The following is a 144,179-nucleotide window of genomic DNA, read 5'->3' as shown; positions in this document are numbered from 1 at the left end:
GTGGGACATAAAATATAAAGAGGAAGAACTGTATCGTCACAAAAACAAACTTTTTTTTATCTTCTGTATGGCGTTGTCATTTAACGACATCTCCGAGTTACCAGTTTTCAGGCTAAGCAGTACTTTTATCATCCTCAGCACTAATTAGGCTCAGCTATGCTTTGCCTAATTATTAAATACTAAATAGCATGTGAGCATGTTAACAGATCGCAGCAGTTTACAGTAAAGAAAAGAGAAGAAAGAAAGAAAAAACATAAATGTGCTGCTGATTATTCACCCTAAGAGTAAGCAAACAATAAATGGTTTAATTCACCAGTTTATTAATACGAAATAAAGAGTAAAAATATGCAGTTTTTCATGCCAAGAGTAATAAAGAGACTAATAAAGAGTAAATTCACAGACTTTTATACATATATATATTTATAGATCCCTACAGAAAGTGTATTCTGTAAAATCAATCATCAAATGTTATGCATAAATCTGGCCAAACTGTGTCCTGGCTGCAGACGTATCCAAAATGTCCTAATTTTTACTGTACAGGCTTCCAGTTTCTCAGCTGACAGTTTATTTTTATCAATGATGAATAAGATTTAGCAAAGGCCAGTGAGATTAAAAAGCAATTGAGGAGCGCCAACAAAAAAATGAGTTGGCACACTACAAAAGTTTTGAGAAGCGAGCTTCCAGTTGCCTTCTGTTCACTGCTATTGATCATTAGAGGAGACAGACGGGCAGGATGTAGTGATGGTGTGCTGGTCCAGGTCCCCCCGACTGGCTCTCCAGAAGAATTAATGTCTCTATCGCTTTATGCATCGGCCATCGAATGAGTTCTGAGTTTTTACTTTGTTGTTTTTCTCGCCAAAAGTGACTCCTCACAATTAAAATTCCTGTGTCATCTGAGAATCGTTTTACAGATACTTTGTAAGATATTTAGAAGAAATTAAATGGTATGATATAAAACATTTACATAAAAAGGGATTTAAACAATGCAAAAGCAGTGAGTGTGCTGTACTGTTATGCATTATAAACACTGAAAAGTCATTCATCCACTGCTTTACTTTCACCCCAGATTACTGCACATTACATCTAGTGTAAAAGCAGATACCCATAACAACCTGAGCCACACTACCCTCTATGACTCTCTATGGATTGTGCTGAGTGGTGCAGTAGGTCTCAAATGTACCCATTACCTCAAATAGCATCCTGTTGTTCCCTGCCTGTACTGTATAGAGCACCCATCACACCCTCCCACAACATCACCACAGAAAAAGTTTCTACATTTTAGCATCTGGCCATTTCAGTGCACGTACAGAGACAAAACAATAAGTATAATCAACTAAATCCATGGATGCCCCGACATGTCATTATGAAGCTTTAAAGGAAAGTTCAGATCTTAATAAAATACTCAGCAGCACAGTGAAGTGGGTATGTTCCTAGGTTATGGTCTTTTTTAGCTCAAATCACCTCTTTTTGTTTCCTTGCTAAACCGCAGAAGAGGAATACTTCCTGATAGCTGCATGGAGGTAATAACCCTACCCAAAATCATAAAGACTGAAAGAAAACTGACCCTGCTGAAGCCTTTTATTTGCTTCAATTGAACTTTTGATGAACCCCCATTTCTTGCCGTGCTGTGTTGGTGGCGCGGTGAAGTAAGTAGCAGGTACAAAAAACAGACATATTTTTCAATTTCCAAATATGCATGTATACAAAGATAAAGTGCTTGACCATGTCCTTTGTGCAGCATTTCAAGGCTCCAGAACAGCGACGGGATTGAGAGGACGAGCCTGATAAACACAAGCCACGTCCGTCAGAGGAGGACGCAGGGAGGACTGAGGGCCAGCAAGCTGAGCTACAAGTCATGTCCTGAGCCTGAGTGAAGCTGTACTACACAGGAGTTGACTCAGTTTCCTGTGCTGTATAGATAGGACATGTAGAATTTAAACAGCGTAATTACAGTTTTTTTCTTTTAGTGTATTTGTGTAAAAACATCTTTGTCAGTTCAAACACCATAGAGAAGAATTTTGCCAAAATTTTGAGGTTGGTGGTGGTATAATGGTGTGGAGAAATACCAATCAATCATAGTTTGAATGCCACAGCCTCTCTGGGTGTTGTTGCCAGGGTTTTCCCTACCTATCTAACTCAAAGGTGGGCTGCCTTTGTATTACTGGCCGCCGCCTTTGGTGAAAATTCCAGCAGGTGATGTTGATAGAACAAAAAAGGTGAACTGCGAGGACAGTGCATAGCGCACAGACACTAAGTTATCTTATAGTTCATCTTCAAAACAGGCAGCAGTTGCAAGCATGTTTTGTTTGACCTTTGCGAGATGAACATGAAGTATATTGTGAACTTTCTACGCCGTCACTCAGAGACTAATGTTAGCGGAGTGGAGCAGCGATCAGTAGTAACAAACAAGGTCAGCTGACCAACACACACTGCAGCGTTAAGCAACTTAAACCAACTTTGAGGTGAAGAAAATAACTCAGTGCTCAGTCTGTTTTTAACCTCAGCAACCTTGCACCCACTCAGCGTGTTGGACAGCGATGTCTTTCCCCGGAGCTAACAGTCCACTGCTGGAGACATGATGCTAATAACACAGCAGAGTACTCCGCCTCCCCCTCAGTTTGTTATTCTCATACAGGCGGGAGACTGTAAGATGCTCTCAAATTAATTGATTCATTAATTAATGCAGTGAACTTTTTAAACTGAAAAGGCTGCGGACCATTTCTCTTATCTGCCAGTAATGTTACGTATTGTATTTCAGTGGAGTAAGGACACCAGTGAATGGTTTGGCACATAGTATACTGGAGCAAGAGACTGAAAATACTTTTCTATTCATTCAATTGAGAATCAGTTTTGAATGGAGAATAGATACTGAATCAAATCAGCATCCAAGTATCATGATAGTATCAAATCAGAGGATAAGCATATCATCCCGGGCCTACAAAATAAACACCACAACCTTTATTTTTCATCTTTTTGTTCCATCTTGGTATAAAATTTAAATCTCTATGGACACTTTCTTCTGTCAAATCATGATTTTTTTGTGCACAACACTCTAAAGTGTTGCACAAACATGTTCTTCAACGTTTTCCACCTTTGTCTCAAAAAAAGTCCAGGAAAAACCCTGTGTTGTTGACCATGTGCATCCTTGTATGTCCATGATTTAACCATCTTCTAATGGCTTCTTAATGCACCACGTCACAAAACAAAAGTTATCTCAAACTGGATTCATGAACATGACAATGAGTTCTGTGTACTTCAGTGGGCTCCGCAGTCACCAGATCTGGATCCAATAGAACTCCTTTGGGATGTTGCAGAACAGAAGATTCACAGCATGAACGTGCTGCTGACAAATCTGCAGAAATTATGTGATGCGATCCTGTCAGTTCTCTAAATCAGTCTCCTGCAAAGCAGCAAAGAGGTAAAAAGTGACCTTGAAAACCAGATTTAAGAGGAACACAACAATAGGCAGAGTGAAGTACACTGCACTGACTGACTCTCCACTCAGGAACTAAACATCAGTGACATGAGCGCCCACTGCTACTCGCAGCATCACCAAGCACCAAGTGCAAAGATGTAACAGGACACTGCAAAAACAACTCAGGTGGCAAATAGCACGGGGAAAATGATTTATCCATGGAAATATGCGTGATGAAAATGGTTTTGGTGTTCAGTACAGTGTGTATTTTAATAGATACTTTAATAATATATGTCTGTCTTATAATAGCAGGTCACATTCAAACTAGAAAAAAGGTAAAGATGGCAAGGACTTTCACTCCCATAAGGCTACAGGACACCTGAACACAAATTATTATTGGAAACTGCTTTATCAAGCTTATTTAGAGGAAATGCAGAGATTCAAAATGAGATTCTGTAGAATTTACAATATATTTATAATCACCAACAACAAAAAAAGCCTTGATAGCTTTTCAGGAAGCATATGTCAAACATTTTGATCACAGAAATAGACGACTATTCATCCGGTTCGTTGCAGGAATACCAAAAACAAATACATGAGTAAACATGGTAAAAAATCCAGACTGACTTGCACTACACCTCACATACCTTTGTGAACTGAGGTTGGGCTGAAGATGAAAAGTGGGTATTGTATTTTTGATGGTTTATCAGTTTTGTAAAGGGGTGCTGGTTGCTGGTTGGGATTTGCACATGGATTTCTTTTTGTTTTTGTTCCTCTCCTCATTTGTTCTGTCTTAAAACAAGTTTTAGTACAGTACAACTTTCCTCAAGCTGAGTATGGTGAGAGCTGAAAAACTGCATATTTTACCATTACATCCTTCAGCAAGGGTATGTATGGTGGTATTTAGTTGTTTTGCTTTCCAGTGTATTCTGTCGAGTGTGACTTGTCATCCTGTTGAAATGAGGGATAATCTGTGAGCTTGTATTGTGTATTTCGTGTACTTTGCCTGTCTTTAGCCTGCACACAAAAGATGAATTAGATGCAGTTAACAAAAAGACAAAACTTGTCAATGGGGAAAATGCGACGTCACTAATAGGCTTTGGGTTTGTGTTTCAACGGTTTCACAGCTGCCTGGTTTTACCCACATAAAGCTGACTTCATTTCATCCAGCAGAACATAAAAAATACAACAATGACTTTAACATTACTGATGCTTTTAAAGTTATGTTTGTAATCAATATCAGCATCTTCTTTGTGCTAAAAAAGATGCATGCAGCACCTTTAAAGCTGCATGAGGCAACAAAGGAATTTTACACAGAAATCTTTTATTGTGCGTCTATGTCTTACTGGGAATGAGCATCTGTTGTGCTCTGTTTCATCAGTAGTTCACATTGAGAGTGGAGTATAAATGCATAAAAACAACAACATATCTTGCAAGATCTGACTAAGATCAGGAGGCAGGTATCGCAATCGAGTAACATTAAACTTAGTGAAATGTTACGACAATAGTCCAACTCTGCGAGCTCTGGAGCCAGGGAGAAGGCAGGTGAGCCAACTGTCCCGAAGTAGCCAAAAAAATCTGTCAATGCAGGTTTAGGTATTTAAAAAGTCAACAGACGGGGAGTTTTTCTTTAATGAACATTTAACTGAAATCACAAGTTTTTGTTGGCTAAACTAAACCACAACTCCAGTCTGCAGTGTCAAGACCTGCACTTTGTACGCCGCACCTCAATCACAACGTAACTGGCAAAAAAGTGAGTAGTATAGAGGAGTAATTAGGAGATAGGGTTGTGGACATCATGTTTATATGTTTTAATAAATTAGGGGAGAAATGGATAATAAAGTGTGACTCCTTTCCTGTTAATATATGACATTTTAACATATTAACTATAACAGAGCTGCAAAGGCTTACCAGAGACTTAGATCTCAAAAATTCACACAGTAAAAAAAACGTTTTCCCAAAATAGGTTTGAAGATATTTTTGAAGTAAGAGAACTAAGGGAATTTACTGTGAAAGCCCATCAAACTTGCTCATCCTCCTCATCTCTTAATACACTGAAGCTGAGCTGCCTGTTGGATGAAGTGGATTCCCCTTAGGTACTTTTTCTGCAGCGTGACTAAGTCCCTGTTATTTCTTCCCCCAACAACAACAACAACAATAACAGCATTCGTTTGCTATTTTGAACAAACAGAGAAACCAGAGAGGACAAACTAGTGTATAGTGACAGTGGGATGATCTGTGGATCACCTGCGGGTCGTTGCCTCCATGTATAACATTTGTTTTTAGCTTTTTTTGGCTCTAGGACCTCCATGTGCGTGACATTGCAGGCCGATGCGCTTAAAATAACAATCGCCACAGACCCTGCTGGTAGAAAGTCCTAAAGACGACTGAGGACAAATCTCTGTATGACGTGAGGGTGCAACAAACAAAAGGCAGCATTGGCTTCATTTGTACCGCCACTCGACTAACTGAAACACTGAGTTTAGAGTTAAAAAGCTGTTTAAAATGCATGATTTCTGATTAGGTTCACGGGTTGGTTTTGAAATCTATTGTGACATAGGCACCATTTAAAACTTAAAATCTGAAGTTCATGGTTATTATGAAGAAGGAAAGAAGAAATATTGTCAAATCTGTATCAGTTTCACACATATATTGGTGAGTTCTAGTTGGAAAAAAGGTGGTTTCAACGTGCAAACCGGCAGCTGACAATTTGACGTCATTTAGCCACATCTGTAAACGTGAATGCACTGCTGCACCTTTTCCTCATGCTCACAAACCACTCCTAATGCTATAAAAGTGCTCCAAATACCTCATATAAACATGGAATTTGACAATGCTATGAAATTTGTTCAGTTCACCACCTGGAGTATGGTCTTGTTTTGTGTGGTTGCACATTTTAAAAAGCAATCAATATTTTCTGAACATTTATAGAGAGAGGGAAAAAAAAATAAATGTAATAACCAGCCAAAGAGCTGACAGCTAATCTGCACATGGTCCATTAACTGCAATGAATGAGATACAATGATGTGAAAGCCTGAAGTATGGCTCAATTTTTAATGAAATCTCGATTAATGAAGTCCTTAACACAAAATATAAATATCTGAATAAATATATTGATCCAAAAACACTGGGAAACATTGGGAAAACACAAAATGAGGATCAACCGGAGGAAAAAAGTGATTAAAGATGCAGCTTGCAGTTGCTATCTAGGTCAAAAGTTGCACAGATGCCTCTATGTGTTTGTAATTCAGTATTAAAACAATCGGTTTCTGTATGGTAGTCATATTCAAAATGATCATGTGAAATTATTCTGTGGAGCAGACTCGTGTCACATCCGAGTACTGTACATCCAGAGATGTCCTGCTGTGCAGCGAGTCATCTGGAGGCGCCGACGGTGCCCCACATGTCCCAGAATCAGCATGACAACTTGTTAATCATGTCCGGCCATTTATCCGTCACAGTCCGCCCAAGTGTCGCACACTGAGGACGGACAATATCCCACATCACGGTCACACAGCCACCTCCAGCTGTCTGACTGCATGGCTGTCGGTGCTTCAAACCTACCGTTCACAGTTCGGGCCTTCTGACTCACGCACAATGTCACTCCGCTGACTTCAACTGAGGTGGTGCAGTCTAACACCTGACTGACACCGAGTCTTTCCCTCTCATGCATCGAGTTTATTTGGCAGCTTCAGAGTTGTAGTTTTTTGTTTGCACCCAAGTTTTTTTAGTTTTTTTTTTTTTTTTTTTTTCTTTTTACACATGTGCCCAACAGGTTCCAACTGCCAAATGAACACTGTGGTGATTTGCTTGCATACTGTATGATCCTAAACAAATAAATAAATAATGACAATTAGAAGTATTTCAGATATCAGGATGTAAGAACCTGTAAAGTGATTTTTGATCTAACCTTCCACCTAGAAGCTAAATGTATCAGATTTTCTCTAATTTGATTAGATTAGAGAGTTAGATTAAACATGCAACTGATCACTCTGGTTATTATATTATTATAGTAAATTATTAAGAGCTGAAACAACTAGTTGATTAATCGTTTTGAGTCATTTTTTGAGAAAATGTCACAAAAAGAGGGTTCCAGGCTTTCAACATTTTCTGCAATTTTACAATGTAGATTAATCCATAATGAAAATAATTGTTAGTTGCAGCTTTAATAAAGGACAACATTAAATTGGGTTACATTTAGGTTTAATTAGACTATATAGATTTATAAATTTAAAATGATGTCTATTGGAATTACATTAAAGTGACGTCAAAGTAACACTACTGATAGATTAAATACCAAACTCAATAGTTAAACTGTCATATTATCTTAAGAGTTATGTGAAAAAATTAAATGTACAAGCAGACGAAATTTAAAAAAGAAAAAATATGTCCCACAAACAGGAACAAGAATTATTGTTGAGGAATAAATCAAAGCTAAACCAACTTTCATGTAACAATGTAAAATCAACGTCTGAACATAAACTAACATATTATAGCAGTGATTTCTTTGGCTTATTTTAATGTTTTAATTGAGTTTTGCATTCTAAACATTGATGGATGCCTTATTGTTTGTTACAGCTTGTGACATTTTTTTGTCCTTAAGGTCTTGTGTAAACTACACCAATGCAAAGGAGTGTTTCTGCTCTCATTGGACCGCTCTGTATAAATAAAGGTTGACTTAATGAATACAGCAGTGATGACTTGTAGAATATCCTCACTGTGGAGTCTTTACTCTTTTTTTGAAAAGAAATGTGGTTCTCACATGTAGAGAAATACAAAAACAGCCACGCACACACATGAGAAGAGAAAAAAAAAAACAAAAAAAAAAACCCAAACACCAGATGCCCTCAGTCATCATTACTGTGAACTGGAAAGAGCAACTGTAAAAACTGTGCTCATGCTTAAATAACACATATTAATTCAAACATTTTGTTTGCTGTGACCTGTAAATAAGTTCGAACTGTCAGAACAATCAGAATGCCTAAGAAGCTTTAGTGAAGTGCTGCACAAATGCTCAAACTTCTCCCTCAAACACCGTGAGTCACTACGCATAAATTCAATTCAATGTTATTGTCATTAGGCATAGCCAGGGCACATGCGTAACGAAAAATAGGCAAAATATAAATAATAATAAAAATAATAAATAAAATGTTGATCCAAAATCATAATTGTAAACATGTGTATAGCTCAGCACACGTCAGCTGGAGAGGCAGGTGGTCCGAGGTAAAACTGACCATATGTTACGTCTGCAGATGTTGTTGCGGAAATTTCTGTATAATAAAGAGTACAAACACAAGAACTGTCTTTCTGGTATTTATTTAAGCATTTGCAAACAGGCTCGAGCATACGGAGATCAGTGGTCTCCACAGATGCTCTCTGAGTCAGTTTTTTTATACGCACGTAAGCACATAAGAGAGGGGCTGTCATACAAAGGTCACTGGTTCATTGTTAAAGTCGACAACCTGCTTCTGTCTTGTCTACAACGCAACTTCCTGTTTCTCAGGACCCACATGGTATCTGTACCGAGGCTGCGGAGGAACTCAGTTAGATGCTGTACTTTTCCCTGTATACATAACAAAAGAGAGAGAAGTGAAAGGTCAAGCGGTTTAAAATACGGTTTCTATCACAACATAAACTGGTTACTGCTCGGCCCGACTGGAGGATTTCATACTGAGATTTATTTCTACATCTAACTGCTTATACTGTATGTGAGGTGCATTGATGCGCTGTGTAAAGCTTCAGATGTCTAAAAGCTATGTAGGCAGAAGAAAAAAACAACTAAAAACAAATTAAACATGTTCAAATGTTGACATCACCAGAGAGACAGAGTTATAGAGTTCAAAGATAGGTTCACAATTTTAAAAGTCTGTCTTAAAACAAGAGTAGAGCTCTAAGAAACCTGTTTGATTTTTTCCATTTTAACTTTTTTTAATTCTGTGTTTTATGATTTAAGCGTATTTTGTCATCAGAAAGAGTGTCTAATCATGTGGTAGATGGATAAAATTTCAATTCACTTACAGGATAGTTGTTCTCCTGACTCATAGCAGTCGTTTGGATATTGCTCTGCTCTAGATGTCCCAATTAACTCCCTTTCAAAAAGTGTCAACTTCTCTCTGGAAATACTAAGTCAGTAATTTTTTTCAACAAGTCATTATGGTCTCATTTGCTAAATTCAGGCCCTCTAATAAGTGTGCTGGTGGTCATTTTGGAAATTATTGCTCCGTTAATAAGATTTGAAGACGTTGATGGCTGCTGTGTGAGCGATGATTGACAGGTGTGATTGACAGTTGGCTCACCTGCTGCTCCGAGACTCACACTGAGTTGGACTATTGCCGCAACATGTTGGTTAGTTTAATGCTATTTGATTTTTCTTATATATATATAAAATATATATATATATATATATATATATATATATATATATATATATATATATATATATAAATTGTATTGATTTTCAAAACACACACACACGTTAATATTAAAAAAACTACCAAAAAAAACCTACAAAAAACCCTCAAACAAAACAAAACAACAAAAAATCTACTGCATTCCAGTTAAAGACAACTTGTCTTTCAGAGAAAGAGGAAATAGGGAAAAAAAACATAAATTATTTATAAAAAGAGAAGTAGGGAATTTTAGTTAAATTCAGTCCAACTCTTATGAGATGGGATTCACCCTGAAAGTTAATCCCTTCCTCTGTATTAAGTCTGAAATGTCATATGGAAAATGAAATAAAACTGGTTGCCAGATTTTTAAGAAACAGAGAAGTTTTCCATTTTGTACCATTGTGTTACTGTTGGGTGTTTGTCTTTAATCCCCCAGAACAATATTCCAGATAATGCAAAAATCTTTTTTAATATTTTTCCAGAAACAATCAAAAGATTTTACTAGACAATGAAAATACAGTAGACCACTGTTCTGGGCTTGGTTTGATTCCAAAGTCTTTCTCCCATGTACCGATGATTTTATCAATGAATTTTATCAATCGATTAATCCAGTGACTGCAGCTTCTGATAAAAAAGGGAAATAAACACACTGCCCTCCTTATCTGGAAGGTTCTGCCTCCAAATGAAAAAGAAAGTGCCGACCAGAAGCAGCAACTCTGGACTTCATACCGGCTCCAATGCAAAACAACGGGTGACATCACACGTCACTATGTCCATCTTTATATAGAGTCTGTGGGCACAGCATTTGAGTTAAATACTAATGTCAGCATGCAAACATGCTCACAATGACAATGCTAACATCCTGATATTTCGCATAATGTTTATCATCTTAGTTCAGCATGTTAGCATGCTAACATTTGCTGATTAGAGCTAAACACAAAGTTCACCTGAGGATGATGGGAATGTCATTATCTCTGCAGGTATTTGGTCATAAACCAAGATATTGGAAAATGGCGCTGGAGGAAAGGTCAAATGATCACCAGAATTATTAGGATTTCAACACATTATTTGTGAAGTGCAGACAGTATCATCTGTTCAAAAAAAAAGAAAGAAAAAAAAACAACATTCATACAAGATTTTCAAATTTTCCAACTACTCATCCTTAGTCATGATGAAGAAATATTATTTGAATACACAAAATCAAAATCATACATAAGTTTAGCTAATTACAGTTGTAAACTTAAAGTTTACTTAAAGTTTTTAGCTTTGAGTTAAGGATTTTGTGCTCCATTTACTGAAGGATAACTGAAACACAGAATAATCATTTGACCAGAATAAATGTGTATATAAATCAAGATGTATCAGCTGCTATTAGCTTGTCACAGATCATTATCTAATTGCCATTTATGTGAAGTTAGAAATGGAAAATGTATCTTTTTTTTTTTTTTTTTTTATGAAAAAGATCATTTCTCCTGCAGTGCTGCCTTGGTAGCTTGTTAACTCAGACGTGTCCTGTCACACCACATTGGATTCTCGATGCAGGCGTTTGCTCTGGCCAAATACCAACTGATTTTTGGAACGACAAGTGGCCGGCGCCCAGATTGTTATATCATCATTCATTATTTCAGACCCATCCAGATTAATTTGATCACAGCGGGATAAAAACGATCAATCAGGCTGTAATGTAGCTGTAATATTGTATATGACACGATGTTCCAACCCCACGAAAATAGACAGGGAGGAGGGGACACTGCAGTGACAGGAAGCAGATGTCCAGCAATGAGAAGTTTCATCAATCAGCAGCCTCTGGTATCTGACAGCATCTCAAAACCCTGCAATTGCCTTAAAACTGACTAATGCTGCATGACAATGTGGAGATCTGATTACATTAAATGCTAATGAAATATGATCTGAACCATGAGACACAGTACTGAGCAATGGCAAAATAATCCTTTTTCACATGTGAAAAAGTCTAATTTGTGGAAAAGAAGCGAGTACAATATCAGGCTTAATCTGTGGTCTTATATATCACCCTTTTTTCTGTTACACATTGACTAATTATGTTTGGTCAGACTTCAAAGAGGCATGCCAAACAATCAATAAAGTGATTCTTGAAAATTCTTCATCATAATTAGAGCCCAGAACAGACCCATCTGTAATTCTTGGAGGCACAAAAAGTCTTCAGACCAGCTGGCAACAGCAACACTATCCATAAATATGAATAGTGTGGTTCTATGAAATACTATTAGAGGAGTGATTTCATATGTTATCTTGAATGGAACAATATTTGTCTTGTAAAATGGAAAATAGTGTTTTTTTGCATGTTTTAGACCATTTATTACAGATCACATGGGCTTCATGGTACCTGCTGTTTTGAAAGCAAAATGTAGTTCTTTAAATTCTGAAATGTGTTTCTTCTTGATTCACAAAACAATTACAACTTTTCTCCCTTAACAAACATTTCAGAGCTTTCAACAAAATCACATGGTCTTAATCAGTAGATGGAGTTTAAAAAGTTGTCATAAAGATACACTTGTTCACATGTGAGATCATTATGATTTCATCCATTGCACCTTTTAGGACCATGTAGGCTTAAAGTCGCAGCAGTTAGAACATCTTTATCTCCCGCAACGTGTGACACATATGCAGCATAGCAGGAATTAGTTACAAGAGGAATTTTAAATCGAATCCTTCAGGTCTGATTGGCTCTCTCAAAAGTTGTGGTTTAGCAAATACAGCACAACATGGAGCTGCACAGGACTGCTGGCCTCTATAAACCCCTCCCTCACCTGCGTTTACCGGAAATAGGAGGTGAAATGAATAAACACAACACAACCACACTTTTTTGGAAAGTTTTTGCTGACCCCCGACACATGAAATTGCCCTGCTAGCTGCTACGGTCAAGCTAATGGTCAAGTGTGGTTTTATATGTTGGGCGCTTGTTAGCTAGTAGCACCAACTCACATTTGACTGATACATTTATGTGAATCATTACAAATATTTTAATGCTGGAAGAGGAAATAGAGGGATTATGACATAAAAATGATAACACAGAGACACAGGATTAAAACTCACTTGTGGCCTTGTGTAACACTGAATGTGACAGCTAGCCATGAAGCTGATTTCACTGTAGCTGCTTATTTCTAATGACTGATATAATATGCATTTTTGTAGTGTTTGTTTTGTTATCTGGCTAAACTGACTTGCTGAAATAGTTTGGAAAAAGCCAGTTAGTGGACCTTGAGTTTTTTCTGAGATCTTGCCAGGTCAGCTGTTTGCTCAGTTGTCAAGAAGATGGATTTGTTGACGTGTTGGATCAGTAGAAGTTAAGATTTCTGTTTGAATTATGATAAGGTGTGTGCATGTATCTACTATGTATGTTATATGTATATTATGATGATAATAAACACATGTAATATTTACTATGATTGATGTTTCTTCTGCTTTCCATTGACATTGGTGTCCAATTATTTCTTAAAGTTAAAATCACTTATAACTTGAAACTGGCTTCATTTCAAACCATGTCTGCTTTTATTATTATCAACCTGATGATGCAGCTGCAACTGCAAATTGATTTTAAATGTCTGCACGGTTTAATGACAAAACCAGAGCATAACTTTGACAACAAGAAAAGCAGACATAAAGTTCACAGTGATGGATTATCTGACCCCAGCAGATTTGAAGACTCTGAAAGTTGATTTTCACGTTGTATAGAAATGAATGGAAACCAGTGGAAGCCTGGCAGGTTTGACATAAACAATCTGAAACACAGTGGCAGGCTTTGGAGAATACAGTAATGTAAATTTTAATTATATGATTTAAACATGCAAAGTCAATTTCACACTACATTTAATTCATATATCATCATGCTGCTTTTCATTTAAAACGTGCAATCTTTCATCGGTTTGCATATTAATCTTACAGAGTGGCAAGACTGCTGGTCTATAAAATCCGGCTCATTTTAAAAACATGACAAGACGTCAAATGTGATTTCGAAAAGTGGGATAGAGGAAAGCATAAAAACTATTAATTACAAAACTTCATTCAGCCCCAGATACGCAGAATCAAACAAACAAAACCTAAAACTTTCCCATTCTACATCAAATCTACGGTACATGAGAACTACCTTTCTCAACCAGCAAATACATGACACTATAAAAAAATAAGAAAAATCACCAGAAACAAGTCTTTCAAGCAGAATTTTTTTTCAGTCAGAGCAGTGCACCACTGGTAACAAGAGACATAACAGATGGTAATTAACAATCATTAAGGTTCAGTACTACAGAGATCTGTTTAGGATATTTTGGCGAGGTGCACGAGGTCTCACACTGCACAAAGCACAAATATTTTATCTTCACAGCAATTTAAGAAAAATATGATTATCATAATATGTTTTGCTGCTAGGCTTTATCGCAACCACTCATCCATGAAGTCTGTGGGATACCTCTGAGTGTGGACCACTGGTGTGACTTTGGTTGCCACCTGAGGAGAACACACTGCTGTGTACAGGACGGATGTACACATGTGCACGACAAGATACTGCAAATGAGCCTATTTTTTTCTCCTAGGTTCTCCTTTTTCTTCTCAGGTTTCTCCTAAAAAATGAAGCTTCCATATATTAATATATTAATACAATACAGACAATTTAACATGTCCGACTGCATGTATCTGTTAAATGCCACTTCTGTTTGTTTTTAACTTGAATCCTACTTTTCACTTGTTTTCCATCATATCGGTGGATCTTTTAAATAATTTAATCTCTTGAAGTACAGATACAGATACCATATAGACAGTTTTTTACTACAAATACATGTTATTAAAACGATCTAAATAAAACTAAAACAAATCATGAGTGATCCCTATGACGGTTAGTGGTTGTCATCATCTACACATTCATATCTCATTTACATGTTAACTAGTGTCACATAACTGAAAATAAAGCAATAAATGATAAAAAAAAAAGAGAATTGAAGATGATAAATAAAAGAGTTGCAACAATTAGTCAATTAATCAATTAGTCGATGACAGAAAATTAATCGCCAGCTGTTTTAATAATCAAGTAATTGTTTTTCTCTGGTTCCAGCTTCATAAATGTGAATATTTTCTAGTTTATTTAGTCTTCTTTGATAGTAAATGAAATATCTTTGGCTTGTGGAGTGCTGTTCGGGACAAAACAAAAAATCTTAGTCTGCATCTTGATCTTTGGGAAATGACGATCGACATTTCTCACTATTTTCTGACATTTTTTAGACTGTACAACTAATCAATTAACTGAGAAAATAATCGACAGATTAGTTGCAGCTCTAATAAATAAACATTGCAATAGTTAACTCAGTAATAATAGTAAATCGCAACCTGTCCTTCTACATCCTCAGAACAGAGCAGAAAGAAGGACAATGTAGGGCTGAAACTAATGATTATTTTTTTTATTATTGATTAATCTATTAATTTTTCAATTAAGATTTTAATCAGTAAGATGTCTAAAAAAATCTGAATAATTTCAAACATGTCTGAACATTTAAAAATCACAATGAGATTCAACAGAAGATATGAAATTGAAAAGCTGCAAAAAAACATCTAAAATTAGACAATTTGACTAAATAATGATAAACTAATCAATAATACTTCAGTTTATTTTGTTTGCCTTTGTGCAGCTTCCTGACACAGTCCTACAGATTTGATAAATATTCCAAAAATCAACCTCACATCACATCTTTTTTGGTGAGAACTGACTGAACCTTGAAAATGGACAGAGTTAGTTTTGACAGGTTCATACAATAATGTCAAGTCCCATACAGCTCAGTGGCTTTGTGTGTAGGTTTCCCGCCCTGCTACTGAGAGTTAGTGAGGTCAGCTCCTAGTTACATCACTGCTTGGCACTCAACCTGATAAACTGCCCTGGGAGTAAATCGGTCCAGTCGACTAGGACTGTGGCTGGTTATGTACGTACAGTTTCATGCAACAACAGATAAAAGAGACGTTTCACAGTCTTACAGTTCAAAGCAGCCTGTAAATGTTTCACATCACCTCATTTTTATGACATTCTCCAAAAGATTCCCAGTATACACAACCATTCCTCAAAGCTTGTGCAACAATACACCACCTATGTGCGTAAAACACTCAACAAATGTTGCGGTTAGGAAAAGTTCAGCTGTCACAACTACTTTGAATACAAATACTTGTTTAACGGTGCAGCACAACAGGGAACAAAGTGTGTAGAAAATAGTACTGCAAATTGTCCTCGCTGTCACGTCAGGTTGACATTAATGAGCCCGTCTGAACGAATAGAAAACAGTCTCCATTCTGATCGAAGCTATAGCCACGTCAGACAACTGCAGCGGCCCGGAGCAACACTAACATCCTCAGATGCATCTCAAATGAATCACTGATGCAGCCCTAACCCATTTCCAAATGAGCGTCTGGCAAGACCCTCCTTGTCAAGGCAGATAGGGTGAGTGTGCAGAGTCGTGTGGACAAATGGTGAGGGCGTTGAGCTGCAAACAGAATGAAAATGACCAAGAGAGACAGAGAGAGATACCAAAAGAGAGACGGAGATGGAAGGAGGCATCGGGCTGGCTTATTCAGCTCCCACACACTTAACGTCTCCATGTTGTCGTTTTTTGTTTTTGCAAGAATGATTCTGCGATGAATCACCCTGTGACCTACATCTGAGCACCCGGGCTCAGAGAAAATTAAATAGATATCATTAGTTGACTGCTCCCATCCACTTGTTCCAAATTACAGTCGTTTAATAGCCTACCGCTCTGTCAGGGAGGCTCCGGCTTGGCCGTTGAGGTAAAGTATGTCTGATTGTTTGTGTGCGTCTGGCTGCTGGATGATAGCTTTGTCTATTTGTGAGTGTGTGTGTGTGTGTGTGTATGTGTGCGCTTTTGGCAGATCGCAATTCTCCTCAGTGAATTTGAGAGCTGTGATAGCAATAAAACATGAAATTTGATTCACCCCTGAATGTCAAAGTGTAGTCAGCTGGCAGCTTCTTTTAATTTTAAGAGTGAAAAATGACCTTCCCTTTTTGTTTCTCTTATCAGTACAGAATGATTCATGGAAATATCAGTTGTCATTTCATTTTTCCTCTTAATTTGATGTCTTGTTGGCCTTGTCTTAAACTCTTAAATCAATTGAGCTTTCCACTTTTAATTCTAACTCAAATGAAACCCAAGCATAAGATTCATAGTTGTTTTTTTTAGCAGATTCGAAAGCAGCAAAAGAAAACAAACCACAAAAATCCCCAAAAAGATGTATTGGTATTCAGTTCAAGTTAATGTTTTACAGATAATCATAAAAACGAACATGAAACTGCTGAGAAAGGCACAATAAGCCTCACCCTCAGGATCTGAGCAGCACATTCTCATTTCAGGACCAATGAATTATCAGAATGAGCCGTCTGTGGATATTGATGTGTATGTATGACAAACATGCTGTTGCAAGCTGCCCTGAGGCGCTGTGTACTGTACATACAGTAAATACACTGCATATCTTCATGAGAGTCCCTTTTACTGTTGACTGAATGATTCTGTGCAATGTGCACTCTTAGAAAGTCATATTCTCACTCAACATGGGGGAGGAGGCTGCACTCAGCCAACATCATCTGCACATGAATTTATATATATGAAGGCGTTGCAAAAGCTAAGTCACCATATACACATTTGAAGGTGGAGTAAGAAGCTAGACATCATGAGGGGAAAATTTAAAAAGTGCATCGGTGCAAATCTTTTTAAAGAAAATAGTAATAAGAATTGAGATGAATAGAAATGTTTTTAGGCCTTTTTTAAAAAGAGACTATCTGTGCTGCCCTCAGATGGTTAGGAAGCCTGTTCCACAAGTGTGGTGCAGCAGAGCAGAAGACTCGATCCCCAATGGTGTGGAGCTTGGTACTGGGGGCCTGGAGGAGCAAGCTGCCAGCAGATCTGAGGGTGGGGGTGGAGGTTTGTGGTATGATCAGTTCCTGTAGGTAGGGATGGATGGATTTGTATGTGAGTAGCAGGACTTTGTAGTCGATCCCGAAGGGGAGAGGGAGCCGGTGCAATGAAACCAGCATTGATGTTATATGTTTGTGTTTTCACATTCTCATCAGGATCCTGGCAGCTCTGTTCTGAATGTGCTGGAGCTTCTTGATGCTCCTGCCAGGGATCCCTGTGAAGAGCTGCATTGCAGTAGTCCGGTCTTGAGGAGATAAAATTATGGACAAGTTTCTCTGCATCTGACAGAGAGGGGCAGAGTAAAGAGATGTTTTTCAGATGGTAGAAAGAGGGTTTGTATAGATGTCTTATACGGTCATTAAAAGTCAGCTGATTGTCAAGGGGGGGGGTGACTGAATCTGGTGTGGAGTGCCAATAAGGAGAGCTTCAGTTTTGCTGCTGTTTAACTCATCCAGGCCTTTATCTCCTTAAGACAGGTGCTGAGGTGTGACATGGCTACAGAAGAGCTTGGGGCAGTTTTGATGTACAGCTGGGTATCATCAGCATAGCAACAGACATCCCATGTCTGCTGCGATGTCCAAGGGGGAGCATGCAGAAGGTAAACAGGATGGGACTGAGAACTGATCCTTGTGGAACACCACAGGTGACAGGGAGTGATCTAGACCTGCATCCTCCCAGTGAGACATACTCAGTGCTACCAGACAGGTAGGACTGAAACCACTTAAGTGCAGAGTCTGACAGTCTAATAGTAGTGTAGAGGCGCTCTAAGAGTATAGTGTGATCCACATTGTCAAATGCAGCACTCAGATCAAGGAGAATCGGGAAAGCAGAGGACCCTGCATCAGCTGCCATCAGTAGGTCCTGTGACTCTGTCTGACACCAGTAAAATCGAGTAGAGACGACGAGCTCCCAGACAGAGGGTCAATGACAGGAGGAGGCAAAGAGGAAGAGTTGGACATCAGAGAGCAGATGTTGTTGACTTTGGCTCTGTAAAAGTCAAAGAAGCTGTTACATCGCTCTTCTGTAGCCTCAATTGGGAAAGATGATTGTGGCTTCAGGAGATGATTTATGGTGGAGAAAAGATGCTTAGGTTTTTCAGGATTGTTATTAATTAGTTTGGAGTAGAACTGATGGAGTAGAGGCACTTTACGTTAAATAATCAAAAAATCAACAAAGGTAGACAATACTTTAGTTAATCCAAAGTCCAACTCAGGGAATGATCAAAACACACAGACATAAAACGGAAAAACATAAAAAGCTCGAGCCAAATGTAGGAAGACCACGTTAACTACACAGGTAGCGAAGTTCACAGTCAGTTGTTTAATTAGCGAAGATGAGCAGCAGCTAGTATGCGCCAGTGTTCCCTCATAATGCAGGATGTTTGGCCTATTTTATTTATGGCAAATGTATGCAAATTAATCACAAAATCAAATCAAACTGATGTTCAGTGTAGGGCTGCTGCAACAATTTTTTTTTTTCATTATTGATTAATCTGTCAATAATTTTTTTTGATTAATCCATTAGTTTGGTCAATAAAATGTGAGATAATGGTGAAAAATCTCTATCACCATTTCCCACAGCTCAAGATGCAAACTGCAATGTCTAGTTTTGTCCCCAACCAACAGTCCACAACCCTTAGATATTCAGTTTTTAATATATAAGACTAAATAAACCAGAAAATATTAACATTTATGAAAGTGGAATCAAAATAGTTGGTAATTCAATAGTTGGCAACAAATCGATTAATCGACTAATTGTTGCAGCTCTTATTCAGTGCGGTGCCTTTTACTTTTACTGTTACATTTTTTTACAACTTTCATGGAATCACTAATTTGTACATCAGTGTTTCCCCCGTGTGAGTGGTTGAGCGAGTGTGAGAGGGCGAGCGGAAGAAAAGTGACATGAATGTGAGCAGAGCAGAGGAAAAGGTTGGCAGTAAGTTGTCAATCTGGCAGTAAATGTACAGTATAGACCACAGTGTGTCAGTTAATAAATGCTGCAGCTTGTCAACACCAAGAAAAGTCAGTTGTTTTCCCAACTGCTGGAATAGTGGTGTGACCTGACGACGCTAAACAGAGAACGGAGAAATGTGTGGCTGCTGAGTCTCCCGCAATATGTTTACAATGAAAGACAATAAATGATATGAAATGTTGAGACCTTTTTCACTGAAGACATTTTGGTATGTCACAGTAGGAAAAGCACAGGTGTCAATAATAAAATTAATGATGGCTGAACTCCATTTAGCTGTTTCAGGGGCCTGGTATTGTGTATGCAGGCTCACCGTCTTGGTTTACTTGGACATTTGAATAGAACAGAGTGGAGCTGCAACAATTAGTTAATTGACGAAAAAATAATCAGCTATTTTGATTATCAAGTAACCGTTTCAGTCATTTTTCAAGCAAAAATGTCCAAAATTTGCTGGTTTCATCTTCTCAAATGTGAGAATTTGATGCTTTTGTTGGTTATGTATGATAATAAACTGAATATCTTTAATTGTGGATTGTTGGTCAGGACAAAACAAAACATTTGAGGTTGCATCTTGAGCTTTGGGAAACATTTGTTGACAGTTTTCACAATAACCTATTATACCCATTATAACCTCATAACATTTTTCACTATTTTCTTCCAATTTATAAACAAAACCATTCATCAAGAAAAAAAAAAATCTGTAGATTGATCGATAATAGGCCTATTATCGCCAAGCCCCAGAACATCAGTGCAATAAACAGCCACAAACGATAAAACATTGCCTTGACAGGTGTCTGTGTTATCTGGTGGGTCTATAAAGGATGGGTTTACATTTTGACACTTCTATCAGGCCCATATGAAAGAGTTATTGGTGGCTGTATTGCTCCTCCTCTACATACTGGATGTGAAGACATCCTTTATTTGAGAGATGGGGAACGAAATCCATGTACGTAAAACAGTTGTTTTAGGACAGATTGGGAAAAAATGTGAATTAATTCTTCAATACTGTCCGTGAGAGTTTAATTGAAAGATGAAGAGCAATGGTGATAGAGGTGTCCAGCTATTGTGTTGGGTTATTTACCAGTATGACTAGCTGGATAATTAGTATTGATCACTACCAAGATCCAATCAGAGTCACTTTATTAACTTCTTTACTCAGTAGTATTCATTCACATTATTCCAGAGGGTTGTTTGCCGCGCATGTGTAAAGATACATATAGCAGTGGTAGTTTGTGAAATGAAAACACCCAGAAGGTACATAAGTAAGCAAAGGCATACATGTATACAAATATGATAATAACTAGCTAATAATTATGCATCCAGACGTTTTCGTTGCTTTCAATTACGCTGCACCAATTAACTTCACATTTCAACAAGGACAGCCTTAGCATGGATGACTGCTTAAAATACACTAAACATCTAGTTAGTTATCAAGGTTACATTAAGCAAACAAATAAAGATTAAAATTATACAAAAAAGCATCAAGGCCTCACATGTGAGAAGCTGCAAGCAGCAAATGTTCGCTTAAAAAATTACTAAAATGATGATTTGATTATGAAAATAGTTGTCGACTAATCGTTGCAGCTCTATAATGAATCAATTAAGGGAGATAGCAAGCAACGAAAGAGGAAGTAACTATATGCATTAAACGTCAGCACAGTCTCTGTGACGGGAAGAATTCACAATATACTTTGTCATATCTGCCAACCATGACTTCATCCAGCTATCAGTCACACTCTTCCCGTCTCTTCTCTAAAAGCCCACAGCCTACGTTGCTGCCAACACAGAGGTAAATGATGTAGTTTAGGAGTGAACATAAACACAAGTAGAAATAGGATCGTGGAAAAAAAAAGAATTTGCTTAATTACTGCAGAAAACGAGCATGACTGACAGACTGACGGTTTTGGAAAGTTACAAAAAGTGGGTGACACAGACTTGCCATGTGTAGCCTTTGAAAGTTGCTTTTTACCACTTCCACAATGTCCACAGCGTATGTCTGACACACAAGTATTGGCCTTAATACAGCTGCTGTTGTTTAGAAGGAGGCTGCAGTTCAAAGCCAGAGTTCAATACTGGAGTCCAGAAATGAAATAAAATTGAAACTGGGGAAAGTGTGATCATGTTTCCACAGAGCTTCCAAACACTAGTCTACTATCAGATCCAAATATAAACACTCACTCTTTATGACTCTCTCTCTCTCTCTCTCTCTCTATCACACACACACACACATACAAACCTTTGTTATGTTTTTGCCTCCAACATTACTCTCACTCACACACTCCTCTCTCCCCGGCGCTTCATGCAGTCAGAGCTGGCAGCTTCAAACCCCCCAGCTAGTAAAGCGGCAGGGGGAGCAAACAAACGACAGGTGCACACGCAGGCGAGGATCCTCCCTGCCTGCACACACACACTGATCGGCTTCACACACAGTCACATGGCACAAGCATAGAAAAATCATTATTACTCCTTTATAGTCGGAGTATACAGGATACAGGAGCTGTTGCTATAGGTTTGAGGCACTTTAACAGCAAGTTAATGGGATGTGAACACAGTCTGACACATTGGGGAACCCCGAGCTGACCTACAGAGTGGCAAGGACTCCACTAGAGTGGAGTTTTGTTTGTTGTTACACCCAAAGATCCTTCCTACTGGTTACATTTTAAGTTAAATTGATTTTTTTTTGCCCCCGTAAACATACCCACAGGATCCGCAATCAGGATTTACAAAAGGCATTGTGTCGTGACCAAAATCTAAACAATTGCTCCGCTATGTCGAACATCTTTAATACAATTGGTGTTTAAAATAACAGAACAAAAAGCATAAAATACTCGAAGAGTGTGTCTAAACGGCCGATAAATTAAAAACTATATATTTTTTTAAATATTAAAATGAAATAGAAAACAAGTGTGTGTGTGTGTGTGTGTGTGGGGGGGGGGGGGGGGGTGGTATGAATTGATTAGTGAATGGACTGAACATGGATCCACAACAATTCTGATCATCGATTAATCATTTAAGTCAATTACCGAGCAAGAAGACAAACATTCCTCTTTAGAGACATATCTGTGAAATGAGTATCGTTGGGTTTGTGACAACACAAATTTGAAATTTAATTTAATTTAATATTAAAAATCTCTGGTTCCCGCTTCTTAAAGGTGAATATTTTCTGGTTTATTTAGTCGGTATGATCAATATTGATGTGTTTTCCACCATTTTCTTAAAGACCAAATGACTAATTGATGAATCAAGAAAATATGTTTTTTTTTTTTTTTTTTTACGATATAGATAATTACTGACAAATCATTAACGATTAATCTGTCCATTACTTTGTGGTTCATAAAATAGTGAAAAATGTCAATAACTGTTTCCCAAAACCCAAAGTGACGTCAACCCAACCAAAAGACACTCAGTTTATTATCAGGGAACAACTAAACCAGAAAATATTCACTCTTGTGGAGCCAGAATCAGAGAACTTGGACATTTTCTCTTTAAAAAAATGGCTCAATATGATTAACGGATTATCAAAGTAGTTGCATATTGATTTAATAGTTGGCAGCTAATAGATTAATCTATAAATGATTGCAGCTTTATTAAAATTCTATAATGAAAATAATGTTAGCTGCAGACTTAAATGCAACCCCGCTCTCCTCAACCTTTCCACATCAGTTACAGATTGTTGTGGGCGGTTTCGGTGGCTGACAGATAATAACGAAGCTTTCAGCGGTACCACGGCACAGAATAGACAACACAATCTGTAGGTTTGATAAAGATTCAGTGTTTCAGAAAAGGTCTTTTATTTTCTGCTCGATCAAAAAAAAAAAAAAAAAAAAAGAGAGCGAGAATAACTCATAATGACCTTTGGAAACGATACTCTTTGAAGCTATCTGCCACCTCCATAATCCTCAAAAGAGCAAAGTCAGGATGCAATTGTGAATAAAAGGAACTGAGCTCGCACCCACACACACACACACACACACACACACACACACGACATAAATACACACACATACATGTCCTTTTCCACTGCCTCAGTTATGTAACCTTAATGCAAGAGACAGCTTGACTAAGACATCCTGGGCCCATCTTGTGATCGCCGTTTACTTCGGCATGCAGGGGAATTCATTCATTCATTACCATGTTGAGCTGATGACCTGAGTGTCAAGAGAGATGAATCATGTGGAAAGGAAGCACTGGCCTAAGGGGGAACCTGTGTGTGTGTGTGTGTGTGTGTGTGTGTGTGTGTGTGGACAGGAGATGTTGCTGCCTGTCTCCTTTCTCGCCTGCTGTTTTACATTCAGTAAATCCTCTCAAATCTCCTCATTCAAATATACACCCTGCTCCTGATTTTGCATTTATCTTTTCGTTTACGAGCGTATCAGAGCTTTATGTACTTCAGTGCGCCGGGTGGACACAGGTACGTAGTTATGGTGAAGCTGCCTCATTTGTATCCTCCCCATCATACACACACACATACACAAACATGTTCCCCCCGCGGAGGGTGCAACAGGCGTTCAGGTTCCTGCCTGGCAGATGTACACGGTGAGACGCCGGGCTCCCAGAGGCCTTTGCTGCGGCATGAAGGCGGGTGCCACTGACAGCCAGGCACAAAGTCGACGGTGACAAATAGTAGTGGACTTGTTCCGCCCCAGCAACTCGCACACCCCCCCTCCCCCGCCTCCCACCCCCACACCCACCCACCCATCAATACACAGAGATTGGAGGCGCAGCTCATCAACAGCTCCCGGCTTCCCATGCAGGGACGGGAAAAAAAAAAAAAACAACAATGAAAAAAAGAAAAAGCAAAATCTGCAGAAATATTATGCACTGTCATATTGCACGCTCACTGAATCTGAGGGATGGGGAAAGTCACAAGGTGAGATCTGCTAGACTTCCAGTTTCTTTTGTATTTCAGTGTTTCCCCTATAGTGCACTGCCGCTGCTAAAATTTCACACAACCATTAATACCAATGGGCTACTAATGATTTTCACTTGCACACTGTGCAAGCACGATAACGCCCTATGTTACCGTGGAATTGTTTTGAGACATCCTCCCTCCCCTCATTCTTCAAAGGACATCCACGTGAAAGGTTACAAGAGTAGTATGGCTCCATTAAGGAATAAGGCAGTGCGTAATGTGTGTGCATAGCCAGTGTGTGGTTGAGCGAGCGGCAGAAAAGTGACGGTGAATGCGAGTGGAGGAGAGGAAAAGCTTAGCAGTAAGTTGTAAATCTGGCAGTAAATGTACAGTACAGGCAGTGTGTTGGATAATAAATGCTGCAGCTTCTCAAGACCAAGAAAAGTCACGTCTGTTTTTATCCCAACTGCTGGAAAAGTGAAGGGGGTTAGCTCCAAAGTTAGTGGCAGTGGGTTAGCCTAACCTGACCAGACTCGTTTAAGGTGGCCTGACCTTTAAGGTGGACCAGCTATTCTCATTTTAGTGTCAATCTCAGCCACTCTTAAACAGAGAAATGTCTGACTGCTGAGTCTCTTCTGAGTTTTTGCTCTCAGCCGGGAGAAACACTGCATTTACATAAACTAATAATATGAATTAGATTCAAGCAAAGGTCAAATTATGCAGCCGACACGTAAACACCATCACTTGATTATCTTCAAATTGTTCAAACATCGTCATCAAATTTGAAGTTAAGTATAACTTGATTAGCAGACCTGGATGACTCATCAGTCTCGTCAAAAAACTTAATCTCATTTGTTGTGATCTTGTAATTTTGTGGATACAGTGTACAGTTTACAGTGTATGTTAAACAAGACAAAGTCAAAACCTAGTATATGGCTGGACCATGTTTGGTCAATGTGTGAAATTGTGGCCAGTTTGTCACAGGGATAGTCAATGGTAAATGTTCACCTACAGTTTTCTGTAGTGGTCCCAGTAATATTTGCTGGTAAAGTGTACTGAAGTAGCATATCACATGACTGGTTAAACTACATTTGAGTTAAGAAAAAAAAGTTATAAATGCAGTTGCAAGAACAATACTTTCAACTCATATATTGGGATGTTTGATTTGGAAGAGAGAACTTATTATAACTGTTCTCTTTCATCTATGTCTCTTGTTTTTCACTCTGCCTTGAGTGTTTTGTCAGATAGATTGTTATTCGGGGTGCTTTAACTGTGTGCTTCACCTCATGTGCCTTTTTTCTGCCTCTTTTCCCGGTCGATGATCACGGAGGCTGCGCTGGAAATTATAAATGAAAAATTTGACAGCATTTTGGGTGCAAATTCAGGAGGCTTATCTCCACCCAGTTACTGCAGTTACAGTCAAATCAAGCGCACCAGAGCAGCTGCCCCACACTAACCTGATATAACAGCTTCATGAGCCACATGTTTTACCTGCAATACGTGTGTTTTAATGCTGTTGTTCATCGTTAGTGATGTGAAAATGTCAGAGAAATAAAAAGTTTGCATCCAGGTATTAGTTCAGTCATAAAATCCAAACACAACACAGAGAGTTTCTCCTGCTGACAGCGCTGAGAGTAGATCACACTGGACGGTGGAGGAGGAGACGGTAGAGATGCTGGTATGTGTCTGTTTAAACAGGAGCTTAGCCGACTTTGTTGCATTTAACTCCGGAGTGGAGTGCGTCAGAGCTCGGAGCAGGAAATACAGTCATTCTGTGTTGTGGTGCTATCCTCAACTTCCATTATCTTGCACCAAATCATTTTGAAAGAGCAAGGCAGGATGACCAATGACCTTCATCACTCACTCACAGACAATTGCGGTTATTGGGCTGGTCTGTGGCCGGTTGAGCCAAGAACTTGAATTAAGGTGCTCTGTATATTCTTCATGTCGAAAAACAACCAGTGCAGACAAAGCGACTCTAAAACATTCACTTCACTACTTCTCTTTTAGTGCACGGCTACTCATGCCCCAATGTTCAACAGAAAGAGTGAGAGGGTCCTTTGTGCCTGCTGTGGTGAAGCTTTTTAAAGCCTCTGGAAATTTGGCTTGAAATAGTAAAAATGCATATATGATGCTAAAGTTGAGTGTCTCATTAAACATCCACGAAAATCTGAGTGAAAATAAATGTTTATAACAATCAGAAAACCTTCAAAAAACAGCTCATTTTGCTGTTTAGACCATTTCTTAAGACTGTGTTGGCATGGCAGATTACATGACAGATCTCATTTTGACTGACACCTGCACCGGCTACTGGGGACTGGCTAACTACAGTAGCTAACGACTGAGTTTCCCTTGTGCAGAGCCGTGCTTCTAACTCACTGAGCCTCGCTTCCAACATGGTAAATATACTACATTTATTATATGTACCATTAGCACTAAAGGAGGCAGGAGAATAGCTAAACATAAGACAAACTCTGTCTTTTGTTATTGTTTTGATTGAGAGACCCCTAACAGCAGAAATTACATTTTGTGCATTTAAATGTATATGTGACAGAAAAAAGGCAATTTATTATTTTGACCGGTGGATTTTTTCATCCACCAGTTCCCTTGGCAGGTGGGTCAAATAGTTAATTTCAGACACTGCATGGGGTTCAGGTGTTTGAGCTGACTGAAAAGGTGGAATTTTTTTTTTTTTTTTTTTTTAAATCGAATCGTAATTTCATTTTTTTTCAAATTACTTGAATTAAAATTACTCCACAATCTTTCCATGTGGCCCCTGGCAACTGCAGTACCCTCCTGTTGTCATCAATGCTTTACAATAGACCTGGTTACAGCAAGCCATAAAGAAAACCAGCAGCCAGAACAGCAACAACCAAGGAGAAAATATAAGCCACAAAACCATTCAGCCAAGCATTCAGACTCACCATACGCAAACAAGGGTATTAATATTTCACCACTGCATAAGAGAAGCTCAGTCACAACAAATAAATATTTATATTCTAACCAATACACGTCCACAAGCATGATCGGTGGGATATGAATTCATAAAACAGCAATCGATGCGGTGATAGAAAGTAACTAAGTACATTTATTCAAGTATTGTACTTAAGTACAGTTGAGGCACTTGTACCATATTTAAATATTGTACTTTCTACTCCACTACATTTGTTTGGCAGCTTTAGTTACTTTTCAGATGAAGATTTGACACAACGGATAATATAATAAGCTTTTAAAACACATTTAAAGATGAAACCAGTTGTTTCCAACTTTTTTTACTTTTGACATCTCACAAAAAACAGTGTTTAGTCGGGGTCACATTTCAGATGTCTGTGATTTGTTAACAGCTCCACCAAAAAGTGATTTTTCCCTCTAAACTTCTCATATGGTTTCATTTCAATAAATGTTCAAATGATCCAATATTTCACCAACAATCAAAAACTGAATCAAAATCAAAAAATCAAAAACTGGAAACAGATTTGTGTATCAGAACTTTGTTTTTTCTTCTTTCCTCTCCCATTAATCTAGTGATTTGTCTCTATGAGCCACTCCTTTAAGTGAATAATGGGAGCCAACTCCCATCTGAGAGACGATTTATTTTTTTCATTCTTTGTTTTTGTAAATTAATACAAGAAAATTGGATGATCTTTTCACCACACTGTTCAGCCCTGTGTTGTTTTCTCTTTGATTTACTTTCATTTGGCATTTTTAACACTGGCCTGACACTGTTTTGGATAGTTCAGTAGAATAAAATGTTCAAATGTGTAACAGTGTTTGACGTTTTTACATTATTTAAGTGTGTGCAGGAGTTAAAGTGAGCTGCAACGATCGGGAATGGCGTTCCGGCACCTTCGATTAATACGTAAATAAATCTGATTGGCAGTTTCATACATGATAATGTCAAGCGAGTTCATTTTTTGTGGAGAGGGGTCTGACCGCTGCCTGAACCCTCGGGTGTAATCCCCCTCTGACCGCAATTTGAGTAGCGCTGTCCATATTTCCGCGGGAAGTGAAGATTGCAGAAGCAGTCAAAGACTAACTTTGCTGAAAACTTTAAAATATGAGATATTTTATGTTTATAGTGAATTGTAGTGGGCCTCCTTTGAACCAGTGGGATCCAGAATAATAAATCAAGAAATGGGTGCTTAAAAGAAGGTAAGCTGATCACATAGTCTGTCCACAAAGGAAACAAGTCCACCAGAGATCGCAGTACAAATCAATTTGGGAGTTATTTTGAGGTGAGTCATTATTCCCTGCTGCACCGCTACACCGGATCTCAGGGTTCCCCCACCTGCCAAATCCCACTTTAACCCCTGGCTGTATGTGCACACATACCGATCATAGGTCAAAGCATTGCTCAGTTTGGCTGAACTATAAAAGCCAGAAGTGGCTCTTATTGCTGAGCTGAGCCAAATGATCTGGCTAACTAACAAGAGCCAGAATTCCCATCACAACATTAACCATCTCACGACCCCTCAGATTTATCTGGTGACTCTTTGGAGGGGCCCAACCCCTAGGTTGGGAACCACTGGATTAAACCAGCTAACTGTATATAAAGTAGTTCAAACTAGCTCCACCTCCAGCAGCTACAACAGTAACATGCTGCTTAAATACTGATGCTTCAGTATTAATAATCTAATGATTATGAAACAAATACTTTCACTGCAATACTTTAACTACATTTTGCTGCTGCTACTACTTACACACAGGACTTTTACTTGCAATGGAGTATTTTTACATTCCTGTGTTGGCACTTTTACTTAAGTAAAGGATCTGAATACATATATTTTTTAAGAAAGAAATTCCAAATTCTCTGGCTGCAGCTTCTCAAATGTGAATATTTTTTGGTTTGTTTACTCCTCCATGATAGTAAACTAAATATTTTTGAGTTATGGACAAACTGACTGGACAAAACAAGATATTTGAGGACGTCATATTGAGTTTTGGGAAACAGTGACCCATTTTTGGACATTTTATAGTTTAAATGATTGACTGATTAATCAAGAAAATGATCATCAGATTAATCTACAATGAAATAATCATTTAATTGCAGCCCTAATCTACTAGATACAAAATGTAGCATGAAAAAATAATAAAAGGTACAAATAAATACTACACACACCAAATATATGTAAACTACACATAACTACAAAGTGTATTGAGACAAAATATCATACCACATAAAGTAAGAAGATAAAAAAGTCGTAGTAAATACAAAAATTGCATTTGAGGGAATGGAATTGGTTGTTAGGTTAAGTTTCTTCTGTCAGCAGATAGATGTTAGCAGCATTAAAGTATTAAAAACAAAGTGTGTTTCTCATATTGCAAAGAAAGACGTAATGAGAACAGTGGTGATTGCAGTAGTGCTCCCTCACACACTATGGGTGGAGCAGTCTGTCACTGAACGGGCTGTCCAAGCACTCAGGGTGTCGTGTAGGGGATGGGAGGTGTTGTTTAATGTTCGGCCATCATTCCTCTCTCTCTCCAACATCATATGGAGTCCAGAGACAAAGAGACTCACGGGACAGAGTGGATCTCTTCCTGTCTGCTGCTGAGATGCTACTGCTGCACCGGACCACTGCTGATCCCGTCACAGAGTGGCATTCTCTCACCACTGAGAGGCACATTTGGTTACTTTAAATACTTTAATGATTACCTTAATCTGGTTACCACAGTACTGCATGTATAATCACAGTGATATTGTGGTGAGACTTCAGTATATTTTGATCTGTGTATGAGCAGGGATTGGATAACCATCCTCAGCGTATGTGTGCGCACACAGGCATATTTAGAGTCACTCTCAATATGATAACGACCAACGTTTCATAATCCCAATGCAATTACCTCCTCAAAAATAGAACACTGGCTTTATTATTGTGCCAATATTGTGGCACATTCAGACACCCTGAGGGGTCTTTTTATCACTGCTGTTCAGTCAGAAAAGTCAGATTCAACAGATAAAGTCTACAGTTACTGCTGGTCTACTCTATTTGAATAATAGTAGTCAAATACATAGCTATATCTAAAGGCAGCGGCGGACTCAGGCTGTCTGAGGAGCAGGGGTGAAAAAATATAAAGGGCACCTGATACATTCAATGGGCCCCCATCAGCAGACAACAATGCTAAAATCCTTGTGTTTAGTATCTCTGCTGCTCCTGTTTTGTTGTCAGGAACAGTTGTCTTTACACTTTTAGTTTCACTCTTTTTTTAATCTTTCTGTCGTCTCTAAGCTTTTTTTAAAAAGCTTGTTTTCTGGTGACATTGAGGTGAGTGTGTCGTGGTTGTCGTGGTGACGGCAGCTGTTGAAAACACAAACAGAACATGTAGGTCTCCTCCTAAAAGTTTTAAATTACAGTATGTTCAACACAGTATACATTCGTCTGGTCCTTTTTGTATTACATTATATAAATTAAATGGTGTCACCAACATGAAGCATTCACATTTCGTCACTTATTTTTCTGAAATTAATCTTTTTAAATGGCTTACTTGAGATGAAACGTTGAATGGTCACAAGTTAGACAGTAGGCTGGTCGAACCCGGTGAATACTGGCTGTGTGACCACGCAGTTTACACAATATTTAGCCAGAAACTCTACTTTTAGTGCGTGTACAAATTCAAAGCAGGTTGATTGGTTGAATATGAGCTACTTTCCAATTGAAGATAACAGTATAAATTCAAAAGATAAACTACAGCTGCACTGCCAACTTACAGGCTACGTTTTGTTACCCACATTATAAGAAACAAGGTGATTTGGTGAATTACAAGGTTGATTACAAGGTGAATGCTTCTTGCTGAGTCTAATACTAATACGATAAAATAAATGATTTAAGTAAAATTGATAAGGCTTTTAGGAGCCAGTTGCCGGCAGTATGAACAACCAAGATGCATTCAGCTGAAACTTGTCTGATAATACTGTCACTGGTTAAACCGAAACACCTGTTTCCCTGCGGGCCCGTGCATAAAAACTTACTTAAAACTTACCTCACTTAAAAGTTACTTTCCTCTGGTGCCGGGACTGCATGGAACTATTAACATTTTGCGAATTAGCTGTTTAGCTGTCTTGTCAGGGAAATGAGAAGCAATTTATGGTCAATCGGGGCGTCCCTCTCAATGGACGACAGCAGAAGATCTGAGAGCATCTGTTTCTAAGTTGGGTCTTTATCAGCTTCAGTTTGGAGAATGAGCACTCAACTGTTGCAGTTGTCACCGGCAATGTAGCATATATTTTGAGGAGTTTTGTCAGTTTGGGAAGACTGTATCCACATCCTTTTCTTTAAGGCATATAAGCATAGCTTGGACATTGCTAAACGGGAGAGCATAGGAAGAGTGTCTTCCTCCGTGTCATGGAATTGGAAAACATCCTTGAAAGACTGGGCAGGTCTATCATTTGTCATGCCTTACCAGTTATTTGGGGTGGTAAGGCACTGATATACAGTACTAGAAGTGCACTAGTAGGGTATGTTTTTACCCCTACCAAGGAAGTTGTCACTCCTCGTTAGCTAACTTTGCCAGCTCACCCACATAACGTTAGCTTGCTGATTGGACAGGATTTGGCTGTGGAGATGGGACGTTCATGAAGGAGACGAATCAGAGTCGGCTCTTTAAAGTGAAATTATTAACAGGGCTTTCAACTCTTGTGCGTTGACAGTGAGACTCACGCAACTGATACTTTTCACAGACTCTCACGCCGCATATCCATTTTCTCACACAGTGAAAAACTCATTCATAACTGATAACGTCAAAGCACGAATAGACAACACTGACAGCGCACAGACAGAAAAGACAGAGCAGCACAGCAGCACCGTCTAGCAGCAAGTTATTCAGACCGTCAGGGGGAAAGCACAAAATATACACAAATCTATTATATTGTAATTTATTCTCCTAACCCCTACCAATTGTGTATCTTTCCAAGTGTGCTTCCACATTTTAAAACATAACCAGGTATGCATGGTTATTACAGAACTTTGATCTGTTTTCTCCATTGTGCAGGCACCTTAGATAAACAGGTTGGTTTATCTACAGTTAACTTGTCTATTCATTTACCAGAATTAGATGCTGTTCTTCTGATTTACTGTCAATTTATTGGCAACATGGGCAGATTAACCTGCTAGGGAGAAAAACAATACTGGCTCTCCCTTCTTGCAACAAGCAGCAATCAGCATGCACCTGCTCTTCAAACAACCATGTACAGGTGCACCCAGCACTCAAAGCTCCAATAATAATACACTACCTTGTGTAGCAGGCCCCATATTTTTCTGGGTCTGTGGCCCTTCTTTAATTATGATTTCACCTTCCTGAGCACATTTTTAAAGATATTAAAAAATAGATCTACATCCCCATCTCACCCTGTGGCCTATTCCAAGTATGTCGATAAGCATTTTATTATCCACTTAAGAAAATCTCGTAATGCACATTTAATGTCCCTGGTAGCTCTGATTATGTGTGACTCAGAATCATTGACCCTCACGCCGCCGAGATGCTATCAATTAAATAAATCAAGTGCACCTTACAGCATTTCAAATATTTAATACTGTAGTACACACACATACACACACACACACACATAATCACAAGCACACAAGGAAGCTGTCTGACTAATGCCGTCATTATCATTATAATTGATATAAACAACCTGTAATTGTAATTACATATGTGTTGTAATATGCATGTTCACCACTGTCCTGTGAGAACCATGTATCAACCAAGATGTCACTGTCTTTTAAACAAAGAAAAACAACTTTTTACAATTTATGAGATAACACCAATGAGTTTTAAAAATCTAAAACTTAGAAGAATTTTTGTCAACCTGTGAAGAAGCATTTCATCTTTGACTTACAAAATGTTTCTGTCTACATACTGGCACTCACACACATGAACAGCATTCATATGTAATTTTGCATTGGTTTGTATAAGTTCACTTAATTATTTACCAAATACTGTCATTCTGTTTCTCCATATTGGTATTTAATCATTGTTATTTGTCTACTCTGGTACAACATTGATTGCATATTTGCCAGTCCGTCGGAGGGACACCTCTTTAGTTGATCTGTTATCCAAATTGATCTACAAACTGTAAAGTAAAGCCTTTGAGGCAAATATACTGTATATATATATATATATATATATATATATATATATATATAGAGAGAGAGAGAGAGAGAGAGAGAGAGAGAGAGAGAGAGTATGTATGATCTTTGGCCATATAAATAAAATTGACTTGACTGGACACTGTACTATAACTTATATTAATGTAATTTATTTCTTTTCATTGATGTATTCGTAAGGATGATGCACTTTTATGAACATTTCTGTAAATGTGTCAGTAATAGCCAGCTGGCTAATTTTCAACTGCAGTCTTTTGGCGAGATGTTCTTAAATCAATGAAGTGATGGTTGAAAATGGCAGACAGAAGACAACAAGATGTCATACAGGCAGTAGCAACAAAATAAGTATTCTCAAGACAGCGCACAAGCCGTGCAAAGCAATAGGAAACAGCAATTAGTACAATAATACAGCAACAATATCCACTATTCAGCACATGTAGCCATGCAAGCAAGACAAGGCAACGAAACACAACTGAGCAATACTGATTATAACCATTTTTTGACACATGCAGACATGCAGAGCAACAATAAGCAATAAGACATGAATAAAATATAAAATCATAATGTTATTCTTGATAAAATGTTAAAAGATGCAGTTACAAGTTAGTAAACTGTATACAACTGTATGCAGCAAGGTGCTTCAAACTCCCAACAGATCATCTACTCTACAACGGAAATGTGGTGCATAAAGCTTTTATCTCTTCTCTTAGTGACTGTTTGCAAGAGAACGTCACAAACAGCAGGGCAGTATAATATAAAACATGTTTTTTTTTCGTCCACATTGTAATATCACATCCAAGCCCGTCGCCTCACTGACGCCCTCTAATTCCACATCTACAGCTGCAACCCTGCTGTCATCCCTCGGGGGACCCCCCAAGGTTAATTACCCCCCCCCCACTCCCCACTACAAATATACACCCCTACCCCCCGGGAGGAAGATCAAAAGCCAGCTGGTCAAACCACCTTGGAGAAGGTCTAAACACCTCAGGACTCAGAATCTCCTCTGCCTGAATGCCATGTGACCCAGAAGAGGAAGAGGATGGAGAGCCAGATGTTGAGGCGCTACGCTTCAGGGAGCAGGCGAGGGCTGGAGCGAGCCTGAGTGAGCAAGTGAGTGACAGAGTGAGTGATGTATGTGGTGTATGGTACAGTATCTGCATGCAGAGGGATAAGAGCCACATGTGAGCCTCCTGTCAGCACACAGGAGCTTTACCCTGATGTGCGTCCCTGTAGTCGCGCCTCTTCAACAGATGCACCAGTGACATCTTCTAAAAGCTGAGAGGCAGCTCAGTGAGAGGTTTTATTTCACACAGCTCTTCAGTATTAGTCTGAGCGGAGCTTGAAAGCTGCCGAGGCTCAAAGTCTCTCACTTCGCTGAGCCAGTCACTCTCAAATTGGAGGAAATGTAAATGACTTACATAATCAGCAACCTCCCCCCCACCCCTCCACCCCCTCTACACATACACCCCAAAAAATGTAAAGTCAGCGTTTAATAACACTGTTGATAACTGTGTAAAAATAGCCAAATATAATCAGTCATGTTCAGCAAGTCAATTTACAGTTTGAGCAAGTGAGCAGAATGAAATTGACGTTTTACTGTATGTAGCTTCTTTTGCTTTATAATGAGGCTTATCCCTGACCCAGAGTCATCATTATCATGTGGTTGAAGTAGAAGCTGTTATTCTGTTTTAATCCATATCTGCACGATGTTGATTTTAATATACTAACATTCATTTGACTGTGTTTTTCAAAAAAATGCACAGAGAGCATGACTATGCATACATTCAGCCTGTACATGCGCACAGGTACGAAGGCAATGTTACTTATGAAGCCAGCTGGTGAGGAACTCTTCTCGATAGCAAGTGGATTTATTTCACGATTACAGTGGATTTTTTTTTTCTTCACACTGGATTTTCCAATTAATTTCAATTTCAGTTGGCAGCCCTTGACAGCCAAGACAGAGGACTTTTTTTTTCCATTTTATTGAGACAGATTGGCCAAGAGTGTTGCTGCCATCTACAGACTCAGGATTACATTTGTTACCCCCCCCTCCCCACCCCCCCAACCTTCCCTAACCCATGTCACGCATACACATACACAATGTAAACAGTCAGGGCAGTGAATGAAAATGAGATGTCTGCACTCACAGCAGAGACGCTCGGGACACAGAGCATACGTAGGGCTAAACGTGATGTTTAGAGCTCTTTCACCTTTAATAACAGCAAAGGATTAGCTGGCTGAAAGTCACATTCACACACACACACACACACACACACACACACGTTTGTCTTTCCATACTTGTGAGGACCCTCGATGACATATTGCATTCTCTAGATCCCAAACTAATTTTAACCTTAAAGCCAAGTCTTAACCTTCAAATAGTCCTTTGAAGTGGTGAGGATTGGCTAAAATGTCCCCATAATGCAGAGATGTCCTGGCTATGATGGTTTAAAACAAGTACTGGCCCTCAAAGAGATAGCAATACAAGCCCATGCACACACACACTTTGACATATAGTCGCTCAATGGCTCCTCACCGTTTTGGCTTGTGACCTCTTATAACAATGTAATGTCTGTTTGTACCCTCCTATCACAGGCTGCATGTGTCTATACATTGTGGCCAGTTAGACAAAAGAACATTTTTCCTTTTTGGATTGATTCATTTGAATTTTAGGTAAAATCATCAACTAATTCATAAGAAAATGAAAACAAAATCTGGAAAAAATAAACATAATTTTGTGTTGCAGACAATATTGTTTCTTTGTTCCTATCCAGTTATTCACCTCATGACCCCTGAGATTTATCTCATGACCTCATTGGGTGGTCCTGACCCCAGGTTGGGAACCACTGCAGTGTTTACCTCTGGGGTTTACATTCATTTCCTTTCAACCCTAAACTTAACCATGATACTTACCTGACCTCAACCTTAACCTGAACCTGGTGAAGACAGGATCCATTTCAGCTCATGAGAAATGTAACTGCTGTGTAACCAAAGCAGAAACTGTCTAAACAGACAAACGATCCTCAGTCAACTGGTTTAAAGTAAAATTATAAAAAATTATATCTAAAATAATACTCACGCACACAGATTTTCTGTGCCCTTGGTTTCCCCTGCCCTTGGGTGACCCTGGGAACAGATACCTGCATGTTCCTCTTGCTGTCAAAAGCTGCAGACAAACTAAAGCACAACTCCCTGTTGTCTATTTATCCTGTAGGCACAGAAATCACCTCAACTCCCAGGAAAAAAGGGGGAAGGTGAGGGGTGTACAAAGGCCCCCAGTACTTAAAATAGCTTACCTCTCTGCTGGATGGGCCAACAGGCCAAGGTGTAGTGGGTGACATGTGCACCGAACGGACAACTGCGTAGAGTATTTGAGGAGGTACTTTGGAAATGTCATGCACTGGCATTATTAACATACCCCTCGTGTTAGCCTGTCACGGTTAGCAAGCAGAACAGGCAGGGAGGCCTGCACAGCTGGGAAAGAGGAGGGAGATTTATTATGGTTTTGATCAGCAGGGCACAATTGCTCAGGACACACTAGTTGTTCAAAGGCTTGTCATAATTTCTGTCATCTATTTAAAGTCAAACTGAGACAACAAGCAAAGGCAACGGCTGTGTCAAGAGCAGGACAGACGACTTGCATTCCACAGATGTCTGCTTCTTGGAAAAGCTCCCTGTTAAAATTGCCATGTGTTGAACTACTTTCACTCCAATGGAAACATTAACTGCTGAATCCCACCCCCCACCCCCACTCCCCCTCCCAAACCCCATCCCCCTTATGAAGAAAAAAAGTGTACACGCTCATTTTGCAAGGGATGACTCAGCTTTCACGAGGTGTGCTGTGAGAGCACCTTCAAGGGGTACTATGACAATACATGCTGATTTCTGTTGTTTCATTTCATCATGTGTGCCTGTTACACAGAGGGGAAATGTTTTTACACCGCAAGCTTCACAAACTGAGAAATGGCTTAATTTGGATTGTTAGCAGTCCCAATGGAAACCAATTAGTAGGCTGTAGCTGCGAGCTGACCGGTTGCCATTTGATTTCCTTTTGGCTAGCCGCAAAGCTCACTCAAAAGCATAATTTTAGATAATTGAATAGTATGCTTTTCAATAACAAAAATGCAAACAGGTGAAATTCCAAGTCCATGTGACATCTGTCATTGCGTGCAAGGTTTTTTCACATTTACCTTTTTTTTGTGGGGGGAGGGGAAACCATATTAAAGCTTTTCTGCCATTCAGAATTAGGAACAAGAGAGTGTGTGTGTGTGTGTTTGGGGAGGGGGTAATCCTCAATAGCCGCTGGGTGTTTTGCACACACTCTCACCAGCTGTTTTCATCAGTGTGGTGTTTAATGATGAAAGCCTGGCGAGTGCTGCCTCCCTGTGTTTGCACACAGTAACTGCTGCCGTAGCAGTAATGACACTGATGCACAGTCACTCTCAACAATGCAAGAGGTCAAATGAGCTGGCCTTGCACCAAACAGCAAGATAACTCCCATTATAGGCCATAAGGCTGTCATGGTATAGGTAATACACTCCAGCAGTAGCTGTCAGGAATATGGCTCACATCCCAAATCTACATGGCCATAGAACAGTAACATTAGGGAATTGACTTTGGGTTAATACACTAATGCACCTTTAAGCTGGTGCCAATTGTTTAAGGGCCACTGGTTAAAGGCACCTGGTTTTATCTGTACACAATAATATTTTTTGACAGTTTCTGGGATGTCCCGACCTGATAACTGTGAGGTGAAGCACACTGCATGTCATTGGCGCACTGCTGCCATTTGTCATTTTGTGATCTTATGAATATGAATCTGTTGAACTTAATCTTAAATTCTTGGAGCTGTCTGTTGTTGTTGTTAACTGCTGCCTGACCTTCACTGAGAGAACAAACAAAGCAGACTGTTTTGTTGATTTGTGTTTATTCAAACTAAAATATTTCCTGGATTATCACAAAGACAGGAATACAGGAGAATTACAGGCAGTTAATATAGTGATGTCTTTGAGGCACACAGAGAAAGATCATTAGTAACAGCAAGTTTCCTACCATGTGTCTGTTAAATACAATAATATATTTATGGTCTATAGAAAAGTAAACAAAATCTATATTTATGAAAACAATCTAAATAAAAAGAGTCATCAGTAGATATGAGAATAAGGCTGGAAAAGATACAGTAGGTCCTTACACAAAGTTACTGTTGAAAACTTTGGCATCAGTGGATAAATCCCTTGTATAAAAAAAAGTAGACAGTAAAAATGAAACATGAGGCACTTTCTTATGAGCAATATTAGTTTCACTGCTTCTATCATTAACACGATCACAAAATCACTTCATTCACATCAGCCTTTACATCTCATACATAACAGTCATATACGGTTAAAATGCAGGAAAATGGCAATGTTACGCTACTGAGCAAGGCACTAAAACTTGTGTACCTTCACTCTAGTAGATACTGTGTTCTTCTCTACAAGTGTTTAAGGTGGCAAAGTTGTAGTAAGAGCATGATCAAACACTGACATGTCACTATGAAGACACATTAGGCAATAAAGGCAGCAATAGCTCATAGGAAAGCATCTCAAGTGTTACAGAAAATAATTGTTTAAAAAAATATAAAAACTAACAGTTCAAACGTTTAAAAAGGCCACTATCAAAGAAAAAAAAACATTAAAATGCACAACTGGCTAGTTGACATGGAAACAAAATGCTGTTGCAGTTGAAGTGGGCCCCAGAGGTTGGCTTATTAAACCGTGCTGCTGGGAAAGAGAAAGCTGCTGCGTCCGGGATTAACATTTTCTGGCAAGTGCCAGTTTTAGTCCACTAATCTTTCCACCACTCACAGGTACAGCACCTGGTCTACTAACATGAATCTATTGTACATCGAGGGAATCAGAATGGAAGAAAACTACAACAGTTGAGTCCCAAAGAGGCTGTCCTACACTAATTTATACAATCTGTGTTAAAATTCCCATCAGTTTCTCTCTCAGAGGCTTTTTCTCACAGTGCTGTGATCTTGAAGATGTAGCTGAGACTGCAATTTGAGTGCCTTACTTCAAGAAACCTTGTAGTGTTTTTCCACCCTTTGTTTACCAAAATGAGCTCCTCAGATGTGCAATTTGATCCCTTGCCAAATTTTTCCTTCCCCTATGTGCAAGGCAAAGAAAAGAACCTATGGGCTATTTGAGTATGGCATGTGGTGATGAAGTTACCTCCTTCACACACTCACACACACACTCGTCTCTTCTTTTTCTTCTCTTAGTACGGCTCTGCCTTTAGACTTTGATATAGGCAGCATGTAAACACCATCCCTATAATCTGGAGATTGGAAGGAAACAAAAACATAATTTAGCAAAAGTGCAATCTCAAAGGATATACAGTACATTTCTATATCTTTGTTTATGTGCGAGGAAATAGTTAACAAATAAGAGTTCTTTGCTCACCTGTACACAGGCGATCCCAACACCCACCGCTCCAATGATCTTCAGATGGTCCAGGATGAATTTCCCCAGTTTTGTGATGCAGCCACCCTAAATGAAAAACAAAGTGTGTCTTCATGTTGCATCAGTTGATGTGGGAGTGTTTCTGGAGTCTCACTGCAAACAAGTGTTACGTATACAGTTTGGCTATGACAGCTCTTCTTTTTCCGCTATTCATAGACCGCGCAGTTCTCCATACTGACATACTGAGACATGACAAAATTATTGATCAGACCAGTGTGCCGACCCTCACTGGAAACTCAACCCACAGCCCCAAGCACCCTTCATCCTCTCACCTCAACCTTGTAAATGTTGGAGGGGTGGTCCCTGCGGCCGCAGAGCTCGGTGGGAGTCTTACAGCAGCTGTCAGGCACCATCCTGCCTTCTGCGTCTCTGGAGCGGATCCAGACGCTCTCGGCCCAGTCGGATGAACTGTTGCTGCCACAGCACTTGAACTGACGGGGGAGACAGAAGAAAATATATGTTTTAGCTTCAGAGGAGAAGTATATACAGAATAAAAGTCGATGATCACAGAAAAAGTAAGACACAGACATAAATCATCAACACAGTTTTTTATCAAAAGCTGAAAAAGTTTAATACTTTACTTGACAAAGGCAAAACAGTGTTATTTGTTAGAGGTAGAAGTCCAGAACGATTATCGGAAATGACTCAAAATGAAAAGTTTAGAGGAAAAATAAAGAATAAATGTTGACATCTGATAGCCAGGGGCATCTCATACTTAAAAAAAAAAAAAAAAGAACTGAGCATAAAAAATAAACCAACTGAAGTCTGAACTGCTGCTCAGATTTATCCTTTCCTTCATGTGCTGTCAGCTGGTATGAGCAAAAGAGAGGGTAAATTACAGCAGAGCGCGCAGACGAGTCCATCATGCTTAGCTGAAGTCAGAGGGACTGGAATCGGATTTGTTTTGACTCCCACCCATCACCAAAATCTCTAATCTGATGGGATGATCGGTTACCAAAACTCCATCCGATGAAGAAGCCACAGTTCACTTATAACAGGGTGGAGTGGATGTAAAAAAAAAATAGAAAATGTAGTAGGAAAGTAAATAATTACTTGACATTTCTGAGTTTGTGCTAAAAGATAAGAAGGAATTAACCTTCACCCTGTAAAACTGGTGGTTGTATGCATCCATGCAGGTATGTAGAGACTTACCTCCTGCTGCAGTTTGTCCACAGCGTTGGTGACGTGATCATGGGTGTTCTGTTTATACTTCTGGGTCATGGTCTCCCTCAGGTTCTGCTTCAGCTCCTCGTTCAACTGGTCACAGACACAAAGACACAGATATATCCAACTACATAGCAACACAAACATCTAAGACCAGCACAGACCATGACCATAAATGATACAGTGATTAAACTGTTGGATTTATTTTTTGCTACAGACGACTTTAATAAACACACAGGATTTAATCGCTCTCTTGACGATACACGTCATGGACAGCAGATGAGGACGGGAGGAAGGCAGAGGAAGTCGGGTGTTTTTTTGTTCTCTAGACCAGTGGCAGAAAACGCTCACTAAAGGAGCGGGAGGTCTGGGGGGCTCAGTTTCTATGGCAACAAGCCAGCTGGGAAACCACTGTAAATCAAAGCGTGAAGGAGATATCAAGGGAATGAATGATTAAGAGAAGAAGAGAGGATGGAGAGAGATGAGAGACGGGGAGGTGAAGACAAAGAGGAAAGAAGGGAAAAAGGAGAGGAGGAAACAGGGCGGAAGGAAGGGTTCAGCTTTTCATTTCACCTGTTGACAGTCCGGGAAATGCTGCGGCAGTGAAGTGAAAACAGCAATTCAAGATTTAACACGGCTCAATGAGCAGAAATAGCAGGTGTGGCAGTGGACACAAGTATTAGGTTACAATGCACAAAACACACACAAATGAATATAAACCTGAGTTCAAGCCTCTATTGAGGAAATCGCTGCTTGTTTGTAAAACTAAAGCCACAGGTCTGAACCCTCCAGTCACAGACATGCAGTTCCAGTTCAACTATGACCATGTATTAGCCAGCAAGTAACGGCAGCGACAGTTTAGAACTGAAGATGTTGACGAGTCCATGTGCATCATCTACAGGCAAGTAAGGTAATAACATCTACCAGTCTGACACTGGTGCCACCTGCAGGCAACGAAAGTTACAGATGCAATATCTTTATTATCATAGCTGGCGCAAGCGGCAACTGCCAAGGCTTGAAGCTGAAGCCAAAATGGAAGTAACTTTAGGTGCAATATGTCAGCAACTACCGCCAGATGCTGGAGCCAAAAAATCCCTGGTGCCAAAAAATCCCTGGTGCCAAAAAATCCCTGGCTCCACCTGATTCCCATTCAAAAAGTGTCAGCATCTCTCTTGAAATAATAAGTCGATAACTTTTTTCAAATGCTAAATTTGGGCCCTCTAATAAGTGTGATTGGTGGTCATTATGAAAATTATTGCACTGTTGATAAGCTTTGAACACTAACAGTAGCTTTGATGTCTGCCATGTGGATGTTGATTGACAGCTGTGATTGACAGTTGGCTCACCTGCTGCTCTCCTTGGCTCCGGGACTAAATCGGACTATTGTCACAATATTTCTGTAAGTTCAATATTACTTGATTACGATACCTGGCCTGTTAGCATGATTTAGCGAAAGTAGCTAATGTTAGCCCAAGTGCGTGCTGTTCAATGTTCCCAGTCAGCTAGGGTTTGCTTCAGTCTGAGGTAGCGGGGTTTGTTTCCAGAGTGTGAAAGGCAACACCCTGCGCTCCTTATTTGGAAGGTCCTGGCTCCAAATGGAAAAGATGGCGCTGACCTTAAGCTGCAACTCTGGGCTTCAAAAGGCGCCAATGCAAACCAGTGGGTGACATCACGCCTCCAGGTGTTTGTTTTTATGTGTATATTTGACATGTTTTACTCTCCAAACTTGCAAAATGTACTTTGCAATACTTTTTTGCTCGTAGGAGGCAAAACTGATGTTTCCACATCTACAAGAACTGCTGAAGCTGTTTTTTTCTCCACTAGGTGGTGCAGGGTGTTACGTGTACAACTGGTCTGACAATGACTGAACAGCTCCCCCTTGTGGAGAATCATCAGTCTGCCAAATGTTTTAATTGTGAGTTAGAAAATATTTAAATTAGGTGTTTGGCATCTTAAAATAAAAAGCAAATGTACAATCATCACGACTCATTACCAGAGAGGAGGGAAAAGGGGACAATAAGAAGGGAGGAAGAACAGTGGAAGAGAAAAGGAGAGGCATAATTCATGATTCAGAACCCTTTGAAGCGAATAAAGGAGACAGAGCTTTAGGAAGGAGGCGAGAGAGCCATGGAGCTCAGTGACTGCTCGTGTTCAGACGACTTGTGTATTATGAATGAGGCAGTTATAATGATAGCAGTGCACCTCTAGACTGAGAAAAGTCCTGTTGCTGAGCTACAAGCCACCGGGCCTTAAGACTAGTCTGGGTGGGACTGATGCTGGTGGAGAAGCAGTGTCATGTTAATATTACAAGAGGAAGAAAGAACAAAAAAAAAAATCCTCTCATTTGAAACTGCATGCAGTGCAGTCAGCCTAACTCTACACTATAACAACTGAAATGTGCTGAGAGAGGATGTCAGCTGTAGTTTGGTTTTTACATTAAGCACAGCACATGAGATAAGAAAATAATCATTTCAGGATGCTGAGCAGGATCCTCTTTATTCATTAACCTGTGTCAGTCGAGTTCTTCATTTCTTTGTTTGTGAAATAAGGGAGGTGAGCTGCTCAATTCAAAAACATAAAAAAAAAAGCTTATAATTGATTCTGACACAATGCATCCAGACTTATTATGTCTGCTACTGGAGGCATTTTTCATTCCATTTGGACTAAATGTACCACGAGTAATATGGTCAGTCTGATATTTGTATTTTTAATGGGCCGTCTTATACTATTTCCTCTCTGCGATCTCATTCATCATGCTGCTTTTGTCGTGGTTAAAATTACAGCGCAGTTCATGCCACGCGGGAACTGAAGCGGTGTCCTGTGTTTTATGACAATGCTTTTGACTACGTGCTCAGATTAAGAGGGACAAAACATATGTCAAGCACACTGTATTGATTTTTTTTTTAGTGGAGTACATCATCCTTGTAACAGGTAGACATTAGGTTTTAATTTTAGATGAAGATTTTCTGTGTTATAATAGACTTGTGTCCACCCAGAATAGTTTTGGTAAAGTGAATAAAATGGAGAAATTATTTAAAATGTGTATTCCAGAAGACAAAAAGAAAGTAATAGTATTAATATATAGTAATAGTATTAATACAATTAATTTACTCAATCCTAATCTCTGTGTCTCATTTTGAATATCTTGTTTTCTTTTTGGAAATCAATATCTTGCCCTCCCCTGTTTGTCAGCTGGCTTCCATCATTCCACGCATACGACCTAACATATACTGTAAATCCTGGGAGTCATTTGAGAGGACTTTTTTTTTTTTTTTTTTTTTATTGGTCCGGGGAGGATTACCTGCTGATAGTAGATATAAGCCAGGACGCCGGCCAGGATCTCCAACAGGAAAATACACAGCAGCAGGACAAAGTACTGAGGACACAGAGAAAGAGAGAGAGAAGAAGAAAATATATTTAAATTCATTTATAACTTTATTTGTCCCCAAAGGGCAGCGGGGTAACACAGGATAAAAACACAAAGCAGATGAACATATAATATAAATAAAAATATAAAATAAATACACATAAAACAGAGTATACGAGTTAAAACAATTTGAAACAAACACTTACAATACATGTGTATAAATAATGTAAAATCTTGAGATATTTAGAATTTGGGTCGAGTCACCTTTTCCTCACAGAGTTAAGAGATGAAGGTGAAGATGAAGTTTTGGCTGATGTAACTCTGGATGTAGAAGATGGGAGCTGTGGGAGCCGAATGGACTCTGCTTTCTTTACAGTTACTTTACTACTGAGTGATTTTCCTGCAAACGTTTACAACCCTATTCGGAACGTCTTTGTGTTTGACAACGAGAGAAGAATACCAACAAATAAAATGACATCAGAGTCGTGTCCACATGACGCATCACTGGTTTTCTTATAGATAACTATGAAAAATATATTTAGAGAGATTAAGAGAGCGGCGGTTTCAAAACTGGGCTGTTAATTTATAATTGAAATATTGGTGTGTGCAGTCATTCGATAAAAGAATAAATGAGAAAAGAAGTGTACATGTCAGTCGATAAATTACGCTTATTTTTCAACTATAAAACATCCTGTCGAGTACATTTAGGGGTCACATTGGTTAAAAATAATAATGATTCAAGGGAACCTCGTTAAAAATATTTGTTATGAGTTGTGTAAGAACAAAATCTACTGATATATTTTTATTGGATTTTTGTAAACTCTCAAATATCAACATCAGTATCAGCCTGGAAAGTCCTGTATTGGTCGGGCTATAATTCTGACTGCCTAGAGGTACAGACTAGTTTCAGAGTCTAAACTCTGAGGTCAGCGAGTTCGTAGCAAGACTATAAAATGCTTAATTAATTAGCGGAGAAGTGATGATTAAGATTTTAATTTGACATATCTAATAGAAAACCGTCAAATTAATCCTTAAACACTGAATGAAGCAGAGTTTTTTTTTTTAAAGATGTGTCTGATATTCCTCCAACCTCTCACAAGTAAATAAAATGAAATCAAAGACAACAGCATCAAAAAGTACAGCCTAAAAAAAGCTTCACAAAAGCAGGATTCATTGCAGGGCTGATGTTCTGGATTTCATTACATTTTACAGGTGTAACTAATAAACTAGTAACATGTACTTTGCCAGCACATAGAGACCTGAAAACAAATGACAAAACTCAAAGTTAAGCAAGTTTAAGTAAAAACCCATCTGTGCTTTCTTCTGGTTTTCTATTGATTTTTCAGTTTCTTTTGCTCAAAGTCATTGCATGGTGGCACATCTCACACTCTGTGCCTTTAAGTGAGTTTATCGTCGGTATCTGAATCGTGACCGGGCCCGTGGGAGGTAGAGGGGACCGGTCTGCTCCTCACGCCAGGTTTCTTCAGAATTAAAAAGACAAGAAAAAGATAGTATTGGAACCAAAACCTTGACCCAAATTCCTCTGGCCTGCTTGCTATCAGAGAGAGGAAAATCAGCCCGGTAAAGTGGACCTGGTCTTTGATTTGATAGCTCAGGCTGATTAGATCTCTGAGTGGCTCCTTGTCTGAATGCTGAACAGACTCAGAGATGCGGTTTGATGCTCTGTTGAAGGTTTGCAGTGAAGCGGGGAAGGAGATATCGATATACACACATATAAAGAAGTCAGATTAAACGATTAACTCACCTGTGACGATTTAAACAGAAACTTAATTCTCATGACGAGATTTAATGCAAATAAAATCATCAACATTTCCACATGATACTGATCCTTAAATCTGAGTCAACTGGGCTAATCTCAAATATATCTGTATAGGCATATACATTGGATTGGATTGTATACTTTAATAACTTTTTTTTAATACTAATTAAGCTTGTGAATTTTACCATTTGACTTTATTTCCATCATAAAATTACTTTTACTGTCAGAGTTGGTATCACAAGTCATACAACTTCATAAATATATGTGGTAGACCTGCCATAAATGTGTTCATGTAAAAATGTATATCTGCCAGTATAGTTATCGGATGTTTTCAATATCTGGCTGAACAGGAACAGAAATGTATCAAAGCAGGAGGACAATAGTCTGTGTCACTGTATCACACTAATCAAGATAAACACTTTCCTGCAATTGATTGATTTTAAATTGACAACAATATACATTTATCTTTATTTAAAATAGCCATAAATAGTAATAGTAATTTAGACTTTAGTCATTTTGTCATTAAGGCACAAACTCTACTAAGTGAGCTGATGTCTTGCAAACATTTATACAGAAAAAAACTGTTTAGTTTGAAAATAAAGACAACTGAGGTAGTTTAAGGATATCTTCCAAGGCTCAATACTTGCTTACTCTCTCTCTCTCTCTCTCTCTCTCTCTGTCTCACACACACACACACACACACACACACACACACACACACACACACACACACACAGGGACAGTGATGTGTACAGGGTGTGACAGAGAACCTGTTGTTGACTGTTGAGACTGAGGCAGCTGAATTACTGACTGCAGCGACTCCAGAGGACTCCTCATGATCTCCGGCTCACTCCCTCACACAGACACACTCATTTTATGTCTGAGCTGGCATTCTTCTCCCGGGCGACTTAAGAGCACAGTGTAATTACTGCCAAAATGACTCTCAGCAGGTTCATATGTACAAAACCCCCTTTTTTTAAGCCATGCATTGGCTTCACAATCCTCAGTGTGCTGCGCTAATGCTTCCTGGCTAAACTACACATTTTTTTTTTTTTGCATATGAGCTAACATCTTATGGTCAACTCAGACTCATCCTGCTGAGGTTGTTAAGACAATATTTGGACTTTTCCTCCTGAGTTCTTCTAACTTCTTTCCTTCCTTCATCTTAATGCATCTCCACCGGCATCCAGCGCACACAAAGAAACAACATGGAACTGCAGCGGCGAGGAACAACACATTTGTATGCAGCTTCATGTTCAACTTTGTTTCTATTTCAGACTTCATTAGAAGTTAGCTGCTGCCTTCACAATTACTGAGCAAGTAGGAGTTGAGTGTCACACTGAAGGTGACCTTAATCAGACAAATGACTGTTGGACACGTGCTGGTTTTCAAAGGCTAGACTGCTAAGAGTATTATTGTGCAAGTGGATAGCCAATAGAAACTTTAAACTCACTTCAACTTGATGCAGACTCTAATAAAGTGTGTCCAGCAGCTGGTGAATATCAAACTAACCTCAGTCTGGTGTCTCGCTGGCAGTGCAGCATGTTTTTTACTCAAACATACCACCTGATTGTGGGTGATTTAACCATTTGCCTCCACTCCTCTCAGCTTGTAAAAACCCTGTGCTGCTCTTAATTACTGCCAAATGAATGTTCATTGTGATTGATTAATTAATCGCCTGCTGAGCCAAATCGGACGAATCATGACGTATCTCTTTATTCAGTTGGTTACTAAAGGATGTATTTAAAGGTGACATATCATGCACATGTCTATATTTAGATTCTGAGGCTCTACTGGAATATCTTTACATGATTTACAGTTTATCTTATACTGGTCCTTTATGCAGCCCCTCAGTTCAGCCTCTGTCTGAAACAGGCCGTTTTAGCTCCTGTCTCTTTAAGACCTGATCCGAATGTTTAACACAGACATCCAACATCCAGAAATGACATATAGCATGATAAGTCCCCTTTAAAATAATCGCCCCGCTCATTAAATACACTGTATTTGCTGTTCCATGCAGCGACTCTGCTTGTTTTCCTTTAAGCTTAACATTATGTTTCATAAAAGTGTGTTTTATTTATTTTAACGTTAGCAGAGACGCTCTTTACTGTGTGAAACCCTGTGATGTACGACCTCCTCTCAGCAGGTGGAGGTGCGAGACGTGCATGCTTTTATTAATGCTACGTTCATATCATGTCAGATTTTATTGTCAGTACTCCTGGAAAACACACAATAGTTCATATCAGCTGCCTGCTAATAAATACGACTAGTATAAAATGAGATTTAACTGTGGCCTCCAGCGTTTTCTGTTTGGTGTCATAACAAGCAGCAAACACTGCACTCGATCCACCCATATCAGCAAATGCAGTTGGATGTATAAAAAAAATAAATAAATTATATAATCAGATTCATTCTACAATAAAACCGAGAGATGTCAGCTGCAGTTTTATGGACGATTTGAAATCCATGAATAAAATATTTTGGGTGTCGGCGTTCTAATGACTTAAAAATGCTAATGCTTCCAAGATGTAGTAACAAGATGTCGCTCCACGCTTCTGTTGATGCGCGGATATAACAGATACGCACGCAAACACACACACACACAAACACACATTCACACGCACACAAAACTCCATTCTCCATCTTTGGCAATCTCTTGCTATACCCCCCCCCCCCCCACCCCCCACTCCCTCCTGACAAGTTCATTCCTTCTCTGTGATTCATGGCTGTAATCTCAACTCCTCAGAATGCACTACGCATTCAAAAAACACACACACACACACACACACAGAGAAGGTGTGCAGAGATTTCAAACGAAGCATGAACAAAACACTGTAGACTATATAATCTGGACTACTGACAACACAAGAACATCCCCGATCTAGTCACCTTTATGTTATTAAAAACCACATAGAATATGTAGAAATTTAAATGAACACAACACTGTATCAGCAGCTTTTTCGTCTGGCGCTTGTTGAAACCTGAAAGATTATTCTATGAGACTCTACCATGAGGCTGAATAAACGCTCGGTGTTAAGAGCGACGGTCCTAACTAAGTCGTGAAAGAGCCGTCAGGTTGCAGCACAGGCCGGCTGCGAGCTGAGCAGCCTGACGGGAATGAAATATGAGGCAGTGATCTCTTTAACCTTTGCTTCTGCTTGCAGCTCTGCCAGCCTGTTGCCTCAGACAAATAAAATTCAGTAGAGAGGAAGAAACAACAAATAAGAGTCTGATAAGAAAAAACAGATGCAAGCGAAAACAGAAAGACAGACAGAGAGTGAGAGTGGAGGTGGAGGAATGAGTGCTCCAGTTGGACGTTTGTCCTTTTGTTTGACAATTTAAACTAAATCGACACATTGACGATTATAAAAAAGTCATTAACTGGGGTCGTATGTTTTTACAAATTGTTATTTTCCTCGTTTAGACGATAATATTCTACAAATGATTATTATTCTATGTATACTGTCCCTTGGGAGATAAAGATAAAGAGGCAGAAACTGTATTTTTCTCAGGAGATGGTGGAGAAGAAACCAGAGCTAAAAGAGTGAAAATTTGACAGAACTTTTGTGAGGAGGACAGAGTCGTGACTCCAGCTGCAGCTTTAATATCTCTGGGTAAGTTAGTCCACTGTTGCACATTAATGTACAGGACTGCTTAATAGAAATATTGGATATAATGTTTGAGTTTTTGTAATGCAGTACATCTTCTCCTTGTACTGTTAGCTTGTCATAGCGGAGAGGCATATGTGTCGACTCTGAGAGCAAGACCAGTTGGGAGTTTTGGCTCCAAGCAGGTTCAATCAAGCTGGATTGGTTTCAGGTCTGGGGCCTGATGAAATACAGCGCCCTGGCTCTCCAGGTTGGCGCTAGCGACGCCAGGCCATGCAGAAAGTCTATCTGTTACAGTAACTGCGAGGAGCCCTGTAGCTGGTGAAGTCTGACCTGCAAATCCTCCTGAGCCGGCTGGAGATCGCACCGAAACAGGAAACACATGCTTGACTTTGTCTGTCATGCAGGCTTCAATAGGAGTGAATGGGAAACTTAGCGTATATTTGAAGAACTGAGTGTAATGTCGATTTACTAGAAGATGTACTAAATCACAATATACATCCCAAGTGTGACGTAAAATGACATATACCATGATAGAGGATTTTATCTATATTGCCAACAGCTTGCCAACATTGTGTCAGTTTACCAATTTATTTAAAAGCTGTTTTGATCTCTATAGCGGACACAGAAAGAGAGCGACAGGGTGACACAAAGACATAAAAAAACAGAGCAAAGCAGAGAAATATAGGTGCATAGAGAGAGAATGAGAAAATAGTAGAGAAAAAGGCAGTGAGGAGAGTAACACAGACTTGTAATATATGCGGTAAAACTGCATGGAGTCAGTTTCTCCACAGGTGGATCCAGCCTCCGTTAGGACTACTTTCCATTTGGCTCTGTCATTTGGAACGAAAAGTTTCTCCCCTCTTCTCCCTGAGTAATTACACTGTTCTGTCGCTCCTAAAAAACAATGGAGCTTGTGTGTTTGCAGATACACACCACACCCCTCCTCCCGTGGGAGAGTTTTCCTCCTCCTCGTTTCGTCTCGTTGACCTCTCTCATACTTTGTACAGTACGAACGTCGCAAACAGCCTTACAGAAAGACCCTTTAATCAAAAGGCAACTACTGCTAGTTTATTTAAGCCTTACAGCTGCGGAGTATCCTGATGATGCTGTAGAGGGATCAGCTTTGGAGTGGTTTGAACCTTTGACCTTTAGATTACAGGACAGTGTTGCCAATCACTGCTGCTCTTGTGTACTCTCAGCAGGTACCGGTCACTCTCAGCACATACAGGAAAACAATTAATCTACCTCTCCCCCCCGCCACTACCACCACCACCACCACCAACACCCCACCCTTATGTTTGCCCTCTTCAACAATCTCGATAGCATCTCTCCTTGCCGACAAGTTCATTCCTTCACTGTGATTCATCGCCCTAATCTCAACTCTTCAGGATGCACCCAGCATCTCAACACATACAGGACATACAGGTGGCGGCGGATTCATCTTGATCTACACACAACCGCTGAGTTAATCTGAACGCGGTGGGAGGCTTCACTCATTGTTTACAGAACTATAGATTTGACGATTAAGTCTAAAAAAAGCTCAGATTCCCATGATGGCTGCCATGGAAACCGGTTGTCAACACCAACATCAGGCCGTTTTATCCTCCATATTTATTCTTGACAAAAGCGACAGATAGTTAAGTGAAAATATTTCTATTAAACACAAAATGCAAAGTCATATTTACTACTGACATGACTTACAACAATTGTTCTTGAAGATTTCCACACATCCAGCATGTAGCACGTCTTGTATTAAGTTAACTTTTTAAAAGACTACAAAATACTGTACATATTTTCCAAGAATAAAAACAGCAATTCCACTTTCTGACTGAATATTTCAGCAATTTCCAGACATTTCAGTCAGTACTTATAATCAAGCGGCTGAGAAAACATAGTCTGTTGATGGTTTAGGCACTAATAAAATGTTAAAATAACAAAACAAAGAATGTGCACATGCAAGAGGCAGAGAGTCAATTTGACGTCAACCGACCAAGAATCAACAGATAACAGTGTTTTTCTTGTTTTGTTTTGTTTTTAAAAGGGAGAAAATTAAAAAGGTGATTACAAGTGTCATATCCTTGTTTGAGATACTGTCCCTGTCCTCTGATATCTGCTCGTTACTTCATGAATGCTACATTTAAACGCACCTGTAGGGAACTGGCTATACTTTGGCATCTGCCTTGTCTCAAGCTGAAAATATCTGGCTGTGCTGAATTTTTTGTGGACTTGTCTCCAGTGAAAAGTGGATAATGCCAAAGATGACGCCATGTTCTAGCAACACTTACGAGACACAAACATTTGAGCCGTGCAGTAATGCGCCTGCATAAATTCATCACGTTGAAATGTGCGGATGAAGGCCTGAGCAGTATGTGTGTGTGTGTATTTAGTACAGTGTTACTGCGTGTTTGTATTTTGTGCCATTTTCAGTTCGGTGCAGGTGTCTTTGTTGGCACAACCCTGTGCTGTGTCTGTGTGCAGAGTGTGCCAAATCAAATATGGGTACACACGCACCCATCCAGTTTTTGTTTTGTCTGAACTGAATGCGAGAACGACATATCGGCCTTGGTCGGTTCTCAGCATGCACATGTCACTACTGTGTTCTAACAAACAGTTATTTCTGAAAGATATATACTAGATATATATTTAACTTTTGGTTCGCTCGCCAAGAATTACAGCCAATCCACACAGAAAACATTTTTAGAGGCGTTTCTGACGTCTGTCACTCGCACGTCTCACAGAACAGACACACGCCAGTGACGTCCGTCACCGCAGGACTCCCTGAAGTTTTTTATGCTCCGAGTCTATTTTTTTCTCCTCTGTCGTGTAATCTGCACAAACTTGGAATCACACAAATCTCCTGCTGAATATCTATTTTGAACTTATGAACAGCATCTATACTGATTGATCAAGGCTCCCAGTCTGCCTATGAGCTCGCCTGTTTCACTACAAGTAGATTCCTCTCACTCGTTACGATGGGCGGGGAAATAAAATGAATGAATCACTATATACAAACACTGTTGATTTCTTCCTCTGGAGCCGACATGAAAACTAGTTTGGTTCAGTAAAGTTTGGAGTTGAAGTGAACAGACAGAACGTGTTGCTCACGTCTCGCTTTCTATGTGGATTCTAAGTTAGAAAACAAAATCCATTTACAGGCCAAAAATAACTTAAACGTCCAAGTGGCCTATTGGGATTTTAAGACGGTGACCACATAATCTCAACTTAATCCCTGCGAGTTTGATCGGGGATCTTTAGTGTGTGTCATCCATCCTGTCTGTCCCCTCATTTCCTATCAAAATAAAGGCAAAAAATACTTGAAAGAAAGTCATCTTTAGTGAGTACATAAATTAATACACACTCTTCATACAAAAATGCAATCCAGTGTGTCTTCAGTGACAAATTGTGCACATAATCATTCTGTTTGAGTAGCTTCAGTAGAGTTTTTATTTTGAAATGTGCTCACTCGCTTCTACAACGCGTGATCATTTGTCTGAGGTCTTTTGTTTAGTGGCCTGTTTTTGCAAAGTGTCACCACACATGAAAAATGTTTTGTTTCTACCAACAATACGCTGGTTAGCCATCTGGCTGAAGAATAAACAGGGCAGAAAGTGCACCGCTTTATAAGCTGCTGCTTCACGTCCAGAAGAATAACGGGCAGTAAATAAGAAGTCTGTGTGATACAGAACTAGTGTTTTCCTTTGTTTTTCACCAGGGCTGGTGGTGGCAAGAAGGGATAAAGTTTCCTGAAAAGAAGTACATTCCCTGAGGCTCTTCAACTCTTCAATAGTAAACCTTTGGCACCTTAAGGGTCATTCTGTCTTTAGCTTAGAGTTTTCTTTGTAATTATTTGTGTATTTTAATATGTTGAGCTTATCTGATTATTGAATTGTACCCTCCAACACCTAAAAGTGTTTGTTTTTAGCTTACCTTTTATATTTATAGTATTTGTGTGGTTTAAAATGATTTTTTAAAAGAATATGATGGTTTTATTAGTGTGTAGTCTTGTTTGTCCTGCATTATGAGCTCACCAAGACAAGTTCCTAACAATGTTTGTTGTAATGACCATAAAATTAACTCAACATAACCAAAAACTAAAGACTGGCGCATTGTCTTTGTTAATAGGGAGTGTGGCTGGTGTTGCTATGTCCTTCATCTATATTTTTATTTTTATCTTCATAAAGCATTGTTGAAACTACAAAAGTCATGACAATAAAGTTGTCCTCAAATAAGGGATGGTAATGCTGGCAGGTAAAAAAAACAAACATCTTGTTTAGATTCTGTTTGGCCGGCGTAACACAAGTGATTTCTGTTTCACAAGTATTTCCACGAAAGCACAGAGTGCAGCGTCTATTATCTCTCTACTCTGACATGATCTCTTACCACTCGCAGTAGCCTCCTCTGTTCCTTGAAGGTACCACAGCAGCCCAGCACGCCCGTTACCATGACGCTGGCTCCAGCCAGGACCAGTATGTAGGCGGAGGCGGCGTACGTCTTGGAGGAGAGGAGGCTGATGTAGTCGCTCTTCTCAACCAGGGTCCAAACACCCACGGCCATCACGAAGCCCCCTGCCAACTTGGAGAAGAACACATGATACCAGTCAGATTTCTGCCAGTGAGCGAGCGGCCTGGTGCAACAGAAATAAGACTCCAAAATCGAGGAGAAAAAAAAGCTGAGAGTGACAAAGATGTTTAAATTATTTATCACCAAAGTCTTCTTAGAAGTGGAGAAAAAGGAGCCTGAAATTAGTGCCAGTCAATAAATGAATGTGTATTAACTGATTGCAACACAATTTTACAGTTCTCAGAGATAATCAAATCTTGAATCGGTTTCTGCTGAAAAATAAGTGTGAATGAGGTGATTTAAGCAGTTTTGATCCACAATCCAGTTGATGTGAAAGGTTTTTACAGTTGTCGGTTGTGGAGAATTCAGCCTTTTTATGCAGGCCTTTAACTCTAGAGAACAATGTTATGGGTTTAAGTCTGAGGAATTACAAAGCACTGAGTGAATCCTTAAACCCACATGATGCACCGGTTGTTATCACAAACAAGCGTAACAGTCAAAGCTTCAATTCAGCATATAACCACAGTCATATTCCAACGTCTTCAGCATAATCTAGGCTACCAGTTTAAACCAATATGAAGAATTAAATCAATACGATATTTCCAAGACGAGTGAGCAGATGGTGCGGCACCGCAACAGAAACCTGTCACCATGCCAAAGCCGTCAATCTAACGTCCTAATTTAGATTTCATTTATAAGGGAGGATGATGGCAGTAGAAGCTAGACACTGAGTCACACTGTACCACACCCAGAGACAGTGTGGCAGTTAAACACACAGAACAACAGAGTTGGGCAAGTCACTGAAAATGTAATCAACACTCTTTACTTACTATTACTATTCTTAGAAGTGATCACATTACCTTCTGTTGCTATATATCTTTATTATTTCAGTATGTTTTGTTTTAATTCTCACTTCCATTACAGTTCACGGTGCAGTTTAGAACAAAACATGATAACTCAGCGGCCTCATTCATTATTAGAGATTGATTAGAGAAAGAAAGAGAAATATTCAGTACAAGAAACACAAAATGACAGTATTTTTTTAAAAAAAACCCACACATTTGTATAGTCGATCTTTACATTACCCTCTCTTTTCTTTCCCCCCACATGAAGCATTTCACAACCTTCTCTAGACTATGTTGCTGTCTACAGAAAGATCCTGGCCTGGACTTTTAGAATCACTGATAATAAAGTAGCAGAATGTGGTTCAAGTCTTTGCAGTAATCACTCCTTGGGGGTGAACATGATGCTTGCTGTATCTGTACCAGCTGTTAAAACTCAATGAACCATAGGAATTAGTGAACCCTATCCATGTGTAATTAAAAGCAGCAACAAGGGAAATTCAAACATTGGCGACCCCAAGTGGCAGCAACAAGTAAGAAATGGAGCACTGACAGACCCTGAAGTCAAAATAATTTAACTGTCAAGTTCTTGAGTCCTACAGGGATATTTATTTATCTTAGCATGTGATGGGGTGATAATGCAGTTGCTCAGTTAATACTCATGAGCCTTAACTTTTGATAAGTAAAAGAAATGACAACCAGCCGGTGTCTTGATACCGGAGATGAATAAGGACAAAATACAGTGAATATATGGCATCTGTTAGTAGGATGGCACACTTTTCTCTGCTGAGGCTCAAAATGGTGTTATGGACAAATTACTGTGTACATGCACAAATGTATGCATGTATTTTGTTTTGTTCTTTTCATTTTGTTTTAAAAAAAAATTAATTTATGTGCAAGTCATCACTGAGGCCCAATGACATCCATTGTTAAAAACAATACTGTGTGTTTACACAGGCAATGCACTACACTGACTGCTGAGAGTTCTCTCCTTGACCTTCAAGCTTTGTTAATGTTTAGAGGCTGCAGAGTACAGCAGATATTTTTGTATTTGAGAGCTGATGGCCACTCAAGTTTATTTCTCATTATTATTTTTCAAGTAAAACTCATATTATATTAGGGTTGCAGCTAACGATTATTCTCATTATCAATTAATCTGCTAATTATTTTCTCAATTAATCATTTTGTCTATAACCAGTCAGAAAATAGAGAAAAATGCCTGTTATAATTTCTTAAAGGCCAAGGTGATGTCTTCAAATGTCCCAAAACCCAAAGATAATCAGTTTGCACGACACAGAAAAGCATCAAATCATCACATTTGAAAGGCTGAAACCAGTAAATATTTTGGCATCTTTGCTTAAAAAAATGACTAAAACTATACCTTACTTAAAATGAAAGTATTTAAAATAACCAAAAGTTTTCTCGGTTTCTACTTGATAGCGATGATAAGTGGATGAACCAAAAGTCGAAATGATCAAAACAAATCATGGAAAGTACCTTTAAATACATCACCAGGTCTACTAATGGGGCTTCTTCAAGTGAACTAAGTTTCCACAGCCAAAATGTCCTTCTAACCACCTCCACGAAGACTTTAAAAAAACAGAAAACCCGTCCATACCATTCTGCTGTAACACCTGTATCACACAGGCAAATATTTTATTCAATAAACATCTACAGTTTCCATTCAGTTGGATGTTCATTGGATGTGACATACAGTATGTTACTCCTGAGGTAAATGGACAACCGCTATGCAGCAAAATGTAGAATCGCAGTGGGTTCATTATGTTTGTTGAGTTCAGAAAAACTTTCCGACTTCAATAACCATGATGCATGAGGCTACACAAAATAGGTGTTGAGGAACTAGCAGTTCACTCCACACAGTGCTTTCTGTGTTAGTCATATGAGACTTTGGAAATTGGAAATGACTGCAAAGCAAAAGGTCAAAAAATTTGACTGAAACTATTCAAATGGTTATAACTCTGGTATCTGGCACTGAAAAGGCTTAGCATAATTTGTCTGCCAATTTGAGAAAAATCAAGATTCTTTGGCAGACAGATGATTATCACATATGGGTAAAGCAGAAAGTGAGATTTCACACGCTGAGAAGGAGTGAGAAGGAAACTGACACCCTTCCCTTAGCTGTCGCGCTGATGTTTGACTCTTATTTTCCACAGCGGATCAAAATTATATCAGTTATTTGTAGTGTTTTTTTCTCCTAGAATTCCAAGATCTTGACACTGGAAAGTTTGATGAAATTGGGCTTTGAATGCATCTTCTGTGTTGTCTGTCAAAAAAAAAAGGAAGTATGCAACTTGGCTTTGATTTGATGAGCTGGAATAGTAGCAGCCATTTATCTGCTGCCTGGATAAAAAAAGGCTTTGTTGAAGGGTTCAGAAAAAGTTTGTCAGCCTCTTTTTCTTATTAACATCATATAACTGTTCATATAAATATGAGGACAAAATATAGCTATATAAAGTAGCTATATATAAGTATTTTCTCGCTTTGGTTTGTTAAATCTTGTCCTCTCCTCATCTTAATTAGGAACTGGGTTGGATGTTTTCAGAATTCCTTCTAGTTTAATCGATATCACAGTTTGGGCTGTTTCGGGCTGTAATTAAATGATCAAGACTGATGTCACCCACGTAGCCAAAGGTGTGCCCGGATGCGCCTGTGCCACCTAAATCTCAAGTTAGCACACCCAGTATAAATCATAAAAAAACACATCCAGACTGGGCTGTGCCCACTCATTGGTGCATTTGAACTCTTTGCCCGCTGAGTTGCTGACGGCTGGCCCGCCCCGCCCTGATTGATGTAATTTTTGACCTGTGACAGCCTGTCTGAGAGGCTGATGTTCAATTGTGTGTAGCGTCACATTTGACTCCAGTTTTTTTTTTTTTTTTCTCCAGATACACCCTTTCTTTGTGTCTGTCTATAACTTTGTCTCTTTGCTTGTGTCGGATTCTTTCCTGCAGGTTAAATGTCCCGCTGTGGCTCTCTGCATATAATATTTGCTGTGTTATTGTTGATGGTTTGTAGCTCTTATATTGTGCTGTTTGTGGTTTGTCTGGACCTTGAAGCTGTTGTGGTGTCACTGTGGAGCCTGCCGAGGCTTTGAATAAGTTGTTTGCTGGTTGTTAAATCACTTGTTGCTGCTGCTTGTCTGTGATTTGTGCAGAACGTCTGCTGGTTGACCTGAAAATGTCTTCGTTCATGACTTGTTTTCAAGCTGTGTTGTGTAAATTTTTAGTGACTAAGTATAGTATTTTAAGCCTTGAGGGATATTTTTTGCATGTCAAGCATATAAATGAAGGTCGGTAAGTCACGTATCACACTGATGTGCTTTTTGTATAAATTGCGCTTTTTGATAGTAGAATTCATTTTTGATATTAGGCCTGCTGGTGGGAATGATGATGATGACGATGATGGGAGGGATTGTGAATATAATGATAGCTTATAAATGAAGCTAAACTTTCTTATTCTTACACATACATGATGCTTACTTCATTTATGTAAGTGGCACACTGTCAGTTTGTTTTTGCCACATAGTGGCATTGTGCAAATAGCTTATAGGCTCAGCCTTAAAAAAAAAGATCTGCTGTGATGTAGTCGCCTGTTCAATGGTGCAGATATTCAGTAAGTTAGACCACTGCAGTCACCAGAACTCCAGGTTTGACACTGCTTTCACGCAACAGTTGTGCTATAATGTTATTGGGGAAATCACTGCAGCATTAAATTGAGAAATAATATTGCAGCTCACCTCTGCCACCGTATTGCTTAAAACTATCACATGTTGCTAAGCAACAGTAAACAAAACCAGCAGCCTGCTATTGATACAATGAATAGTAGGCAAATACTAAAACTGAGATCTTAAAACAAGAGTTGAAAACCGTTATGGTTGAGATCACTTTGGTTCTTGTGCATCTTATATCCCACAGGCCCTCCTAAATGAATATTTCAGGCTACGCTACTGACTGATGTGTTGATCCCTCTGGCTTCTTTCATTTCAACACATAAATTTAGACTGGTGTTTCACACACATCGAAACCAGTGCTGACATTGTCAAGTCAAGCAGACCACTTCATTTCTACACAGACGCACAGGATGATGATGACACAGATGATGATGTATAGATAAGAATTCATCCTATTGATGAAGTCTGTTTGCACTAATTGGTTGAAATGACACGCAATTAAATAAATGTCATCTGAGCTGATGTGTGGAGGATTCACGTTAATGAAATTTGATCGGTTGGGTGTGTCATTTTGAAATCATATCAATTGAAAACTAAAAAGGAAGTGCTCGAGAAATTCAGAGTGTCAGTTACATTTAACGAGTGTTTATTATCTCAAAGCCAACGGTGTATCACTTGCCAACACTCTTCTTGATAGCAGATATCACACAATACACATTACACAAGGGAAATTCCAGTTTATTACGCCTTTGGTCTTATTTTATTGGTTATGGTTATTGTTTCTATTGGTTAAGGTAACCTTACCAAAGTAATTGTTTAATTCCGGGAATCAGATGACATCAACTACAATAAATGAGGCAAAAAATAGGAGCAGTCAGACAATCACATTCTACAAACAAGCCAACGGTTTAGCCAGGTTATCTAAACCACTTTCTATGGAAGCAAAACAGAACATGAGAGCACCTGGAATGTCAGTAATAGTCCCAACTAACAATCAGTGCACACACAACCAGGGTGAGTACACCACGTCTGTAAACTGTAATGAAGTTTAAAAGAACAGGTAGGGTAAATATTTTACCTTTCTCCTTTGTTTGCTTCAAATCAGTTAACCAGGGGTTTGTTTAAAACCTGTCTGATCACGTGACTGCTGATGTTAGTTTCATCTTATTTCCTTTTAGCAGGTTATTACATTTTTGCATCTCAGTTTGTATGAAAAAGAAGTGTCCCTTTAAATTATATATCCAAATCCCAAATGTTTCAGGACACACCTCTACTTTGGGAAAACTCTGCCCAAAGCATGTAGGTGCTTGAGAGGCACTTAAGACCCAACACAAGTACTTTGGCAATTAAATCCTCTGTGTAGCCTCATCTCTGCCTAAAAGGAGACTTACCCAAAACAGAAAGTTGAAAGCAAACAGGAGGTATTTCAGGCAGATGGTTCCACATGTTGCTTTTTTCTCCTCGTATGCCCCCATGCTGCAAAAGACAGAATATTTCAGGACATCAAATGCATCATCATGACAACATACAGATAGATTCATTTAAGAATCTATAAATATAAGTTAGTGGACAATAAGAGTCGCTTACAGTTCCTTTAACACAATCTTTGAAACTTGTGACCAAGAATTGAAATCTTGAGTTTCTTCAGAGAGAATGTGGAAAACAAGACTCTTCTGGTGATTGGCTTCCTTGTTTGAAGAGTAAACAAGGACTCCTTTCTGCTAGCCTTCGCTAGTGTTTGAAATTTATCTACACACTTGTCAATGCAATACCCAAGTATTTGTGCCAGCACCAAAACAATCCTATTTTTGCTCCCTTACTAGAAACTGATTTTCTACAAAAACTCTTTTTTCCATCAATGGAGGCCAAATTTGTTGTGTAAACACAAGGATGTGCAAATATATATATATATCTCCTTGATAAAATCCATTCTAAAATTATGTTTTAAATCAGAGATGGTGTGATTAAAGAACAAGTAAAGAAAGAACAGTACAAATCTGAGCAAGCATATGGTGCCAGTTTTTGATACTTGGCAGTTTTTAGCCATGCATGACATTCATGGTCTTAATGACTTTGGTGATTTGATTCCCACACTTTTCCACTAGTGCCACAATGAGGTTAACATAAGTGGTTTTCACGATCAATTAAACCAATGATTATTTTCTCAGTTAATGTCCAAAAATTGAGAAAAATGTCCATAATAATTTCCCAGAGTCAAAGGATACGTCTTCATATATCTCAGTTTGTCTGACAGACACTCTGAAACCCAAAGATAATCAGTTTACTATCCTGTATGACAAAGAAAAAGCACATTTGAGAAGCTGAAACCAGCTAATGTTTGGCATTTTTGCTTGAAAAGTTACAGATGATTAGGACTGTAGTCTCCTGGTCGACTAGTTGGTCAATTGGTGGAATAGTCGCTGTGTTACTTTCATAAGGAGAAAAGTGCTACATCAATAGCCTTCTAGAATTAATCCATTATTTCTTGAGGCAGGAGGGACAGACTAACAAATTACCTGTGCATTAAAACACCCCCCGTTATTTTCACAACTTTGAACTCGCCCAACCTAATGGAGACTTCTGGGTCTAACTGTACTCAATGTTTACCGAGCGTTTACTGAATGTACTGAAAGTTTACTGAATCAGTATTTCTCCTGTAATTATAATGAGAACCCCCGCCAGGCCAGAAAAATATTTTTTTAATGCCAAAAATAACGCCAAATATCCATTTACTCGGAAATCATCAGCGTTTGGGAGCCTCTGTGCAGTGCTGTCCCGATACGTGAGTCAACCTCTATGGCGCTACCTGGAAAACTCTTGGTAGCGTAGTTGCGTTAAAGAATAGGGCAGTGTGTAATATGTGTGCGTAGCGGGTGAGAGAGAGCAAGCGGCAGAAAAGTGACGGTGAATGCGAGCGGAACAGAGGAAAAGATTAGCAGTATGTTGTCAGTCTTGCAGAAAATGTACAGTACAGACTACAGTGTGTCAGTTAATAAACTCTCCTCCCGCCACTGATCGATTAGTTGAAGATTATGTACAATTTCATCATCAGCTTTTCATCAGCCGAACCACAGATGAAATCAAACACCTCGGCTTTAAGAGGAAGCAGGTTAGTTTGTTGATGGCCATAAAAATAAGAATACTGGATCAAATGACATCCCAGTGATTCGCTGGCTGTATATAACAACTCTAAAACAATTTAAATAAGTGAAATGCAGGCTAGTAGCTTGCGTTAAGGATATAGAATTAAGAGCATGAAATAAAAGCTAACCTCCCTTTTCTTGTAAAGTACATTTAACAAATGAGATGTTACAGGGATAATGCAGACCGTGGGGGAGTGGACATCAGATCAGCAGTGTAGGCAGAATCAGTGTGAGTTATTACATGAGTATGCAGAGAGAGCCATGACTAAGCACTAAGTAGGAGCTGAGAGTGGGCCAAAAGCTGGAAATTATAACTGCCCACTGCGATGGTGCCTTTGTACCAAGATTCAACATCTTTAGTGCTTTCTTTAAAGAGCAAACAAATGCTTTCAGTAGGGAGTGTTTCATAAATCGAATGAATGAAGAGCTAATGTGAAAATAACCTTCACTTGTGTTGAATGACCACGTAATGTTTTTAAAAAGGAATGAAAATCGACTGAGGCTTATCCTAACGATCTCCGTATCTAAACCACAGTGATTGACACCGTTTTAAAATCAATACTGTTGATCTTGAAGACCTGAGGGGCCAAAACGTCATCTAAACAAAAGAGAAATGCATATGGAGCCAGAGCGTGCAACACTTTTTTCCCTACTCTTCTAGTATTCAGCACCTGACTACATCTCTTGGTGTGCATTACTTTTCCATTACATACCACTTTAAAATCTGACAGCGTTTTAACCACAACATGACTTCCTGAGTACACCAGTGACTTAGATGTCTGAAAGATTTATAGAGCCCATCGCAGAACAACACTTGCTGCTTGCTGCCTTCATGTAATCTTTGTTCTCAAAGTCTCACATCCTTTTTTTTTTTTTTTTTTTTTTTTTAACCCCACAATTTTCTTGGCTGACTTGTCAGTCAAGCCCGGACTCGCCCCTTCTCTGGCTGCCTCTTATCGACCTCTCCTTCTTCCCCTCCTGCTCCCCCACCACATACACTACTGTCAATTCACATGCATGAATGAGTGAGAATGTCTGGATTCTGTCTGGCGACCATCTGCTATGGCTTTTAGCTTGCTCCTGTTAATTAAATTCAAACAAGCTTTAATTGACAAACGCTTACTCCACCTTTAAGAGCCGAATAAGGCACAGCTGAGTCAAGAAAGGCCAGGACTTGTTCGAAATGTTCACAGGCTGCATTTTAAAAATGGAAAAGCAACACAGAAGAACGATCCCTTCTGTACGGAGGGTTTAACTTTGAAGAGCAATTGATTACCACTATTACGGATCTTATTTGCTTTGGTTTGTTTCGAGATGTGTTATCTTTACTTAAGTGCACATTTAACAGGACTGTTGCCTTTGTAAATAAAACCAATCTGTCTCGCACACTCAGCATGAATCGCATTTAGTGAGCTAATGGCTGTTTCGTCTACCCGGGGAGATTATAGAGATGAAACACTTGGAGCAGGTTCAGAAAAGTTTTTTATTATCTGCATAAGCAAACAGATTTATGAAAGTATTACAGACGTTGCATTTTTCAGGCCTGTTGGATTAACAATAAAGCTTAATAATGGCGGTCGTTTGGAGCAAAGGGCACAGATTTTTCATGGAAACTGTCATCTAAAAGTTGTAACTGTTAGTATTCCTTGTCATCAGAAATGATCAAAGAGCAATAACTTTGATAAAGAGTGAAATAAAACATTAACAGAAGTAGTATAATTATGTTTTCAGTTGTCTTGCCATGCTTTTTCCATTTTTCTCGTGTCTCTTCTCTAGAAACCAGTCTACTGAATACAGTAACTATGATGTTATGGTGACTGTTGTGCGATATCACATCTCACATATCAATATTCTAACAAAGAGGAAACATTTCGAGCAGCAAAAAATGTTGCTGCTTCGAATTTGGTGTGGTGGTATTGAATTTATTTCCCAAGCCGCAGATTTGGTTGTGCACCAGGACACATTTCAGAGACTTTTACAAGCAGCCAGTTCTGATCAAACGCTGCAGCCTCATTTCTGAGTTTACTTTCCAATTAAATACACTCCTGCTGTGAGCGCATGACTAGATACAAAAATAGTGTTTCACTGAGAGGAACAATGACTTTGGTTAACTTGTTTGGCTAACACTACTGTACACCTACGGTATGTTGAAGTCAAATCATCTCTTCCAGAGTTTAGACTATTCTAATATGTCCAGACTGCAGGTGAACCCCATTTGTTTTTAACTGATCTGATATTTTGGATTGACAGTCCAAGATATCAGACCGTCATTAAGTTAACAGCAAGATGCTGATTAGAGGCCAGATGGCCAGACTGAGAGAAATCTCTCAAAAACTGATTTGAATTGGACTTCTAATCACATCTGTTGGTTCTGGATGTGGATGGATATCTTACATTATAGTCTTGAGAGACTGGTGTGTTGGATGGTGATGGATTCAGCATATTAGACAAACACTAGTATCCTGCAGACTAACCAAAATATTTTTTATTAGAGCTACAACGATTAGTCGATGAATCAATTAGACAATTGACAGAAAATTAATCAGCAACTTTTCTGAAAAATGAGTAATTGTTTCGGCCATTTATTAATCAGAATGACCAAACCTTTGCTGGTCGCAGCCTTTTAAATGTGACTATTTGATGCTTTTCTGTGTCATACATGATAATAAACTAAATTTCTTTGTACTTTTGACTGCTGAACAGACAAAACAAGATATATGAAGACATCTGATGGACAAAACAGTTAATCGAGAAAATAATCAGCAGATAATGAAAATAATTGTTAGTTGCAGCCTTATATTTTATCAGAGCCAACAAGGATCCTCTGATGACAAAACAATCTCAAATCAAGGTCCACTTACTCGTTTGTTGTGGAGCTTTCGTCTTCACCAGCAGATGAAGTTTGCTAAGTTGTCATGACAGAGTACATCTACAGTTGCAGTTTTGATGTGGACATTGAGCGGATAAAGCAAGTTTTGTCAAACAATTTTACGTTCTTTATTCGCTAGTCTAGACAGAAAATTAGAAAATGAGCAAGTAATGTGATTTGGATGTGAAGACAGCCAGTCTGAACAGGGCCTTTCATTTGTCATGACAAACTTAGTTTACTCAATGTCTGAGGGCAGATTAAGATAAAGTTCCAATTCAAATGAGTCACATCCGCAGTCCTTCATGATTCACACCTGTGATCTCACACGTTTTACTGAAACAAACTATTCAAATGTGAACACTTTCTGGTTTCTTTGGACTTCTATGACATTAAGATGAATATGTTTGGGTGGTGGACAAAATGAGACATTTGCGAACGTCACTTTGGGAAACAGTTTTGGGCATTTTTCACCATTTTTTGATATCTTATACACCTAACGACTAATCGATTAATTGAGAAAACAATTGACAGATTAATTGGTAATGAAAATAATTGTTAGTTGCGGCCCTCATGTAAAGATTAAAGGCCTGGTTCACAATTTTTTCTGATTGTCTTAAAACAATCGTCAGGTGCCCAGATGAACATTGAAACAGGTTTTTCTTGTTGTTGTCATTCTTCCTGTTCATACTGTTCATAATATACTTACAATGTAAGTGATGGGGGACAAAATCCACACGCTTCCTTCTGTACAAAAATGTATTTAAAAGTTTATCTGAAGCTAATATGTAGCTTCAGCCGTCCAAATCAGTCAAATTTCTTTTAACATTAGTCTGTTTAATGCCAAGGTCCCTCTTTTTGTTACTATACTTCCACCACAGCTCAACAGAGAAACGCAAAGAGGGAATTTTATAGGGCTGCAACTAACAATTATTTTCATTATCGATTAATCTGTCAATCATTTTCTCATTAGTCATTTGATCTATAAAGTTTCCGAAAATGTTGGGGAAAAAAATCGGTCACTCTTTTCAAAACTCAATGTGACGTCATCATATGTCTTGTTTTGTCCCGACCAACAGTCTGTCGATCAACTAAACGACTAATCGTTGCAGCTCTAGAATTCGATGCTAAAAACACAGTAAATGTGGCAGATATCCACTTGAAATGACTAACTCAGACTGCTGAAGCCTCATGTTAGCTACAAATGAACTTTTACATGCATTTTTGCACTACATGACTGTGTGGACACACTGTGGATTTTGACCTCCATCACTAATATTGAAAGCACATCTGAAGGGGATCTTTTAACAGCCCGTATGAACAGGGGGGATGATTACAGCGAGGAAAACCCCTCTTTCAGTGTTCATATGGACACCTGACTGTTGTTTTAAGACAGACTTTAAAAACTGTGAACCTATCCTTTAAGCTTATTACATTTTATTGCCATTTGTACTAACATAACCCAGATGGCACCAACATAAAAACGTTATAACGTTACTAACTTAACATTTTAAATCTCAACCGTCCTAACGGCTCAACTCAACTGTAGAACCACTAACGTCTTCTTGTGGTTTTTCAGTTCACAATAACTATCCGTCAGCCTGGTTTGTATCCTCATCCTGACCGTGTTTTAATACTCAGCAAGCTAAAAATCACTTCAATGTTTTCTTTGTGATTTTCCACTGGCGTTAACGCTAACTGCAGCGCATCTCGACACCGGTTTAAGCTAACGCTAAAGTTGTGTTTTCGGGCTGCCCTCAGTGCTGCTGCTATATAGGAGCCGACTCATTTTGGCAAGAAGAGACGATGATAACCTGGTAAACACTCGGGTGGTAATATGGCTTTCACCTAAAGCTTTAAAATATGTCGGCTGTATCACTTTAGAAGCAGAAAAATGCTGCTTTGCCTGTAAGCAATGCGGCACCGCAGTGGCCCCGTCCTGTATGAGCTATAACCGAGTTACTCACAGAGCACTTCCTGCTTTACTTACCTGCCGTTGCTTCCTTTGACTTTATCGACACAGAGAGATGAAATGCGTAAAAGGAAAAAATAGTCCTAAATGTCGCCTGTTTTCATTCCAGTTTCCTTGGATGAAGGCCTTTCCGACAGAGGGGTGAATGTGCACAGGGCAGAAAATCAGACGGCTGTGTTGAGGCTGGAGCTGCGGTTGACTCCACCCCGACCACCTTGCATGTTTCTGGCCTTTTTTTCTGTCCCGGGGCGATGCTTTACTGTCAGTGTGTGATGCAAGCAAATAGACAGAGAGTAATGAGGTTAAAAACACAAGAAAAGTAGACCTATGTATAGTGGGATTTATGTATTTTTGTAGAATTATTCACATCTAGTAATCGAGGGCTGCAACTAACGATTATTTTTGTTATCGATTATCAAATAAACCCAAGATAGCATATTCTTAAGTGTTGTTTTATCGACCAAAAGTAAAAAAACCCAAGAAAATATTCATTTTATTTTCATATATAACAGCTAAAAGCGTCAAATAGTTAATAATTTTTGCTTGAAAAAAATGAAATCATTATTCAATAACAAAATTTATTTGTTTAATTTACTGACGACACATTAAAATAAGCTGAAGACAGAGATACTGTTGCTCATCCCCAGTTTTTCTCTCAGGAAGCTGTTGTAGGACAGAGAACTCAACAATGAGCTTATAACGGCTGTTATAAAGAATAAAGAGAAATTATTATTGTTTACTGTTATTTCTATATAGTTCTATACTATGTTGTAGATAATAAGTCATAGCTACAAGGGAAATTAGAAATGTTTGCAGAACTCACTGGGCATTGGGAAATCAGTTTTGTGGAATTTCACAGGCCTACTTTATCATTCTTATCTCCTCTGCCTGCAACCTCCCCGTCATGATTTAATATTGGTTTTGAAGTATAGTGTTCTTCTTAAAAGTTTAATGAGATAACTATCTGTAGAGGCAGGCAGAAGGTTCCTACTGGACAATCAAAACACTGTCCTCTAGTCCTTCATAAATCTGTTTAACACAAATTTGACAGCGGGTCTTAAAACATAAACTGGTTTTCCTCATTGATATAAATGAACTTACAGTATGTCAGTAAGTGAAGTTTATGTAGCTTCAAATCCTACATGCAAGCATTTAATTATAGTCTGAATGGCAGGAGTGGGATACTGTAATCCCAGATAATGGAATATTACTGTAGTCGAGAAGTCCCACATTTTAAAAAGTAACATTCAAAAATTTCCCTAAGTGAAAGTATGACATAGGAATTGAATGTTCTTAAGTATCAAAAGTAAGGATATTTATAGGGTACTGTTTCTCTATAATGTAAAAACTTATTGTTTTCATTGTTTTGGTGAAGTATGCTTTGGTTCACTTGTACTACTGCAGGTTGAACAGCTTCCTCATCCAGCTGACTCACTTTAACAATGCTTCACATTTTATGAACTTATCCTACATTTTTAATGCTAAATTTTACTCTGCAATGTACAGTGGAGAATAATGTGGAATATTTCTTTAGAAATGTAACTCTGAAAAGGTCTCAGTAAACACTTCAATGAGCAAAACAGCCCTTAAAAAATCTACTTAAGTACACATAGCAGGATTAGATGACTTGCTAGGTGGCAAAATATATTATAAACTCCTGGAGACAGTCATGTAGAGCTGCTTATATGGCATTAAGAGGGTCTCTTTCAGTTCATATTGCAATTAAACAGTTCATATCCTAAAACTTAAACTGCATTTAAGTAATACAGTACAGCTAAGTAATATAGTAAATGTCTAGTACATGTACTGTAAACAGACCTTCTTTCCTGTACAGATTATTGATATAGCTTTGGTTTGTGTGTAGTGATGTACACTCACCAATAGATGACAGTGGTTTTCCTTTGGCTTGACTCCAGATATCCTTCCTAGAAGCATTACCGTAATCTTGAATGGAAATGTGGCTGAAAAAGCTCAGAAAGTATCCATTTATAACCCATTATCAATATTTATAGGTAGCACCCTTAACCTGTTGTCCTTTGTAATAAATGTCAGTCCAGAGAGAAAAACAATAAACTTTATTGAACACAGCAATCCAAAAGAAACATCTTTTACAGTGAAACTTTTTTTTTTCAGCACATTTTTTTCATAGCTCCAGTGTGTTGACATTAGGGTGTAGGTACAGAAACCTACCACAGAAATCATGTGCCTGTCTATTAGAGAGGTAAGGGGATAAAACCTGTTACTGGAACAGACACAAGCTGTCAATCTGGGCTCTACAGTGTTGTTTGTGGCCACATTTGAACATGCATCTTTTGGAGAGATACACACTACTTCAGCCTCGGATATCTACCTTCATTTCACAGGTACACATACTTTTGTGTTTCGATGGCAGCTTGACTCTAGTAGTTGATATTCAGAAATAATAAAAGGGAGGATGTATCATTTCTGTGTAAAGCGACAAGCTGTTTCTTAAGAAGATTAAGTGAGACTAAGAACTACAAGTTGGTAGCTCTGTCACAACAACAACGGCTTTCATTCTTATCAAACTAGAACTAAATATCAGAAAAAACTGATATTTTTTCAATTACATTTTTATAAAATGATGAGAGCAGGAATAGATGACTCTTTGTTTGCCACTACAAAATGTTGAACAACCTCAACACAGTTGCCTGGTATTTTTTTCTCTTTGTTTATATACACTAGTCATCCAGCTTTTGCGAGGGAGCCAGTAGAACTGCTAACCCAGAATCTCAGTGGGACAGCTTTCAAGAATAAGTAGGTATTCGGTCCCCTGGTTGACACTCAAGCGGTCTTAATCTTTCTCACACCTGCCACGGCAGTGCCAAGCTATAAATACATCAGTGCCTTAGGGGTCATAAGAGGATCCACCTGATGTCAGTGTGAAGGAGCCTGTTGGATAGTGATCCTGGCTCACAAGATGCCAGATGAGCCAAGGCAAAGATTTACAGTACCTACTTATCTAATACCCCCAGTGGCTGCAACAGTAGTGAAACGAGGACCTGTTTACTCTAAGTCTGCAATCAATGGTGGTCTGTTTTCATGTAATGGATGAGAAGTAACTTGAAAGGATACCTTATCTGTTTGTCTTTATTTTACTTTTCTGGAATATCGTTTAAAATCATCAGAAAATGACGTCTTTTGAAGAGAGACCTGAACTTTGGAGGTGACATACTGCTTTGCTGCTTAAAGGGTAAACAGTAATTTCATGTTCAAATGTTCCTAGATTAGCTGTAGTTTGATTTTATATTAGTCACTGATAGGCCTTGTTATGGAAATTTGGAGTTTGGCAAGATATATGTGGATATTTGCAAAAATTCAAGTACTACTGTTTTAGGAGATAGAGCTTTGTTTTGCTTAAAGGTTTGGTTTACTCAAATTACAAAAACATATTCACTTACTTCCTCTACCTCTAGTGGCATCTAGCAAATAGTTTTTGTTTGATTTGCTCAGGTTTTAAGATATCTCTTTCTCCAGGCCCTTACTGCTCTCCTTTATGAATCATGTGACTAAATCACAAATTTATGAATTACGTGATTAAAACACAAATTCAAGATGTATACTACTAATCATAAATTTACGAATTAAATTATGATTACGAATTACGATTAAAACAAATTTATGAATTGCACAACTAAATCACAAATTTATGAATTACACAACTTAAATGCTCATTTATAAATTATACAGTTAAAACATTAATTTATGAATAATGTGACTAAATCATTCATTTATAATTTACGTGATTAAAACACTAATTTATGAATTGCGCAACAAAATCACAAATTTATGAATTACACACCTTAAACATTTAGAAATTACGTGATTAAAACACTTATTTAGAACTTACTAAAACAGAATCACTCATGTTATGAATTACTTGACTGCCGTAAATCATTAATTTATGAATTACACGACTAAATCACAAATGTATGAATTACGCAATTAAAACACTAAGTTATGAATTACACAACTAAATTGCTCATAATGAATTATCCAAGTAAAACAGTAATTTATGAATCACGCAACTAAAACAGTAGTTTATGAATTACGCAACTAAATCACTCATTTATGAATTATATAAGTAAAACAGTAGTTTATGCAACTAAATCACAAATCTGCCCACAAAATCAGATTCCAAAATCAGCGTTACCAATTTTACTCTAGATAATTGACAGAACCCACTATCAACAACTTTTACTAGAACTGTTCTGTGCCAATGAAATTACATTATTAAAACTGTTGAGTTGTTGCAATTTCAGGGAACCAACTCCGTAATTGTCAACCAGATCAGTTATGATCATTAGCAAGTACAGCCTCTCCTTTGCAGTTAAAGTATCTGCTTGTTTTCACACTGTGAAATGAATTCAGTCGTCAACATGCCAGTCCATGTTTGACTCTGAAAACTGTGAGTTAGAGCAATCCAAGTTACTCATATTTCAGTCACTGTTGTACAAGTTGCGACTAGAAGCTCCAAAACTCATAAGTGTGATTCATCAGAAGGGTTATTTTGTCATTCAGCAATGCTTAATCTTTTTAAAGGTAGCAAAATATAATATTTGAAGCTATAGGCTTTCAACAGTTTTCTCAAGAGGTCCTACATGTTAATAAGGTCAAAAAGGTTAAAAGTTATAGATGAGGACCAACCCTCTTAGAGGATGCAATTAAATGGATTCAACCCACATGACAATTTGTATACTTTGTCTAGCTCAGTTTCTTGTTATAACAAGAAACATTTCATTTTATAAAAGATAGTTTTCATGTTCTTCTGAGATATTTTCTCGTTAGTACTAGATACCAAATTATTTTCTGTTTTTACAAGAAACTATTCTCGTAATAACAACACTTTATGTTATTATATCAAAACAACATAATTTTCACTTTTTCTAGCTGAAGTACGACACAATGTCTTCTCTTTAGGTACCAACTGGATGTTTTTCTTGTTTTAATGACATACAGAAGTTTCTTGTTATAACAACTTACCAACTTATCCTGTTATAACAAAAAGAGTTTGTTTTAATAAAATATGTCTATTTTGTGATATAACAAGATAAAGTTTATTGTAAAAACTGAATTTATTATCTAGTAATAACAACAAGACATCTCAGAATAACATGAAAAATATCTTTTTATAACATGAAAAGTAGCTTACTAAAAGTTTCTCATTATAACAAAAAACTCAACTGAAGAAACACTGCCGTAGCTTTAAGTGTATATCAATCTGCAACAGAATGATGTTTTCACAATACAGTCAATACATTTTGCAGCATGTTTTCCACCAGAATACTAATGTGTCTCTCCTGTATCATTCCACAGAATCTCTATTGGATTAACTTCAGGTATTGATGTCTCATCAGTTTTAATATGAAGATTCAATAAAACCTTTGCTGTCGTAACTTGCCAGAGTTGGAGGCTTTTACCACACCATAAACTGTTCTGCACTACCACATCTGTTTATGTTGAAGCTGTAAAATTCAACAGTCTGGACATGTTGCCTTCACTAATTTCCAAACAGCTCATCCTGCAACCTGAACCCGTTTCCCATTTCGAAAGGACTTCAGTTTTTTCCAAATAAATGGGACTAATTTTAAAAACAGAAAATGGAGCCCTAATGTTGTAGCCATCAAACTTAACCTGCATTTGGACAATCAAAGTGGACACAGGAACCAGCTGAAGGCCTCAGTGAGCTCCCGAAACAGTCAGAACTGTCTTTCGTGGATTCATGTTTCTATGTAGCGTGCGTGCAAGTGCACTGCAGCCTTGGATCCATCGTGGAACAACAGTCCGCCCGGGCGCCCAGCCTTTGGGCCGGAGACGCTCCAAACCAGCAACTACTCCCTGGTGTTACTAATTCAGCTCAGCCTGCTCTCCTTCGATCTGTTTGTCAACTCCTTCAGCGAGCTGCTGAGGAACGAGCCAGCTGTCCAGCTGGTACTTTTCATGTAAGCAAGAGCTTCTCAATATTTTTGCAACCGAACATTGTCTTTGGCACAAGGGGAAAACCGTTTGGGCCAAAAATAGTACACTTTAGTTGTCTGTACTGAGTCATTTGGGATGAAATCAAACAGCATTATCCTCAGACAGTAAGCTGTACATGTAATCTTCCTGTTTCTGTCCTCTGTCTCACTGCTGCTTACACATTTCCCCTTTCTTTTCTTGTCTTTTTATGGCAGAATCCAGGACATTGCCATCCTGTTTAACCTGATCATCATTCTGTTGATGCTGTTTAACACCTTCGTGTTCCAGGTCGGCCTGGTGGCCATATTGTTGGAGCGATTTAGATCTCTGCTAATGCTCTCTGCTCTCTATTTGACCTTCAGTATCATACTCCACTCCTGGCTTATGGTACGTAAATACACAGGTGGGCAAAAATACAGTGAATGAATAGAGCTATTTCAAGGTATGTCACTTGTCTCTATTTCAAGGTATGTCACTTGTCTCTTTAGCATAAGCATCAAAATAGGCAGCACATTTTTAAAAATGCACTTATGCTATATTTATGAGCTGCTGAAAAGGTATTGTTGCCTTTAAGGAGGTATAATCCCACAAATTTGATAAAATTAGGTTTAAATGTGACTGGAAAGATTTGCAAGCTGCCAAATATTTTGAATTTCTTGCTTCTTTCTTGCTTTTCTTGCTAAGACAGAAATATGTGTCTCAGGCCTTCAAACACTACATCTTGTTCAATTTTCCCATCAGTCTGGTTTTAATGAGTAAATTGGACATGGTACATAAAGCATCGTCTTTTTCATCTTTATATCATTTAATTAAAAGCAAAGTAACCATTGATGTTTCTTTATAATCTTTCCAGAATCTGCGCTGGCTGAATACCAACAGATTTATTTGGACAGATGGCCTTCAGGTGCTGTTTGTCTTCCAAAGAACTGGTGAGATAACATGTTCACTTTCTTTTTAATGCCAACCAAATGCATTTATTTTGAATGTTTTCATCTTATCTAAACACAAAAGCCTACATATTCAATTACTTCTGTCTCCTGAGAGGTTCGTTAAGGACAAAAATAATCTGTTGACTTGCAAAAAAATGTTTTTAGTCTTTTAGAAAAAAGGTACTTGTATCTCTGTATATTTAGATTTTAATTCTATTCACATGCTATCTTAAATCAAATGAGAAATAATCAAGATAATACTAAGCTGAATATACTGTAAGAGATAGGAGACAATGCATGGAAAAGTTTTCTACAGAGGAAATGTTTGTGAAGAGAGTGAATGCTGCTTTTCAGTACAAAGATTAAACCTATTTAGGACTAAGTACAGCTGTACTATCATCCTTGCTGCTGAGCTGAGGTTCCAGACCTCTGAATTGTTGTCTAAATCTCACACATATCACATTTTTTTTCAGCGAATCAAACAGATTGACATAACAATTCAGTGTGATTATCACATTGGTTTTAATCCCCTCACAAAGAACATTGACGGGAAACGTACGGCTCTGAGTTTTTTTTTTTTTTTAGTGCCTTCTCTCTACAAACAGGCTCCAGGCAGTGATCTCACATCACCATGTGGGTGATTTTCAAACACATATTAGCTCACGAGTGGATAAGTGGCTATTAGCTCATAAAAGGATTTATCGTCTAGTCATTGTTCTCTGCAGGTGATCCCTTATTAAGCATGAGCACACACTGTAGCCATGTTTCATTCGTCTCTTTGTTGTGTCTGCTGCTCAAGACCCACCCAGACTTTTCCTCAGTGTGTGACTCAGTGTTGCATCAGCAGTTCACAAGTCTCTTTCACTCTGAAACTCCTACCTAAAGAAACTATAAACGCTAGTAGGCTGAGTGGTACTTTGATCATTCTATAATTGTCAATGCTGGCAAAGAAAATCCACGTACAATCACATTTTATCTCTCAAGTAACCTAACCCTTGTGCAAAGTAATAACATGGACGCTACTTGAAAATGACCAATAAATTATGCAAACTAAAAATCACCATTAAGATATTTCTTTATAAGAATGTATTGTGTCATATTTGTGAGGTTATCACTGTGTGGTAATGGAGATTGATTTTAAAAAGTCTACACTCCATTACCACTTCACAATAACAGACGTTGTTCAGTGTGATGGATTACTACACTCAAGCCAATTTTAAGTGTTTGCAAGTCGTTTTTAATGACAATATCATGAAAGTTAATGTTGCATGCATGGATGAAAAAGTTGGCAATAATGTAAAGCAATGTTTGATTTGTAGTAATTAAAATTTCCACTTTCACAGCAGAGCAACTAAGCTGGCCATTAGAGATTTAACAGAAATGTCTAATTATGTGAATACTTAATTTGTTTTTAATTTGCTGGATTGGTTTATTGTGCTGCTGATTGCTTATTCAAAGTGCTGCCCTCTGTTTCAGTAGTTATAAAGCACATTAGGTATGGGATGGGTGTGCAGGCTGGAAAATGTATTAAAAGGCACAAACGAATGTCTGCACCTAAAATAAAGTAATTCCTGAGACATAAGTATTTATTGACATTTATTTCAACTTCCCTAGTAATTTTTGTGCTTTGGCGACAATGACAGTCACACTCTGAGCATCTTTAAACTGAGACAAGTGTACTTTCTGTATGTGTAAGTGTATTGCGTGTTAAAATCTTCTCATATATTTTCCTGTTCACAGCTTCTGTGTTGTACTACTACTTCTACAAGAGGACCTCAGAGTATCTGGGTGACCCTCGCCTCTATGAGGATTCACCGTGGCTGCGAGAGGTCTTTGCTCAAGTCAGACAGTGATCTCACTGAAAGAAGGTCCAGAAACAGAGCACGTGATGCTACAGAGGCCAGAGCTACTGTGGGATTGGCACAATAGAAACCACCCAAATGGAAAGCAGATCTGTTCGACATACAGATTTCAAAATATATACTGTACAATTGATATAATGGGTAAAAATTGGCCTCTTTGTAAAGTTTGGTAAATACATTACAATTTAAGGGTGCTTGCAATTTATTTGAAGTGCATAATCCCACAGCACTAATTTCTTAATTCAAATTCATCATGAATGCATTGCTGACGTATTTGTATAAGAAGTACATTTAGGCCTAAAATGCATTTATTTTATGTCATTATAAATCTCTTTAACAGGAATTGTGGCCAAAAAACAATATTACTTAAAATACATAAAATTTCCTTTCCATGCGGGGAGGATTGTGCCAAAATCTGGTAAGATGTTTATAATGACAAGGCCGGAGCGTCTCATCAGGCTTGTTTTTGCTGTTTGGATGGTACAGAGGACTGTTATTGTGAAGGTTTGAAGGTCTCAGTTGGGACATGAGAGAGGAGATAATGATTTTTTTTGTAATCTGTTGATACCACAGTCACCACATGCCCTTTTTTCTTTTCTTGTGTTAATGCTGTACATTTTTAAAGGCTACGTTGCAGTTGTTTTGTATATATTTAGACTATCTGGGTTGCTCTGAGTTTATTTGTAATGTTGATATTGAACAGAGTTTAACTTTGTCATGGCTTGGCCGGTTACTGAACATCTCCACTGTCTATAAAATCTGATTCAACATGATCATCTGAGCTGGCTGTGTTACTTTTTCACAATAAAGCATTTAATACATATACATTCTCAAAATACAATTAAAGAATACCAATACAACTCCAAACATAACCCCGCAGTTTAAACAGAACATTTTAAAGATGTGCCATTTAGACTCTACGTGTGTCTATGTATGAAATGTACTTGCTCATAGGATTTAAACTCCTGCGTCGGTGCTTGTTCCAAAGCATGACACCAGATGACTGAAGCGGACCTGATCCTGCAGCTCTTTGATCTCCTTGAGGAGCGAATTATTCTGCAAGTTGAACTGTACCAAGAAAAATGATTTTTTTTTTTTTTTTGTCAGACAGGAGATTAAGTTAAAAACAAAAATGTGACTTTGAAATAGATTTTGGATGATAGAGACATATTTTGTCAAATGAACACATCAGGACAAAATCATTGATAAATACAGATACCTATATTTTAATTTTAATTCAAGACAGGGCACTATATACACTCAGTACATACACTCAAATGCTATATTTTTATGATAAATGCTACAGCAAGAGCTCCCGTAAATAACTAATTTGAACAAACATGCTTGTTACTGTTTTACTGACAAACCAAACAGCTTTGTTTTTACTGAGTTTTATGTTTAATTTAGAAACAAATGAAACTGTTTTAGGTTTATCTTTTCATTTAAAAATGTTCTTATTTAGAGATTTCACAGCATTATCAACCATTAACAATAGATAAATGACTATTTCCAGAATGACTGATACAATAATAACATTAGTCCAACTCACCCTTGTGGCGTATTTATAAAACTTCTCTGCTTCCTCCTGTCTGCCAGACTGAAAACATAAAGGGGGAAAAGAAAAATCTGTCATCTAATGGTTAGTTCAAGTCCCTGTGGCCTGGCTGGAAAAATCCAGTTGTGAGCAGTGAAAAGTGAATCTTTGTCTAACTGTGTCCCAATTCAGGGACTGCATTCCTGGAAGGACATATCATAGGGTGAAAAGGTGTGCGTGTCTCCACTGGATCTGAAGGTTAAGCTGAATCTGCTTTTCCTCTCCTCATGAGTCGGGTGTTGCTGAAACAAATACCTGGTGAATATGACAATGTCATGTGATTAGTGGGTGATGGATTGTGGTATACTGGAGACCACAGGATACACCATGCCCCCCCATATTTGGGCAAAGGGGGACCTTATTTCTATGCCACATTTTTTGGCTTCTTTGTATTCGGACAGTGTCAACCTGTTAAGTCAGTCTTGAAATGCAGCCTTCAGAGGAAGCCGAGCCTGAACTGGGACACAGGCACAGTGTACTTTCAGAGCATCATCATCACTCACCCTGAGGCAGATCAGAGACAGGTAAGCCCACACTTCTGCATTCTGATTGTTCAAATGGTTGGCCTCAGTCAAAGCTTCCTCAGCTACACACAGCTCCTGCAGCTACACAGCCAGACAGACACAAACACAACCAAAGCTCATATCCTTCCAAAGTAAATAAAAAAAATGGCTCTCAACAACTCCATGGCTGTATTCAGCACATGAATCTTGTTAGATAGCAGGACAGTCCCAAATACATCCAAGAGCAACCTGGGCTTTGTTCACATTAGAATTAGGACAGAACTTAGTGCAACCCCTCTGTGAGAGTAGGACTTTTCAGTCAGAGTTGAATCACTGTGCTCAATATTTTGGTGAAGAAATAACTTCAATGTCATCTGCCCCTAAAGCCACAATGTCATGTTTTTGCATTTGTATGTCTACATGTGTTCAATAAACAAGATACAACGTGTAAATAAGACCGCTTTGGAGCCTTTCGAGGCAATAATCAAGTTGGATTTAAAAATATTTTCTGGTTGCCATCATTTCAATCATTGTGTGGGAGAGAGAGGGAGAGATTTACCCGGTAACAGGTGGCGCCCAGGCCCAGCCAGGTCAGGCAGGATGGAGACTGCTCACAAGCCTGCAGGTACACAACTTTGGCTTGTTCAAACTGAAAGTGAACAGCACAAAAAGGAGACATTCAGTTACACTGTGTTCATAAATGACTTCATACATATTTGTAGATTTGTTTTACAAGTTTAATGATGTGCTTTAACTTCAATGAAGTGTGAATAATTTGATTTGTGGTTTTTACAGCACAGTGCTCTCTTTACAACACCCTGCCCACACAGTTACACACATTCACAAACAGCAATATAAGAGCAACCTGATCGCAACTGTGCTGCAAAGTAAAAACCTTTCCAGGAAAACAAATTATTCTTCATGATTTTGTGAAATTATGGTATGGTAAAAACTTTCTCTTACTAGAATGCTATTTCCTCTAGTATTTCTGACTTTCAAGTCATTCTAAGATGTATAGGAACCCTGTCTGTAGCTGGTAAAAAATGAAGAATGACTGGTGATGTTTTTAGCCTTTCCTGGAAATGCACCAACATCTCCTGCCCTGACTCATCAGCAGATAGAGTTCACAGTAAACTGTCCAACTGGTCAGATCAGACAGGCTTCACTGCAGTCTGATATCTGCTATCTAACCTTTCCCTCCTGGAGGTAGATGGATCCCAGGCGAAGGACAACATGGTGAGAGTCTGATGGCTGCTGCTGGAAGTTCAGGCTCCGTTCATAGCTCTGCTGAGCCTCAGTGAACTCCCCGCACAGATAGTGACAGTGACCATTCAGAGCCCACGCATCTGCGTCCTGCTCACAAGGTGGAAAACACTTCACGTCAGGCTTCAGATCAGATGGCAGTTATCGGTGCTCATTGCTGTGTGGTCGAATCACATTAACAGTAACAACAGTAAAAAGAGCCAACCTAAAAAGATTCATTGAAATCAACTGCTTCCCTACATCCATAAAGGAGAATGATTCAGCCTTTCAGGAAAGCGTTAATAAGATAAACCTGTGCCACATTTTCTGCCCAGTCCGTACTCATGTTGTCAGATTGTGATTACCTGGTCTCTGTGTAATAGTGCCTCCCTGAGGCTAGCAGTGGCACTGCAATAGTCAGCTCTGAGAAACTGCAAATGGGCCAAATGAAGGAGGTAGGAGACACTGCGACCGCCGTCTGAACACAGCAGTTCCTGGGACAGAGCACGTTCTGCCATCTGACAACAGGAAAACAGTGTTAGCTCTGTTAGCAGCCATAAGACATTTGTTGTCTCATTTGTTGGAGCATTACTGCTGTCAATGTCAGATTTAGATGTAGACATTCAAGATACCCACAATACATGGATTTTCTAGGAGCAACAATAACGGTCAAAGATCACTTTTGCTCCTTAACGCACTTAACTGGGATACACTGCAGTAGTAATGTAGTTTTTAGATTGTTTTGATTCATACTGTATTCGACTGTGAGTCTAGCTCGCTGATCAGCTTGTTAAACCGCCAGCCACAATGTATGTTTTTACCTTCAGGGCATTGTTTTGCAGCAGGAACTGGACCGTCTCTGTGTAGATTGTTGAGAATGTAGCTGGAGCTGATCTGGAACTGACATTTTGTGCTGGAGGCTCTCTGTGCACCGCTGAGTCCTGGTCTCCACACTCTGAGTCTGAGAGAACGAGACGGTAATAGTGATAGGTTACACTGGCAGCTCACAGGACTCGTATTCACTGTCACAGGCCTTCAGATTGAAGTGAACTGAGAGCTTCAGTGAGTGCAAGAAAGACGAGAGATTAGGCAAGTCTTATTTTTAGGTGGTAGTTTCAAACTGTATGCATCTTAACTATGTTCAGATTGGTCAGATTATCATGTGACTGCAGGTGAGGCTACCACAATTATATCTTTGTCAATCAATCCACAAATGCACATTTTCCTGTTTTATGACAATTTATAGCAAATATTACAAATGGAAACCTTCTCATTCAGTTTCAACAATGCAGATCCACAACAACAAAGGGAAACTGGGACCAGAAACACTTCAGAGACAAACCAACCCCCCAAATGACCCTTTCACCAGCACCAACATAACACCAAAGTCTCCTCTAGTATTTCTGCTTTTCTCTCCAAGAACAGCCTTTATATCTTCTGCCTGGTTTCCCCTCATGTGACCACAGAAAACTAATGCATCATCACATTTAGATGAAGGGACAGCATACACTTCTTCTCTGGGAGCTTTTCCTCTCACTGTGTCTTACCTTGCTTAATGTTGCCAGAATTACATGTCTCCTCTTCCTCATGCTGGTCTTTCTTCTTCTCAGTATTCTTCTCTTCCCCCTTCTGCGTTTGCCTCTTTGCTACCTCTTCCCTCAGCTGATTTCTGGCTTCCAGGATGGCCCTCTCAGCCAGGGTGAGTTTGTTCTGGCTCTCCTGGATCAAACCTGGAAAGCAGATGCAGAAATGAGAAAACAGACTTTACATTTTCCAGCATACACCTCTCCTGTTTTACTGCTCAGGGACATTTAGGGGTCCAAGTTTGTGAGGACTGAAACCAAAGTTTGCTAAATGTTGCTGATTTCTAATATATTTGAATGTTACCATTTCATATACTTTCATTATGAAGTATTGTCTTTGGAAATTTACTTTTTTGAGATTTTAAAAAGCCTCTGAAACAACATTTGAAATACTTAAAACTCTGTGCTGAAACCAAACAAATGAATTAAGAATCATCAGCTCAAAGCATGTTTACTCACCTACCTGAGGCAAGGAAACTCTGGGAGATATTGCTGTTTTTGAATTAAGAACAAAAGAAAGGCCACCCTGAACAATTTAACTAATAAAATACACAAAGACCATATCCTCCAGAGCACCTTGAGTGGCTATAACCTCACGGGAGCCTCCATCACATTAGAGTTAGACAACACTGATTGGCTGACATCAGATTTTTCATATAAAAAATGAGTGTTGTAGTAGCAGTCTGTATGCGTCACAGATTAAACAGCTGTCCTCACCCAGCAGTGTCCAGGCCACCACGCTGGGTGGCTCTATGCTGGTGGCTCGCTCCAGGAAGGTCTCAGCCTCCTCAAAACGTTCAAACATCGCTGCTAGGACCCCACACATCATCAGGCTGGAGAAAGAAGAAGATACAGACACACAGGTCCTGACTTCCAGTTCACATTTTTTTGCCTAGAATTTTTTTCAGCTGCCTGTGTGACCGTAACATTGCGTCTCCTTCCAGGATAAGTCAGGGTGGACTGCCTCTGGTTCTACCTGTACCTTTGGTATTGATTTGGTATTGACAAGTGATTTGACATTTCTAGTTGTAGACAATAAGGAATGGCAAATGCAGGTGAAGAATAGCAAAGTCAGTGAGTTATAAGGTTTGACCATTAAGGTTGTTATTGCTGTAGAGAGTACAATGTTCTCTGTTTTGTGGATGCCTGTACTGTAATACTGATCACCTGCTCTCTCCGGGGTCTGCCAGTGAGCCGCTTGGAGCTGGCTCTGTAGCTGTGGAAAAGGAAGTAATTAGGAGCCAAGTCGATTTCTCTAACAAAAGACTGCCAGAGTTTCCAGTGCAAGAGCGTTCCAGAGCAAGCAAGGCGGAGGCTCCACTGCTCTTGGGAAAAATTTATATTGGACTGAGGGACACTGAGTTTGTTGCTTGTGAAACTGAGTGAATTAAGGGTTGTGCTGGCAGTTGAGAATCCGGTCTGTCCGCTGTCTCATGTTTCTACCAGCCCAGTCCGCCCTGGAACACTCTTTTATTGCGAGTACACATTTTATGAACTGTTTTTTTTGTATTTTAATTGTGGAAATTTCAAAATGGTCTAGTTGCTCCCCACTTTGCTTCCCAGGGTTGGCTATTTTTATCTACTGTAATTAATTATTCTTACTTATTGCTTAATAGCGCCTGATGGCAATTTTGCTTTTAATGATGGATAAATAATCAAGAAATCAATCAATCAAACTTTATCTGTATAGCACCTTTCAAACAAGTTATTGCAAATTCAAAGTGCTTCACAGATAAAGACAAGCCAATAATAAGACGGAGCAAATATAGACAGTAAACAGTAAAATAATTTGAAACTAATGCACACAAGAAATAAAAATTATGAAAATGTAAAAAGATCAAATAGATTTAAAAACTATACTAATAATAAAATGGAGTAAAATAAAAATTTGATTATAAAACTAGATAAAATAGATGAAAAAACAAAGACAAATAAAACCGATAAGAGGGAAAAATAATAATATTATTAATAATAATAATAACAAAAGATAAAATAAAATTTTACAACATGAATAAAATAAAATAAGTGAATAAAATAAAGTAAATAATGTCTATAAATCATGCTTAATCAAAAGCCAGGCTAAAGAGGCAGGTTTTAAGTTTATACTTAAAAATATCAACACTTCCTGCTACTCTCAGATCCTCAGACAGACTGTTCCAGCTGCTCGGAGCATGAAAGCTAAAAGCTGCCTCACCAAAGGTTTCATTCGTGCCAGAGGACCTGAGGGGCCGTAGTGGTTGATACACTGTAATTATGTGAGACATATAGGCCAGAACAAGACCATAAAGTGCTTTAAAAACAAGTAAAATAATTTTAAAATCAATACGAAACTGACAGGCAACCAGTATGAGGACTTTAAAACAGATGTAATCTGGCCCTGGTCAGCACTCAGGCTGCAGAGTTCTGAATCAGCTGATTTATAACTGTTTTGGGTAGACCAGATAGGAGAGCATTACAACAGTCCAGCCTGCTCAATATAAAAGCAAGAAATTATCATGATATACAGTAAATACACTCAGGATATAAATATTAAGCTCATCACTATCCTTTTAGACATACAGTATTCATGAAGCCAAACGTAGCAGTAATCAATTGCTTCTCTTCTCTTGTAAATCAGTAACTTTGATATTCTTTGATATTTTATGTTTTTACTGTGTCTGGATCTTTTCTGACCTGGGCTGGTGGGCCTGCTGGATGGACACAGCATCATGGAAACACTCTTTAGCTTTCATGTAGTCTCCAGTCAGCATGTAGAGGCTTCCCCACTCAAACTTGTGGGAGGGCTCACATGGATGCCTCACCACCAGCTGCAGGTAAACAAATACAAAATTTAGTAGCCACTTTGTTAGTTTAACTGGAGTCATTATCTGCACAGAGAGGATCATTGATCACTGCTGCAACATTACTTGTGTCCTCTTAACACAACAAACACACAAAAATAAATTAGTGCTAATCAAGCATTTGATTTTCAGATCTAGAAAAACTGAATAAATGGACGTCTGTGATTGATCAACCCTGCTCATTTCTTTTTTTAATAAAAAAGACCAACTACTGACTAACAAGTATAGTTATGACTAAATAAAAAGAAAAATTAAAAGCTTGTCAGCAATTACTTTTCTTCATTTCTTTTGAATGAATAGCAGACGTATTAGAAAGGTGTTATTGTACCTCCTGGTAGTACTGAGCAGCCTGCTGATAATTCCCAGTGTGCTGAGCCTCTCTAGCGAAAAATCTGAGCTGAGAAGTACTCAAATAGATCTCATCTGGGGAGTCATCATCAACATCCTCTGAATAAATCTGATGAGGAACAGAGGATACAAATTAACATAAATGCGGATGTATGTGTGGTAAATGGAAAATGGTTGCATTTGTATGGCACTTCCTCCCACCCGTTCCCCCACTCTGCACGGCAGCAAGCTACCGTGCAGAGTGCTGGCCTAACCATCCGGAGCAATTTGAGGTTCAGTGTCTCGCCCAAGGACACTTCAACATGCGAACAGGAGGAGCTGAGGATTGCACCGCTGACCGTGTGAATAGTGGACAACCCGCTCTTCCTCCTGGACCAAAGCCACTCCCCAGGGTGTGTGCATATACATGTGTACCCACCTTGTCCATAGCTAAGTGCATCTCATCCACCAGGTAGACATAGAGCTTGCTGACAAAAGCATGCAGATCCTGAGGCTCAGTGAATGGCTCTGTCTGCTGCATCTTGTCACGCACAATCCTCACCACTGCATGCTACACAACGGAAACACACACATGTTCATCCGCTGAAATACACACCGAACAGTCACCAATTGCAGGAATACCACTATTAGGGCAACTAGTTTCAGGGTTCTTGCAAGTTTCATCCATCTACCCGGGACTTGAGCAGCTGTCCTCACCTTCATCTGTTCCTTGAAGGCAAAATATCTCCCAGAGACATTAAGCGCTCCCATCAGCTGAGCCTTCATTTGCTCCCGGCTGCAGTCTTCAGATGGCTTGCATTTTGCTCCAAATAGTTCCTCATACTGGTCGGAAACATGGGTCACCACATTGCCTACCTGCCTGTGGAAGCCCTGCACGGCCTGCAAAAACACACACACCAGTAGAGAGAGTTCAGCAGGTAACACTAATGTGTGTTTCACTGTGATCGTGTGTATGCATATACCGTATATGTGTATATATGTATATATAATTATGTTGGTGTTTTACTCTTTCTGCTTTACTAGGACCCGTTGGAAGTGGAGATCTGGGAGGGATCAGTGCTTTTACCCTGCATGAAACAGACAGATCTCAGCACATTCTCACTCATACTGACTCTCACTCATACTGAATGCAAAAATCCTGGCTTTCTGGTCTACAGCCATGGGGTGTGAAACTGTCGCTATTAAAACTGTATAATTTCATATTAATGACTAATTGACTTCATAAGTGATTTCTTTTTTCATAGCTCAGAAGTTCTGATAGCTCTGGGCCGCAATCCAGCATGACACAGTAACCAATGAAAGTGACCACAGGACACTCAAAGAATTTGTAAATCACATTACCTTCTGGCCAGCTCCTCTGGAGATGTTTTGGGCACCAGTGGTTTCTCTAAGGCAATTTCAATAATAATGTAAGTTCTGGCCTCCACATACATCTGTCATAAAGGGGAATAAAGTGTTAGAATTCTCAGGGCTTTCCAAAATATAGTTTAAGAGGAAGAACATATATTTACAGTCTGTAACAGTATTGAGGATGTTCAATAGTTAAATTGCAGCACAGATGCCAAGTAAACTGTAAACTATGTTTGTGATTGACATAAATACTTTATTGAGGATGTTCAATAGTTAAATCCTGCAGCACAGATGTCAAGTAAACTGTAAACTATGTTTGTGATTGACATAAATACTTTACGGAGTTGCGATGCTTACATTTTCCTCTGTATTGACGTGTGGTTCAGTTTCTGTCACACTGTCAGCCATGCTGTCAGCTGGAGCCATCCTGCTTTGATTGCAAGGTTGCTGACACAATGAAAACAGGTAATGTTAGAGTCCAAGCTTCCCAAACACAACACGTACATCTAACTTAAGGACTTCCAAGGTCACAGTTTGGTGAATTTAAAGAGCTAAAAACTTTGTTGGGGTTAAGACATCACACAGGTTGTCCTTTCTACTCCTGAAATCTAGGTGAATTCATTTGTATGAAAAGTAAAAAACATATCAACCACTCCTTTTTGCTCTAGTTGAAAAGCTCAAAAGCTTTTATGGACTTATTTTATGTCCATTGGGACCTCGCTGACCTTTTTGGCTGGCTCCTTGGAATCCTTGGCTCCCTTGTTGCCTCCATCCAGGGCCTTCCCTGCCCTTGATTTGCAAGAGCCTGCAGCCGAGCCAGCTCGAGCTTTGAGCTGGCTTGCTGCAGCCTTGGCCTGCTTCTTTAACACACTGACACTCCGCTTGGCCTTTGAGTCCAAGATCAATGACAGAGACACCTTTATAGAGACTTAACAGTACAAACACCATAAGGCCAGTATTAGGCTATTTAGTAGACTATCTTAAGTGGAGTCTTTCTTCATGCATCACATGACACAGCAGTGCTGTGTAGTAAACATCCTAAGACCTGTCTCTGTACCGGTCACACAGAGATGACCTCATTAGACTCTTGGTAAGACAGTCAACAAACACATTTTCAAAAAGTGTCCCTTTAAACAGCAGCTGGAAGTCAATTTGTGTATAAGTTATTCCTGGTAGACATTAAGATACTTGATAAATACAGACCCAGATCCAGAACATAAATAAATGAACAAAAAAAATGAACGTACGCAAAGGTTTCAATATGTGTATTTGTTTGACCTTGTTCAGCAACTCAGTTTCAGAGAAGGGCCGAATGCTGTATGCTCCTCGGATGCGGGTAACTCCAGGATACAGCAACCGCCCCATGTCCACGAACGCCACACCATGGAAGGGGATCTGTGGGTCCTCCTCAGCTAGCTTCACACAAACATACACACACACATGTTTAGTTCTGTCTCTCAATAAACATGAACAATTTCTACCACTGAACTTGCTGGTCTGTCATTAACCTTTACTTCATGTTTTTAAACCACATGGTAAGCGTTCTGAAAATGTTTAATTTTAACTATCCACTGGATACTCTACTAAAGCATCACATTAGCTCCAGTTAAACTAATAGCAGACCTGCAAACACTCCCATTTTCCTGGGTTTTTCCCGTATTTTCACCTCCTCTCCTGCTGTGCTCGCATTTTGTTGTTTCTCCCGGAAAACTCACGTAATTTGCATGGCGCTTAACTTTTATTACGAATAATCATCATACACACGGATCCATTAGTTTTGTATGTTTGCCTGACATTGACAAAGTTGCCAGATCGTCTATGAAACACAGTCCACACGCACAGTCCACACATGACATACAATTTCAACCCATCTGTCGCCACAACCCGATTCAAGGGGCGTGTGCACAGCTGCTGTCTGTGCAGGCAGTCCTTCCTCCTGTCCTCTGTCAGCCTCCCTCTGCTGCTGATGTGATTCACTGCCTGCAGTTACAGCTGGTAAAGAGGAGGGGCTGGTTTGTCTCAGCCAGCAGCTAAGTTTACAAGAATCTGCCAAACATACCGGTGGTGGATGGCACACTGCGGGCGAAGCAGTTAAAAATATCACTTTTCTACATGTTTATGCTTGTTGAACAGGTGGTTCAACAAGCATAAACATGTACTTACTGGCTTTGTACTCACAACGGTTTTGTTGCACTTACAATAAAGGGCGTAGTTGTCGTCAACTCGATTAAAACATTATCTTTTACCTCATCCATCCCCTACAAAGGTGTCTCACCAGCTTGGCAGTTTCTGCTGCTTTTCCCGTAGGAGCCAACGACCTCATGATCTCCACCGGCCACAGTCTGCTCTCAATGATCTTCTGACGCAGCCTGAAATCACGGTCAATATCGATTCACATATTTTCATACGTGTATCTACCCACACATTGATGCAATTCACTAACATGCACTCTTATATGTTAATTTTCTTTTTGCTATACTGATTATCATTTGCTAAGCCACTATTGCTATGGCTTTGATGTTTTAATTTCAAACACTGAACCTGTTCTACAGATCACAGAGTCCCAGGTTTATTGCGTAGCCCTGAGGTAAAACCAGAAATAAGTTAAAATGACTTTTCCATGATTTCTGGTTTCCATTCCAGTTGTCAAGTACACTCCGCTGTAATCCTGAAATGTGGTTAATCCTGAATTTCCTAAAAGCCCTGATTTAGCCCCAATGAACTGACCCTGACTTTCCCTGTCTAGAATAAAGCTCTTAAAATTCAAAGCTAATAGGTAGCATCATTGTCAGATAGGAGGAGAAGGAGTGAGATGTGTGTGAAGCTGACCTGGCGGTTCCTCCTTCATCCAGAAAACAGCGCATTTCTGTGTCCCAGCTTACCCTGCTCTTCAGGGTCTCTGCTTCATTACGAAACTCGCGGTCCTGCAGGAACAGTGAAACTTCAACCTTGTAACTGACAATGTAAGTGAACCTGCTTCCATGCTGAGTTACTTTTTTGTCTTCTACAGCATATTTATGACACTAAGGTCAATTTACTTCAGATTTTAAATGTTTTTAAGGCACTTTAACTTCTCATCTCATCAGTCACTGGCTAAGCTGGCATTTACCTTGAAGCATGTCCACATCTATCAAATGAAAGGGATATGTATAACATCCCTCACTCCCACTCAATTCCACATACTAACAGTTTGTGACGGTAACCTGCTATACTGCAAAATCTACTAATACAGGTACCTCTAAACCAGTTAGCTCGCCGTTCTCCTGCTCAATGGGCTCTGCCTGGAAAAAGGCTCCAGGCAAGAAGTGGTTTCCCGGGAGCAGCAGGGCTTGATGGGGCCTCTTCCTCTGTCGGCCATTGTCTTCCTTCTGTCCTCCTGCCTTCAGCTGCCCTTCACAAAACACCAGCATCTGATCTTTCTGAGAGTCAGAGGAACAGTGTTAAGCTCCTTTCACCCTGAAGTAGAGACCTTAAAAAGATTTGAAGTTGGTCTTGAATGAGGCAGCATAGACTATCTGATAGTACCATAACGCAGCATGAGAAACATGGAACATTATATTCAGTAAAATTAAAGAAGACAGATAAAAAGTACAGTGTAACACTTGCCTCTGCAGCAAGTGGGACCTCCAGGGCAGCAGTGTATGTGCACGGAGTGGGAGCAGGCCCAGACAGCAGAGTCCACGTCTCAGGGAGGGAGTAGGCTGTCTCCACGGTGACCTTCAGCAGGTTGGAGGCTGAGAGTTCAGGCTCAGACAGCAATGGATCTGACACACTGACAAACACGTCCAGTGTCGGTTGCTAAAGGGGGTAAAACATTCAGGTTTCTTTATAAACTGTTTGATGATGTTGTCTGCTGATGCCATTATTCAGTTAAAAATATTGGCGTTTCCTTACCTGAGGCCCTGACTGCTTCTCCAGACACTGTGGGGAAAATACTGATTATTATGCATTATACATTATATTCTTTATTTTTAAACTGGACAAATTTAAAGATACTCTGAATGTTTTTTTGTTTTTTTATCAGCAGTGTAAAAGGTTCAGTTTCAGATGTGACAGACAGCGTTGAAACCACTAGCAGGAATGTATAAGAGGGTGTTTCAAATTAAAAATAATTAGCTGTCTTGGCTTTTCTGTGTATCAGCTACTTGTATCATGATTCTTGATTTACTGCCAGACAAAATGTCATAATGAGTAAAGCTTTCCAATTACCATACTGTAGCCTTGTTGTGATCTAGAAGCCTTAAGGAAAATAAAATGCCCATCTTACCACTTCTGGGCAGAAAACACTGGGTGTGATACTGTCTTAATAACAGTGCTTTTCCATACTTTCAACTCAGCTCATTTATGGTATTTTCTTTCCAAAGTGGATTATTCAAGTTCCATTTCATTGTACACAAGGAGGTTTGATATTCACCCAATCTGGAACTGTTCCAGCCCTATGAGTTCAGATGGGATTACCTTGCTCTTCCACATTGAAAAGGCTTGGCTGGCCACCTGCCTCTGTCTGGCCCTAGCTGCTGTCTCCACATTCAGGCTGCTCTGTGACTGTAGAACATTCACTGATAGATGAGGCTGGAGGCAACATGTCTCATCCACTAACTCTATGAACTTTACTAAGGGTGGTAATATACAATGGATGAAATTGTATATCATATTATTTTGCTATATAAACATATATTGTGAGATGTCCATAATGCTAATACATCCAGCAATATTCAAGCAATAGCCACAGGTGCCTCATTAGGTGTGATAGAGCAAAAAGTCTAATAACTGACAAATCATCGTCTAGCTATAAATATTGTCATATTGCCCAATCTTAAATTAAACCAAATTTCACCTCTCATAGCAGCAAAAACCTTTCTACATCCCTCTTAAGAGCCTAATACAATAATTACATAAAGTAATAATAGTGTGAATCAGTTTATATTTCTAAACATGACATTTTTACAGTATTTTTCCCTTATTGATAGTTAGTTGATGGTAAAGAGTGACAGAATATATAGGGATAGAGAAAAGTAAGAACTGTGGCAAAGGTCACTGGCTCAAATAGGGATAGTTAAAATGCTTTTTACTCAGGATACATAACTCAAATTTAGGAGGCAAAATTCAAAGTCAGAGAAAAAAAATTCAGTGTACAAACAAAATTAAAATTCAGAAAATGTAATTAAAATTCATTTGACACATAGTTTACATTTTACAACCAAAGTAAGAATCGTATGAAAGACATCAAAAATCTAGCACCAGCTCATCTCACTGGTGAGTAACTCAAGCAGGTACAATGATCTTTTGTCAGTATACCTGTAAATTAATAGTAGTGATATTAGAGTCATTAGCCAACCAACCTTGCTGCTGGAGTCCTGGGAGGAGCCCTTGGCTGGGGAGCTGCTGACTGGATACAGTGGGATTGTGGATGAAAGGCTGCACTGACCTGAAGACAGAAGAAAAAAATCATTCAGATAGTGGTTGATTTTGCTATCACTATATTCCTGGTGTTAATAATCTGGTAAATCCCAATTGTTAGATGGAAAATCATGTCATTTCTAACAGGCAGTTGTACCTTGCAGCAGTGGCAGCAGGTCGACCACAGCTTGGCCCATCAGCGATGACCTCGCCTCCACTTTCTTCTCATCAGGCAGGAACTCCGTCACCGTCACTGACCGCAAAAAAAACCACACAGTGCTGCTATTTAGCAATAATGTGTTCTTCTGAAATCTAACAGCGATGATAAATGTAAACAGCCAGAGTAATAAAACTCTTCATTAAAGGTTTTGAGTCGATTTTGTTTTGATTTCTGCATTGCTGTGGTTTGGGTGAGTAATTATGTTAATAAATCCTTTAATAAGGCAGGATCCCAATTGAAGTGCTTCCAGTTATTCATGGCATCCAAAAACCCGAATCAAAGTATTTTCCATAATTTTAGCATGTGTGCAGTTTTCTATAAATGTATCATCATGGTATTATCACCAAGGTGTGGCTATCAAGGAGAAACTGACTGCTAAATGTTCAGAAACCTCTGTGTCAGAGACTGGTTAGCTCAGCTGTCAGTTCTGTCAGATATCAGAAGACAAAACATTTTCTAACTCAGCTTACTTATGATCGGTTTGTGGGCGATATCACTGAGAGCCAGAGCATCACTGGAGCAGTGGAAGCTGCAGGTGAAGTCGTAGTCGACGCGCTGCTCCACAGGGTCAGCCTGCTTCTTGTCTGACTCTCCCAGCACCGTACCATCCAACTCCACCCGAACAAAACTCTGGAAGCTGTCTGACTTTTTTCCTTGCTGAAAGAAAAGAAACAGAGCTGTTAGAAATTAAATGTTTTTCCATCCAACACCTTTTAAGCCTCATCTATTCTTACAGCCTTTTCAGGGTTTTTATTTGCTCCCGATGTAAGATTAGCCTTTATTGTCTCCCTTAGGAGAAATTTGTCTTGGGCATTCGAGATGCCGGTGCCAGTCATTTAATTGCAAGTACTGAGCCGTAATCCAATGTTCAAATTAACAATACAATCATGCCAAAAACATATTGCATGAGTCTTAGCCATTGATATGCTGTCAAACCCTTATGGGGCATTAGTTTGGCAGGTTAGCAAGGCTGATGACTCTGGAAAGAAAAAAGGTCTTCTGTTTGCTGCTCAGTTAGAAAATATATGTATTTTATTGAGAAATAAAGTCTTAATGCCTTCCAGACTGTTAATGGCTTTAAACCATAACGCTATAACACAAACAGTCAATAATAATGACTGTAGCGTAATAGATCTGTCTATGTTTTCGATACGCTAACTTTCTTTCTTTTTTGTTTATTTAATTAAAAGTCACAATGCACATTCACAAACACTCTTTTAACAGTTTATGGACGGGTTGGCAGTTCTTAAAGTCTGTCTTAAAACAACAATCAGGTACCCAAATGCACATTGAAACAGGTTTTTCTTGCTGTAATCATTCCTCTTGTTCACACTGACCATTAGAAGATCCCTTCATAATGCATTTACAATGTAGCCTAAGTGATGAGGGCCAAAAACCCAGTCATCCATCTGTGCAAAAATGTTTTTAGAAGTTTATCAGAAGCTAATATGACGGTTAAGCCGTCCAAATGAGTCAAATCAAGTAGATCTTTCAACGTTACAGGCTTTTTAGTGCCCAAGTCCCTCTTTTTGTTACTATACTTCCACCACAGCTCAATAGGGAAACAGGGAATTTGATGCTAATAAGTCTGTAAATGTGGCAGATATCCACTTGATATGACTAACTCAGACTGCTTAAGCCTCATATAAGCTTCAGATAAACTTTTAAATGCATTTTTGCAAAAATAATTGTGTGGACACACTGTGGATTTTGGCCCCCACTACTTACATTGAAAACACATTTGAAGGGGATCTTTTAATAGCCAGTATTTATGAATTATTACAGCGAGGAAAACCTCTTTCAATGTTCATTTAGGCACCCGACTGTTGTTTTAAGACAGACTTGAGAAACTGTGAACCTATCCTTTAAGCTAGCGGTTAGCAGCCTAACAGTTACATTTCTGTTGGTTCAGCAGTTGGGTCATTAAAGTTAGCGTCATTTTTGTTAGTTAACCGTTGAATTAGCTTACCAGGTTATTTCCACCAATGACAGTTATTTTTATGGTTGCATTTTTTTCTGCTGTATTTTCAGGCGTCTCCATTGTGCAGACAAATTGTAGACTGAGTTAACTAATCGATATTCTGTTTTGTGCCTTAGTTGCTCCTTTGCTAGATACGCAGAGTCCCGTTTCCATGGCAGCAGTGCAACACATGGTGCGTTCAAGAGAAATCTGAAATATCTCATTTGGACTAAAAGACCATCAAACGCGCTGAAACATTTTTGTCGGATTAAAACAATCTATACAAGAGCATCAGATTCCCTGGAATAAAACAAAATTACATCAACAAATGACATTATACATTATTTCTGCTTCTATTGTTGCCACTGCATGCTCTCACTGCAGATTATTTTTTTAAGATTCTGCCTTTTGTCGTTTGTCATTTACTTGTTATTTGAGCTGCAACAGTTAGTCGATTAACCTGATCGATCAGTCGATCGACAGAGAATGAATCTACAACTGTTTTGATAATCGAATAATTGTTTTTAGTCATTTTTGAAAGCAAAAATTCCAAACATTTTTGGTTACAGCCTCTCAAATGTGATGATTTTATGGTTTTCTGTGTCCTCTGTGATGGTGAATTGAATATCTTTGTGTTTTGGACTATTGGTCTCACAAAACATCTGAAGACACCAGCTTGGTCTGGGGGAATTTGTAGAGAAATTTTTCACTGTTTTCTTACATTTTGTAGACAAAACTACTAATCGGTTAACCAAATAAAATATTCAGCAGATTAATAAATATCAAAAATAATCATTAACTGCAGGTCTATTTGTATTTAATATTCAACAGTAAAAGAACATTTACACATAATAGAATATGCTCTTTGGTCTCCACTGCAGCAGGCAAATGTAAAAAATTTTAGATCTTCATGTTGGATCAAAGTAAGAAGCAGAAGTCTGTTTTGCTGATCACAGTCATTATTCACTAAATGAGCAGCAGCAGCATTTCTCTACCTACTGTATTCATTAAGGCTCAGAGGTAATATTAGGTTGTGTAGTAGAGCTATTGGAACAGCAGGGGTCACTGCTCTCAAAGGAAACTTAAGAACAAAATCTCAACATATCTTATATTATTCCCTTGCTGGTATGAATGTTGAGTGATTAAAACAAGTTGATTGATTAGTCTCAGTGCCTCTCAAATAACGTAGAAAGGTTTCTTAGTCCATCAAAAGCTCACAATTTAAAATGACCACATGTCTTTGTCTAGAGCAACAATGTTCCATATTCAGAAAGTTGATGTGGAGATATTTTATCAATCCTTAAACAATTTCTGTGACTAAAAAGCACAAAACTGACATTCTTTTAGAAAACACTGTGAAACGCAGCTGATATTATGTTAGTTCTTTGTTATTTGTATTATAATCAATTTATTTTAGTTTTTATACCGTCCCTGCCCTATTTTATAATTCTAGATGGATAGGATGCCCCTAATAATCAGAAGTATTCAGATTCAGATTTTCTCTAATCTTTGATTTTTGGTGAAATATTGGATATTTTTTTTAATGACACCAGCCCATTGAAATAAAGGCCTTTTATTTTTCAAACCTACCTTGAGTGCCTGGACCTTGATTTTTTTTGCCAATTTTTTGGTCATAATTCTTCTGCTCTTCTTCATTTGGACATTTATTGAAATGAAACCATGTCAGAAGTTTGAGAGATTAAATGAAATACATTAAAGATTCGGTTCATCGTTGCAAAAATTACATTTGCTTTCAGTATCTAAAAATTTGGAGAAATATAGATTTGTTGGATATATGTTGTGTAAAATTTTGATGTGTATTTCTTTAATCTTATTGGTAAGACAGAATTTATATAGTAATAGTCATGCCCTCTGCCAATCAGTACCTATAAAAATGTTGTCACAAAAAAGTTTTCCTCCATAAGTAATTTTCCTTTTTTTCATCATATGTATTACGTATATGTTTATTGTTGCATTCATAACGTCAATACCATCTATCCTCAGTGCTTCTTGAATTTGAAGATTTAGTAAGGTGCAGACCACAGCACTTGTCCGTGGATCCTCCGCGACACAGGGGCGCTGTAACTCCGGATTACCGCTCTCCTGTTGCCGTTATCCTTGCCGTTATCTCCCCTCGATGCTATCCTCCATGGGATTTTTTGTCCTAGGATGGCAAAGTCATGACCCGCCTTTCTGTTCTTCTGATTGGCTGACCTTGATAGTCTTACCCTAATCCCAACCAATCTCACCTCTCGTGCCTAAACCTAACCAACCTTACCAAAGAAGGTAACGAGTACTAGCCAATCAGAGGCAGAGTAGGGCGGGGCGTGACTTCGCCGTCCTAGGAAAAAAAAACCGTCTCCCTCCTCCATAGTCTAAACAGCTCAGCTAACGAACTACTTCCGGGCGTTTTTGTTATCAATGATTTTGCCACTTGTGTGAGACTAAAAACACTGTTCTCGGTGTTTGTGTTTTGTTGTTGTCAAAAATGTCGTACAACTACGTGGTAACAGCCCAAAAGCCGACGGCGGTCAACGCCTGCATCACAGGTAAATTATCCGTAGTGGCTTGTTTTCTCCTTCTCGCGGTGAGGAAGCAGTTGCGTGCTAGCTGAGCTCCCGCGCTACAAGTCAAGAGCTCCAGACGGGCCTGTAGTAGCCGCTAGCTTTTGTGATGCTAAGTCAAATGTTTACTTGCTAGATAAGGCATAGTTATATGTTTGCAGCGGATGGCACGCACGTCTCTTACTGGGTTTTATCATGTCTGCTGTAACGCATCACTTAGACGATCCAGTGAAGCTTTACTCGGTTCTTCTTGTGAATCTAACGTTTGATGTACCTGATATTTGGTGAGACTGCAGAGCTGAATGCGTCTCCTCTAGCTGACAAACCATATTGTTATATCACCTCACAGTCGATCCAAACCGTGTGAAACATGAAGCCAGATTGTCCTTGGAAATACGCGTTTTCTATCTAATAGTACCACCTTATGAGCCTGTGAGCTGATGTCGTCGATTAGATCTATGAAGGGCCACAAAATATTTCATGACACACGACAAGTTGAAGCTGATGCTGAAACCACCGCATGGGCATTAAAGCATTTAACTGTCTCATACCCTACGGATTACACACACATTTCACATCAACATAACATTAAAGGATGGGTTCAGTATATTTCAAGTCGGTCTTAAAACAACAATCAGGTGCCCCAAATGAGCATTGTAACATGTTTTTCTTGCTGTAATCATTCCTCTTGTTCATACTGATCATTAGAAGATCCTTTCATAATGCAGTTACAATGTAAGTGATGGGAGACAAAATCCACAAGCCTCCTTCTGCATAAAAATGTATTTAAAAGTTTATCTGAAGCTAATGTGAAGCTCCAGCTATCCAAATGAGTCAAATCAAGTAGATACCTTTCAACGTTACAGTCTTTTAATGCCAAAGTCTCTTTTTTTGTTACTGTACTTCCACCACAGCTCAACAGCAAAACACAGAGGGAATTTGATGCTAAAAAGACAGTAAATGTGGCAGATATCCAGTTGATATGACTAACTCAGATTGCTGAAGCCTTATATAAGCTTCACATTAACTTTTAAATGCATTTTTGCACAAAAAAACTGTGTGGGTGCACTGTGGTTTTTGTCCTCCATCACGTACATTACAGTGAGGAAACCCCCTTTCAGTGTTCATTTGGACACTTGGCTGTTGTTTTAAGACAGACTTGAAAAATTGCGAACCCATCCTTTAACGTAGACTTTGACGTGTCAGATGTGTGAGTTGTCTCTCTTAACGTCACTCTTAACGTCTACTTTCCTTTTTAATAATGTTCCTTGTAAGTGTAATAATATGATGCCATGAGTTGCATTCTCTGTAGTCATCCCCATATCAGTATGAAAATGCTTCTCTGGCAGCTTTCCTCCTATTTTACAACATACAGTAATACTGTAGATTTATAACTCAAATGTTTACAGACAGACAACACACAGATATAAAATCTGCAACATTAAGTTATCGTCATTATTGAAAGTTAAAATTATTTCTTTAATTGGCTGAATAACTGTGAAAATGTTAAAGAAATGTGCCCATTTTACATCAAAGCCCAATAATTTGCCATTTTGCTTGACCAACAGTCAAAACTAATGACATTGAAGAATAATCAAGTAGTTGATTGACAGAAAATGAATTGCCAACTATCTTGATATTTGATAATCGATTAATCAATTTGAGTAACCCTTTTTAAGAAGAAATGCTAAATGTATCTTGTTCCAGCTTCTTAAATGTGCATATTTGCTGGTTTCTTTAGTCCTTTATGACAGAAAACTGAATATCTTTGGATTAGGGACTGTTAGTCAGAACAAAACAAAACATTCAATAATGAAATCAATAATGAAATAAACAATAATTTAAAAAATCATTTGTTGCTGCCCTAATTCAATTTATTCAATTTATAACCAGCAAATGTTTGATATTTGTACTTGATGATGAATTACTTGCTGTAAATGATTAACTATTCAGTAAAGAATTTGGCCAGTTGATGATATTTGTCCATCTTTTCTCATGCCGCTCTCATCTAAATAACAGCATCATTAACATGTTGTAAATGTTCATTTGTCTGTAGGTCACTTCACCTCTGCAGAGGACCTGAATCTGCTCATAGCTAAAAACACACGGTTGGAGATCTATGTTGTCACAGCAGAGGGGCTCAGGCCCGTCAAGGAAGTGGGCATGTACGGCAAGATCGCCGTCATGGAGCTCTTTAGGCCCAAGGTAGGTGTTGTGCGTGTGTGTGTGTGTGTGTGTGTGTGTGTGTGTGTGTGTGTGTGTGTGTATAGTTGGGAACAGTGTGTAAGTCTTCTAAAGTCTGTCTTTATGTTGTGCTGCAGTAGACTAGTTTCTTGGCAAATACATTATAATGAACTGTGTGTTATTTGAGAAAGAATACACATCACTTACTACTTACACAAACTAAAAAAAGAAGAAGCAGGATGCTGCTAAGGAGGCCCCTGGGGCCCTGAGTGTTATTAGATGCGTGCACTACAGACTGCAACTTAATCTTGATAAGATAACACTGAAAGCAATGGTATATGGGGAGCAAAAGTCATCAGCACAGCTGTTAAAAAGACGCTTTTAAAAGCAACTGCAGCATCCATCACAACAATCACTATTACACCACTAACAACCATTAGTGGTTGTTATAAATGTTGTCTAGGAAAAGAAAAGAAATAATCCAGGAAGAATAGTTAACTGTTAACTAACTAACATAGACTTTTCGTGTCTGTCTTCTTATAGTTTGTAGTTTTTGAGCTGGTTTCATGAAATTAAAGAGGGTTCTGCATGTTTGGTCTGTGTTGACGTTACTGTCTTGTTGTCTTTTTTTTATCAGGGTGAGAGCAAAGACCTGCTGTTCATCCTCACATCCAAGTACAACGCCTGCATCCTAGAATACAAACAGAACGGGGAGAGCATCGACATCATCACCCGTGCCCACGGCAACGTCCAGGTGAGTGAGACAACAATACAAATATGATGTATATTTTATGTTGGTATATGTAATATTTAAATGAAAAAAATATCGTCTCCCGCACACTGTCAGCACTCAGGGTAAATGTATGCAGTTGCTACGTTTCTGTTAAGCCTTCAACACCTTCATCGGGCATTTCACACATGTGACATGATGTGATGTGTCTGATGATTTTGGCTTTACAAAATCGAAAATACTGAATAAATTTACCATAATTGCTGATAGTGTGTGTTTTGAACCATTGCTTTATCTGCTACACGCCTGTCTGTGTACATGTATGCAAAGACCACTTCTTCTAAATGTCAATTTTGATTCAGTTTTTTTTATGTTTCATATGAAGAGCAATATGTATTTTGATCTTCTTTCATCAACCTTGGTCAAATACGCTAGTCCATACTTTAGAGCTATAATAAAACCTCTCTAATAGAGCTGTGAAGTGGGAAGGGCCACTGTTTTTTCCCTTCTTGTATTCCCATGGCAAATATTTCTTTAAACAATCTCCTCAGTATTACTTTACACAAGACTCTCACAGATAATGTAACACTCCTATAGGTTTGTATTATGGACTGACCATTAGTTTCAATTACTTCAACGTTTCTACAATACCCATGAGCCTCAGCCACCGTTGCTATGGTGAAGAAGCCCGTCAGTGGTGCAAATCAGAGCATTAATAAATTCAAAACTCTTAATTACTTTGTGCCATCAGCTGCTGAATTCACTCAAAAGTGACCAAAAATTAAAACCAATTTGACTCACACCACAGATTATAAACAGGGGTTCTCATAACCGTGATCTTTAGCTTCTGCCCGCCATTAGAGGCGCACATGACTGAATTTTAAGCTCGATGATTGGCTGTCTCCTTGCCATAGAAGAGCTCAAACTGTGAGTATGTGTGTCCCACTGTTTTTATGACAAATGTTAATATAATACAATCAAAATAGTATATTTTAATCTAAACTTTTAGCACCTTTATTTGCTTTAATAGGGATTATATAAGTGAAGTTTGGGAGTTCTGATGTTTATTGATATTTTAAAGTATAAAAGCTGCAAATGGTTTACCAGCTATACTTCATTCAACAGTCTGACAACACACCAAATGTGGGTTTTATCTGCAGTGCACAACAAACCTTTCCAAACGTCTTTTTCAGGATCGCATCGGGCGTCCATCAGAGACAGGTATTATCGGAATCGTTGACCCAGAATGCCGTATGATTGGCCTCCGGCTGTATGACGGGTTGTTCAAGGTGATCCCATTGGACCGGGACAACCGTGAGCTGAAAGCCTTCAACATTCGTTTGGAGGAGCTGCAGGTCATCGATGTTCACTTTTTGTACGGTTGCCAGGCGCCAACTGTCTGCTTCATCTACCAGGTACCGTTGGAGGATCGGTGCTGGGATGTGGGAGTGCTGTTCAACATAAATCTACATTCTTGATTTTAAAATATTAAAGATGCATTTAAAACCATATCTATTGAACTGTGTTCCAGCAGTTGTAGTTTTCAGTTTAATGTTCGGCTAAAATATTAATTGATTAATGAAAATAATGATCAGCAGATGAATTTATAATGAAAATAATTGCCCAAATACAAATTTTCTTGAAATGCTTTGTAATAAGTTTGGTTTTGAAATCTAATCTGGTGTCTTCTTGTGCCCCGTCGCTTACTGTAGGACCCCCAGGGTCGCCATGTGAAGACCTACGAGGTTTCTCTGAGGGAGAAGGAGTTCAACAAGGGCCCCTGGAAGCAGGAAAATGTGGAGGCTGAGGCATCTATGGTCATCCCAGGTAATGCAGTGTTTTTGCTGGTAACATTTTGCCATGGCGGGCTGCCAAGGCAAAATCTTTGCTGCCACAGGAAAAAAAAAAAAAAATCATGACAGAAGTAAAAAAATGTTCTGCAATCAATCATCTGTAAGGTGGTGATAAAACTCAGTCCGAGCTGTCTTAAGTCAGTCATTTTTTTGTCTTGACGTTCTAATAAAATCAAAAACAGCAAACAGGAAGCAGCAAGCCAGGTAGTTACTAAGGTAATGGCTGAAAAAACTCTCAAATACCATCACACAAACTGCTAATATGTGTATTTTTAACATTTTGTCACCACTACAGAAACACTAGCTAACTGCTGAAGTATGATAAGGTTGTCTGACGTTGACTGCTGTTAGTTATTGGTTTGATTAATGGTTTAACAATATGTGTTTGTATTGATTACTGAAGGTGGCTGATCAGGCTGATTATCAGCTAATTGTACTCAGCTTCTAACGGCATTATGCAGTAAAAGGTCGCCCTTTGTGTGCATGTTTTTTAAACTACTTTCCTAATTAAACACGGCGTGCTCGATGGTCCCAATGAAACTTGGAAACTCAGCGTTCTGGTTGCCCTTTAGCTTCCCTTTTTACACAGTCAAATTAACCTTTATTCACCCAGAAAAGCTAATATTTCTCTGTATAAAATGACCACCTCTTTCTGTCAGCTACTGTGTTTCCGCAGTGTATTTACTGTTTTTTCACACATGATTTCAGGCCAGCTGGAGGAGTTAAATCTGTGATTTTCTGCCTGTGTAATTATCCAGGCTGCTGCTGTTTCTACTGTATTTCATGCAGGTTGTAGGGTTTCCAAACAGATATACTCCCAACATCCAGCAGCTGAAAGTGCTGTGTCCAGATAGGAAATAGTTGAAGGAGGTTTTCTGTGGGCAGCTGTATAGACTGTGTAGCTGTTTTAACGTTGTAAAAATACCTTGTTTTCCCACATAACCTGGAAAACCTGGAAATTTAAGGCTGATATGATCTAAGAAACTTACAAGACACAAAAAAAACGTTTAATGAAAATGAGTTAATAACAGGAATAGTCAGTGTGTAGTGTCTGTTGTTTCTCTTCACAGTTCAATCAACAGAAAATAAAACACCACAAATAGTATTATTATTATCATCTGATTTTTACCTACTGTATATGTATTGTTTTTCAATCAGATTTTCCTTCATTTAAAAAAAAAAAATCTGGGTTTTCTGTTAAGTAAAACCTGATAATAATGAGTCCGATCCTGTAGTCAGTAATTCATATTTTTTGACATAAGATGGTAAAATTGGTTGTGACATCAGCTTGAGCTCAGGCTTTACATCCTGCGGTTGGAAATATTCCAGCAAGCAGCAGCTTGTGTGACAGAAATGAACCATGACAAATGTTCCAGTTTATAAAAATATGATAAACCACAACACAGCACTCAAAGATTGTAGTCATCCAAAACAGAATAAAACATTTAATAGTATTTTAGTGTAAATCAACAAACACAACAGCTACATGATGCTGAGAATCCTGAAAGGAAGCAATTTAAGGATTTAATTGATAGTAACTGGTACATATAATTGATGATGAAAATATTTGTTGAATCCAAGCTGTTTAAAAATAAAATGCAAAAAATAATCTTTCTGTGAAATTGTATAGGTTTATATTTAACCGTGTTGTCTGTGTGCTTGTATTTAAGTTCCAGAGCCATTTGGTGGAGCTATAATCATAGGACAAGAGTCCATCACCTACCACAATGGGGACAAATATTTGGCCATTGCACCACCCACTATCAAGGTAATAACAGCAAGTAACGGGCAAAAAAAGTGCTTTTTTTCCCATCTTTTTCATTCAAAACGTCATTTCATCACAAATTCAGGTATTTTAACACAGCCGTTGCAGTATATCACAGTGTTTATTTGTCTAGTAAACCAAGAATAATGTTATTTTCTCAGTGTGATGGGAGTCTTGGTATTTTCCTTGTCATAATCAGGAAGTAAAGCAGCAGGATAGCTCTTTAGCCCATGTCATATAAAGCTAGTAACTCTTTATTATGCCAACATATAAATGTTTTGCTGAATTTGTGAAACCCCGGTGAACAAGTTTGAGTTAATGTATCGTGAAGGATGTTGAAGTTGCATTTAAAGGCAGTTTTCTAACCACTCCGCTGATGACTTTAGCTCCCCATACACCATTGCTTTTAGTGTTATTTCATCAAGATTAAGTCGCAGTCTGTACTGCTCTGTACACATTTAACAAAGCTCAGGGCCCCAAGGAGCTCTTCAGCAGCCAACATCCTGCTTCTATAATTAGAGAATGTTCTCTCGACGTCCCGCTGCTCTTTGGTACCGTGGCCTCATAAATTTGGCAGGGAACTTGTCATATTGTTCAGATATAGTAGCTTCTCCTTCATTAGAATATTCAGCAGGTTACGGTTAAGTGTAGATAACAGTTCAAGAACGAGACCTTTCAAAACGTAATGGCAAAAATAAGTTTCGCACATTCGAGCGGTGGTAATTTGTGCTCGTCTGCCTGTAGTGTTTGAAGCATTTGGAGACGGTTTTGTGTTAATGCTAATGGGTATTCAAACTTGAGTGCATTTGTGTTTGCGCTCCTGCCATCAGGCCATTTAAATATCAACTGCTAAGAGCTTACTTTTTTCCCCACAATTAATTTTATTGTCTTTATTTTCCCGTTCAGCACTCATGAAAATATTTGTCTCAGATGGAGAAAGTTTTAAAATTCACAAAATCTTTTTACTCGTGTGTGTAGGCTGCAACAGGATCGCCCTACTTGTCCTGCTGTTCGGACTTTGAACACCATTAAAGTTTTATACAACTTTATAATTATAGGGTCTCGAGAATAAGTGTTATATATCACAGTGCAGTAGGTAAACTCCACTTGTGCAAACAAGACATAACCACCATTCAACTAAATATCTATACATGTTCAGTTAATTAAATGTTTTGCTGCACTCTAAAGTACTGACACCCCGTTATTGGTTGTGTAAACAAACAATGCAACACTCTCAAGCAGATGTTTGAGGGAAGAGGTGGAAGGGTTTTTTTTTGTTTTTTTGTTACTATGTGATACTTAATTTGCACCTACTGTAAAATTAGAATTCAGCTGAAACACACTCGACAGTGTCAAGAAAACTCAGAAGTATATTCTTTGACACTTAACAGCATTTTTGGCAGCTAATTACTGAATTGAGACTGTTGAGAACAGAAGGGAGGAAAAACAAATGTGAGATATCAAAAAGTTCTGCCAGTTAAATGTGTCTCTGCTCATCTTATATATTTTTATACTGGTCTGTAGTAGACCAGCAAACTGGTTTCGCTTGTTGAATCTAGCAGACTAATTACCTGCCATTCGGGGGTGGGGGGTTTGGGAGGCTTTGAAAATAAAAGTGAATCCACGGTTTGACAAAAGATGTAAGCAATAGCACAGGCAGGAGGATTTTGAAAATGAGTTTTGTAAAGGTTCGATCAAGTGAGAAATTGACTCAGCTTTTACAGTAGACAAGGACAATAACAATACCTTCTGTTAAATGAGAAGTAGAGCAGGCTCAGTCACACTATGTGATTTTAATGCCAGTTCCAATCATGACTACTATTCTTCTAAGCAATTGGCCAGCTTATCTGGTAGTTATAGTGGAGACAGGAGACTGTGGCTCTTCCAGCAATTCCAGACCCAAAGCTCTGAAGATATTTTTCTAACATGTTGTTGTCAGGCTCATATTGCTCGAGAAAGCCCAACCAGAGGCCTGTACAACGAAGCGAGATTAGTAGGTTAGCCAGCCATCTTTGGGCTTAACTTTCCCAGTATCACGAACCTGGCTCACTTGGATAAATCACCATGGCAACTTATGCTGAACAGCTAACTTCAGAGGATCGGATCACAAGCTGTCAACACCCCGAACACTGACAAATCAAATCACTGGAAAAATAGAGTCATCATTCCTACGGGAGCCTGACATGGACAAAAATCAATGCAGTATATACTTTTATATGTCGGTAGAAACATTTTATTGTTCCAGGCTTTCTATTCCTACTCAGGTTTTAAAACAGAGCTTCTAACAAACATAATGAAGATTTTAACTGCATTTTAATTGTACAAAGTTGATTTTATCCCTGGAGTGATAGCTGACAGCAGTGTGGATGGTTTTACACTCTAACACCAGACAGCTGTGTGATAATAACTAGAAATAAAAAGGAAAGATTGTCTCCTATTAGAAAAATAATCCACACACTGTTAATTGGCTCCCATGATTATTATTATTATGACATTTTGCTCACATAGACCTCATCAGTCATTAACTACTTTTCCACACTTTACTTCTGTAGCAGAAACAGTCTGACATTACTTTTGAGTTTTTTTTTACGTGCATCATTCAACTAAATAGCTTGTAGCTGACTGGGCTAGTTGATAGCCAGCTTCATGATACTGGTTATCCAGGACGGCCAATGTTGGGCTCAGTGAAACCAGCTCATCCAAAAAGAGCCAGACTACGTTGAACTTGCGTTGTAGTACCGGTCCAAGGACTGAAAGCTGAGAGTGACCCAGATAACATCCAAAGATTAGGGGGAAGGTTTTATAAGACAAGCTATAGTTTACATCACCCACTCCTGTAGATGGATCGCTTTACTTTACTAGCTTCACTCTGTTAAGTTGACTGTGCAGTTTTATTTGAGGACTATATCTAATAGAACATGATGTAATATAATATGACAACATACTTTTATCAGACCACAAAAACCAGTGGAGCCTAGTCATTATTAGCCAATAGTTGCTTATCTATCATTGTATAAGTCAGTTAATTCATCACAAGAAACTGCAATACAGTAATGTTCAAGATATGTTCAAAGTCATTTAAAAAAGTGTTACCATGACATAGTTTGTCCACCAGAGAGCGCTGACAAGTTAATTTTTCAATTATAAAACGTCCTGCTCACTACTCATCTTGTCCCCTTTATTTAATTACCAAATTTAAGGAATCCTTACAACTGTTTGTTTATGTAATGGCTTATAGAATAGTATAGAAAGTATAATTCTTCAAAATTTAATTACTGATATTGTTATCAACCTCAAAAACCCAGGACCGACTGGGCTCTGATTATTGCACTGAACTGAAGTGCTCAACAAAATTCTTCTGTAATTAATACCCTCGTGTTTCACATCACACGCGTGTGATCGACTTTCAGATTGTAGTCTTTCAAACACGGAGCAAAGAAATGTTTCTGAACAGTGTGTGAGATTCTCTCCTTTATGTGTGAAGCTTCATAATCGTCCGTTTGTCACTCAGCTAACCGACGGGACGGCAGGTTAAATCTGCGCTCCTTTTGTCGGGATAAAAGACTCAGCGCTTTGAGTTGCATTTAAGCCGTACCTCCGGGAAACTCCTCCGTGTATGTTTTCATAATGAGGGGAACAAAACAGACATTCAGAAGACAGATGTATTTGGCTGTACTTCCCATATAGATAATTCATGAAGTGAAGATGAAAGTTTTTATGGGTACTGATGTGATTTAAAGAGTTTTGTTAGGCTTCACCTCCACCGTAAGCGTTATCTGAATGATTTTTTTTGTCTGTGGTCCGCTCTTAATTACAGCAAAGCACCATCGTCTGTCACAACCGGGTGGATCCCAACGGCTCGCGTTACCTGCTGGGAGACATGGAGGGGCGTCTGTTCATGCTGCTGCTTGAGAAGGAGGAGCTGATGGATGGCACGGTGGCGCTCAAAGACCTGCACGTGGAGCTGCTGGGAGAGGTCCTCCATTTATCTTCTTCTCTGTTTCTTTTTTATCTACGTCTGTCTCTTCACTCTGTTTATCCACCTGCCTTCTCCCTGGCATTTCTCCCATCTGTTTCTCTTTACCTGACTCAACCACCCTCTCTGTTGGTTGTTGAAATTTTTTTTTCACCAGCTGCCTTTTCCTCTCGGTGCCCCTTTGTTACAATTGACTTTTTATTGGTTTATAGCCTTGACAGAAGCTAATGGATCAGTCCACACTTGCGCAGGAGATGAGAAAAATGATCCCACATCTTTGTTGCTTGCTCGCCAAGGTGTCACTTATCCCTTTTAAAGTTGATTTATGCAACGACTGTATGTCAATACCATGCTCAAAGCTAAATCTCACATTAATGGCAGACAGCTTTTGGCTTGTGGCACCCATCTCTAATGACTTGCCAAGAAGTTTAGAAAGGTAAAATGCTTTCTCGCTGGTCCACTGAGTGGTGCTGGAGCTGGATACAATCGAGGAGAATAGGACTGCCGAGCTAGAGACAGATTGCTTTTCAAATCGTTCTAAACTTTATTGTTAGGACCAGTCTGCTCAGTCAACAGGCAGCAGCAGGAGCTCCGCATTAAAACGTCAGACAGAAAAAAAAGTCTTTATGGTGCACCAAGAACAACTTAGAGTGTGTAAGGCCATGTTCACACAAATGCAGCTGAACTTGAAGACATTGTTTATGACAAACAGAGTTCTGTTATCGCTGTCAGTTAATGGTTTAGTATGTAAAAACTCAAAATAATAAGGATCTTCCATCTGAAATCACCAGAGGCTCAAGTGATGATCAGTAACTACAAATATAAGAGTATTCAGTTTACAGTTGTATGATATGAAGGAAAGCAAACAAATACTACACTAAATGATTGAAAAGCTGTGAATAAATAAAATGATTTTTAACATTAACAACAACAAAACATATAGTCCATCTATCTCATGGGTAAAAGGTCTCCTCAGCATCAGGCAGGCGGAGCTTTTTAGAGACCTCTTAACAGAGTATCTTATTTTCTTCAGCTGATACAGTTCAGTACTTCCATGATCCAATCTCCAAATGTAGGACATGAAACATGTTTCCATTTAAAAATAATAGGTACCCGGGCAGTAAAATGATAAAAGCCAAGACTGTTTGTTATGGGACATGTTGTTATTGCAGGAAAAGCCACCAATCCGGAGAATAATTGCTGCATCAGTGTTTTCAAATATTGTAGTCCAGTACTCCGATAATTGGAGACAAGACCAGAGCATGTGTAAAAGACTGCATCTGTTTCAAGTATCTTTATTATTAAGAAACATTTTGGACTCTAAATAGAAGCAGACAGAAGAGTGAACCCAGTCAAACATAGCTCTGGTTGGTTTTACATAGACGATGTAAATGATGACTTGATTTTCAAAATCATCATTAATTACATTTTTGACTTTAGGCTAACTGGTGAATCATTTAAACATTATGCACAAGTGTAAAATCGTGGCTCATAATTTTAGCCGTTAACCATGATAATGAATGAGCCGCTGTATACGGATCCTCAATCAAATCAATGTTTAATGTTTGTCAGCGATCAGCTATAATGACTTACCAAAATGATCAATCACAGAGATTTCGGGTGAAGTTTGCTTTGTAACTTAATGCGTATGAAATGTGTATGAATATACGTCGGTGTTGAGGAGGTCTAAGAGATTGAGATGTTGTGTTTCTCTCCACTGACAGACGTCCATTGCTGAGTGTTTGACCTACCTGGATAACGGTGTGGTGTTTGTGGGCTCCAGACTGGGCGACTCCCAGTTAGTGAAGGTAAGCAATAAGACACCAAACCTTTTCATATGTTCAACAAGATGAACAGTGTAAATCTGCTTTGTTAATCAAATGATTTAGGAAAATTCTCTCATGTTATTGGAAATCTAACAACAAATGGATCTAAAAAAAACTGGACTAGAGGGCGTTAAACTCTTGTTAAAAATAAAATGTTTGTACCTCTAGTGTGTTCCATAAACCTGGCGTGTAAATAAAAGTCTGTGCTGAAGTTAATGAAATAGTTTCATAATGTGGAATGGGGGGGATGAGAGTATCGTGGAGATATTTTTGCCCCTCTAGTGTGGAGTCTCAACTAAACATTTAATCTTTATAATCTTTAAAGAGAAGTCCATAAAAAGTGACAAATGAAGTCCTGTCCGGCCGCGCACTCCCGTCCTTTGTCTTTGATTGATAAGGTCTGTTTGTTCCTCCGCAGCTCAACGTGGACAGCAACGACCAGGGCTCATACGTGGCGGTGATGGAGACGTTCACTAACCTGGGGCCCATTGTGGACATGTGTGTGGTAGACCTGGAGAGACAAGGCCAGGGCCAGGTAAACAAACTCAACCCCCTTCTTTTAGTTTTTATGCCAAAAGCAAAAAACAGGAAAGAAGCAACACATTTTATATTAAAGTTACACACTGAAAGCAAATCATTCAGATAAAATAAAAGGTTTCTCGGGGCATTCGCCAAAGGATTTAGACATGACAGGGCGATTACTGAAAACCCTCTTAACTGTCATGGGATGCACTTTATAGCTTATGGTGAGTCTGCATCCGTGTTTTCCTCTTTATCGTCTTCTTTTTTCTTTTTTTTTTAACATCCTTCGGGGAGTCTGGGCTTATATACCGCCAGCCAGCTTTCTTGAGACGTGCTAACACTGTTTTGTCAGCAGAATTAAACATGCAACATACTACAGCACAAACCTGCCACTGGCCAGAATAGCAGATTACAATGTATTCAGGAAATTTTTGCTGACATACAATACTTAACTTCCTGTGCCTTTTTTTATAGGCGCTCTGGGTGTTCTTCTTTTGTCTTATTGGTTTTTATTTTTTTTGCCAGTGGCCCCTGTACACCTGGCATTAACATGTCTAGATATGATTTAGCTGGATGTGCAGTTAACACCTGATGTTAAAATGCATCTCTGGTACACAAAATTTAAATTGGCTTCTTTGTTCCTTTTGCAAAAAACACAGATTGCAGCTCATGTCGTTTCTTCTAATAATATTTACACGCTTTAAAACTCACGGTGAAGACCTCATCTCATTTGTTCCCCTGTCTGCAAGTATCCCTAACAATCCATCATCTTTAGCAGTTCAGTGAACTAAAGTTTGTTTACTTTCAGCAGTTGTCAAACCGTTTCTATTCTGGATATAATCTCATCACCTGTAATGCATGTTGATGTCTAGTTTAAAAGGCTAGAAACTAGAAGATGCAGTTTGTTTCCTATCCAGTAATAAAGCATTGATTTCCTTGTGTTAAGATAGGTATTTTAAAAAAATCTTTATGTTAAATGAATCCAGCTGCTGAATGTCAAATGTATGTTGGCACTTTTTTTAAACAGACATTTCAAAGAGGACATATGCTTTCTGTGATTTTCTGTTATTTTGATAGTTAAAATATCGGACGTCTATGTTAAACATGGTCAAAGGTCCAGATCTTGAGATAATATTTAAAAATATAAAAATGCTCCCTGAAAGACAAAAGCCCAGAGTTCAGCCTACTCTGAACGCTTCATTTGCAACGTAACCTCTACTTCCTCCTCGTGATGACGTCAGATTGTTCGACATGCCCACAAACAGCCGTCTGTTGGTAGCCTTTGTTGCCAAGGTTGTTGCTAAGGTTGTTCCAGGGTTGTACATGTTGTCCACTCTCATCATATATATATTTAGGGGGCCTTAAGAAGACAGGAGCTAAAACAGCCTGTTTCAGACAGAGGCTGAACTGAGGGGCTGCATAAAGGACCAGTATAAGATAGATAAGGAGTTTTTTTTTAACTATAAATCATGCAAAGATATTCCATTAGAGCCCCGGAATATAAAAATAAACCCGGTAATGTACATGATACGTCCCCTTTAAAAATGCAGCGATATAGTTTGACGAAAACATTTTTAAACATTTGATTTGAACATTTGTCCTCCTTTGTGTTAACGTTAGCGAAGCAGAGAGAGATGAAACATTGAAGTAAGGACACATACAGTACAGAAGGTTTTGTTGGCAGGCTTTGACACCAGCCCTCAGGGTACTTGATGTGGTTCCAAAGGCAGCGGCCCACTAGAGCACTGAGCCATTCTCTGGGCACAGACCAGCACACAATCAGCCGCCGAGTGTATTCATCCACATATTCTAGCTCATTTTAGTCCTCTGAGGCCCAGAACTAAATCCAATCACAATTATTTTAATTTGCCATTTGCTGTAAATCCACAGAGTATTTGACCTGGTTAATTGGTGCAGACACATTCCAAGACGGTTCTGACAGCGGAGGATTGACTCACAAGGGCAAAATATAACTGGACGTAGCCCAGATTCAGTACAGAAAAAGCTTTTTTTTTACGACAGCACGCTTAAGATAAAAGCATTATTTTTCTTCTATGACTACACACTTATATTCACACGTGTGCAAACCGCATCGGGCTTTATGAATGATAAAATGCTGCTTAAATGACAAATACATGAGCATATCATCTTATGTGTAGAACTGCAGGATTCAGTCAGTCCCATGACTGTATGAGTGCATTTGAAAGCATGTTCAGTTAGGTGGGTTGCCAGGTTGGGGATGGTTATTTCCATTAGGATGAGGCTGTCGGGTAGCGAATGGTATAGGCTGAGATTATGTGGGCTCTGGTATTAATCCTATTAGTGCACCATGACCGGATGAATATGTAACATTCTGGTGCTCTCCGGTCTGACTGTACAGACAGCCGTGTTATTTACCTTCAGGGTGTTGGATCTCGACACCGTTGTCATGTTTGTTCTCGCAATCTCAGAGGAACTCTATTATAAACTGACACTGATTGACAAATCCTTCTCTGCTACTGCCGTTTGTACTACTGCGATGACAGCGACTAGTACTACCACTTCAACCAGAACTTGTAGTTAAATGACATTTAGAGCTACTACAACTGGGACCAATGAGAACTGTGAGCATTAATGTGATTACCAGTACTTCTACCTACAGGGTCTACTTCTACCACTATTACCACCACTTAACCTGGTTTATGGTCATTACAACTACTGATGATAATGATAAATAGAGCCAATCGACAGAAAATTAATCTGCAACGATGCTGATAAGCAATTTGTTATTTTTTAAGCAAAAATCCCCAACATTCCCCTTTTCCAGCTTCTTAAACGTGAGCTTAACTGTATTTTTTTGGCATATTTGATAGTAAAACGAATATATTTGGGTCTTGGACTGTTAGTCATACAAAACAAGTAATTTAAAGATGTCACTTTGGTCTTAACAAAATTGTAATGAACATTGTTTTGTACTATTTTATAGACCAAACGATTAATTGATAAATGGAAATAATAATTAGCAGATTAATTGATAATGAAAAAAATGTCCAAACACTGAAATATAGAAATGCTCTACAACAATCAGTTTAAAGGATAATTCTTGCATATTACATCTATTTGTTTTTCTATTTCTGTTGGTTATAATAAAACTGTTCTCACCAAAGAGACACGAAGACACAACTACAACATTCAGCCAGATTGTCTAAACCCCTTCATTTGGAAGTAAAACAGAGAGTGAGCCTTCCTAACATAGTAATGATCCCTCATTACCAACACAAGTACGCTACACTGAACAAGCAAGTTGGTCTGGAAAAGATGTTTATATATCGGACAGTTTGGTTTCGGCTCGTCTTTGTTTTCTCTTCCAAATAGATTAGGATACACTGACTGATCGTCTAACTACTCGTGTTCCTCGGACGTCTTTTTAGCAATATTTTCACTGCAGATCTCAGCAATAGGCTCTCACTAATACTTGATATGAATGATGAGTAAAACGAAAAATAAGATCCAGGTTGTATGAAACCAGAATTATCCTTAAAGCAAACATAAGTGTCAAGAAGAAGTAGAAATAAGAAGGTATCACAAGATGACTAAGATGTAAAAAGATAAACAACTCAACAGCCCACAATCCCTTGCATCTCAGCTGATGTTTCTCTTACGTTTCCCTTTGCCGCCTTCAGCTGGTGACTTGCTCAGGTGCGTTCAAGGAGGGATCACTCCGGATCATCCGCAACGGCATTGGGATTCATGAGCATGCCAGCATTGACCTGCCTGGAATTAAAGGTTTGTGTCTTCTCTCTCTCTCTCTGTGTGTGTGTGTGTGTGTGTGTGTGTGTGTGTGTGTGTGTGTGTGTGTGTCTCTTTCACCGTCTCCCTCTCAAGTCTCGGCTTTACCGAGACCGTAATCCTCTACTGACACGATAGCGGAGCCACTTGAACCCGCACATCTGTTTGCCTCGCCCCGGCCAAGACGCCAGCTGTTGCCCATCCGAACTCAACATGTGAGCGTGAGCAGATGGCTCAGATGTCAAAGGTCTCAGTACTTTCAAAAAGAGCAGGAAAACTGCCAAGGCTATGCAGGAGGAAAGATTTGTTTTCATTTAGTGTACCAACAAGCAACATCGCCACTCCTGAAATAGCAAACCGTCGAATTGAAGAATCCCATCAGGTGTTAACGACAGCAGACACCTCTTAATCTCAGAAAATTGGGTTTCTTTCCCAAGACTGTTCCTCGATGCTTAAATGAGACACACAGATCAGTTAAGGTCTGCTTGCACTTGTTAGGCTTCAGCTGTTTATTGACCATCTCTGCCCTAAAAGTCTGAGCTGCTGGCTCCTGCCCCCAGCCTCTTGATGTGAGGCAATTACTCACTTTTCCAATCAATGGCTCTCAGAGAGGCATCTTCAACCTGTACTAGGGCTGCACAGTCGTTGCAAAAAAATCATAATCGCGATCATTTTCGGTCAATATTGAGATCACGATTATTCAACGTGATTACTCATCGACTCACAGAACAGAAATGCTTCCGTTTTATTAAACGTATCAATCCAAACAGACTCGAGTGACGTGCGTCTCTTTCCGACAGCTGTTTAAATCACACAAACATCTCGCTGTATAAGTGTTTTGAACTTAATAACGGTATCTACATTGACTTATCAAGGCTCCCGGTCTGTCTGTGAGCTCGCCTCTTTCACCAGAGGCAGATTTCCCCTCACTCGCTACGGTGGGTGGGGGAAATGAAATCAATGAATCAATAAATACAAACACTGTTGATTTCTGCCTGCGGAGCTGAGATGAAAACTATTTTGGTTCAGTAAATCTCTGCTGTCAGTCATCCCGGCGAAGGCAGTCCGTCCTCTGACAAACGGCCGGTTCTGTGGACGGAGACGCTTGACGCAGATTTAACAGAAAGAACGCGTTTACACACCGCTCACGTCTCGCTTCTCATGTGCGTTCCGATTCCCGGAGTGAATTCGGGCTTTGAGGGAGGGGCGTACTGCTGTAAATGAAAGGGGTGCGCTGGATTTATAACACAAGACAAAACAAGAGCATCATCATCGCGAAATGGAATGCAGCACAATAATCGTTTTATCTTGATTATCTTGTTTTCATAATCGTTAGAAAGTAAAATTTGATTAATTCCCCGTCTTTAACCCGTACATCTTCCAGCGTGTTAACATTTGACTGCTTGGATACTCGCTAGATATCGTATTTCTCCTTGTTATTGTTGTATTGTTGTTCTTGTTATCGTATTTCTCACTCTACTGATGAAGAAAGTAGCTTTTCTTTCTGAAATCCTCTCTTGAATTCCCCCTTTAAGGTTTGTGGCCGCTCCGCTCCGAGGCAGGCAGAGAGACTGATGACATGCTGGTGCTGTCTTTCGTGGGTCAAACACGGTGAGTGTTTGCCAAGTAGCGAGCCAGATAAGTGTAGAGACAATTCTGAATGCCTCATCTTATCTTTAAGAGTGTTTTTTTTTTTTTTTTTTTCTCCCCCTAGAGTGTTGATGCTGAGTGGAGAGGAAGTTGAGGAGACTGAACTACCAGGCTTTGTGGACAACCAGCAGACATTTTACTGTGGCAACGTGGCGCACCAACAGCTCATTCAAGTTTGTATACACACACACATTCACGCACTTCTGTTAGTACGTGCAATTAAGTACACTAGAACACGCTTTTGTAAGGGTTGTATGATTACTTGAGCCTACTCCTCTAGAATTAGCTAAAGCAGGAATATAATCTAATCTCACAAATTCAAAATTAATTATAGAAATCAATTATTCAACTTTAGCCTTTCTCCATTTAATAAGATATAGTTTGCTGGAGCTGAATCATACATGATTGAAAGGGATAGTCATGAATATGAAGAGCGTAAAAGGACTTCATGTATTTTACACTTGAATGAGATGAATATTGCACTTCATATAAATTCAAGTTTTAGCTTGTTTTTTTTTTTTTTTTTTAAATGAGGATGAAACCTGCTGGGAATTCAGCCGACTGTTCGATCCTCAATCATAAATCTTTAGGTTGTTATTACAACATAGTTTGTGTTTTGAGGCTGGAACATTTTAGTCGGTGCACTGAATACATTTTTTGCGCATTAGAATAGTGTAACAAGACCTTTGTTTTGTGGCCTAAGGCGGTGTCACCTCAAATACTTGAACCTGCATGGAAGCCACTAGGTGCAGAATTTACTATTTTAAAATAATTTTAAAATAATTTTGCTCTAATCACATAAAAATTCTCTACACAAACAGCAGGGGCTTTAAGCAATGTTTTTGATAATAATAATACATCAAACGACTCCCAAGTAACATGGAAGGGTTTCTCAGAGTGCTAAACCCACTAAGAATTAATGCTGAACTCTGCAGCTCTCTTTGCAGCTTTTAGCCTTTTAGCTCATTATTTTGTCTCTCAGTCCAGCACTTAGGCTGTGGTTGAGCTTCGCTGCTCTAATTAACCCCCTAATAAAAATCTGAAGGCAGCAGTTCTTGGAAAAAAAAACAAGCTCAGATAAGCCGACCGTGCTCTACCTGCCCAGCAAAATCTAAAGGAGTGGCTAGTGAAGAAAACCAAGGAAGCCCCAGATATTCTTATCAGAGAGTTCGAGACCAAACCAGAGCTAAAAGACCAGTGAATATTGTGCTTAAAATTCATCAAGCAGACAGAAACACGACAATGGGAGGCTCATGGTATTGTGTATAGACAGTACATGTACACATTTACAACTGCTTTCAACACATCAGTCTTATTTTGAAACCTTAGAGGTCAAAATAGCTTCATGCAGCTTTTAAGTATCGCCTTTTTGATCAAATAAATTTTTAAAGTTGTTTGAACTTTAGCTGATCCCCAACCAAAACTGAGGTGATGAAATTATTTCACACAGACAAGAGGTGAATTTTAAACTTTTTTTTTTTTTCTCCCCCATGCGCTGTGATCGGCACCGCAAACAGCTCTATTAACTATTAACCATACATTTCATCTTCATAACGTCTTTGAAGGACTCCGTCTCATTGCACCGCTAATCGTGCAACATCTTCATGCAACAACATGCAAACATCTTTTGTATGACTGCTGTTTGTACCTGCTGCAGTCTGTTAATGAGGCCTCCTCGGCCTCTTTTTGTTTTTCCTCGACTCCCCACCTCGCATAATTACATTTTGAATATAAATATTGAATTTTGTCTTAACCTGGGGGGCTTTTATCAGGTATTCACAAGCCTCTCTGGTTCATGTGATACAAATACAATCAAATTAGCATAAATAGCAAATCTAATATGTTCTGAAAATACAAACCTCTTGTTTTGACATTCATAGAAGGGATTTCTTGGACCATAAATTGACATTATCATCCATGCAAGCTTTTTTGATTACTGTTGTATTTTCCATTAATACGTGCTTATATTGCCTGGGTTCTTTTTTTTGTTTTAGGATAGTCTGTATCCTAAAACAAACTGTATCCTTAACTACTACATGAACCCTGTCAGGATGACTTCAAATGTTCTTACTGTTTTTAAACAGTATCTCTCAGGACTTAAGAATCTCATATATGCACTTTTACTGCATGTTAAATACAGCTGATGGAGGGGATTATAAGCAAGTGAAGTAATTAATGTTCTCTACGCTATCAAAACCACGTTTTTATTTACAAAAATTCAAAACTTGTGGAAAATATTTCTGATTTCTGAGTCAATCCTGACACAGAACCAAATATAGATGATGAATTTTGCTCCAAAACAATCTCCACATCATCTTTTCTACCCATGAAGTACAGACCTGTGCAGAACAATCTTTTAAAAGGAGAAACTGTGTGTACCTCCAGATCACGTCAGGCTCCGTGCGCCTGGTGCTCCAGGACAGCAAGGCGTTAGTGAGCGAATGGAAGGAGCCACAGGGCAGGAATATCAGCGTGGCCGCCTGCAACCACACCCAGGTGGTGCTGGCGGTGGGACGGGCCCTCTACTACCTCCAGATCCTGGCTGGAGAACTCAAACAGATCAGGTAGGATGGATTCAGGTAACATTAGACTAACACTGATGAATGTTGATGATACTTAACCACAGATAACCTCCTCCACCAAAAAAATGCAGTTGATCATCACACTGTTAGCATATATATTGTATATTTGTGTTAGTATTATCTACACAGCATCATATCTACTGTGAATCTCTTCGGCATGGCTGGAGATCTGCAGTTTTGACATTTCACAAAGGGAGGAATGTTAACACAAAACATCAACCATGTGATTTAACGCCCACCGTGTCTGTTTGTGGATTCGATGGATCAAACTGGGTCAGCTCACAAGTTATTTCAGAAAAGCTAGAATGAACATGTCTGACCTCTTCCTTTGGTTATTTCCTAAAAAAAACAGTAACTGCGACCTCTGAAAGTGTCCTTCTAGCATTAAATCTGGACGGTTATTTCTAGCCAGTGAGCTAAAAAACCTTCAGTTTAGTAACAAAGTCGGCCACAAAGACAACAGGTCATATATGGTCAGGAAACAGAGAAAGGTGAGGTACGACACATTTGAGTTAATTTCTGTAATACTCGGATGGTTACGTAATAGTCTAACTAATACATTTGCATGATAATTGAATAATTAACAACAGGGAAGAATCTTGCATATGAGATACACAATACCCAACAGAACTGTTGCATTAAGGCTTAATTAATCAAACACTAATTTGCTATATTCCCTGTAGTAGCCCAACTTCGTGTCTGACTCACAGTTTTGTTTTATTATTATCCCGCATTATCTTAGCTTAATATTTATTTTTTCTTTCCCGATCTGCAATAAACTCTCTTATTTTTAGGTCCAATGTGATAAGTGCACCAGAACCGCTTTAGAGTCTTCCATTTCTTATGCTGCTGCTGTGCTTCATTTGCCCTTGTGGCTGTCTTTGTGGCCTTATTGCAATATAACTGATTTGAGACACTATTTTTACAGCGGTTAAAAGAATTCAAGGATGCAAAAGATTATTATTTTTTTCCATAGAAAGACACACCACTCTGAAAATGGTCACCAGGGCTGCTTAGAGCGCAAAGTGTTTGTTCGCAGCCTTGAGAGTGTTCATGAACGATGAAAAGAATGAAGGAGACAGACTGAAGTGTCTCACCAGAGCTGTAAAATAATGTTTGACCCGCATCAATAAACAGTCAGTTTGCCAGTCTCACAGTTCTGTAAATATTCAGATAGATAATAGTTGGATTAAAGGTGTTTATATGGCTGAAATTCTCTCCTGTGGTGCAATTAAATGGAAACGCTCAACACACCACGCTGCGATTATCTTGATATTATATTTGCATTATTGATTTTGTTCTGTTACAATACAAGATTTCACTCATTTTTCTTTTAATTTACAAGTAAAATCAAATTTTAAAAAATTATTGAAATTTTATAAGATTTGATAAAAACGAGTAAGAGACATTAACAATGAGTTAATGAATGAGAATGAAAATACATATTGCACATAATATATTGCAGAGACAGAGATCGGATATAATGGTGTATTATAGTGTATGCAATACTGATATATGATCCTGAACCTGGTTATAAATAAAATAATCAGTCAGGATAATATCTGTTTTTGTCGAATCTACTGAATTAAACAGCTAACAAATCGAGATTTTTAAATATTAAGATAAATCTAGTATTGCCTTGAAGCAGTCTCGGTCATTGATCTGCAGCATTGTGTCCACCATCTGCTAATTCAACTGGAGATATTAAAGAACTACAAATTTCATCATCTCACAATACATATTGTCATAACTATAATAAATATGGTGTAATGAGAGGTAATCAGACATTTAAATTCAGAATTAATCCGAGGTTTTTTGTTGTTGTTGTTTTTTAATTTTATAATAATCAACAACTCATCTGATAGTTGAAAGTGCAGACAAAGGTCAAACGAAGGTCAAACAGTGGATGTTGCAATTATGTCGTTTGCGTTTTAACCAACCTGTTCCAATCAATATCATTATTAATTTTCCCATAATCCCATACTGGTCTTTCCCAGACAAGCACAATTCATACACAAACCAAACTTTATGTTCACATGACAAGCAGCTTGATTAATGTCCTGCTTCCTCCTGAAGCCCTGAATGCATTCAAATAGTGAACTTGTGAAGTGACTCATTTTGAAACGTCAACTTTTTTGCTGATTTTGAACTGCTCTTCACTTCATCATTTTTGACAAGTTAAGACATCCAGCCAGAATGTTCAAAATACGACTGAACTGATCCAAAGTTCGCACAATACCAGTGACCCCCTGCGATGAATAGAGCCATCACGCTACACAGATATTGTATTGAACAGGCAAACGGGGAAAACGGGTGAAGTGATTGGTTGTTAATGATTCTTCAGCCATAGAACTGATCCCTGAGAAAAAAAATCTTGTTGCCTTCCCACACGCCGGGTTGAGATCTCACCACAGTTTTACAGGAAATGAACAGTCGTCTGGCAACTTTAGACTGTGTGAACTCACAGATCAACTCACCAGGAGACTTTGCACACATGAAGGGGAAAAAAAAAAAAAATGAACCTACGCTGCGTGTCACTAACACATTAATCCCATCACTCGTTTTTCTCTGCGGTGTTGTCAGAGTTTGTCATATTCAATCAGTCCGCATTCACACAACCTACAGGGCATCTTCCCACTGTTTTCTTATGTCCTCTACGCTGTCCTTAGTACCACGGAGATGGAGCATGAAGTGGCCTGCCTGGACATCACACCTCTGGGGGAAGGCGGCGGTGAGTCACCGCTCTGCGCGGTGGGACTCTGGACTGACATCTCAGCCCGTGTACTCAAACTGCCCTGCTTCACAGCCCTGCACAAGGAGATGCTGGGTGGAGGTGAGAGAAAAGGGGGAGGCGGGGTGCGCTTGACAGGGAAAAGGGGGACAGCTGTTAGCAGCTTGTGGAGAGAGATAGGTAGACTGAGATAATGACGAGTAAAGTTTACTGTTTTAGAGCCCGATAAAGCACATACACTTGTTTCAACGGGCTTCACAGATCCACAAATACAACAATTCCTAACTAAACCTCTTCTCTCTTAAAGGAAAGGAAAAAACTCCCCTGAAATTAAAGTAAAATTGTAATTCACATTGATGCATTGAAGTTGCAAATACAAACTAGATGAGGAAGAAAACCTATTCCACCTTCCCATCACCCTAAAGTAGTTGGTGTAGCGACATCGGAGAGGGAAAATTTAATTAGAGATCACCTCTCCTCGAATGGCTGAGGGCTGCAATTGGAGCCGAACGTAGGACAAAGGCAATTACTACCAATTAAAAGATGCTTTTAACAGTTAGCAGACACACAAAAACACAAATACGGGAGGTTAATTCAATAATAAGACATCCAGTGGGCCCATAATAGTGAAATGGCAGCTAAAATGTATTCTATCAGCAATTTTATTAATAAATGTAAATTACTGTTCCCATTAGGTACCATCTCTCTTCATGTGTATTCGAATATAAACTTCACCGCCAACACAAACGCACTTAGTGCATCATTTAAGCATTTGAGACTTATTTAAGAATGTTAAAATATGCAAGAGAGGACTTGACTACTTTTTTTTTTTTTGGTTAAAGTAATGAAAAAGTCAGCAGTCAGTGGAGACAAAGTTTCATAACATGATGATCTGGCACAGGCTAGACTCTTCCATGAAGAATATCTCCACACACTCTCTCTCCCAGCGTCATACATTATTTTGCTGGTGTTTTTGATTGAAAGTTGCTCGATGCTCATACTCTGCCAGCTGCGGGTTTCTTGCTCGCTCTTCCTAACGAGGACAGTGCGACTGCAGACTCTAGTCTAGGAGTTACAAACAGGAAACCTTCCTTTGAAAGATGACGAGTGTTTCTAATTGTTGTTATTTTTTAGCTCTATCAATGGAAACATTTTAACTTTGCACAGTTGTTTACTGTTAGTTTTGTTAAAATGGATTATATTTGTAATTTAGTTTCACATATTTATTGTGAAATGAAATGCAAACACAGCCCTGTTTTTAAATAAGGAAATAATGCATCTATATTTCCATATAAATATGCAACTTTTCCAATAGCTGCTGCTTTGCGGAGAGTCGTCCAACACCCACTTAATCAGAGCAAACGCTGTCCTTTGACTTAATTGGCTCAAAGTCAGAGAAACTGATGTCTGGAAAATGGAAAAGACAGAAGGCTTTATATTCACCCTGCAGCATTTAAATGTTATTTTTTTCAGAAAGTTACAAGCCAGTCTGGCTGATAGCCCTTATTGATTTTTCTGACAGAGACATTTTGCCGACATTTATCACTTTTGGTGTTCATCTGTCAGCCTGTGACTCCAGAGTGGAGGAGAAATAAATCATTTTGCTGTGTGCATCCTCAGAGATCATCCCTCGCTCGATCCTAATGACCACCTTTGAAGGCAGCTACTACCTGCTGTGCGCTCTGGGAGACGGAGCGCTCTTCTACTTCGGTCTGGACCTGCAGACAGGTTGGTCCCTCCCACCTCCCCATCATACACGTCTTACACCTGTTAGACAGGAGCTTCACATATTCGGAAGAAGGGGCCTTCAGGCGGGGCCACGGGCAGCTGTCTGAGAACATTTTCATTTGTAGAATATTATTTCATGGAGAATTGCGTAACTGCCAGCGCTATAATTGGATGTAATGGTGAAGAGACTCTGTAGCCTAAAGAAACTCATGTTACAAGTTTAATTGGAGGTCGGCTGTTTGTCTTCAGAAAAAGATGCGATGATGCAATCAAATGCTGTGATTTCACACATACGAGCACATCAAGGCAACTTTTACTGACCTAAATATGCAAGTTTAAGACACCTATTTTTATTGCTATTTCATGTATAAACTTTAATACTCTTAAAAAAGAAGAAGAAGAAGTTGGAGCATCTTCTGGACTGTGATGTATTTCCCAGTGAAAAGGGAATATTTGAGCAGCATACAGTTAAAAGAGAGATTTCAATCAAATCCTTGAAAACAGAGATTTCACCCCACCGATATCCAAACACACATCTCTTCCTGTCTTTCTTCATACTTCATAGCTACTCGCCCCAAAGTCACATTCGATTGTATGGACTTTTTGTAAACACCCCTGAGTGCAGGATGACTCATCAAACATTTGAAACCGTTTTACAGGAAGAGAAAAGAAGGATTTTGATATTAAAAATACTCTGATATCGATTTTTTTTTTTTTACTTCAATCTGGCGTATAATGAAATGAATGAACAATTAACACCAGGGGGACGCAGGATTAAAGCTGGGGAAATGTATTTTTCATATCACTGGGACTTTAAACCAGTACAGGCAGGCATTAGAGCAACAAAGCGTCTCTTTTGTTTGTTTTGTTTTTTTCTGTTTGATGGTTTTACTGACTGACTCGTAGATTTTCTGAACCATTTAGACATCAGAGAAGTAGAACGTTAAATACAGAACCAACGAGTGTGTTTACAATCCTGGTTATGACTAGAGAGATTCGATAAAAACCTGTTTATGTGTTTGCAACTTTTGGTTTTCCTTTTTCGGTCCCCAGACTGGGTTATCTTAGTGTCATCTATTATAAACAGTGGAGCTTTCTCATACTGGGTTTGTTTCCCATGGAACTCTCTCCCACTTCCCATCAGCGCAGCTTCCACCATTAACATTTTTAAACCAAGACGTAAATAGTCGCCTTGTACTTTGGCCTCAAATTACATAACAAGTGATATGATGCAAGTTAAATTCAGCACAAAGTATTAAAATGTAGCTGTGTTCAGTAGGGCTGCAACTATTGATTATTCTCAGTTTCGATCAGTCAGAAAATGGTGAAAAACAAACAATTTCTCACACTTAAGAAGCCGGAGTGTCAGAGAGCTTTGAAAAAAATGAGTAAAGCAGTTTATTGATTATCCTAATAGTCTCTGATTAATTATTTGTTGGTTGACTAATAAACGAACCGACTGTTTATCTCGGCTCCGGTGGCAGGTTTAAGAAAGCTGCACACAAACAAATAGCAGACGCTGATCAGAAACACGGATAACGTTGTAATCGTGTACACAAGGGTGTGAATATAATCAGGTTACTTTGTGTCCCTTGTAAACATCGTGTAGTGAATTGAATCAAGAACAGGATAAGACTCCCAACCAGAATACTAGCGTGCATACAAATGGACTCATTCATTTTGCTTCGGCTTGATCAGCTTATAGTCATAGTTTGTACAGCGGTCATAAGGGGCAAAATGTATAAAATGTGTTTACTATAGAGATCTGTCAGTATTATGATTATTAGTTGTACACATGGGTGACAAATTATTTATTTGTTTGTTTTTGTTTTACAGGGTCAATGCACATTGATCAGTATTACTGTAAATGTGCAAAAAGGTTCATTTCCCTTGTGTGTGAAATAACAATAAAACAACATTATTAAAGGATAAACTGATAAACAAAGATATTTAATGCACCCATCTGTATATGAGATGGTCATTCTACACAAAAGTACTAACTTTTATGGTTAAAGGCGTTCGGGCTCTTGCTTCTTCATTCGCAGGTGAAAGAGTCCAAATCATGCAGCTGCCTTTATTTGGCTGATTTATTCTCACTTTGAACAAATAATACAAAAAGCATCTCTGAGTCTAACTTGAGATCAAAGACTGCACCGATGCCCCCCCCCGTCCTACGCTTGTTTCCGATATGTTTGTGGAAGAAGACACGACTCAGTCCCGCCCCTTCCTTCTATCACAGCTGATCATCATCATCATCTGATTAACCACAATAAATCCCCAAAAATAATTAATCAAAAGGAAAAAAAATACATAATATGCAACTAACACAAATATGTCTCTTGTGACCCAAACACTGTCTAACGTAACATTTTTTCCCCACTGGCCCATTTGGCCAGTATAGAGTTTTACTGGCCTGGCAGCCAAAAAAATTAAAATAACTCTTTTTTTTTTCCATAGTTTTGGTGATTTATTCATGATATACATAAAATGTGCAACAGTGAAATTCCCTTTAGATTTGTTTTCCTTTAGTTATGGATATGTAATGTTGATATATTGCACAAATAGGCAAAATATAAAATTAGGCACATATTGGATCAGTAAAAGAACGGCATATAAATGTAGGTTTCTCCATATTTTGTGTAAAGCCAGAGAGTATGGAACAGAATCTATGATAATAACATTTCAGCGAGTATGGATGATGCTGATAATAAGCTCTCGTGTCAAGAACTGAGTCGACGCTGTGACATTTGAAGAAACGTACTCGTTAAGACAGAGCAGAGAGAGAAAGAACATAATGATGTTTGTTTGTGTTTGCGCGTTCGCTCCGAGCTTCTGTCTGAGCCACCTGTCCACTACAGACACGGAGCTGAACTGTAATGAATGAATGAATGAACGAAGAGGAGAAATGCAGAGGAGGAAGATGAAACAGAGACCGAGAGCGTCTGTCTCCACAGTAAATCATCTGTTTGAGTGTTTGGTGGTTATTTATTTGCACCGCCGTGAAACAGTCAGAAAAGAATGTTTGATTTCTCTCAGTCGTCGGCTTTGTTCTCGCCACCGCCGCTCCCTCTCCTCGCTTGACCACTGCCGCTCGCACACTCACACTCTCTCTCTTTATCTTTCGACTTTTTTAAAAGGAGTCAGGAAGCCAACAGCAAAGCCTACCTTTACTTTTTTGTTATCAAATGAAGAGAAACGTCCTCCCCTCGTCCTAAACGTGCATACCCATGACTTTGTTTGGCGGTCTCTGGCCGATCAACCCGCCCTGCTTAAACCTTTACTGCCCCGATGGCCCCCCTGCTTCTCAAACTGTAAGATAAACTCGTGTTTTTAAATCTTCTTTCCTTCACCCCAGGCGCCCTGAGCGAGCGTAAGAAGGTCACGCTGGGCACCCAGCCTACCGTGCTGAGGACCTTCAGATCCCTGTCCACCTCCAACGTCTTCGCCTGCTCCGACCGACCCACCGTCATTTACTCCTCCAACCACAAGCTGGTCTTCTCCAACGTCAACCTCAAGGAGGTCAACTATATGTGCCCACTCAACTCTGAGGGCTATCCCGACAGGTCAGCGGCACTTTTACTACTTTATTTAGCATTTGATGAGTTTGCATCTTTACAGGAAAGTGTTGTTGTCTTCTTCTGTGCTTTTTAAGAGCTCATAAACATGCAGGCTTCATTACCTCTGTTGTGATCCTCAAGCAGACACGGTTCTGGTTGGTTCTGATGTTGATCACTGGAATGATACATCTAAACTTTGTTTTGATTTTGTAGGGAGTGGGTGTATTCTTCTTGTTTCTCTTTTCTCCTCTTGCCAATCCTGAATCTTGTTGTTTTTGGGTTTTTTTTTACAGTCTGGCTCTCGCCAACAACAGCACCCTGACCATCGGCACCATCGACGAGATTCAGAAACTCCACATCCGCACCGTTCCCCTCTATGAGTCTCCCAGGTCAGTCTTATTGTCAAGTATTGAGTAAGAATTGAAGCTCAACTGAACATTTCAAACCCATCATCTGCACAGAAACGCTTCATGTGTTTTGTGTTTGCAGTAACTTCGCCTCTGATTCTATTTTAGCTTCTTTGTCTTGTTGTTTTCGTCGTACATCTGCTGAATGATTTTCTGTTCCCTCTTTTTGTACTCCAGGGTTTTAAGGGACAGCTGTGACTCATTGTAGCTAAATAAGTTATTAAAAGGTTGACTGTTGTGTTATAGAGTTGGAAAAACATCAGCAGTCTTCAGGCAACTTGTTTTTGTTCAGCTTACCACACTTGGCTCTTTTCATGTTCGCCTGTGTGTCCTCCACTGACTTTTTTTTCTTCTTCTCTCCTCTCATCTCTCTCTCTCACAATCCACCAGGCGGATCTGTTACCAAGAGATCTCCCAGTGTTTCGGGGTCCTGTCAAGCAGGGTGGAGATTCAGGATGTGAGCGGCACCACCTCTGCCGTACGCCCCAGCGCGAGCACTCAGGTACCGTAGCCGCCTGTTGTGTTTGGATAATAAAGACTCGAGGGCTTTTTCACTGTTTTCTAAGCAGGAACACTGACTGAGATTATTATTTATAACATCAGACCGGGAGCTTGTCAGGACAACAGATGTCTTGTCCTGCTAGCCACGTAGCAGGTCTGCTGGTACCAGACCCTGCTGTTGTGTACAGGTGGATAGTTTGGTGTTTTATTTTGTTAGTTTTGTGCAACTTTAATTTGATTTTCAAACACAAAAGTTTGACACAACACTCGTACAGGAACAGAGTCTTTCACTGACACGTAATGAGTTATATATATTTTACTTGTTGTTCATGTTGTAGCCTTAAGATAAATATAAATTTCCCATGAAGTTTATTTCATTGATAGCTGCAGACCAGTTGTCCTTTGTTGAAGGTCTTGCCTGAAAACATTTTTATGTGACGGATTTCTTGCCAGCAGTCAAAAACATTTTATAAAGATATTCATCCTGTGCTGTACATTGTTGCCCAAGTTGCCTAAGCTTTAGCAATCTGTTGTAGTGCTGCAACTAACCATTATTTTCATAATGAATTAATCTGACGATTATTTTCTAACTTAATCTTTTTGTCTGTTCATCAGAAAGTCGTGAAAAAGTTATAATTTCTTAGAGATCATAGTGACGTCTTCAAATGTCGATCAATAGTCCAGAATCTGAAGATTTGCCATCGTGTGTGACACATAAAAGTTTAACATCATCACATTTGAAAAAGCTGCAAGTTTTATTAAATGATCAAAACAGTTGCTCTCACCAACATGAATCACATGAGGATAAGCCCAGTAGATATGATAAGGTTTTTTTTTTTTCTTGCCCCCAGCATTCATTTTATCACTGAGAATACCTTTTGGGTAAATTTCAATTTGGAGCCACAAACCAAAAAAAATCATATTATCTTCTTCCAACAGAAGTCTCGTCAGGACCTTTTAGTAGGTAGTCCTGGTCTGGCTTCGTCATATATAATTATAGTCATCCTCAGTTATCTTCAGGCCCGATTTTTCTCTCTCTGACCTTTTAGTTTTATAGTCAAAGCACCAGAATCTCAGCAGAAACATTTTTTTTGTTGACTTTTTTGAAAACTTTTTTTTACTTGATAACTGACAAATCTTCCTTTATAAAAAGCCTGTAACATGGTTTTATCCTGTTTGGGCTCTACTTCAGAGACACGTAGGTAGTCAGGAATTTAAATGAAGGAATTTAAATGAATCGTTTTACCTACTCGAGCTAAATTCGGCTGTTGTGAGAGTTCAAACCAAGTCAAAGTCGAATCACATTAAACATAACTTGCCTTTTGTTTGATTTGTTGTCAAGGAATACCGACAATGAGATTTTAGCTGCCAAGAAAAAGTAGTAGTGTTTTTAAAAGAGATTCTCACTTGGCAAGCTAATCAAAAAGTAATTTCAGCCAGATTTACTGTGACAGCATGTGTTGTGTCCACTCAGCTTGGCTCCTCAGCTTTCCCAAGGGGACAGGCGTGTAATTTATTTGTGTTTTGTTTTTAACGCTGTGACACATAACTTTGCAGAGACAAAACAGAGCCAAAGTGCCTCTCTCACACACACACACGTGATGACCGAAAAGATGTTTACCGAGTTTTTAAACGCTGCTGCTACAGATGGTGCCGAACTCAATCAGAAACAGAGATTTGAATTTCTATACACCCTTTATTAGACTTCTCTTTGTCTTCCCGTCCCGAATGATAAATTTACATACTTCCAGGCTCTCTCCAGCAGCGTGAGCTCCAGCAAACTCTTCCCAAGCAGCACATCTCCCCACGAGACATCCTTCGGCGAAGAGGTGGAGGTTCACAGTCTGCTAGTCGTGGATCAGCACACCTTTGAAGGTGAGACAGCCCAGCTGTACATTTCCATTTGATTTCACGGAGCTAGTGCTTTCATAAGGTGCTTGTGATGCTAAAATAATAGGCTCAGCTCGGGGAGAGAATTACCTCCAGTCGAATCAGGTCGCTGAAGGAAAAACTTCGCACAGCCTGACGCTCGTTCATCAAGCTATTGTACGCTCATATCTGATGTTCAAACGGATGCACCAGTTTTTATTTATCTGATCCAACTTTGCCATCATCCTAACTTACTTAACTTACTCTTATATGTCATTTTTAACTACTTTACACAGTAACACACGCAGGCTCTTTATGGAGACATGAATGATTGAACATGTTGGGCTTCATGCAAATCATTTCCATGTCAGAGCTCATGTCAGGTTTCTGCTCCTTTCTATTTTGCAATGCATAACTCTCTGCACTCAGCCTTCCTTTAAAAAAAAAAAAAAAAAAAAAAGATCCACAAGTTACCACACCCGCATAAATTAGAGTATCTTCTATGTTAATAATATGTAAATAAGGGACTGCTTCAGCACGTCGTGTCCACAGCTGAATCCAATTTATCAGTGTGCGATCAGATAACTGCTCATTTAGATGTTGTGAGATTTTCATCAATCAGACACGGAGACATTCTTATGCAGTGTTGTAAAGTGTCTGGTATGTGTACTATGAATATGTACCCCAAGGAAACTCGGAGTCTGTATTCATAGTGTAATCAGTTACTCGGTTATTGCTACACCACTCGAATCCGCAGTCGTTTCAAAGGTCTGCTAAACATGGCCGCCGCTGTTTAAGTCACACGCTACATTTTTCAGCTGCTGCATTATTGATATTAGCCGTGTCAAATAGGTTTTATTGGATGCATGATTTTTGCATATTTATGGTTATTATGGAGCATGTGATCCACTGCTGCTGGCTACCTATTCCAGCTGAGTTAAGCAGTTAAAGTCCATCCATGACGCCTATGTCAAGCCTGACTGCTCAATGTGAATTAAGAGCATAAAGGTGAAATGTATCCTCCCTTTACAGGTGCTTTAACAGGAGATTAAAGTAGCTAAATAGATAAATAATGAAACTGTACACTCCTGTCAAGAGATCTAATCAGGCAAAATGCAAAAAAAACCCTGATGTAATATAGATGTGGTGCATGGAGGATTACAGTTTATGGCATAACCCTCATAGTCACGGTGATATTATTACCCAAACTGTCCGTTTTCAACATCCATCACAGTTTGCAGAGATCCTGGTTCACTTCTGACACACTGCACATGTCAGAGTCGTGCATGCTCAGGTTTTCCCGGGCAACGAGGGGTTATTAATGACATTTCTGGTGGGCTCACTTTGGTTTTTAGCCACGCTAGCGGCACAGCTCTGTGGATGGCGACGTCAGTCGGTCTGCCGCTTAAATAACTCAACGACTATCGGACGGACGGCCGTGAAATCTGGCACAGACATCCTTGAGTTTTCTCTAGTGCTACCATGACATTGTGGCTTTGACAATATATCCTGACAACTATTGGATGGATTACCTGGAAATTTGGCACAGATATGCATGTATCCCTCCCTAGAATGAATTGTAATAGCTTTGCTGATGCCCTGGATTTTCCTGTAACGCCAATACTCCAATACTTTAGTTTTGACTAAATACTAATGACATTCCCATCAGCCTCAGCCGCACTCTGTTTAGTGCTAATTAGCAAGTGCAATTAGCTAAGACGCTAAACTGAGATGGTAAACGTGATGAACATCTGACCTGCTTAACATCAGCATGTCAATATTGTAATTGCGAGCATGTTAGCATTTAGCTCGAAGCATCACTGTGACTCTAAATCTTGTCGCCACTAAATAAACCGATAGATAATCTGACTAAACGGTTTGCTCACCTGTCTGAGACTCTAATCCTTCATATTTCTTGGTCATAGTGATGTTGCTGTCTTCCCAGAGAATAAGACTCAAGTTGTAATGAAGCTGAATCATCTTTTAACTGGACAGTCATGATAAAACAACAGATAAATGTAAAATCCTCTTCACAGAGAGGTGTATCTCGCAGCTCTCACACTCAGTTTCTTATCTGTGCTTTGTATCTCTACCAGTCCTCCATGCCCATCAGTTCCTCCCCAGCGAGTACGCCCTCAGCATGGTGTCGTGTCGTCTGGGAAAAGACCCGTCAGTGTACTTCATCGTCGGCACTGCCATGGTGTACCCGGAGGAGGCCGAGCCCAAGCAGGGACGCATTATTGTCTTCCACTACACCGACGGTCAGTACCAAAGCGTTTTCATAAGCTGTCTCTCTCTCTCTCTCTCTCTCTCTCTCTCTCTTCTGCAAACACAAAGAAACCCAAGCGCACTATCAACCTCAACCCTGTTTGTTCTTTCATCCAGCTCATTTTGCTTTTGCTCTCTTTATCCTTCATCCTGTTTTTTTTCCATCTTCTCCTCCCTCTGCTCCGTCCTAGTTCTCCACTCACGGACACTTTGTCCTACCTTGCTCTTGTTTCCCTCCTCACTTAATCATTTTCTTATCTTTTCTTATCAGACTTTCTTCTCTCTCTCTCTCTCTCTTTTTCTCTCACCACCACTGATTCCTCCTCATTCCCTTTCATACTCTCAAGGTGCATCGCCTGCCTTTCATATATCCTCCTGTACTGAATGTCTCACCTACTCTTTTCTTTAAAAACTTTCCCCCCCCCCAACATCTCTCTCACAAGTCGTGGAGCTTCACGCTCTCTCCTCTGCATCACAAAGATCTCGTACATGCTAGTATAGATTGATATTGAGCGTGTAACACTTTGAATGCCGGCTGAATAGAGGCTGACAGACATTGTGCTCTTTGCTACAGGCAAGCTGCAAACTGTAGCCGAGAAGGAGGTGAAAGGAGCTGTCTATTCGATGGTGGAGTTCAATGGCAAACTGCTGGCCAGCATCAATAGCACGGTAAGTGGTGCTTGATAGTGTTGACGTTTTCAGACACACACACACACACACAGCACTCCACGTTTTCGTCACTGAACCGCAGGTATTGTATGTTCATCTACGATCTGTTTTTAAGAAAAAAAAACACAGCTTGAACAGTGAATTGACTCCGAGGTACACCTGGAACTAAGTCAGTGTGTCAGATTATGTTTCTACCTCAAACCTGCTGTCAAAATGAGAGAAAAGAGTACAATTAACTACTAAGAACTATTTTCTCTGTCTGTCAAATGTCCGAAAATAGTGAAAAATACCTGTTGTTGTTATTATTATTATTCCTTCCTATTATTATTATCTTCATGTGTCTCTTTGTTTGTTCGACCCGCAGTCAAAAACTCAAAGATATTCACTTTAATATCATGTTTTGCAAAGAAAATCATTAAACGACCACATTTGAGAAGCTGAAACCAACTAATATTTGGCATTTTTGCAAAAAAAAAAATACATATAATTAAAATAATTATTGCCGATTAATTTTCTGTCAGTCGATTATTCAACAGATTTTTGCAGCTCTAACAATATTTTCTCTCAGTCCTTGAGAATTTGATTAATTATTGGAAAGTGATCACTCTTGTTGAGAATAAGTTAATGCTTCATGTATTCAGTAGGGCTGAGTAACTTTGAAGATTTCTGGATAGAGAGTGCAGGAGAGAGAGGGAAACATAACGATGCTTAACAGAAACTAAAACTGGATATTTTTCTCGCGGTTACTTAATTAAAAACACAGACAGGCTCTTAGCAACACTTTGATAACGACCTCACACACATTTCATGTTTTGCTGAATGCTGAAATGTCCAGACCGGTTATTTGCTTCCTGATTACCTACTTTAATTACAATCAATACGTTGCTGTTGGGGAGGGGAGCCGCCACGACGGGGAGCGATGAGGGGAAAAAGCACAGACTGCTCCAAGGTCAAGGGTTTTATTTTCAAATAGCCAATAAACTTATATAATTATTATTTAGCTTTCCTTGAGGCCATGTCTGCAGTCTGGGGGTTTAGGTATCTTTGATTTTTGAAGATATCTAACCTGTCGGAGCATTTAATGCCACCTTTAGATTGAAGTATCGAGTCACAGTCAGACCTTTTGACACAATCTGACATTCATTATTTTCTGTTCTCACTTTTTAGACTTTTTTTTCCCCCTCCTTTTCACCAGGGAGTCAACCTCTGTAGTTGTGTGTTTTGACTTTTTTTTTTTTTTTGTCTTTCATGATTTAAGAGGCATTTAATCTGCTCAGGGTGAAAAGTGCCTCCTCAGTCATTTTAAAGTCCAATTTCTAAATAGACTTATCCCGTATGGATTGCTCTGTGAAATCCTTGACACACAGTGTGAAAGAAACATTCTGCCCCCCCCCTTTCCACCCCCCTACCACTGCCCTGTAATGCCACGCTTATCCACACTGAGCTATAGATAGATTAAAAGGATTAAAAGCTTGAAAAGGCAGCCTCATCTTAAAGATATCGAGAATCAAATAGTCATGGGTTGCAGATTTCTCATCACACAGAAGGCCTCGTTTCCTACGACGACCCACATGAGTCCTTTAACATTATCTGCATTGTACATATCTTTTTAAAGGAACAATTTCACGCCGTATCAGTTCAGTACTGTTTCAGATATGGCGGGTTGATGACTTAAGCTTGCATTTCAAATATTTAGATGTTTAACTTTGGTAATTGTTTTTGGTGTCAGCTCCTCTGAATCAAAGAAGAAATGTTTCCTTCTAAACTCACTATGATGTATCAGCGTTATCAGTCGTCAAGGAGAAATCCATCACCTCAGTTTCTCTAGGAATGTTTTCCTAGATGTAGTTCAACATTGCAACAGAATCAGTGAAACGCCCTCCTAAATTACTTTTTATAATTGATTTATAATAGTGATTAATAATTCCATCATTTGGACACATTGCACTGGTGGATTGTTCTCTTTACTTTAACATTTTCCTGGAAAATGGTTAACTATTCTATCATCTTTACTCCCTCAAACTTCATATTTTTGCTATAATTATTACATATCTGGGGCATGTGAAAAGTTTTTTTTTGTTTTCTTTAATGTAGGAAATTCCTAACTGGCATAGAAATACACAAAAAAGTTTTACATAAACTGGCCCATGGTTGCTGTAATCTATTAGACACCACAGACCCATTAACATGGTTACACCGGCTGTGCTGCATTGTATTAACTGACAACAACCAAAGAGCATCAGTCATCAATATTCACCGCGCTCTGATTCCCAAAGGTCAGATTTAGTCGTCAGTTTTTATACGAGAAAGAGAAAAAAATGTAATAAAGTGACAAAAACACATTTGTGATGTTCAGAAATGCTCGAATTAAAAAGCTTCTCGTCGTCAATACAAAATGAATGCATTTGATAAATATAAATTGAACACTGTGTCGACTATAAGAATGGCCGAATGTATTGAGTTTTTTCAGTTATTTAAAATGATCTGCCTTTTCAATATCAGCATGTGCTGAAAACAGACTCATACATCAGCATTGAAAACACTCTCAGTCTGAGCCTCCACAAAATCAATAGGTATCTGTTTTGTTTGGTTTTTGTCCTGCAGGGCGATCAAAACAGTACAATTTTAAAAAAAAGAAAAGACTTAAATAAATAAGATGCAGGTCACTGGCAGAGGTAGATTGACGTGTTTAATGGAATCGAACTGTTCAAAAACTAGACGATAACCAGGATGGTCACATGACAAATCATAATGTACATATCCACATATTCAAGAGAACATTTTAGTTTACATGACAGTTTAAATGTCCTGTTATGATGGATACAGTGTTCTCTGTCTTAGCTGCATTTTCTATAAATCTTGCCAAACGTTAAAAAGCCAAATCAATACATCAGCTTCAGAAAACCAAAACAGGATCAGGACTCTTCGATCGGATCTTTTCAAACAAATCATTCCTCAAGTCGCTGTACAAAGGGCAATGCAATACAAAATTAAAAAACACAGACCTGTTAGCACCACTTCTTCACTGAGCCTTCTCTGCAAATGTAATGTTAGATACAGTATGTAGTAATCTTCTTTGATTTCAATGTAATGTAATGTAATTTTAAGCTTCGCCTCCTATTGTTCCTTATAGATCTTTAATAATGTTTGTTTGACTATATTTCTATAACACTGCAACTTATCCCTGAAAATAACATTTCAATCAGAGAGAGGAAACATCGCAGCGACCTCTCTCGACCGAGGATAACTGTCTGCTCGATCCCAGTTAAAGATGTTTTCGGTCAGTCTTTCCTCGGGCAACTGAACAAGTACAACCTCACCAGTTCACATCTTTGTTTTTACAAGACATGACAAGTAGAAGTGGAGTTTTTTTTGTTTGTTTTTTATCTCTCATACATACAGTGGTGCTTGAAACTTTGTGAACTCTTTCCTCTTTACAGTCTCAGCTCAGGGACGCCCTTCCACAGCGTTTCTATAGGATTAAGATCAGAACTTTGACTCGGCCTTTCCAAAACATTAACTTTCTTCTGCTCTAACCGTTCTTTGGTAGAACGACTCGTGTGTGTTTTTAGGGTCTTTGTCTTGCTGCATGACCCACTTTCTGTTGAGCTGCCGCTCATGGACGGATAGCTTGACATTTTCTTGTACAATTTGCCGGTACGACTCAGAATTCTTAGCTCCATCAATGATTACAAGCCGTCGTGGTCCAGAGGCAGCAAAGCAGCCCGAACCATGATACTACCACCACCATGTTTCACAGAGGCAGGGCCCAGATTTACACCTGATTGTCATCCCGCTGACTCAAACACTCGACTTTCTCCCCTTCAAATGAGATGAAAATCCTGGAGGTTCGCATACTTTTGCCGCACACACATATGTAACATTGGATCACTTTCCTCAACAAATAAATGAACAAGTGAGAGGTTTTTGTCTCATTTGTTTCATTGATTGTTTAGTTTTAGGACTAAAATTTGCGTTTTAGGTCGTATTTATGCAGAAACTTTGCACAAACTTTCAAGTGCAGTTGTACTACAAAACACATTTGTACAGCTCATTACTGCAGCATTCCTGAGCTCTGAACTGAAATCCGGTACCACCCGGTTTCTTGGTGTCACAGGATCTTTGTGGTGATGTTCTTGAGTCCGCTCTGACATTCAGTAAATAGCATTTAGATCTGTGGACACTCCTCCAATCTTCTGTCACTTACTCACCCTAAATCCATTTTTTTTTTTTAAACTATTGAAAGGTGCAGACCGCGTGAACCAGCGAGTGTAATTAGCCGTTAACTGTTCATGTAATGTGGCAGCCGATAACTCAAGACTGTTAATCAGCACTTCAACCTCATGCTCACCGAGGCACATCACATCTTAAGTAATAGCAACCTGGAACTGAAATGTCAGCCAGTTTATCTAATACCACCGGACCTAATCGTCGATCCTCTACTTTGGCAGCTCGTTCGTTAACAAACGATTTACTCACCTCGATTCGTTTGTTTTAAGGTCCGTCTGTATGAATGGACGGCCGAGAAGGAGCTCAGGACTGAGTGCAACCACTACAACAACATCATGGCCCTTTACCTGAAGACCAAAGGAGATTTCATCCTGGTGGGAGACCTGATGAGATCCGTCTTGCTGCTGGCGTACAAACCCATGGAGGGCAACTTTGAAGAGGTAAGATGTGAAAAAAAGGAGAGAATTCAGAAAAAACACACACACACAACGAGAGCTCTTAAGGGCAAACAAGTGGTGGAATGTTTGTGGTTGTTTTTTTTCCGAAAAAATGGTTTGAGAAAAGAAAAATCAGGGTTTTCACTTCAAGCTACACCAGCTGGGTTTTTTTTGCAAATAGCTTTTATTTCTTACCTGTTCTGATTTGATCACACATCAAACAAATATTATGACTGTGGCTGTTAGTCCACACCGGCACGTTTTAACCTCTCTTTGTTGCATAAAGCATTGTAGTCTACATATACCTCCCAGCCCTTCGATGAGCGGAGTGCTCAAATTGATTAGAGATAGAAAGATGAAGAGATCTGACGACAAGTCACGCACACCAGCGAGCGCACACTGTGCTGCTGCGCTCAGTGTAATAAATGAGAGAGATGCCAGAGGACTATTATTTATTTAGAAGTAGAACATAAGGCATTCTTTCTTTATATTATGTTTCTTTGTGATTTTCTGCTGTTTTTTATACTGTTATGATGTCGGATGTGTTTGTTAAACATGGTCAAAGTTCCAAACATATGTAAAAATAGTCCCTGAAAGTCAAAAGCCCACACTGTGAACACTTTATTTGCAAATTTACCTCTATTTCCTCCACATGAGGACGTCAGATTATTGGCGTATGTCCACAAGTCTTTGTCGCTGAGGTTGTTCCATCTGTTGTTCGCATCGTCCACTTGCATGTTTCGGATCAGATTCGGGCTGGAACATGTAGGGATGTACTTGAGACGACGAGAGAAACAAGAAAAAGAAGTGAAATCCTTCTACTGTTTGTTTATGTAGCCTTCCAAGCTAACCAATCAGAACAGAGCGGACTCCTTAAAGAGACAGCAGCTTAAACGGCCTGTTTCAGACATCGGCTGAACTGAGGGGCTGCATAAAGAGCCAATATAAGATAAATAAGGATTTTTTTTAAACTGTAAATCATTCAAAGATATTCCAGCAGAGCCCCAAGATAAAAAAAATATAACCCTGGAAATGTGCGTGATATGTTCCCCTTTAAGGTCTGTTCAGCCTTCTCAGCTTTGGATCATTTAGCAGGAGAAACCAAAAAGTCAGTTTATTTGAACGTCATCATTTATTTAAAATAATTCATTATTTATATGATAAGAAATATCTAAAAGTTTAAAAAGAATACATCAACATTTTTGGGGGAAGTACTTTATTGGCTTTTTTTTTTTTTTTTTTGCCAAGAGTTAGATGAGAAGATTGATAGCACCCTTAGACATGAGAGCGGTATCAATATTCTCATCTGACACTTGGCAAGAGAGCAAATAAGCATATTTGGCATTTGGAGTTAAAATATTCCTTTAACTGGCAGATTCTGATAACTATCAGGCATTTAGTCTACAACCTTCTTCTCTTAAAATTATATGAGGTAGTTAGCGAGATCATTAGAGTCCACTCTGTCTTTTCAAAGATCATAATAACACAGAGTGATGTTTCTTTCTCTACAATATTTTCCTTGGCTGAGTTTACATCACAGGCTCTGATCACAGCACCTGTGGTGAAGTTATCCTGCACGGATGCTGTTAGGCGATTTTGGTTTTTCTGCCTTGCTCTCTGTGTGTGTGTGTGTGTGTGTGTGTGTGTGTGTGTGTGAGAGAGAGAGCGCCTTCAAGGGCATTCAAGAAAGTCTGCCGCCCTTGTACTTGTTCAGACATATATCGACTGTGTTTGGATTTCTACACTTGTTTGGACTCAGCACTTCTTTGCTCATAGATAATGCAGTATTTACTCAGAGATAAGGACCGCCCTGGTTTTCGGATCAACTTCTCTTGTGTTGTTTACTGTCTGAACAAAAGTATCCCATGTGTTTTTCCGGTCAGATCGCGCGTGACTTCAATCCTAATTGGATGAGCGCTGTGGAAATCCTGGATGATGACAACTTCCTCGGGGCGGAAAATGCCTTCAACCTGTTTGTCTGCCAGAAAGACAGGTGAGAAGCTGCGCCTCCGCTTTTCCTTTTACTCGTGCAAACCGTGAATACAACGGATGAATACGATTTTAAATTCAAGCTTACTATTTTAACGATGCACTGAGATGTTTTTTTTTTTTTTTTTTTTTGCACATGAATTCTATGTTTTCCACTTTCATTATGATCCCCTGAGCTGCTCATCTATAGTCAAACTAACAGAAAGTTTCTCCAATATTTATCCATTGAAATCAACTTTTTAGAGAGTGATGTCAGCGCAGTGCAACAGCACATTGTCCTCGCATATTTTTTTTTATTGGAAATTATGAGTCATCCAACCACTATGTCACTGAGCTTTTAGCCGCTCGGCTGCATTTGACAACTGTTGATTTCAAGGAAAAGGAAGAAAGATGTGGTCTGAAAGTGAGCATGTTTCATTTATGCCACCCCTTGTTATCAACCTAATACATCAGCTCAGACCACTCAATGCTTTTGACCTTTATTTTTGTATCACATCTCTCTTCCTGTTGCTCCATCCACTGTTCCTCACCCCTTTCATCCATTACATCTCTATCATTCTCTGACCTTTTCCGACGCCTCTGAAATCTCTGCCCCCTCTTTTTTTTTTTTTTTTTCCTTTCGCTTAATCGATCAATCACGCGCCAAACAATTTATTACCTCTTTGTCTTTCATTTGCTCTCCCCTCTTTCCATTCGCTCCCTTTCTCCACTTCTCTACCTCTTAATGTTCTTTCTCCGTCCCATCGTCCCTCCCCGCCGTCAGTGCGGCCACCACGGACGAGGAGCGGCAGCATCTGCAGGAGGTGGGGGTCTTCCACCTCGGGGAGTTTGTCAACGTCTTCTGCCACGGCTCACTGGTCCTGCAGAACCTGGGCGAGAGCTCCACGCCCACCCAGGGCTCCGTGCTCTTCGGCACCGTTAACGGCATGATTGGTAAGCGCACGGACAGCTGCACACAAGCATTCACACACACAAATAGATGCTGCTGTTGGCAAAATCATACTGCTTTTTGTCCACTTTTAAATAAAAGTTTGTAGGTAAATAAACAACAAAAAAACACTGCTGTTTTGAAATGGGTTTTTTTTTTTAGAGGGTGCATGGGAAAACATATCCAGCCATACAGACCGGCTGTGGATTTATTTATTTTTTTGAGCTAGCCACTGCTGTGACTTCTGCCACTGCTTTGATTCAATGAAGGTGAACAGAATTTGGTTTGAGTTTCTCACAGCACCGAAAATGACATTTTATGAAAGCTTAACAGCAGCATGTCTTTCCAGAAACAGTGTCCCCGTCGCTCTGAACAACCCGCAGACCTCACTGTCAACAGTTTTATTTTATTTTTTTGCCTCTGGTAAGAAAATAGCCACAACAACAGCAGAAAATCCATTCGAGCATTCCCAGTCAAACAGTTTTCACTAAAGCTGCAACGATTAATTGATAAGTAATAGTCTTCTATGTCAGTAAACTGCATATCTTTTGAGTTGTGGACAAAACGAGACTTATGAGGACGTCACCTTAGGCTGTGGGAAACAGTGATCAACATTTTTCACCATTTTCTGACATTTTATGGACCAAACAACTATCAATTTAATCAAGAAAATAATCAACAGTTTAATCGATCATGAAAATAATCGTTAGTTGCAGCTTTAGTTTTCACTCATTTGGTAATAAATACATTAATTCAGCAAATGCAGAAAGCATTAAGTTTGAATCTACGAGCAGCATTAAGAGGATTTTCTATATTGTTTACTGACAAACAAATCAATTATGAAGTTTACCACCAGTTGTCTGTTTAAAGACAGTTGGATTGTGCAGACATGTCTCATTTCCAGTACATCCGATAATCAGCTGACTGCAGGAAGGAGACCTCGGACCAATTAGGGAGTTCACAAACTTCTGTCAAAATCATTTATTCAGAACTAATGTTTCCCTTTCAGATAGGCAGAAGAATGGGAGAGAAATCATAGTTTTACACCTCATTACTCAGATTTAAACCAGTCATTCTCAGCCCGGCAGTAATGACGGGAGAGATGAAAAACAGGGAGCGCACATCATTTGGACACGGCAGTAATTTACCCCATGTGCTCCGATAACGCCGGCACACAGCATATTATTTCACCTCAACACCTCCTTGCGATCCTTTTTAAAACGTCTCCGAGGAAAGTTTAACAGAAAATAAGAGCCGCCATTGTGGATTCCAGTCAAAACTCTTACCGCAATAACCTGTAAACCTGAAAGCAGGCTGCCGTATGTAATGAAGAAAAATTCCCCTGCTGGTCTTATCGCTCCTCCAGAGATGGTTTGATATAGTAGATGTTTCTGGGGAAGAGAGGCTGCAGACCAAAATGATTATTCTACCCAAACAACCGAGGAGGAGGAGGAGGAGGGAGGGGGGGGCAAACTGTAATAAACTTGTTTTGGTTTTGTTTTTGAAAATCCAGAAATTGTTTGACAGAAAGATTGCACTGATATTACAGGTGAGTAAACGGTGTCGGAGAAAATGTCGTCAAATGTCAAATTACTTTATCTAAACTCAAGGCGGGTACATTTTGTCCTTAAGACTTTTTACTTGGTCTTATATTTTATAATAGTCTTTAATCCATCCTGATGAAGCCTCTGATTGGATGTTAGAACTATTGTTTGCATCTTTATACAGAAAACTAATTAAACATGTGATAGTTCCAACTGATGATGGAGAGAAACGGACATCATGTGGTCAGTTATGGCTTTTTTTGTGACAGTTATAGCAGTTTTTGGCTAAAAAAGAATAGTGGATAGACAGAAAATCAGTATAAAGGAAAAGTAACACACCAAAGGGTTGTAGTGAGGTGCTAATCACCTCCCTCAAGAAAATTCATCAGAAACACCAAACATTTGCTTGTTCCAGCCTCTCAAAGGTGAGGATTTGCTCTCCGCGTTTCATCTCTCCGGGGTTTTAGACTGTAGGTCAGACAAAAACAAGTTATTCGAACGTTAATTTATTTGTGACAGGCATATTTCTCCACTCTACTACGTAGATTAAATCTGTGAAATGGGAAAATAATCAGCAGATCAGTCGATAGCGAGATAAATGCTTAGTTTACACTGTCTACCGTCCTCCAAACGACTCCTGGAAGTTTGTTTTGATGCTCTAACACTTTCACAACTCTGTATGCGGCGGGAAACACACTCCGCATGACAAATCAATATAACTCTTTGTTCACATGTTTGCCTGTTTTTTTTTGTTTGTTTTTTTTTTGGTCTGTCAATTTCAATGCAGATCATTTTCCCCCGGGTATCAGAATAATACAGTCGCTGTCACAGAACTCGCACGGGGAGGAAAGCCTGCTACTCCCTCAAAGCCCTGCGACTGTCACTGTGAGATTCAGCAGGAAATCGCTCTCACAATGAAACATTCTGGACAGCTCTTGAATTATTGAAGTATTGATGTTATGCTACTTTACTCCCTACATACAGTAGTCTTTGCATACGAGCATTAAACTTGCATTAGGAGGATATCGTCACGGTAATGATCTTTTAACTTATTTATCATAAAGCGTTTTTTCACTTCTTTTTATGAAAAACTTCTTCTGTGTGGATGAAAGGTATTTACCATGTGATTCACGGGCTACACTGTGGCAAAAAAATCTGTCTTTAAATTATTCTTTTTAAAAAATGTTTGCATGACTGACATGCGTGTTTTTTTTTTTGTGTGTGTGTGTGCGTTAGGCTTGGTGACCTCCCTGTCCGAGGGCTGGTACAGCCTCCTCCTGGACCTGCAGAACCGCCTCAACAAGGTCATCAAGAGCGTGGGCAAGATCGAACACAACTTATATCCTTCTTATATTCATACATTCTCTCGCCATCTGTCACAACGGCAGGGACGAGCCGCGATGACAGGCTCAGTTTTGTCGTAGGCGGCGAAAGCCAGAGAGTAAAAGTGACTGTAGACATCAATATAAGTTACAGCTTTATTTTTTTTTCATGCGGTTGCCAGCTGTCACGAGAGCTAAGACATCTGTTAGCAACAATTGAGATGGTGCGACAGTTGATTGTGCTGCAGGAAGCTCAAACTTTTTATCTGGAGTTTCAATCGGCACCATCAGACCAGTAGCATCGCTGTTATTGCAGCTACAGCAGAGAGGAAGCTCATCAGCTCATAGTTAGCAAGTGTCAATTTTAGCCAAAACTGTAGTCAGTTCACATTACAAATTATTTAGTAACTGGCTCGGGTCTTTATTAGGGTCCAGGTCCTGTTACTTGAATAATTACATCACCAGGAATTATTGATGTATATAGTTGACAAGAAAAAAGTGACATAAATATCAATAAATTAATTTACTTAATTGGTTTTCAGGCATTATTACCATGACAAAAGCATATGATACGTACATAATTGAAAGAATAAAAGCAAAGACAAACCAATCAGTGCAAGGAAGCGTCACTAAAATGCCTTTGAGAAAAAGTAGGTTTTAAGAAGAGATTTAAAACACTGTGATAAAAAGGTCAAAAATAAAAAAGTCTTGAATTGAACGTAGTGAACGCTGCAGAAACAACTTGTAAAATCCTTCATGCTTCGCTCACTGATGTTGTTTAGCTGCAGCTCCTTGCAGGTCGAGTCTCAGTACTTCTCGACCGACTCTCTGGTGTTCTGAATATTAGTAATCCCAGCGTTCCTTCACATACTGAATATATGTCGACTCTGCCGGAGGTAAAACGTGTTACTGTAAGTGTAATCCTCGGCCTTGTATTGATTTTTCCTTGACTCCGCCGCACCTGGAGGTCCTTCCATACGGAGAGAAAGACGGAGCAGGCCACAGGATTCATCGACGGAGATCTGATCGAGAGCTTCCTGGATCTCGGCCGAGCCAAGATGCAGGAGGTCGTCAGTACTCTACAGGTAGGAACTCACACTCGTCCACGCTCACACGCTGTATGTTCAAACCTGATGAAATGTGACTGTCTTTTTCTGTGCATCTATAGTGAACAGCTACTGTATCTCATTGCCAGGTTGTCTTGTAATGGTCACGAATCTAAAATAAAATATAAAAGTTAGTTTAGTAACAGTTCCAACAGAAACATCTGCTGAAGAATTTTTATTAGCTGCTCCTTTGTTCCTTGAGTGGGAACTGGGAATCACTTTCATGGCTGAACAGGTGGCAAAATCACTTTTGGCAGATAAACAAATAACAAGCATATTTTGTTTTGCTTTTCTGTAATTGCAATAAATATCACACTTTAAATGAAGGCTAAGACCAGCTGATAAAGAAAGTCCAAAATATTTGGATGACTTCTTCACCAGAAAACATACAAGAACATTGCTTTAAAAATAAAATATGTTGCTGCATCAATCGCTCACCTTCCAACAGTCGAGGTTTTTCTTCTGTTCATACTGGCTGTTAAAAGAAAAAATGTGCTTTCAATGTAAGTGATGGAGGACAAAATCCACAGTGTGTCGACTCAGTCATTTAGTGCAAAAATGTATTTAAAAGTTTCTGTGAAGCTAATATGAGGCTTCAGCAGTCTGAGTTAGTCATATGAAGTCTTTTTAGCATCAAATTCCCTCTTTGTGTTTCCCTCTTGAGCTGCGATGGAAGTATAGCAACAAAAAAAGGGACTTTGGCACTAAAAAGACTGTAACGCTGAAAGATATCTACTTGATTTGACCAGTTTTTCAAAAGTTGTGAATCTGTCCTTTAACGTCTGAAAAGTAGAGCTGCAATTAATGATTACTCTTAAAAATTGGTCCACAAACCATCAGAAAACATTGCCCATCACAGTTTTCTAGAGCCTGACGTGATGTTATCAAAGTCTTGTTTTGTCCAATAAAAAGTCTGAAACCCAAAGATATTTAATTTACCATAATGTTAAAACAAAGAAAAGCAGCAGAATCTCACATTTGAGAATCTGGAACCATCAGATGTTTGACGTTTTCACATTAGCGTCATTAATCGTCGTTGAAAAGTCTCCATTTAAACCCTAAATGCTACTGAAAAAAGTCAAGTGTTCAACAGAAAAAACCAAAACCAACTAGATGATAGTTTGGTTTTTAGGCTGGTACATTTATTTAATGTTTAGATAAAGAAGAAAAGTGATTTTTTTTAACAGATAAAATGCAGTCATTTTTTAAAAAAAAAAATAGAAAAAGATACAATCAATAATCTCTGCAGGGAAGATAAAAAATTCCCAGGAGTTTATAAGATAATCTCACCTCAAAACAGCAGCCTCAAAAAAGCAAAACAATAAATGAAACAATAAAAAAATATGATAGAATAAAACGCTTTAGTGTCTCCTTTCTCCTGTTTACTTGTTAATGTGATGTAACTGGCAGCTCGGAGGCTCGTCTCAGTAGCGGAGGCTCACAGTTTGGTGTTGTTCGATTCCAGATCGATGACGGCAGCGGCATGAAGCGTGAAGCCACAGTGGACGAGGTCATTAAGATAGTCGAGGAGCTGACGAGGATCCACTAGCCCTGCTGACGAGAGAGGAAGGTCCTGAGGAGGAAGAGTGACGTTGGAAGGGAACGGTTTGGGTTTTGCAGATTTGTAAATAATTATAAATAAACAGTGTGTGCATGTTCGTCCTTCAGACTTTAATGATTTGTCAACCGTTGAGACATTGAAGACGCTGCACGCTGAGTGAAGCACTCTTCATTTAGACGAGAGTCTCTAGGCGAAGTGCGTAGCATCCTGTTTGGACAACATAAAGACCAAAGTAAAGACATTGGTCTGTGTGTGTGTGTGTGTGTGTGTGTGTGTGTGTGTGTGTGTGTGCGTGTGTGTGTGTGTGTGTGCGTGCGCGCATGTGTGACTGCGTCCGTGTGGAATAATGTGTGACTATAAATAGGAAAAACACGAGATTTTCCTCACCAAAAACTTTCTTTGGAATATTTGTGACAGCTTCAGGCAAGTTGAAAGTTAGCAGATCCTCCACACAACCCCCCGTTTAAATCTGAGTGATTTACACTTTTCAAGTTTATTATTGAAGTCTGGAGTAAACACGCTGTATGAGAAACAAAATGAGGAAGATGATAGATTTATAGCTATTTTGTCTTTGTGATGTTTTCTTTGTTTATTCTAATAAACTTTGCTTTAGTACTGTTAACACCTGTGTCTCAATTTGTCTCCTTGTTCAGATTTATTGTCCTCACAGTCCAGCTTTTGTTTGTAATGGAGCTGAAATCATCCAGTAATTTACAGACAATTATCATTATTATTATTATTATTATTATTTCAGTCAACTATTTTGATAATTGATTAATCAAAGTCAGTTTCTAAGCAAAAATGCCTGAAATTGACCAGTTCCTATGGGAGCGTATTGCTGCCACCATTACAGAAATCATAATGTGCTCAGTTTCTCAACATAATGAGAAAGTACTAAACTACAATGAAAAGTTATTCTTGTTTTTGAAAGAGTTTACTTGATA

General features: G+C 39.0%; 4 protein-coding genes and 1 long non-coding RNA gene across 11 annotated transcripts; 3 read left to right on the top strand and 2 right to left on the bottom strand.

Moving 5' to 3' along the window:
• Positions 1–13,154: 13,154 nt before the first annotated feature.
• LOC122988830 lies at positions 13,155–19,703 on the top strand. Its single transcript, XR_006404896.1, has 3 exons — positions 13,155–13,168; positions 15,644–15,653; positions 19,602–19,703. It is a non-coding gene; the product is annotated as an uncharacterized LOC122988830 (long non-coding RNA).
• An 18,869-nt stretch (positions 19,704–38,572) lies between these two features.
• Positions 38,573–67,359, bottom strand: LOC122984622 (CD151 antigen-like). Of its 2 annotated transcripts, none has more exons than XM_044355192.1 (8): positions 67,180–67,359; positions 60,572–60,656; positions 54,468–54,659; positions 44,631–44,705; positions 41,318–41,422; positions 40,438–40,596; positions 40,106–40,192; positions 38,573–39,980 (listed from the first exon to the last, which is right to left on the bottom strand). In XM_044355192.1, the coding sequence occupies exons 2-8, from the start codon at positions 60,653–60,655 to the stop codon at positions 39,921–39,923; spliced, it is 762 nt and encodes a 253-aa protein (XP_044211127.1). In that variant the 5' UTR covers position 60,656; positions 67,180–67,359; the 3' UTR covers positions 38,573–39,920. The 2 variants fall into 2 exon arrangements, with proteins under 2 accessions (XP_044211127.1, XP_044211135.1); XM_044355200.1 differs by lacking the exon at positions 67,180–67,359 and adding an exon at positions 65,185–65,631.
• Positions 67,360–67,770: 411 nt separating this feature from the next.
• LOC122984638 (transmembrane protein 138-like) lies at positions 67,771–76,701 on the top strand. Of its 3 annotated transcripts, none has more exons than XM_044355224.1 (5): positions 67,771–70,345; positions 72,496–73,121; positions 73,353–73,524; positions 73,991–74,066; positions 75,807–76,701. In XM_044355224.1, the coding sequence occupies exons 3-5, from the start codon at positions 73,399–73,401 to the stop codon at positions 75,917–75,919; spliced, it is 315 nt and encodes a 104-aa protein (XP_044211159.1). In that variant the 5' UTR covers positions 67,771–70,345; positions 72,496–73,121; positions 73,353–73,398; the 3' UTR covers positions 75,920–76,701. The 3 variants fall into 3 exon arrangements, with proteins under 3 accessions (XP_044211159.1, XP_044211152.1, XP_044211146.1); XM_044355217.1 differs by having other exon boundaries at positions 67,771–70,372; XM_044355211.1 differs by lacking the exon at positions 67,771–70,345 and having other exon boundaries at positions 72,268–73,121.
• An 18-nt stretch (positions 76,702–76,719) lies between these two features.
• On the bottom strand, positions 76,720–93,151 carry cfap70 (cilia and flagella associated protein 70). Of its 4 annotated transcripts, none has more exons than XM_044355163.1 (28): positions 92,978–93,151; positions 91,479–91,665; positions 90,946–91,041; positions 90,731–90,816; positions 89,847–89,933; positions 89,283–89,309; positions 88,995–89,186; positions 88,625–88,807; positions 88,218–88,312; positions 87,664–87,757; positions 86,667–86,804; positions 86,114–86,275; positions 85,746–85,835; positions 85,380–85,471; positions 85,045–85,105; positions 84,735–84,917; positions 84,457–84,588; positions 84,019–84,147; positions 83,503–83,657; positions 81,568–81,683; positions 80,815–80,997; positions 80,089–80,228; positions 79,633–79,785; positions 79,217–79,378; positions 78,585–78,674; positions 78,026–78,127; positions 77,478–77,525; positions 76,720–76,996 (listed from the first exon to the last, which is right to left on the bottom strand). In XM_044355163.1, exons 1-28 carry the CDS (start codon positions 93,047–93,049, stop codon positions 76,886–76,888), a joined length of 3,366 nt encoding a protein of 1,121 aa, XP_044211098.1. In that variant the 5' UTR covers positions 93,050–93,151; the 3' UTR covers positions 76,720–76,885. The 4 variants fall into 4 exon arrangements, with proteins under 4 accessions (XP_044211098.1, XP_044211113.1, XP_044211105.1 ...); XM_044355178.1 differs by having other exon boundaries at positions 83,524–83,657; XM_044355170.1 differs by having other exon boundaries at positions 89,847–89,927.
• A 2,186-nt stretch (positions 93,152–95,337) lies between these two features.
• Positions 95,338–143,857, top strand: ddb1 (damage-specific DNA binding protein 1). Its single transcript, XM_044355149.1, has 27 exons — positions 95,338–95,517; positions 97,589–97,737; positions 98,354–98,470; positions 99,640–99,861; positions 100,159–100,273; positions 101,970–102,067; positions 105,882–106,040; positions 107,765–107,848; positions 108,285–108,401; positions 112,051–112,153; positions 113,692–113,767; positions 113,871–113,979; positions 116,192–116,370; positions 119,058–119,221; positions 120,740–120,847; positions 124,203–124,410; positions 124,698–124,793; positions 125,202–125,313; positions 127,064–127,187; positions 129,278–129,442; positions 130,024–130,118; positions 134,618–134,788; positions 136,669–136,778; positions 137,538–137,707; positions 140,483–140,585; positions 141,530–141,653; positions 143,140–143,857. Exons 1-27 carry the CDS (start codon positions 95,457–95,459, stop codon positions 143,221–143,223), a joined length of 3,423 nt encoding a protein of 1,140 aa, XP_044211084.1. The 5' UTR covers positions 95,338–95,456; the 3' UTR covers positions 143,224–143,857.
• The last annotated feature ends 322 nt before the right edge of the window (positions 143,858–144,179 follow it).

Source organism: Thunnus albacares, chromosome 1 (genome assembly GCF_914725855.1).
Source record: "Thunnus albacares chromosome 1, fThuAlb1.1, whole genome shotgun sequence".
In the NCBI taxonomy this organism is placed as follows: domain Eukaryota; kingdom Metazoa; phylum Chordata; class Actinopteri; order Scombriformes; family Scombridae; genus Thunnus; species Thunnus albacares.
The sequence above is the reverse complement of the archived record's forward strand: the minus strand, read 5'-3'. Positions and strand labels throughout refer to the sequence as shown.

What these genes read in the sequence shown, in the direction of transcription:
- cfap70 (XM_044355163.1), bottom strand. Translation starts at nt 93,049, where the DNA reads ATGGAGACGCCTGAAAATACAGCAGAAAAAAATGCAACCATAAAAATA. An exon ending in TTTCAATGTGGAAGAGCAAG is followed by an intron (nt 89,310 to 89,846) that starts GTAATCCCATCT and finishes TTTTCCCCACAG; the next exon opens with TGTCTGGAGAAGCAGTCAGG. An exon ending in CCAAGGAGCCAGCCAAAAAG is followed by an intron (nt 85,836 to 86,113) that starts GTCAGCGAGGTC and finishes TCATTGTGTCAG; the next exon opens with CAACCTTGCAATCAAAGCAG.
- LOC122984638 (XM_044355224.1), top strand. Translation starts at nt 73,399, where the DNA reads ATGCTGTTTAACACCTTCGTGTTCCAGGTCGGCCTGGTGGCCATATTG. An exon ending in TACTCCACTCCTGGCTTATG is followed by an intron (nt 73,525 to 73,990) that starts GTACGTAAATAC and finishes TAATCTTTCCAG; the next exon opens with AATCTGCGCTGGCTGAATAC. An exon ending in GTTTGTCTTCCAAAGAACTG is followed by an intron (nt 74,067 to 75,806) that starts GTGAGATAACAT and finishes TCCTGTTCACAG; the next exon opens with CTTCTGTGTTGTACTACTAC.
- LOC122984622 (XM_044355192.1), bottom strand. Translation starts at nt 60,655, where the DNA reads ATGGGGGCATACGAGGAGAAAAAAGCAACATGTGGAACCATCTGCCTG. An exon ending in AGAGGAGGCTACTGCGAGTG is followed by an intron (nt 44,706 to 54,467) that starts GTAAGAGATCAT and finishes CTGTGTCCTCAG; the next exon opens with TACTTTGTCCTGCTGCTGTG. An exon ending in TGGACAAACTGCAGCAGGAG is followed by an intron (nt 40,597 to 41,317) that starts GTAAGTCTCTAC and finishes CTCCCCCGTCAG; the next exon opens with TTCAAGTGCTGTGGCAGCAA.
- ddb1 (XM_044355149.1), top strand. Translation starts at nt 95,457, where the DNA reads ATGTCGTACAACTACGTGGTAACAGCCCAAAAGCCGACGGCGGTCAAC. An exon ending in TGACCTGCCTGGAATTAAAG is followed by an intron (nt 112,154 to 113,691) that starts GTTTGTGTCTTC and finishes TCCCCCTTTAAG; the next exon opens with GTTTGTGGCCGCTCCGCTCC. An exon ending in TGGCCAGCATCAATAGCACG is followed by an intron (nt 130,119 to 134,617) that starts GTAAGTGGTGCT and finishes GTTTGTTTTAAG; the next exon opens with GTCCGTCTGTATGAATGGAC.